Source organism: Tachypleus tridentatus, chromosome 8 (assembly GCF_004210375.1).
Source record: "Tachypleus tridentatus isolate NWPU-2018 chromosome 8, ASM421037v1, whole genome shotgun sequence".
Classification (NCBI taxonomy): domain Eukaryota; kingdom Metazoa; phylum Arthropoda; class Merostomata; order Xiphosura; family Limulidae; genus Tachypleus; species Tachypleus tridentatus.
Window position 1 is genome coordinate 79,313,469 of NC_134832.1, and position 144,179 is coordinate 79,457,647.

Genomic DNA, 144,179 nt, shown 5'->3' on the forward strand with positions numbered 1-144,179 from the left:
AATGGTAAAAAATAGTCTTAGCTGGTTGGCAATGTTGATATAAAAAGTGTAAAGCAATTGTGTGTGTATGGATGGTTTTAGAGCCAAGCCACATCAGGCTGTGTACATTGAGAGGAATCGAGCCCCTGATTCTATCGTTGTAAATCCGTAGACTTTCGTGACCATGATCCTCCAGCGTAGTTTCCGGTTAAAGACTGACCCAATGATACCATGTCAAAAGTACAACAATTCTTATGGTGTTCATAAGTCATCTGTCCCCAACTAATACTGCGGTATGTCTCCGGATTTACAGCACTAAAATCAGGGGTTCGATTCTCTTTGGTGGGTGCAGCAGATAACTCAATGTGGCTTTGCTATAAGAAAACACCCTCCACCCTCATAAGCCATCTAATGTTTGAGGACGACACTTTCCCATCGACCACTTCAACAATCCGACGTCACATAAATCATTCGGTGTCGAATTTACTGGTATGTCTGTTTAGGAATATGTGGAATAGCGTAAATACATGATTCATTCTTCAATTGTTTGAAGTATGTAAAAGTTAAAAAGTAATATCGTATAAGCAGGTTGTGTACGTAATATCGATATTCTTTTACTTATGTTGCATACTGGTTAAGTGTACGACGTGACTGTATTACTTTCAATCCAGATGAATAGTTCCCAAGAGTTGGCGGTGGGTGGTGATACTGCTTGTCTTACACTGCTAAATTAGGGACGGCTATACTGTTTGCGAAATTCAAAAAAAAACAAAGCATACTGTTGCAGAATCGGAAACGGCTTTTTCAACTAACCTTTGTGTTTGTAAATCTTTTATAACAGCATTAAATACAAATAATATCCCTGTCTTAAGAATCCTGAACTCGCGATTTGAACACGTTTCTGTAATATCAATATATGATTATTTTGTCTGGGAAGCGGTTATTACATTTCTCTTCTGGAAGCTGCAAGTATGTGAATTTACAATGTTAAAATTCGGGGTTCGATTCCCCACGGTAGCCACAATAGATAGCCAAGTGTGGTTTTTATCTAAAATAAATAAACAAATGCATCGCAATGCCAAGAAAAGCCAAACAATGCCAATCAATAAGTAATTCTCGTACAAACTATTCTATCCCAATTTTATATCAATTGTGCTTGTCGCGTGACATTCTAAATTAAATATTCAAAATCGTTTTAGTATAATGTACACATCTCTTTTCGTAGCTGAACTCTTTGATATGCAATACTTCTGTAAAACTGTAAGTATATACATATTTATCTTTCTTTTAATAGCATTAATAAGTCATAAAGCTGCGTTTATACAAAAGTGTTCTATAAACGCATCCAAACCAAAATAATTTAGAGAAAAGTTGGATGATCGTTAGATTTTAATTATTTCTCGATAACGAACGTGCCTCTCAATTACTGTTGTTTAAAGATAATATTTTGTATTTAAAACAAGCGTAATAATCAAGTTATTGTATTGTAAGTTAAATTTGAAAAGCTGCAAAATATTTCAAGTTATAAGGAAAAATACTACACCAAGTTCAGCGGAAAGCAATACGACACACGTATTTTTCCTGTGATAAATACACAGTTCCTTTCCTTATACAAGGTAAAATAGTTGTGTATGTGTGCGTAGAAAACAGTGCATGTCAAATCACTTGATATACTCGCTTTTATGGTATCAAACACACAACATTTTACTTAATAGAAAGTGATATAGTATACCAAGTTCAGTGGAAAACAACAGGTATCAAGTGATGTAATACAGTCGCTTTCGCAGTGATAATTACACAACACTTTATGGGTATTGATAACGGTACGTGACAAACAACAATGCCCGGCATGGCCAGGTGTACTAAGGTGTTCGATCCATAATCTGAGGGTCACGGGTTCGAATTCCCGTCGCACTAAACATACTTGCCCTTTCAGCCGTAGGGCGTTATAATGTGACAGTCTATCCCATTATTCGTTGGTAAAAGAATAGCCCAAGAGTCGGCGGTGGGTGGTGATGACTAGATGTTTTCCCTCTAGTCTCACACTGCTAAATTAGGGTCGGCTAGTGCAGATAGCCCTCATGTAGCTTTGCGCGAAATTCAGAAACAAAACAAAAAAAAAAAACAGGAGGAAGAGGTCAAAGAGAACCTGACCCTCCAGGGTATGAACATATCATACCCAAACACCGAGAGAGAGAGACAAGCAACATAATATGTTCGTTTTCCTTGCGACAAATACAAACACCTTACAGGCGTTTCAAAACAACACGAGACTGTCACTTTCGCTGTGAGAATTACATAACATTTGAATAGTGTATGTGTTATGGTTTATTTAATCAAGTATCTTATGTTTATAAAGTCAAGTTATCTTCAAGTTTTACGTGTTCTAATTGCGGATAAATCTATAAGATTAATATTAAAATTTTCCTTATTTTGTTTCATCTCCTGTAAAAATGCAATTGTACAAACTTTATGAATACTTTTAAAGTGACAGACAGATAGTATCTTGAATCTTAAAATTACTGATACTTTACAATCATCTAATTTCTTGACACAATATTATGTAAAAAATACAAAAAGAGATCAGTCGTACTATAGCCTACAGTTGTTGGCCTTACAGAGATCTAGTATTCTATTCATAGTTGAGCTTATAGTTGTTGGCCTAACTTACAGATATCTAAGGTTTTATTCATATTTTAGCCTATAATTGTTGGCCTCAATTACAGGGTTTTAATACTTTATTATTGTGCTATCATCTCTCAAGTTTAAGCAAATAAAGGAACAAACACACGTCATGTTCCAGATATAGAGCTGTATTCACACGACTAACCATCATTTTAATGGGAATGGAGAGACAAACCCACGCATCTACAAACATGCTCACAATTTACAATCTGTAAAACATTACGATAAATTACAAGCTGCCCAATTTCTAGTAGTTTACTGTAATTTTTATAGTATGCCATAAAATGTAAAAACTATAAATGACAAATGTATTTTGTTAAAAAATTATATTAACATTGTCTTGGAAGTATAAAATACTATTTCAACCTTAAGTTGTATAGGAAAGCAGTTTAATTAATTATCTGTATATACTATTTATTCTATAATTATCCTCATTTCTCCACATATAAATATCTATACCAACTTAACATTTACAACAGATTCCTTTTAACTTGGATAATCACATACTAGCTTAAGTTGATTGTTTGCCGGTAAATTATCTTTCTCTGCTCTTTGTATTACAACTTGTATGGGCAGTGCAAGTTTTCTTGTTTTTATTATGAGAACTGAAGTTGTCAGTACTAGTCTAGATATAAAACATCCGTGAAGTATTTCCTTCCTTCTATCTCTCTTATTCAAGTATTACCAAGTATTATTTAGGAAATTGCGAGCTAACAAAGCATAATAAACTTTGTAAATTATTATTAATTATACTAATGTTTGAGAAAGTGTTTTTAATTCACTTAAATTATATATTAAAATGTGTTTTCTGAGCTGACTGAACGTACTAAAGTAATGCATATAATAAAATTGTCAGTGATGAGACCTTATGTTTTTTCTTCCAACCTTATTTCTCTTCTTGCATTTATTATTTACAAAACACCTACAAGAAAAAAAGACACTAATAATTAAATTTAAAGGATAACTAATTAGGAATATGAAAGAAAATTGTCAACAATAAATCAATATTTGTATTACATTTTCATTAATTCAAAAAATCCGCCAGTGTTGTATATAAATTGATATGCCAGCTATACGTACATATAAATCTATTGTCCAAATAACACTCCTTAAGCCTTGCCAAAAATCTCCACCCAGTATAAGAAAGCACTAAAAACACTCATTCTAAAGGTTTAACGACTTCTTTCCCTTTTTAAGAAGCACATAAATCAAATTGTAAAACATACATTAACGGCTAAAACTTATCACTATTAGACGAAAAAACAAAACTTCAACAGAAAATAGTACTTTTGTATAAATACCAGTACCACAGAAAGTTACGAGAAATATTGTAAGTTTAATGTGCATCATATAGCAGAAAAACGTTGGATAAAGTTTCACCTCACCAGTTCTGTAGCATGGGTTGACTATAAAGTATTTCACATGTGGATTACGTGTGTTTCCAATACCATTTAATTTAGAGCAAATTAACATGAGTAAAAATAGTAGTTACAAATTTAATTTTGTCTTACAAATTAAAGGATAAACACGTAATAAAACATTACAAAAAATTGGTGACATAAGACTGAATCATTTAAAACTTCTGTATTACATTTTATGTGCTAAATACTAAAGATATAATTTGCGATTTTTCATATATTTTAATATTTTTCTTCAGATATTACAAATCATAAACAGACTTGTTTTCTCATAAAATTATTTTTCTGGTATTGTTAATATTCTAAAGCTAAATGAGGCAAAACACGTGGGAAATTATTTATTATCTCTGCAAGAAGTTTGAAATTATCCCATAATCATAAATCAGCACTTGATATAACCCTGAAAAATGAATGAATAAACAATGAAATGTTACCATTTTTAAAATGATATAATTATTATAGTCATAAGTGCACATCATTCAATGAAATATCAAAAACAAAACACCTCAAATCATTAATGCTAAGCAAATATACTGAAAACATACGTCAAATGGTCTTATAACTTATGTTACGCTTTGCCCCTCAGTTGTACGATGGAATGTCTGCAGACCCATACAGCTAGAAACCGGGTTTCGATACCCTTTGAGGGAAGAGCACAGATAGTTCATTGTGCTTAATTCCTGACACACAATCGTGTCACGCCTTCACCTGAAGATATTTGATTTTTCACGTAAACCTCACAATACATAACGCCATTTGGTTGCAGTTCATATTGCATATGCGCTGGTTTAAAGGACTTACGTATTTTTTAACCATGATAAGAAATAACCATAGTTATACCATCAATATTATGTAGATCAACTAAATTTTATTTAGACATTTTTTTACAATGTACCATCTTGATTCTTTGTCGTCTTTTTTCTCATTCAGATAAACAGACACCGTAACACAGTCACAGCACTTCGCAGCACCTAAGATCTCATCAGTTTGTAACACAAATATTCACAATACTTCGAAAGATGTACATTTCTGCACTTCGTTAGACATAAGATCTCAAGTCTTCCAATCATCGCTCAGAATGATTTACTCACAAAAATAATCATGTGATCGTATATTATTGTGGATAGTTAAGCGTATTCTTCATCAACGCTCTTTACAAAAAGTAAATAAATAGTTTTCAGTGGTCTGATAACAGTTCACTAACCTTTATAAATGTATAATATACACAGAGGGTGGACAATAAAAGTTTTCCCCCTTTGAAGTGTTGTTATTTTTGTCATATTTATTCAGATAACAGAAAAATATTTAAAACTGTGTTTTTATAATGCATTCTATGAGAACTGTTCAAATATTATTTCAAATTCTAATTTTAACGCTGACTTTGTTTGTTTGTTTGTTTGTTTGTTTGTTTGTTTTGAACTTCGCACAAAGCTACTCGAGGGCTATCTGTGCTAGCCGTCCCTAATTTAGCAGTGTAAGACTAGAGGGAAGGCAGCTAATCATCACCACCCACCGCCAACTCTTGGGCTACTCTTTTACCAACGAATAGTGGGATTGACCATCACATTATAACGCCCCCACGGCTGAAAGGGCGAACATGTTTGGCGCGATGGGGATGCGAACCCACGACCCTCAGATTACAAGTCGCACGCCTTAACACGCTTGGCCATGCCAGGCCCACGCTGATTTTAATAAACACTTAAACTTTCATGACTTTAGTTACATTTTCTCATAAAAAGTGCTATGCACCTGCTGTAGTTTTTTAGATCTTGTTATAATTAGCTACAAAGTGATCAAACAAGTTTATCTGCAATTGTGGAGTTGTTAAAATATATCGTAGAAATGAGATAATTTTATGAAATGGCCAGGTCAATCACCTGATATCAATCCAATTTAAAATTGATGGGCTGAGTTAAACCGATTAATGAAAGATTACAAGCCAAACACAGTAGATGAACTTTCTGAAGTACTCAAAGAAGGGTGACAGTCACTCACCCTGGAATATCTGCACAAACTCAATGAAAGCATGCCACATCAATGTGAAGTAGGACTGAAATCAAGGAAATGCCGACTAAATATTAACTTGTGAAACGGGTTTGTATTATTTTGATATGTCGATCATTGTAGAGAAATTTATTTGATAATTTTGTAGGCTAATTGTAATAAGAAAATCTAAGAAGCTAAAGTAGAAACTCAACACGTTTTTAAGATAATATGTAGCTAAAATCATGAAAAGTTCTGTATTTACGAAAGCCAGTGCTAAAATTAGGATTTGAGTTCATATTTGAACAGATCTGATCTAGTGCGTTCTCAAAAAAAAATAGTTTTACATGTTTTTCTGGAATTTTATAAAAGATATAAATTACTAACATTTTCAGGAGGGGGGTACTTTTTTTATTCAACCACTGTAATTCATGAATTTGTATAAAATTAATGTTGTGCGCTTACAGTTGACGCTTGTAAACAGTATTATGAGTGATGCCCAACAAGTGCGATCATGTGGTCCCTGTGATCACTTTAGTCACAAACCAGAAGTTGAGAGTCTTCTCGGGTTTCACTGCACCATTCTCCTGATGATAACCATCGTCGAATTGATTAAACGTGTGGCACGAGCCAGGATGGAAGCCCTGGGATGTAGACTTGATAAAACTAATTCTCTGGATCCGGTAACACGAACTTTATTATTACGATAGGGATGAAAATCCAAGTCAGGGTTTTTACAACATATCAATCGTTTTCCACAGATGCTGAAGCCAAAACAATGCTTCCGTTCACTTTGTATTGTTCATCTCGTTTAGTAAAAAGGAAATTAGATTTCAGAAATACCTTTTTCAGCCAGTTTGTAACAAATCTAATTCTTGCCTTTCTACAAATATTTTGTTATATCGTTATGGCTCGGATACACAGGTAGATGGTTGGATGCTCTTTTCTCATAGCATTTTGTAGATTTTACCTGATTCAAAAAAGTATACTTTTCTATCCAACACTGTGTTAATGTAAATTAAAGAAACATTTTCCCTTCGTACAGATAAAAAAAACACATTTTATCAAGTAAACTGCATTCATGAAAAAAATAATTTATGATAAATGTCTCCACGTTCAAGTCTGTTCTCAACTCTATCGGTACAAAGTTCAAACAATATGCGTCCACTTACGTAGTTTTTCTCCAATCCCTTAACTGTTACTTACATTTGAAACATTCCTATATTTTATGGAGGTGAAATTTTAATGCTAAGTTCTGTTAATAACCCGTTTTAGCATTATTTTTATCAATTATTTTGTTTTAAACAAAGCATTAGTGATCTATAAACTCACTAGCTCATTGTTATACAAATCCTAGTATTGATCTGTAAACTCAATAGTCATTGTTATACAAATCCCAGTACTGATCTGTAAACTCAATAGTCATTGTTATACAAATCCCAGTACTGATCTGTAAACTCAATTGCTCAGTGTTATACAAATCCTAGTACTGATCTGTAAACTTAGTCGCTCAGTGTCATACAAATCCCAGTTCTGATCTGTAAATTCAACAGTTAATTGTTAGAGAAATTCCATTATTGATCTCTAAACTCATTATTAATCTAATTAATAGTTCAGTGTTACACAGATCTCAGTACTGATCTGTAAACTCAATGGTTCAATACTATGAAAATTCTGTATTTCACCTACTGTTAAAAAAAAAGAAGACTCGCGCTAAGTGGAAACTTTCTTTAATAACACTACTGGTGGTTTATTTTTCTTAATGTTTCAACATTAGTGCTTCTTCCATTGTCCGGTAAGCCAAGAGTAAGTTTAAAGACTTATAACACTAAAATCAAAGGTTCGATTCTCCGCAGTAGTCAAAACAAAGATTTTCCATTATGTAGTTAAAACAACAACATTTCTCATCATAATCCTTGGTAGTTCGGTAGTTTTACAGAAGCATAAATCCTAGCATTATAAGCATTTAATGCTTATAGTGCTAAGATTTATGGACTCGATCCTCGCGATAGATACGTTACAAATAGTTCATTGTGCGGAAACAGATCCAAACTTCTCTCATTACAATTTATATATATATATATAATTTTTTTCATTGTGTAGTTTTCATTTTTCTTTCTTATATTAAGGTTACTTTTACATGTTTCGGAACTGTTCATTTAACCTAACTGTATGCTCCCGGTTTAAATACCCGTGCTCCGAATGATTATGTCTAACAAGGGAATAAGCGCTGCTTGTAGTTTTGAAACAGTTCATAAAGTTAACGTTATTATTGTATTTAAAAGATAACATCAATCTTAAAATGGACTAAAAATATTGATGAATTTACGTTCAGATAATAGAAAGTAATAATCCTATAGGCGCTTGTAGTTTTTGAAAAAATGTTACGGTTTTAATACCTAAATAATTTAACTTGTTAATGTTTTACTTATTATATGATTCACACGCTGGGGAATTTTTATAGGGGTTTGAAAGTACAGAACAATAGGGTTTTTAGGCTTTTTATAGCTGGCGTATACTATATGGGTATATTCAATAAGTGTATAGGAAGACAATATTATCGTTGTCAATGATGTCAAAGGTTAACATAAAAATTACATAACTGAGTATATATGTATGTGAAATGACAAATCACATACAATACATTACATGGTGTAAGTATATAACAATGATGTTACCAAATACTTGTGGGTATAAAAGATGCGAAAAAAATAATATAATACACGGTTTAGGTGTTTAAATAAGACGACGACACAAACAATGTGTAGCATGATGCACGTATGAGATGTCAACACAACAACGTATATTGTTGCAACGTATTCAGTCACTTCTATCCTTTTACGTTTTTGGTGAAAGTAATACGAAGTCCAGTTCTCGTAACGATAACAGTCGTTTATTTCTTCTAAAACATTTCTACATGTAGATTACGTTCATGTAGGTCTAAATTAAGTTCAAATAACGTTTTCACTTTCAATTATGGTCAGTGCACCTAACTTGCTTGGTTTGACTGATAAAAAAACACATAACTCATCCAGTAACTAAATATCATAATTTTTTGCTAACTAGTCAATTAGCCTAAAATGCTCAATATACTCGTGAAACAGCACTGATCTAAATCATGCGTTAACTTTTATGAATACTTCACATCCGATACTTCGCTTTAACATTGACATTAGCCTCACTGTTTACTCGTATTTACAACTACTGTACCCTTGCCTAGATATTATTCAAAATGATTAGATTTCTGACGTCATTGTTCCATGCACTCAAGGATTACATTTATTAATACACTCGATCTTAACGTTGTGCGTCCTCTATTACACATCTAATTTAAAACAATGGAAATATAGCTTACAATAATATATGTAACACGGTGTAGGCCATCAATACAAATAATATAATGTAAGATGTGTGTAGAAATAAGATGTTAACAGAAACAATGTACATATAGCATGGTGTAAACATTTAATATGTCTACACAAACAATGAATAATGTCGCTACGAAAGTTGGTATCTCATACAATGTATAGTACGGTGTTAAATGTATAAGATGGCAACGTAAAAGATGAAGAGCATAGCGTAGATATAACAATGTATAGCACGGTATACGTTATATGCCATGGTAACAGACAATATAAAACATAACTGCGTAAGTATTTATGAGCTATTAGGTTGAGGAATAATTCGTGAGCGTTTTTAAATAATTTCATTCAAGTATTACATGCAAGACTATACAATACTTCAATGCATGAACACATTACACCCAAAACATTTATTATGATACTTTATTTCATGTAATACCTAGGTATATAGTATGCATTGTTTTAAACGAAATTGCAAGAAATTAAATGCGAAAAGCAGATGGTGTCGAAAATGCTCGATTTTGTCCACTTGACATTCCATTTAATGAGCTGAAAATGAAAGCAAAAATTAAAGACATATGAAAATCAAACACACCATCTATTAGAGCAAAAAATTATCTACCAAATGACATGAAATATTTTGCGAAAGGGTTTCATTTATGAATATATTTATTTAACTTGAAAAAACGCTCACGAATTATTCCTCAACCCAATAAAAGGTAAAAATAAATAAAATCATTACGTACTTCGTGGGTATAAATAATTTAAGAAATTAATGGGGTTCTGAGAATGACAAGGTCAAAGTTTTAGGTTGGTACATTTTAAACTCCAGGAATATGTTTTTTGAATAGAACCTAACTTACGTTTTCTCACTTCGTTTTGAATTAGTTTAGCAAGAGGGCTCTTTTTTTGCGTATAAATATTAAAGAAAGTTTTCAGTTTTCATCGAACATTCCACTAAAAATGTCAAATTGCAGAGAACTTTAAACGGTGTAGTTAATAACAGTAAACGTAGAATGTATTGTGAAATACTGAAATAATTATGTTGCTACGATACCTTACAACACTGTGTTGTTTGTTTAAACTAGTCACAAGTTGATGCTACGTTTGCTTATGATAGTTATTTCTGTAGAAGAAAATAACGAATATTTGTGACGAGAAAAGGAAGTTGATATGATTTTATCTCTTTTTTAACCTTTATTATGTAAAACTCTAATACTAGAGTAGATTTTTCTATTACACGCTTTATTCCATTTTTTGTTACTCAAAATTGCACAACATCTATTCACTCTTCTATTTGATAAATAAAAAGTACAATTCGGTATTTGCACTTCAGTCGTAAATGTTTCATTTTTGAACATATAATGCTCCAATTCGAATATTTTAAAATATTTTTTCAAGCTTTTGGTCAAATTGAGTAATACATAACAAGATATTATTTTGTTTTTAAAGCTTTTTATGCGGACTCATAGATCGGTTAAAGTAGCTTAGATGTTGCAATCAAATGATTATTAATCTGTTATATATATATAAGTTTTTAGAGCTAAAATACAAACTTAGGATGCAACTTCTCTCTGACAAATGGTATAGCATCATTCTCCATGAAACTGCCTTTGAAGCTGATTTCTATAGTATTGCTACATGTGGTAATACTGTGTTAATTTGACCTGTTTAATGCAAGTGTGTAATTACAGTGTATTTATATATATATAAAAAGTCACTGAAATTACACTTGGAAATACGAAAGTGCTCAATATCTGTCTTATACTTTTGGACAGAAAAAAGGTAAAGATGACTTAAATGGGCCAAATCTATAGTTGATCTTTAATACCTGACACGAAAAGAACTTTAAACTTGACTACTTAGTTACAACATGTAAGTTTTACCATTTTATTTAATCCTGAGTCATCTAACTGGCTGTAAAGATACCAAAATTCAACGTTAATAAATAACACAGTCGATAAAGAGATTTACAGGAGTTTATAAATGTTTGTCAGTAAGAAAGAAGCTCCACTGACTAATCATTTCTTTGACATTTATAAAACGGCAATCTTGTACCATCAATTATTATATTTTCATAGCTATATTTCCTCGTTGTTTCATAAACGGAATTACTGGCAGTACCTTAAAAAAGAACAAATTCTGATCAAAAAGTTTGAAAGCATTTAGAAAACTCTGAAAACGTTATGTTCAATTACGAAAACTAACTATACATCATGCCAATTTTCTGTCTTTAGTGTTACGTTTTGACGTTTAAAATATGGGAGAGTCTCAATAGTATCTGTACATTCACGTTCACTCACTTTTAACAAAGAATCGTCTTCAACAACGTTTTGACTACAACACTTACTGATTGTACAGTACTGACCAAGAAAACCATGGCTATCAGAATGAAAATCTGAACAACTGCGTTTGGCATCCTCCACACATTTTGGGTGGATACTGGTCAAGCATCTGTGTCGAGAAACATTGGCTTTTTTTGTTACAGAATCCACACTTTCATTTGAGTTCTGATCTGACGTTTCGGTTATCAAATTTTCCTGGTCGTGATCGTTAGTAGACAAGTTAAGGATTGTTGTTGTGTCTTTCCTTGTGTCCGGGTCTTCATCGTTTTCTAGTTTGTGATCTTGAGTCAGATGTCGCTCTTGTTCCTCTCGCTGTTGTTTGCGCCATTTAGCTCTTCTGTTCTTAAACCATACCTGTTTAAGAAAACAATTGCTTGTTTGTATACTGTATAACAAATTTCTGAACAAACACCCATTCTTAAATACATGCAACTTTTAAATTAGTCCTCATATGAACTCTAAAATCTTTAACATTAGTGTGTGTTTTGGATAGCAAAGCCACATCAAGCTATCTGGTGAGCCCACCGAGGGTAATCGAACCCCTGATTTTGGCGTTGTAAATCCGTAGACTTATCGCTGTACTAGCGGGGGACTTTAACATTAGTACATAATTGTATAGGTCTTGACTTCATTTAATATTTTCATGTTCATTTGAACTTCCAAAAATTACTTAATTCAAACAAAATGGTATACATTTCAGCTAAGACTATTTTCAATAAGAACTGTGTATATTTTTTAAATTTATGAATCAGTATTCTGAATGATATGTTAAGACCATTTGAGCGTACTTGAGGTAAAAAGGGGCTTCTTTTTACACTTTATTTTATAATAGGAATCAAAATTCTTGCAAAGGCTCATTAGTAGAACTAGAATGTATTGTATGTTTCGTTGCATAACTCATGTTGCATCATCATATACTGTAAAACCTTTAAAAAACAAAATTGCAGTCAAGAAATGCATATTCAGAGTCAAACATTTTATGTAATTCATTAATCTAGTTATTTTTATTTACTTATTTCGGTCACGTACAAACATACGATCAAACCTCATGAATTGTTTATTCCTGTAAAGAACGTGTTTTTAAATGTAATCTTAACTCGCTTTTTACACTCTCGTCTGTAAGATAAACCATCATATCTAGGAGTATGACTTAAAATTTAATTGTATATTATTATTTCTCTCTTCTCCTAGTGTTTAATAAAATAAAACAAAATTTGCTTCTTTCTACGTGTTTTAAAATCTTAATCTATCCCATTTCCAATATTTTTTCGTTTGGGTCAACCTACATATCTAGTTCATTCCTCGAATGTATTACGTTATATCTGATTTTAAATTCATTTTCACCATTTCCTCTTAAATAAATATTCCCACATTTATTTTAAAACCCATATATACAGATCAATGCTATCCTTTTTCATTAATCCCTCGAGCATGGGAGGATTATCCTTTGAACATATTTTAGAACCAATATTTATCGAATATTTATCTTATTTTCGTCAAAAACAACCATTACTGTTAGTATCTTCTGCCTAAGAATTGTGTTTTTGAAACCTCAGTTTAGCTCATAACTACTCCCTCTCCTCATACATTCAACCCTTAAGTCTAAGCCCTCCTCAATGTTTATGTTTCAATACTTAACTTTAATTTACTTCTAATCTCCCACCCTAAAAATTAACCTTCACGACTAATCCCTCCCTAAGGAGGTTGTTTTAGAACCAAAAGGTAATTCATTTCTACTTTCTCCTCCTTAAGATCAATCCTCATGGCTAGCTCCTCCCTTAGGAGTATGTTTTGGAACCAAAATATAACTCACTTCTACCCTCTCCTCCTTAAGATCAATCCTCATGGCTAGCTCATCCCTTAGGAGTATGTTTCGGAACCAAAATATAACTCACTTCTACCCTCTCCTCCTTAAGATCAATCCTCATGGCTAACTCCTCCCTCAGAAGCACATCTGGATAATGAGTTTTATCAAAAGCTGCTTCTAATTGTTCTAGTTGTTCTTCAGTGAAAATTGTTCTGTTTCGTCGCTTTCGTTTGTGACTTCCTAATGTCATTGTGGTTGAGAACTGTCCATAAGGAAGATAAGACTGGAAGCCGACGTGGTTTCCTGTAAAACACAGAGAACATTTCTTATCATTTGTATAAACGATACAAACTACTGTACAGTGATATTATTAACCAGTTTTATTATTGATTTCAACCCACCTTTGTCAAATCTCTCTCTTCTATATGAACATTTTAATACCCCCCACACACTAAAAAGTCAGTGAAGAAGAGTTTTTTTTTATTTAATCTGAAATCAGCTTCTCTCTCACAAATAATTTTTGTACGTCATGGGATGTTTTAGATAAGAGCTCTAATATTTAATGTGTTCCATTAGATGCGTATTGTTCATAGAGTACACACTATGACCTACTTGGTATATCGGGGATCTTTGTCAGCAGCAATCTTCATATTCAGTTATATAAATCCAAATAAAACCAAAATGTTAATAGGACAAAATTTCATCGATATTACATGTCGTGTCTTGCGTAATGACTTTAAATTAGGGTATTATAAAATGATACCTAATAATGTCTTGGTTCATAACGATATATTAAGGTACCATAGAACCACATTACAGCATTTTCTAGTAACGTCTTCGTCAATAATGAACAATCTATCAAGTATAAAGAAACTTCCACCATACCTAATAGTGTCTTGCAGGGCCTTATCTACCAAGGTTGAAGACAAACCTCATTAGATAAATATGTCTCATCAGTAATCTCCCTCTCCCTCTATTTGAGCTACTTAGATATAGCCTTTAAGACTTTTCAATTCTCACTACAATGCGACCCCTACTGAACATTAAATTGTTAATTTTTGGATAGACTGGACATACCATGTATTTTGAGCCGAAAGAAATATCTCCAATTAGATGAGGCCTAGTTGGCTGCTTTAGGACAGTATCAAACCACGTGAAGACACACAAAGATAGTATAAAGTAATTTCAGTTTTATGATAATTAATATAATATATTTTATGTTTTCTAAAGGCAACAAAAGATATTTATTTTGTATTTAATAATACCAGATTCCTCTTCTCTCCCGCATTATCTTTCTGACCAATAAAATATTCTAATAACTCCACTGGTGTCTCACTAAATGATGCTGAATTTGTGCCATTAGAGTGTGCTTGTGTATGTTTTCTTATAGCAAAGCCACAGATGAGTCCACTGAGGGGAAACGAGCCCCTGATTTTAGCGTTATAATTCATAGACTTACCGCTGTACTAACGAAATACTGTGTGCCATTAGAAACAAACAGAATCAAAGCCAAAATTCCAAGATATCTACAACATTGTTTTGTTTACTAGCAATGCATTATTGCTCCTTAGAAACACATTTCAGCGATTTTCTAACATCTTTACTTAACTGCTATGAATATTTGCAATGAAAACCAAAGTGACCAATGGTCTCTTTGCAGAATGGTTTTCTGTAATTAAGCTTGTGGCAGGAGTGGTTAGTGAACCTGAATGTAAATCCAATAGCATTTTATTCGTGTCTCACTGCCGCAACAAAAAATGTCTGTACTTCGCGGATACGCTAAGAGAGAGAGTGTTTCCTTATTACAAAGCTACATCAGACTATTTGCTGAGCCCATCGAAGGGAATCGAACCTCTGATTTTAGCCTTGTAAATCCGTAGACATAGCGCTGTACTAGCGGGGGGCTCTAAGAGAGAGAACTAAATCTTATTACTTGGTTAAATAAAAATGACCTAAGAGTTGGAGATTAGAACTATTAACTAGCTGCCTTCTCTCTGTCAGTTTATTAGGGACAACATGCGTAGATTATTTTTGGGTAGTTTTGCAGGAAAATGTTGTAAACAATAAATACAAAAAAATCATACAAATATACATTTTAAATTAATCTACCTTAATAAATATACAAGTTTAAAGCAGCGTTCGTTTTTAAAGAATTAACTTATTTCTATGAGTAAAACCAATTTATGTTCTTCAGAATGTTTTCAGCCGTTATTATTAGCGAAACCTTAAATCCAAACGATAAACTCGACACGCAGACGACAATGTTTTTTTAATGATACTGGCTTTCATATAGCATAATATACTTTCTATAAAGCCGGGGTTGACCAAAGAAATTATTTATCTACAAATTAAGTATTCTTTCTACTTTACAGTGTCTAAGGTAGATCTATATATTTATACCAGGGAAAAGACAACCAGACAACAATTACTTGATACCTTAATTCAGTACAATGTGCCTCTATAATAAATATTTGTAAACTTAATTTTTTTCTACTGTCTTTTTTATGTACGCCATTTACATCACGTACAATATAGTTTTGTTTCCTGAAATTAGTTAGACATTAAAGTAAAGCTTACCGACGAAATTAAGAAAATAGCCGAGCGTCGTCTTTATATTCTTATTACTCCTTCCAAAAACATTAGGATAATATTTTAGTTTAATCTATATCATTTTAGAAGATGCAGTCGCTACTTACCCATGACACCAGAAGGTGAGCAGGACATGTCCAAAGTAAAAACTGAAGGTGTCCAACATGGTTGGAAGACCCGCGAAACTGGTGGGTTCTCACGAGCCAAAATACTATCTATGGAGAAAGAAGAAACCGGGGAAGTGTTGGTTTGACTACGGCAATCACAGAGCCGAGGTCGCAGTGGTATGGTTTTAATAGGGTCAGGGGGTATGCAACAAGAGCAAGGAGGAAGCGGGAGCCCATAGCCTGTGTAGAAAGACATGGATAGAAGGAGCTTTTACCAGTAAAGATCTTACAACATCTGTTAACTTTCGTCTAATTTCCAATCTATGGCCACTAGTTTCACAAGCTTAAAACCTTTCCAATGTTAGACCAAACTTATCATAAAATAATTCATCTGTTAGTGGTTTGGGGCCTCTCTAATCCCAACAGCCCCTCCTCTAAGCTGAGAACCAATCCCCCAATCCGCTAAGAAACAGCATAAACCTTGTTTAGTGAGAGAACAAAAAGAGGATATCTTCCTCTCATTGGTCGACTTTGGTGTTTTCTGATTGGCTTCTTGTTTGCTCGTGAGCTTGACAAAAAATCATTTAGCACACGTGGTGGATCACATGAACCTATATCAAAGATAAAACCTCAATTGGGTTTCGTCATCCTCTTATTCGGAGTGAAATAATTAGGCTGTGAAAATAGTCTGTTTAATATATTACATAAGCAGTTTGATTTCTACGTGTCCAACAAAAATTAGGATAATCGTTCAAATGGTAACACCAAAGTAAGTTGTGTCACGTTTCTTTAATGCAGCAACTGCAAGTTGATAAAATTACCGTTATATAATGCGATCTACTTATTTTAATAATATATTAAAATGACGAAAGAGTTTTATATATATAAAACTAAATGAACACTTGAAAACGAAAAATGTTTGTGTGATACTACATACTACATTATTTACATAATCTGCTGACCAGTTTTTTTTATATATGGTAATACTATATCCAATAAAACGATTATTTAAAACTATTTAACATTACTTTTCTCGTTTATATTTTTATTCCTAACAGTAAAACAGAGTAACTGAAAAAAGAATTATATATTTTTATCCAATAAAATTGTTTATATAATTCTGCTATGGCTGAATTCTCAATTTTCATATTCGAACATAGTCTTGTAATATGTATTTTAAGTTCCTCTTAGTTTAATCAATATAAATAATACGACCAGATTCACATTCTATTTTCTAAATCCCAGTTTTACCAACTAAATATATTTCATCTTTGGCATTACCCAGAACTTCTTTAGTATTATTCATAAGCTTAAAGATAGGACGAATTTATTTTTGTTATTATTAAAAAAAACTGAATTATTGACTTATTAATCCTATGTTTATACATAATGAAATATAAAATTTACTTTCTAGTTTCTTCGTAATCAAATGTTAGTGTAATATATTTAACTATCATTAAATCATCACTAAGTTTATTAAAGGTTCTACCTATAATATTTGATTTGAATATTCTTTCAACTGTAAATTAATAACAATTCTTTTGTTAAATTTTCTAGTTTAGTGCATATTTTCAAAACTCTAAAACATGCTGACATTCTTTGTGGTCTAGTATCGGTATAATTCTTAGTTTGACCTGTTTTGTTTTTTTGTTTTTTTTTTTAAAAAGGCTGTTGACGGCTTCAATAAATACGACGGCCCGGCATGGCCAGGTGGGTTGAGGCGTTTGACTCGTAATCTGAGGGTTGCGGGTTCGAATCCCCGTCGCGCCAAACTCGCTCACTCTTTCAGCCGTGGGGCGTTATAATGTGACGGTCAATCCCACTATTCGTTGGTAAAAGAGTAGCCCAAAAGTTGACGGTGGATGGTGATGACTAGCTGCCTTCCTTCTAGTCTTACACTATATATGCAAAAATGGCTCGTTTTGAGGAAATATTTTACATAGAAGAGCGAACAACGTTTCGACCTTCTCCGGTCATCGTCAGGTTCACAAAGTGAATATTTTCTCAACCCAAACGAGCCGTTTTTGCATATATATTTCTCTACAAGTAGGTTTTCTCGACATCACTGATAGTCTTACATTGCTAAATTAGGGACGGTTAGCACAGATAGCCCCCGAGTAGCTTTGTGCGAAGTTCAAAAACAAACAAACAAACAAACAAACAATAAATACGTTTTAACTGTGTACAGAGAACCGCTGCATTTTAAAAATTCATTGCCCAATACTTCGATTGATAAAACTTTCTTTGAACAGAGTGATTTCCTACATCTTGCTAATACCTCAGAAAATACGCAAAACATTTTATTGATTTCACTTTTATAAAAATATAAATTGTGAGAAAATAGCTTATAACACATAATTTAATCACAATTATTTTAGACAAATTAATCTAGTTTAGGAAGTTCAAGATCATTCGTCCTAAGATCGTCCTAAGATCGTCCTAAGATCATTCATTCATGGCCATTGTAACATAAGGCACTCACAAAGCTATAATTACATTCAATTCCAACTACATTCAAAACTGAAGGGCCTTTTCCAACTGAAGTGTAACTAATGAATATTAACATATGAAAGCTTAACGTGGGGAAAGATTGCCTTTTTGTGTATTGCGTTGCAGCAAGCCAAATCACAGTCCAATGAGAGAGCCAATCAAATAAGTTTTCAAAGTGATAAAAGTCACTGATTGGTGCGTTTAACGAAAAGCAGGCAAGATAAGTATTATAGTAGAATATCTTTGCACTAAAATGTGAATGTCGGAAACTACATTTTAGAAACAGGTTTTAGTTTAATTTTCAAAAAAATCCAGCATCACAAAACTTTCGTGGATTTACTTAAAAGATTACTAATAGAGAAAAATGTAATACTGGTTTCATAAACTACTTTTATAAAGGTAGTAACTGTAACTGGTTAGGACTAACCACGATTGCCTGCAATTGTTATTCATCGTTCTTACAACAAGGTAAACACAAAGAGTAGTAAATCAGACTGCAAGAAATACGAACTTTACAATTGATTTAAATTTACAAATTTTGCAAAAAATAAATTCATTTAACAGATAAGTTCATTTGAACTTCACTGTTTTGTAGCCTAATTAATGTCAACACGGAGAAATGTGTATTTTTTAGCAAAACACCTGTTTTCGACTAAAAATATGAAGAAACTTTATATACAAATTCCATATAGTATAATACGGTGTTTTTAAAGATTTGTACTAAGAATAAAGTTTATATGCATGTTTGTTTAAAATTTTGTGTGATTAAATGTCAATTTCAAGTGTTAGTTTTTATATAATATATATAAGTTATTCATACGAAAGTAAAGCTTGAGAACCATAAAAGGTTAATTACATCCAAAAGATTGTTTGTTTGATTTTAGAACAAAGTCATACTGGGCTATTTGCTGTGACCACCGCGGAGAATCGAACCTCGGATATTAACATTATAAGTTTGTAAACTAACCGTCATCTCATCGAGAGTATTTTACGAGAGAAAAAGAAAACAAAATGTTTGTTCTGAATTATTTTAAACAGTCCAGCTCTTTGTTGTTAAAAGAAACGCCGCATAATAAGTTGCCTGTGATATGTCCACTACTAGAATCGAACTTTGAACTTTAGCGTTATAAATCCTTAAGTGAACCGCTGCCACCAGAGCGTTCAAACAAAATTGCACAAGACAATACACATAACATTTGTTTCTCAAAATTACTTTTAACACATTTCACAATGCTAAAAGAAACAGCAAAACGTTGTTCACAATTCTTTTAACAGAACTAAAAAACACAACAAAGAAATAGTGCTTAAATGTTTGTTTACAGGATGGAATACAATAAAAAACACCTTTATAACATTAGCTACTGATTTCAAAATGACAGAAAAAAAGAAAAATGTTTATTCATGTTATTTTAACAACTTGAAAACGTGAAATGAAATAAAAGTATTTTACAGACCAAAAGTTAAAGATAAAATATTTATCCCAAACTTTTTCATCAGAATGTTTATAACATAAAGAAATATGACAGTAAAAGTAATAAAACGTCTATTCACTTTTATTTTTAACAGAATAGATAAAATATTTTCTCCTGACTTATTTTCAACAAAGTAAAACAACATAAAAAGTGAAAATACGTTTGTCTTTTGATATTCTTAAAAGAATTGTGAAAGAAAAAATTGAATAACACTAATAAAAAAACATGACAGTGTTTGTTCGATTTTCTTCTTGACAGACTAACCTATGAAATGGTATTTCGTTTCGCTCTTACCAAAACTGAAAACGCATTTTCTATAACATTTATAAAAACAAACAAATCTGGACTCAGATAATAAATTCAAAGAAAGAGTAAATTTCAGATGTATCATACATGGTTTTCAGTGTCTTACTAGTAGATTTAAACATTAAGAGATTATATTTTAAGCTAATGAATGATCCGTTTTATACCAAGAGCTTCACGGATTTAAAAATAAGTTTGTTTTGAATTTCGCGCAAAGTTACACGAGGCCTATCTGCGCTAGCCGTTCCTAATTTAGCAGTGTAAGACTGATGACCATCACATTGTAACGACCTCACGGCTGAAATGGGAAGAATGTTTGGTGTGACAGGGATTCGAACCCACTACCCTCAGATTACGAGTCAAATGTCTTAACTACCTGACCATGCTGGGTCTTAAAAATAAGATTTAGTGACTCTTTTTCTCTTGTTTGTTTTTGAATTTCGGGCAAACGTACTTGAATATTATATCGTTCCTTTGAATTACTAACAATGACCGGAATCTTTTACCAAGATTTGTCACAACCATTGACAAACACATATTGCAGTACAACACCACTCCTCTTGCAAAACAGCTCTATGAATATTGGTGTTTCAATACTTCTACCTCAGGCAATGTTACAAAACGCCCCAAAAAGTTCACTTCGATTTCGATATGAGTTCTGGGCTGGAGAAGACAGATTAGGAATATTTTATATGTCAAATCACTGCTAGGAATAATAAGAAATGAGACATAATTCATTATAGTTCTGCAATTAGTGTGGGCCCGGCATGGCCAGGTGGGTTAAGGCGTGCGACTCGTAATCTGAGGGTCGCGGTTTCGCATCCCCGTCGCACCAAACATGCTCGCCTTTTCAGCCGTGGGAGCGTTATAATGTGACAGTCAATCCAACTATTGATCAAAACACTTGTTTTGTGTATTCACCCCTTCGTCTTTTGACAATGCTATTTCTACATCATACTTCATTGCTATCTATATATATTTCTTTTTAACTACTTGTTTAACTGGTGTTCTGACAATTATTCTCTTCACCGTATCTCAGTTGGCCTGTAAAGCTCTGGTTTCAGTGATACTTGTCGTTGACAAAGGAAGTTGTAAGTATAGTGTGGTTGGAATACTGTTATGACATGATCTTCTAATTCATGGAAATACCTAAGGGGCTAGAGTGATAATGTTACGTTAAGAAATGTAACAGGCTTAATACCAATGTCTTATAGCAAGTGTAATTTTAATAAGTCTTCAACGGTTTGTAAAAGGCGGGTACACCATATTAATTATTCAATAAATGTTGGAAGCTCGACTTCAATCATGAGATCATTTACTGCCCGTTTTTTCATATCGAGGCATGTATCTATGAAAGCGTTAGGATTTCGAAAACAAGTACAGACTTAACCCTCGTCCTATCGACTCGTTTTGTAAATTCAGCGGCCTAGGGTTACCGCTTCAGCAAGCTCATTTCTCTTAGTCGTCAGGTTATTGTTTGTTTGTTTGTTTTTTCAATTTCGCACAAAGCTACTCGAGGGCTATCTGTGCTAGCCGTCCCTAATTTAGCAGTGTAAGACTAGAGGAAAGGCAACTAGTCATCACCACCTACCGCCAACTCTTGGGCTACTCTTTTACCAACGAATAGTGGGATTGACCGTCACATTATAACGCCCCCACGGCTGAAAGGTCGAGCATGTTCAGTGCGAGGGGAATTAGAGCCGAAACCACCTGGCCATATAAATTTATGATATCCAGACCTTTCTCTATACTTATACACATGTATAAAGGACATTAGTGAATTAGCGCATACAAACCTTTTAGCACTTCAAAAAAAAAAAAAGATTAACTGTTTACTGCCAAAGAATTCGCGGTTCAACTGATAGAGTTTTGAAAATATTTTCTTATTCTTTAATATCATAAGCCCTAATGTTTCTAACTCCGTGTTCCATTTAGAAGAGTGCTGCCTATTTAAAAAATAAAGGAAGCGTTGTAATAAAAGTTATCTTAATCCTTGTTATGATAAAAAAATATTCTTATTACTAGACAACAACTGAATTTTTGTATTACTGTCTTTATGAGAGACAATTATGTCAACTATCAAGAAAAAATGTATCGGGTACATTAGTGTAATTATAAAAAGATGCCTCCTACATAAAAAAGAAACGTAATGGGGTTAGAACATTTAATTCCTTGTAATTGTAGTTACAATCTTGACTGATTCGTTCTCCATTTTGTGTCTACCTTCCCTCCATTTTTGCGACCAGAATGTTTATGAAGCATTTAAATGCTTGAGGACATATGATACACACAAAAGTAACTCTAGCATTTTCAAAATTTTCTAGCATTTGTTTGATGATTTTTTATTAAGCCTGAATAGGACAGAAGAATCTATTAAATATATATCCTGTGTCGTTATTATAAAATTGAATATAACAGATAATAAGGAAACGCTTTTTCTATTTCAGTAACACAGCGGTATGCCTCCGGACTTAAAACGTTAGAATCCAGATTTCGATACTCCTGGTAAAAATAATTGTAGAATAATTAAAAACATTGGCTGATTAACAATGAAAATCACAAATTAGTTTTCACATGTTGAATATAAATATAATCTGCTAAAATACATATGCACATTATAAGAAATAATTTTAGTCTGTTAAAACACACTATCAGCATACGAAATAAATTGTGATTTATTACAATACATGAACACGTTATAATAGATAATATTTTTAGTGTGTTAAAACACACAGGTAAACCGAAATTCTCAGTGAATGTATCATATTTAATACTAAATGGACGAAAGTTACGTGAATTCCTGATTAATAAAAGGTTATCTTAGTACACGAAAAATTTCGTCCCTTATATGTAATTGCAGAAAATATAAAAGAAGCCTATAAAAGTCGCAAAACACAAGATGCGAAACCGTAAGTTTGCATGGATCATCATATTCCTAAAATAAACCTTCATGCAAAATTTGATAAAGATCCACCAACAGGGGACGAAATAGCAGTAAAAAAACAAATAAACGCGTATGCAAAACGCAAAACTGAAAATTTATAAATATCTCTCCATAGACCCAATAAACCTCCATACTAAATGTTGAAAAGATCCATCCACAGAAGATGAGGCAATGGTAAAAAATGCAAAAAAACGCCAATAAAAACTGCAAAACGCAAAATGTAAAACTGAATTAAAAAAAATCTCCATGGATCCAATGAACCGCAATACGAAATTTAGTGGAATCCGTTCACAGGAGGTGAGGTAGTGATAAAACATACAAAACGCACATAAAAACTGTAAAACACAATGTGTAAAACTACGTTTTGTGTTTTCGCCATAGATCCAATGAATCTCCCTACTAAATTTGGTGAAGATCTATCTACATGGCACAGAGTAGCGGTAAAAAAAATAACAAAACTGAAATTTCGCTTGTATTTTCTATGGACCCAATGAATCTTCATACCTTACGAAACTGCTGTATGGACGTTAGATAGATTTATATAAATTAAATAAAAACTGAAGTGATAAAATGGGCTATGGCTATCTACAATATTGTTATAACAGTAAAATTTACTTTTTTATATATTCCATTGGTTCCCTTAAATCCTCTTTGACTTTTCCAACGTTTCATAAACTGTTTTTTCTATTTTTAATATATTTAGAATTATCAGTCCTTCGTATATTTCAATAGCACTTTGTAGCTTTTTCCCCCTCTCCGAAATTGCGTTCATTTTTTAATGTTTAAGAAAAGTAACCACCAAACGCTTCTCTTTGTTTTACTTTTTAACTTTATAAAACTTGAATAATTTTTAGAGAACTCGTTCTTGCTACCTGTCATATGATTTAACTCCATAAGACAATATCCGTAAATATTATATGGAACTAAAAATCGAAATGAACAAACTAAATTAAACGTTGTATTCTTCAGTGGTACTTTTTGTTCATTGAGAAATTGTGCAATCGTTCATGTAGAACACGAGAAAATAAGGATAGTTCATTGCTAATTTTGCAACGGGTTTTGTAATTATTCCATCCACGTGACGTGATAGTTTACTTTACAGAAATATTAACGAAACAATTTCATTTTAAGATACATGTCCGTGCAAGAAATTAATTTACATAACCATCAACAAATGGAGTTACGTTTTATTACTTCATTGTTGAAACGATACGAATTAGCAAGCTTAATAAAAATCAGCAGATGAGTTAAAAATCTAAAAATCACATTTTAAACATAACTACGGGTATCAAACACAAATAAAAACCATCCCTTTTAATGTTTATCCTAATTTATACAATAATTGAAAAACTAAACGAGCATTAAGCATTTGTTCATTAAAAAATCGAATCTTAAATCTGAATTTTACTCCTTCCTTTGAAACTTTGCCCGGGAAGAGACTCCAACGCAATATTGTTTCTTAAGGGGCATTAATACTTCTAGATTGTTAAAAGGGAATATTCTGCTCATCTGCTAAAACTCGCGCTATGGAGCGATTGCCATCATCGACACTTCTGTTTTTTTAATTTCGTGCAAAAACTACACGAGGGCTATCTACATTAGCCGTCCATAATTTATCAGTGGAAGACTAGAAAGAAGGCAGCTAGCCATCATTACCCACTGCCAACTCTTGGGCTACTCTTTTATCAACGAATAATTGGATTGGCCGTACTTTATAACGCCCCCACGGTTGAAAGGTTGAGTACATTTGGTTTAACAGGGATTCGATCCCACGACCCTCAGAGTACGATTCGAGTGCTCTAACAACTTGGATATGCTGGGTCTCTTGTTTATCAATCGAATTACAAATTACAGACGGGTGAAAATAGCATTTAAGATATATATCTTGTCTGTCACAAGTTACTACCCAGGAAACATTTTGTTCGATACCAGAACTCACCGCCTATGACAATCAAGTCTATCTGAAATACTGCACATATTTAAATACTTGTATGAGCACAGATAATACTTTCATGTTTCGACGATAATTAGAAAGTTTATACATAAAATGTTTCGGTTGACAATTTGAAAAAAAAAAAAATTTAGGTCACAATTTTCACTGGTTACTTTTTAAATTTATATCAAATTTAGAACGGTCTCATTCAGTTATAAAAAAGGCAACACTGCAGTAGCAGAACTATTGTTTTAGTCAAACGTAAATAAAGTTATCTAAAATCAGTTTCACAATACTTACCTACATGATAATAATTTCGTCCTATACAACGTATTTAAAATCTTTCTACTGAATTATTTGTAAATTCTGTTTGAATTACAGCATCCAATTTGAGCAAGACAGCAATGTAGACCAATAAATATTAATTGTATCTATCATTTGAGCCATTTCGGTTATTCTTTTTTATCTAATCTTAACACACCACCACTTGCATGTTTCATAGAGCGTATACATTATTTTATTCAATATTTCTGAGATGTACTAAGGCTTTCTTCGAAAAACGTTGTACACAGAGAGAATGATTTAAACAAAATATAAAAGCTCAAACATTCCGTTTTACCAGTTTTTGTCTAAACGTATGGAACTGCTCTTATGATGTCCTACGAACAGTCAATGTAATGAAATCTTTATTCGTACACAAGCTTAAACGTTCAGGTTGGATATGACAGCATATAAAAAACATATCGATAGAGAAACAATAATAAACCTGACGACAACAGTTTTACACAGGTTTGGCTTGCAACTTCGCGAAGTTTAACACACGGCTGTTTTTGATGGTCGCATGATCAGTTTTTAATTTGTATTCGTTATTATCAGTTTCGTAATATAGTAGAAATCGTTATATATTTTTGATAATCTAAATATTTATTGAAATAATTTTGGTTCCTTTCTCTGAATATATTTTAATAACCGTAAGAAACTAGATCCCCAACACATTACTGAAACTGAAGGTACTTAAAAGTAATATATTCCAGATGTTCTCGTAATGTTTCTTTAATTTATCAACATTATGTATTTACCTAACACTTACTTGGTCTTTTTTTAATTCGAAAAAAAGTAGACATACATGCGATGTGTATTACTGTTTTAACAATTCAGTAGCACTAAATTATAACTAAATTTCTGATGCACACATATACACAGCTATTTAAATACTTTATTTTCATTGCGGAACAACTGCAAACGTATTTTAATATAGCTTAAAAATGTGTCCATGCATAAGTATAGAGCAGGTTTAAAGCGTGTCTTCATCACCTTATAACACTAAAATCATAGACTCGGTTCTCACGACTTTGATATCATAAGTTACTGTTAGTAACATAACTCAAATTTATAAACTTAAGTAACAGAATATCAAGTGAAATTTGCAACTATAATAAAATCGCCTACAACCTAATGCCCTAGAATAGTCAACACAAAGAGCAAAGATATGGGAATGTATATACAGAATACTCTCTTGTATTCTAATGACATTGTTCCGTACTTTGAAGTGTTAATACCCATACCAGCCGTCTTGAGAATACATTTTACTTCAAGTTGGTTTCTCGACATCACAAATTACACAGAACACTCTCTTTCTATGGTGTATCTAGTTCTCAGTGTATATGTATACACTTTTCAAAATAGACAATGTCCACTGTTACAGCAAAAAGTACATTGTTAAGAGTGAAGGTATCTTATCTGATACTCAATGCTATCCATCATCATCATTGATTTTAGTTGTGAGGAATACTTATTTACAAGATTAAATATTTCTTATCAATAGCCCACAAAGCTTACTTTTATATCATTCACTGTACTACACACAGCTTAGCTTGCTTTTGGTCGATCTTAATAGCCTATGTTATTAAAATAATTTGTTATGCAGAAGTATTGGCCCGGCATGGCCAAGCGCGTAAGGCGTGCAACTCGTAATCCGAGGGTCGCGGGTTCGCGCTAAACATGCTCGCCCTTTCAGCCGTGCGGGCGTTATAATGTTACGGTCAATCCCATTATTCATTGGTAAAAGAGTAGCCCAAGAGTTGGCGGTGGGTGATGATGACTAGCTGCCTTCCCTCTAGTCTTACACTACTAAATTAGGGACGGCTAGCACAGATAACCCTCGAGTAGCTTTGTGCAAATTCAAAAACAAACCAGAGAAGTATTCAGAAACTGTTGCATTTAGTATCCTGATACACGTGGAGACCTGCCATATGAAACACAAATAGTTTGCCTATCCTATGCGACCCCAAAGTAAAAAACGAATTGTTATAGATACAACGCTGCTTTTGAGAACTTACTCATTCCCTATTGTATGATAGTTTCACGAAACTTGACAACCTTACTGCAAGTCTTTGTATAACGCACAAAAAGTCTCAACTTCAAAAGACAGTCGATTTACTAAACCAAATATTACACAGTTTCTACGAACACGTGTTTTCTTATTCATTAATAATACTCATTTCTGTTGAAGTTAAGATAAACTATTTATGATGGATAACTTAACTAAATAGTTAAGAGTAGAAGGATAATTTTTGTCAGTGTTATATTGAAGTAACTAGCTTAAATAATTAATTAGTGGATGAATCCTTATGTCTTACCAATTGGATCACCATAATCTGGAGTTCCTTTGCATATTTACAGAAAGACACAAAGTTTTTTTGTTTTTCCTTAATCCTAACAGTATATGTAAAAGAGAAGGAAATACCTATGTTTTCCTACAGAAGCATATGTGGTAATGAGTGATATTGTCTTGTACATCTTGGTGAGCTGATATGGTAGAAATGGTTATAAAATAGAATTTTTCTAATACAGGTGTTATAAAACTTAAGTACTTTTCCCTTAACTAGTTTAAAATGGGTTTCCAGTAAGATGTTGTATATTGCTACCAATGAGGCTTTTCATGTTTTACTAAAGCTCATCTTTTAGAAATGTTATTTATATGAATCTTTTAGGAGGTTGTAATCTGCAAAATGTTATGCCTAAAGTATGGCTGAATTCAGGAAAACAGGTATAATATAAGGCCATCGTAGTAAATTTTTAAAACTTTTCTATTAATTGGTTCAGTTTAGATTTTCTATGAAAAACCTTTTAATACAACCATCTACTACTGTGTTGGCCACAAGCATTGTTACTTTTGCATCACACCATAAATTATCAGGCCAGCTATGCTTAAACAAACAAATTTATACTTTCTATCCTATAAAAAAAAATTTACTTAAAGCTTTGACTTCAGACCACATGCATACACAGACACAAAATATGTTATAACAAAACTATAAACCCTTGAGTCAATAATCTTGAGAAAAAACTGTGATCATAATGTTTCTATCAAGAAAATTTTCTAATATCTTCAAATTTATCTAAATTTAAAGATAACAAAGTAAGTAAGTATCACACATACTTAGGAGACACAAAATTAGGTTTTAGTAGTTACACTCCCTTAAGTGTTGTGAGAATAGTTTATGTTCACTGCCCTTTCTTATATTCTAGCATGATCATTAGAAAATGGTAAAATAATTTAACTAAACCATAAATAAGGTACAGTTCCCAATATAGAAAGTTGAGATACCAAACATAATTAAATTAAAATGTAATAAATGCCATTTCTTCCAAATTCTACATGTGCTCTGACCTTATCACTTCTGGTACTAAACAAGAAATCATTATTTCAGTTGACATTATAAGGATTATCAGTAGACTATGAAAGTTTTCAGCCAGAGATGGATCAGGTACTTTGGAAATGTATTTATGTACAAGTATGTAGCATATCTTCAAAGTACAAGTACATTTATATTATTGACTTTATATTAATGATCAGTATTCCACTAAAACTCACCAACTGGTCTAGTTTGACCTTACTGACTTTGAGCTTGCATTTCAGACAGTATTTCTTGCATATGTAGTATGGTTAATAAATTAAGCTAGTGAAGCTAAAAGTTACTTGCTTGACGTTAAGCGTACTTTCAACAATAATAACAAATTTTATCAATGGGTTCAATATATCCAATACTACACAAATGGTTGGTTGGTTGATTTGGTGTTTTATGGCACAAAGCAACTAGGCTATCTTCACCAAACATCTGGTAAAAAGTTAAAATTAAAGTAAATTTAGTAACATTCATAAAAGGAAATTGAGGTAAAACAAAAAAAAAAGCCTTGAATACATGACCATAGTCCATGTATGGAAGAGGCACAGCGGTGACAGCACCAGAGCAGACAGATTTAGCTGCAGTGTTGGTGAACTCGTTCCTGCGAATACCAATGTGGCTTGGTATCCAGAAACACTGGACAGAAATAGATGTTAAAGAAAAATGGGCCAGTCAATTTTGAATATCAGCAAGAACAGGGTGTGAACTAATGTAAAGCAATTCCAGGGCCAGTAGAGAACTAAGCGAGTCAGTATAAATAGTACAGTTTAAGTACTTCTTAGCTTCTATGTGATCCAGGGCAAGAGAAATGGCATACGTTTCAGACAACAGAACTTGGGGGAGGTAATTCTGCGTGCAACCACTGAACAACAACAAACAATTGCAGAGCTCACACAGTCACCTGATTTTGAACCATCTGTATAAATAAGAATGGAAGGATGGTTCAAAAGATGTTTAGCAAATAACAGACAGTACTTCCAATCAGGAGTGTCTGCTTTTCTTAGATGACATGAAGATAGGTCACATATGGGGACTGTAAGAAGCCATGATGGGATGGGCTGACCAGTGGCTACAGCAATGTTATCCAAGGACAGAACCAATTCATCCAACTGCACCTGGATACGAAGGCCAAAAGTAACAATGGCAGATCACTTGTTCTGAAAAATTATGGCCCACCAAGGAAGGAAAACACAACCCCAGGTGGGATGTTTTGGTAAGGAACGAAGCATACAGTAAAGACAGTTGTAAATAGCAGAGATGCAAAGAAAGTTCACGAGACTCTATGTTTAAGTTCTGAATTGGGGAAGTGCAGAATGCCCCAGTGCAGAGATGAAGTCTTTGATGATGTATGGGGTCCAGCATCTTTAAGGCTGAGGTTCTGGCAGAGCCAAAGTCGAGTTTCGAACGAATAAGAGCACAATACATCTTTAGCATAGAACATCGATCTGCTCCCCAAGTGATAGAAGAGAGGACACAGAAGATGTTCAGTGCTCTTGTACATTTGACCTGTAGTTGCTTGATGTGTGCTATAAAGGTTAGCATGTTGTCAAAGATAAGCCCCAAGAACTTTGTCTCAGGGACCACAAGCAGCACATAACTTCACCAGGACTTCTGGAATAATGTTCTTTGGACAGATGAGTCCAAAGTTAAATTATTTGGACACCAGCAGAGATGCCAACTATTTCAAATGACTGAGCATAATGATTGTAGACAGAGCCCTTTATCATTTGTGGCTACTAGGCCTGACCAATGTCTCTAAGCTGTTTATTATTATAACTATTATTATTTATCACTGTTATAGATTGCTTATTTGTGACTGTGCTTTGTGTATTTAATAAATAAATTTAAAAAATTTATTTTGAAATTATGTCTTTTATTTAGTTCAGAGTAACAAACTTACTGGTAAAACAACATTAAACATGCACAAACAGTAAGCAGAAAAAGCCTTTGTGTAAGGACTAGTTTATATCATGTTTATGACACTTATTGTAATAGTTTTGCAGCTGTTGCAGCCTTTGCTTTCATGAGAATGTCTGGATGTTTGGGAGTTATAACAACATTGTCCATTTGACTGCATACACATCTTGTGTGTTATAATGCTGCTCAAGTTTGGTCTGAACTTGCTTTTGTTTTTAGTCACTAAACTAAATATCCTTTCACTGTCAACATTAGAATGGAAGATTGTAAGAATTCCAAGCATAATACTACACAGAATGCCATACTTCTGGTTGCCATTTCCATCCTTAACTGTAGACAGCTGAACCCAAAATTTGTCAACATTCAACTGAAGGACAGTTTCTGAGAAAGTATCAATTTGATAGTTCAAATATTGCCCTTCCAACTTGTCAATAGTGTCATGCTCATGTGTATTGACAAGGACAGGATACCTGTCTGTGAAGAAGCGTAGAGAAGAGAAATCTTTGCTGACTTTCAGTTTTGGATCAGCAACCTCTGCATGAATCAGAAGTTCATCATTTAGAGGGAAATGTTTCATCATGTAATTTGTAGCTGCAATATAGTATTTCTTGACACTGGTGTAGAAGCTGATCAGGTCCAGGTCCTTTTTATATTTAACAATGTATTCCTTGGTAGCATTTCCAATAGAAACTGCCTCATTAGATTTGTGGAAGGATTCATTGTTGTAGTCAATTTCAGTTATGTTGCCTTCAAGATATTCTGGCTTGATGTATCTGACAAGTATATTTTTACCTTGTGTAATCAGAGTTCTATGCATAATGTGTATGCAGGTTATTCTCTTTGCAATATCAAATTGGCTTGCTCAAATAGAGGAATTGCAGACTGAAGAAAAAGACAAAATCTAACTTGCTCTGCATGTAACTTTTCTGGGTTACTTCCTTGCTAGCTTTTGTTTTCTTCTCTTTTTTCATTGATTGTCTCTTCTTTAGTTCAAGGTCAGATTGCCTAAACATATATTGAGTTATATCAAATGTTTCTTTGTCTGCTTTTTGAGACTGTTGTCTTGTGTCCCTTTATGGCTGAGAGGATGTCTTGACTATGTCCCTGTGTGGCTGGGAGAGTGTCTTGACTATGTCCCTGTGTGGCTGGGAGGGTGTCTTGACTGTGTCCCTGTGTGGTTGGGAGGATGTCTTGACTGTGTCCCTGTGTGGCTGGGAGGGTGTCTTGACTGTGTCCCTATGTGGCTGAGAGGATATCCTGACTGTTAAAGTCTTGCTGCCTGACTGAGCTGCATGTTTATATCCTTTTGAATCTAGTTTTCCTTTTCACAGTGAAAATACTTCTTCAATGGCATCCACATGTCCAATATTCTCTGTTGAGGCACACCCCAAGTGATAGCCATCTTGTGTTAAGAAGTTGTAGAATTTCTCGTTTCTTTGTCATACAATCCTTGAAAAACTTTGAAATGTTGTTTTCTGCTAGCACTTTTGTCCAGAAAATAGAAGATATCTATCAATATATCAGAAACTGGGCAGGGCAGTTCTCTGGAAGCTTTCTGGGCAGCAATATTCATGATGTGACAGGCACAGCCCATGAAGTAAAGGTTAGGCTGTCGTCTTGAAATGTGTCCCATCACACGTTCACCTATACCAGACATAACTGAGGCATTGTCTGAAGAAAAACTAAGACAGTTTTCCCATGGAATTTTCCTCTTTGTCAGTTCGTGGTCCAAAAGCTTGAAAATATTCTCTCCCGTTGAAGCTTCTTTCCATTCCACCATTGTTAAAAGAGAACAAACAATTTTTCCAAGGAAAGGGTCAAGATACTGTACAATCACTGAATACAGTTTTGAGTCATTCATGTCTGTGGATCCATCTGTGGCTAAACTGTAAACACTGTTAGTAAGTATGCTTGAAATCATTTTATCATCTTCACAACCCAACATTTGTACAATGGCTGTAATTTTGGTTCTAGCACAGCCATATTTTTTCACTATATCAGAGTCTGGGAACATTTTTCTGAATAGATGTCCTGCATGACTGGCTACTACAGCTAGGGGTAAATTATGAGCAATGTCAAATTGTGTGAACATCACTTCTGCATTTATGGTTTCATATTCTGAATTCTTACTCATAAATGTCATTATCTGCATCATTTTTGTCTTCGCCTCAGCTTTTTGTTGATGAGATGCTGATTTTGTATGTCTGGAACAATCATTTCTCCTGCCATGCGCCACAGAAAAATCAATGTGACAAACTGTACAAAACGCACGACTGTCACTGACTCTTGATGCAATGACCAGATATTTTGCACTATACTCATTCCTAAATTTTTGATTCACAGTTTTAGTCCTTTTAGATTTGTCAGAAACAAGACAATCTGGTGACCGAGGCCTCTTTTTTCCATCTTGTGAATGATTGCATTGGTGGTTCTATGCTGCTTAAAAAACGAGAAATAGCCATCTACGTGAGCGCTGATTGGCTGACAAGCACTGATGACGTAAGTATGGATTCCCCCATGTACCCAGTATGGAGAAGCACCACACTCAAACTATTGGTAGCCGTTGGAGATACAAATATTTTTTATTATTTCAAGCACAAACATGATTATCACAAGTAGCCATTTGGACTATGTCTTTTATTTATTATCAAAAGTTATTTGTATCTCACTAGAAATTTTCTTTTCACCTCTTTCAAGACCTGGGGAACAATTTATCACTTTATTCTGTAGGCCTATATAATATATAATAATTTGGGAGTTGCAACAAGTTGTAATATTTGTCTGTATGAGCATATAGTTGTAGCATATACACCAAAATCATAATTATTATGCTCAAATCGTAATGGTTGGCATCTCTGCACCAGAATAGAGGGCATGTTTGGTGTAAACCAAACACAGCATTTCAGGAAAAGAACCTCATACCAACTATGAAGCATGGAAGTGGAGTTGTCATGGTTTGGGGCTGCTTTGCTGCAGCAGGACCTAGACAGCTCACAATCATAGAATCCACCATGAATTCTACTGTGTATCAGAGGGTGCTTGAGGATCATGTGAGACCACCTGTACGAAAATTAAAACTGAAGCGGAACTAGACCCTGCAACATGACAATGACCCAAAACATGCCAATAAATCCACCAAGGACTGGCTGAAAACTAAGAAATGGAGAGTCCTGCAATGGCCGAGTCAAAGCCCAGATCTTAATCCCATTGAGATGCTGTGGGGTGACTTGAAACGGGCTGTACAAGCAAGAAACCCCTCAAACATCTCACAGTTGACAGAATTCTGCATTAAGGAGTGGGGCAAACTTTCTTCAGACCAATGTCAGAAACTGGTAGATGGCTACAAGAAACATCTCACTGCAGTTATTTCACCAAAGGGGTGACACTAGCTATTAGGGGGTAGAGTATCCTAACTCCACATACATGGAGGATATAAAATGAAATATATATACACATACAGCTGAATAGCTAAAAAATGATAAATTACTATAGTTATGCCATAGAATTTTGTTATATTTTGTTAAGTTTATTAACTCAAATGTATTTGAGTCTAAAAAATATAAAATTTCAAGTAGACTAAAGACTCAACTAACCAGTATGAAGGTTTGTCCCAAAAGAAAGAGATACCACAAATATATTTGAAAAAGGCTTAGAAAAACCACTTGGGGAACATTCTGAGCTCCTGGTTGGTTATTCATGTCACATATAAAAGTAAGTGTATATAAGGGACCATTTCCTAAAATGTAAAAGGTAAGCAGAACCATTGTGTTTGATTCAGTACATGAGTGATATCTCAGCAAATAGAAAAGACAGGAGGTTTTTACTTTATTCTAGCTTTTCATTATTGGTAATTTAAGTTCCTACTTTGTGCAGAACTACAGACTTTGTATTTTGACATCATAAACATCTAATTTTGAACCAGTGCTGCATTCAACATACCCCGTGAACACAAAAATTGATGTTTAACTGTCTTTTTAATATTTACTTTTAAATTAAGAAATTTAATAATGTATAACACTAAAATTGAGCTATAATCAACAGTTAAATACCACACTTAAAATGTAAATTCATGAAACAGTAGTTTAATAACAATTTGAATGCAAGTCAGCAAACATGACACGGCCTTTGACCTGTAAATCATATGTAAAAGGTTAAGTCCAAGTACAGCATTTGATGCACTCAAGTGCTCAAGGACTTGACCCCATGCTCGTTTTCAACATATTCATATTGCATTCATAGTTGGAAATTGAATCTTAATACAAATTTATAATGCAAAAATTATTTGAAACATTAAATCTTAAATATTTAAAAAGTAACAAAGATAAGCCTCACAAACACTGATTTTATTTACATAAATTTATGTATTTACATAAAAATATTTTATCAATGCATAATCATCACATTTTCTCCAGCACTTGTTTTTGCAGAAAACAAATCTTAGCTTGTCAGATGTAGCCAGGAACTTCTTTTCCTAAAGTCTCCAAATCCTTTTGAGTACTACGTTCTACAAGCCGACGCTTTATATTACCATCAACACTAGGCAGAGATTTGACCTTGCGAACTGCATGCTACATAACAAATGATAACAAAATTAAATACATGAGGAAAATCACAAATTCACCAATATCATCAACATTTACATTTTTAGTAAATAAAAAATGGTATTCAGGTAAAATGTATGAATTGTCAATGTACTAACACCTCAATGTACTGTTTTTGTAAAACATTCTAAGCTTTTCATCATTCCATGAATTACCTCATTAAGTATCATTCATCAATTTTTTGTGAAATATACAATATTTCTTCAGTGATACAAAGTGTTTACATAAACATACAAGTTCAATGTACCAGGTATGAGAAGGACAGTATAAAGTGTGTCTAACAGAGGTAAATATTACAGAAATAGCATTTTGATTCTAAAAATTAAGATTTCAGATACCTAACTGTACTTCTGAATGGACACTGAATTAAAACTCTCCATACTGAAAAATAGAATGGGTCTGGTAGAGGTGAGCCAAAAGAGAGCATAACAGAGAGAGTCCTAACTACAATATAGATTGTGAAGTTCTTCCTGAAGCATATGACAGAAAAACAGAACATCTAGTGAGAAGTGTTCATTTCCTCCATTAAGGCTTAAGAGAGATATAAAACAAGCCTAGTTATGATACAGGTTGTGAGGTCCTTCCTAGAACATGAAACAGAGAACATCTAGTTATAAGTGTTCAGTTCCTCCATCTATCTTGTAGCCTTGAAATGGATGTAGGATTAGCCTAGTCATGTTCCACACTGGTTTTACAAGAGTGCCAGAAAGCAGATAATGTAAAAAAATCTGTAGCAACTAGAGAGTGCACTAAACCATTCATACCTTAGTTCATGGGACCCCACAAGTTAAGAAGAAACACAGAATGTCAACTAAAGTGGATTGTTTTTGCAGACCACACTTCTCAGGCAGATTTTAACAAAATAAGATTATGTCTCACAAATGGAATCTTTTTGTTCTTGTGAAAAACAAGGACATCAGATATAGGGAATTAATGTTTGTACACAAAACCAGTAAACAAATTTGTGAGATTTCCCAACAGAAAGTTAAGAAAATGGTACAACAATTACACACAACTGCTTGAACTATTTCCTGTAAAGAACATCTATTATGAATATTAAAAACATTAATCAGTGATTAGACAACATAAAAGAAGCTGATCAAATATTTTAAACAGAAATCAACATCCTCAAAGAGGCATGGTATACATAAGAAAACTAGCACATCAAATCAGTCAGTACAAAATTAGATTAAAGCAATATTTTTTCTTCTAGATTACATATCATAACAAATAAATAAATTCAATGATATGTACAAAAGAAACACTGAAAAGAAAAGGACCTGATGTACAGTTGCATTTAAATTTAAACTACAAAAGTGGTTGGTTATGTTCAAAGTCTAGGAACAATTTACATTCTAGTAAGAAAGTACATACCTAAATTCTAAAATGTACTTGGTTTAGAAAACTAAAGCCAACCAATCAGCACTTCATTATAATGCATTACCAAATTCACTACAAGAAAGAGCATGCAACAAAGAACTATAAATTTATAAATATATCTTGAAAAAAGTAATGTAGTTTTAAAATTATTGTTTTTGCAATTACTCAGAGTGCTTCATTCAGAACTATGTCAGAACATGGAGTTTATATCGAGTGTTGTAGAGGTTGTTGTTAAACAGAACAACCAAACAGAAAGATAAGGCTTCAATAGTTTTAATACTCTTTTCCTCTCTGAGGAGTGTCCAAAGTGCAATAAATAAATAGGTAATTTGATAGGATACATATAATTAATTTAAAATTTGAGGCCACAGTAAATCAGGTAAACTCAAATACACTTCACAAAAAACAAGCACATTACAATATCTTTAACTATGTATGAATCTAGTATGTCCACTGAGTAACATCAATTCTTACATAAAGATACTTTATGTAAGAAAAGATACTGAAAAAAATTCATTAGCATAAACTGGAAATCTCACCACTCAACTACAACCATGCAATGTGTGAAAACTGGTAAAGCATAAACTGCAATAATGATTTGGTTAATAAACCAAACAGGTTTGAAAAATAATAAAGTTTAGTAAACACACAACTATTAAAACAAAATGTTAAAAAATGGAACAAAGACAACATATTTACTATAAAGAGAAAATTCTCATTGATTATTAGGTAAATATTCTGAGCAAATATGTTTATGTCAACATTTTACACTGATAGAAGAATATTTCAAAAAATTTCCAAAACATCAAGAAAAAGAGGTTTATACAAGATGACTCATAAAATGAAGTGAAGGAAGAAAAGCTTTTTTTTAAAATGAATGGTACATTCAAGTTTTATCTTTTTTTCCCTCCCATCAAAAGGTACAGTTATGTATATGAATATACATTTACTAAATTGAAAAGCTGGAAAGAATATTAAAGTCCTATGGTAATTTTTATGACTGAAACACAAAATTAGTATCTATCTCTTATACACAAGTAATTATCATCATAAAATACTGAAAACAAAAAATAAGAGCATTCCTAAGTATCAAATAACTGTGTGTCTATTACATATTCTTATGTCCATTATAAACAAATTACTAAACACTGCTTCAATCATATTAATGAATTTGTTGTAAATAGTATTTAACTGAAATCAAAATACATCTTAACACTTTGCAAAAACTTCAATTTCCAAAATGTGTAAATGTGTGTGTGTGTGTATTTTTCTTATAGCAAAGCCACATCGAATATCTGTTGAGCCCACCGAAGGAAATTGAACCCCTGATTTTAGATATGTAAATCCACAGACTTACCACTGTACTAGCAGGGAATCACCAAAATGTGCAAAACCAATACATTTAGGAAACTATTGTGTGATATCTTAAGCATGTTAATCCTCACAATGTTGGTTGGGCTATTTTGACCAAACTTGCAGCTGCTATCTGCCCATGAAACTAAACATACTATAACTTTTAATAAAGTAAGATTTATCTTCCCAAAATTTGGCAAAGTTTTAGTAAATATTTTGTATGTAAAAAATCATATTATTTAATTAATTATTTTTCATTAATGGTTTTTCTTTGAATTTATGAATTCAAAGTCTAGTACAAGTTATGATTTGTCTAATTGAAAGACAATTTTCATGTTAAAATCAAAAACACTTTTGACCTTACAGTTTAAGTTTCATTTGGATAACCTCATAAGTGAATATAGAAAGTGTTTTATGTTAAAACTATATTTTCTTTTCTCTACCCTAACAGTATACAAGCTCTGACTTGACTAACTTTGTAACCATCTCAATAAAAGCATGAATTAAGTCAAAATTACCTTTTTTCTTTCCTGAATGATGGCATGTTGTAACAGAAAGTAATTATTTATACTAAACAACCTCAGGGTCTTAATTTATATCTGTTTTTATTGCTCATTGAATAATGTGTCACTGTTAATCCTATTTAATATGATACAAGTCACTGGGAAAGCTTAGTACAAGTTACAATATTAATCTACATAACGTATAAGCATCTTGTGTGCACATCACATAGAAAAATTAATTCTTTATTCAATTCTTGTTTCTTTTGTGTTTTATTACCTAACCTACTAAGTTCCTAACTTGTACATTTTAGTTACTTTTGTATCAATAGATAAAAAATTAAGGAAAAAATGTAGTACTTACATGTGGGTTTTATATTTCTTGCAGTTAAAGATGTGAAAAATCAGAAGTTAACCCTAATTTTTGATATGGTTGTACTTAGTTCTTTACAGAATTTTTATTTATTCTAAATATTTAATTTGGAATACAAAATAACGATATGCACAAAACACACAATGTCATAAAACAAGTGTAATCGAACTGGCTTTCTAACAAAGCTACGAGTGCCTTTAAATAATTTCCCTTATCTGGTCAAGCTGAACTTAATTTCAATTTTTGAACCTATATGCTGAAGAATGAGCTAGCATCATATATACACAAGTAAATTAAAATCTCCTTTTTATATTGGTTAATAAAAATGTCAAATCAAGTGTCAGAGAGAATTAATGACATCTTTTGAAAGTTATAACTTTCTTATACTGATATAGAGAGTTACTTTTACAATAGCTCTTCTTGATCGTTCACTGCTTTATAATGCACTGAAAAGAAATTTTCTTGCTTGATGTGCTAGCCTTTAAACCCCCATAAGTGTGAATAGTTCATTTACCATGCATACAAGATGAGACAACCTTCAACCAACAGGATCATGACACCTTCCTAAAGCAACTGACTACCTCTGTATTACTTCACACGAACTTCACTTTTGAGCTGAAGTCCATAAGAAACAGAATAACACTGGAAGTTGGCAGGAATGGTGAAAAAGAGGTAAATATCTATTGGATATCGATTTTCAGGGTAAGAAAATAACTTCTGATACAACACATAATTAGGTTTTAGTTTTTTGGTTTTGTTTTGAATTTTGCATAAAATTACAAAAGACAAGAGAGAAGGCAACTAATCACCACCACTCATAGCCAACTTTCAGGGTACTATTTTACCAATTAATAGTGGGATTGACCATCACTTTATAATGCTCTCACAGCTGAAAGAGCAAGTATGTTTCATAAGACAGGGATTCAAACCCACGACCCTCAGTTCATCAGACAAGTGCTCCAACCACCTGGCCATGCCAGAGCAATACATACCTACACTCACACAGTAAATGGAGGGGCAGGTGTAAGATAAAACAAGATACCACCTTCAGAAAGCATCCATATAAAATTGATCAGGTGTAACTGAAAAGAAATCACACACATGGAGGACTGTATTACTTCTGGAATAGGTAAGCTTTCCACCCTCAAATAAATGTAATGTTGTAATATGGATGATGTCAAGGCTTGGAGCTAGTAAAAGAAAGACAGGTGTAACTAATCAACCTGAGTCTCACTCTATCATCAACCATAAAAAATAACCAGAAACAAACTGACTTCAGTAGGATAAGAGTCACCAGTAGTATTAAAAACAAAATAAAAAAGACAAGATAGGTAATTTCAAACCCATTTGATAAAAATGTAAAGCCAACAGCCAATTATCAGAATTATGAAAAAGGAGGTATTTGAGAAGACATTGCTAGTTATTAGTTCCACCTCAACTACACCAATGAGGTTCCATATCTTGTCATTGGCATTATAAGGTAGAGGACATCATATAAGATGAAACCAATATACACAGTGTATGGTAGCCAAGGCAAGTGGACTGTTAGTAATACATGCACCAATCCCTTCTACAAGCAAATATAGTGCTATACTGTAAACAAAAAAAGATAGTATGGGGAAGTAAGTAAACAGCATCTACCCAATAAATTTTCAAATCAACTGTAGGAGATAGAAATACAACAAACTAAATCCAGACTTACAGGGCTGTGTCTAAGTCTCAACTTAACTGAATGAACGGGAGTTACATCCTGTATTCAGTATTCTGAGTGGGAAAATGGCAATACTAACTCAGCCATAAGAACAGGACAGTGCATGTCTTTCACTTAGTAATATGAGGTGGACAAAGACCCATTAACTCAACCATAAAAGTAGGGAAGTAAAACATCCTGCAAAGAGAATTACCAAGAAGAAAGGCATCTACTGGTCCCAACCATTGGAACAAGCTGCTATCTACTTATACCCAGTATTACAAAGAGGATCCAGTGTTGCCTGGTCCATCTCTCATCAACATCAAAACAAGGATTAAACCTTATGAGGACAGAAGAAAAGACAGTTCCTAGCTTTGCCCTCTTTTCAATGTAGTAGAGTGATATGTTATGATGTGTGTCATACATTAATGAAAAAGCCTCCAAATTTGAAATTGCAAGGACCACCAAACACCCTTCTGCATTATTCATAATAGGATGGTAAAATATATATTACTAGGTAAACCATAGTGTAAAGGTATTTGGTGCAGACTTAAAGCCAAGCGACACTTGCCACTAAGAAGGATCTGAATATATAGACAAAAAAGGATACCCTGAAATAGAAAAAGAACAAAAAAAGACACCCATGTTAAGAGTCAAAATGGTACATGCAGACTCATCACAGAAGGTAGAAAATATCCACCAGAAAAGGACACAACCAGAGGATATAATTTATGATTAATAAAGGTATAGGGAGTAGTCCACATTCTTGGCTGGATAATCTAAATCCAGAGAATGACAAGAACAGGCCACTAGAGACATGATCTGGATATGACTTGTAATAAATATAAGAAGTGGAAGAGATGTGAAAGCAAAACCACTATCACGGACAAGTGAGGTCTTGAGAAGGAAAAAATGGTCTGGGTATACCACAATATATGTACTATGATAAAGAGTATGGGAAACATTTCTTGTAAAAGGTCAGACCTATAACAATTGCAAGCCAGGAGAAGAAGGGCATAGATCTAGAGTGAAAGATGATACAGAGACCATGAAGCCAAAGGTTCAAAGGGAGGTAAGGAAAAGGCAAAAAGGACAACACTGAGATCACAATCAGGCAAAGAAAGTCATGACAAGGATGAAAAACATTAAAATACTTCAATAAGAATGGAAGAATAGGAGAGGTTAAGACCCATTGGAATCTCCTAAAACCCATTATACAACCAGAAACTGTTCAAACCAAAAGATCCTAATCCCAAAGCCAGTGGAAAACCAAAAGAGTTGAGGAATGAAAGGATGAGAGGTGCTGAAACCAAAGAAGAAAAGTATTCCAACATCACTGATAAATCAATAATATCAAATATTGGATTGGACCAAAAGGGAATGGTTGGATGAAATATATCCAAATGAGGTTGAGAAAAAAGAGAAGATAGAGGTGATGATAACTGTAGAAGTCTCAGTACAAGAGTTCTTCAGGTGGCTCCATTTTGGCTAGCTCTGCTTTGGTTTCTTCTATGGTGAGTTGCTACCTACAGATGTAAAAAATTGGGGGAAAAAAATTCTTAAACATAATTTTTAGCATTTTTATTATGATTTTGAACAAAATATGAAAGAAAATGAAAAGCATAATAAGAACTTACAATTGCAATTATAAATGTTTTTAGGGTATGAAAATCACGAAAACATCCTCCAATGCACAGTGCAACTCTACATTCCTTACACAACAGTCACCATCTCTTGCTTCTTTTCTTTTCTTATTGTATGCATACATAAGTGACAGTGTCTTTGTCCCCTTTTCCTAGCTCCTGAGGATAAAATGCTTTCAAAAACGTGTCAAGAAAACGTTCTTTTTCAACAACTCTCTCAGAAACAGTAAGGTTATACCTTCCTGGGAAATGTCTTGTCACTCTTCCATACCCTTCCAATAACTGGTAAATTGCATTGTAACTAAATGGCCTCAGTGATGGCTTCTTGTCAGTTTTTACTTGATACATATTATAACAACTTAAATTGAGGTATCAGTTAGATAAAAAAAAAGCTTCTTGTATGACTTTAAACATTTATAAAGGCAATCAATTACTCTAATTTGCATGTCACTTTTGTCAACTAGCCTCACGTTGACGGTATAATCTAAAACCATAATGGGTTTGGTTATTGGCTGTTTAGTTTTGTAATTATCATTTCCTGTATTTCATTTCACCTTTATGTACTGTACTAAGCAAAGTAACAGGACATTTCTTTTTCCAATGAAGTGTTCAAATATTCCCTTGCTTCTTGGTCTCAAAGTCACCTTTTTTCAGAGGTGTAAATTTAGGCAAGCTCTTCCAATTAGTTTTAACGTTTCCACAAAAAACATTCTTATTTTCAAAGGGAAAGATGCATAATTCTGGACTTGTATATTAATTATCAGTATATAATATATGACCTTTTCCCAGATAGTCTTTCATCAATTGCTTGACAACTGATCCTGAAAATCCTAATCAGGAATTTTTTAGGACATCTGCATCACTTGCAGAATAATCATATCCATTACATCTCCTATCTCACAATTACATGATATAAAGATTTTTATGTATTGGAATGCACTGCTTGAAAACAAAGTGACCCTTGAAAAGAATCAAAGATTCATCAGTAACTACTTTTTGAAATAGAGAAAGAGATTCCTTGGCTTTATTCTTCAAAATTGTAAACACTTCTCAAACTTTCACACAATCAATCATTTGTATTCAGTTCTTCATTATTTGCAAAGTGTAAATATCTAAGAATCTCCCCAAATTAATATTGAGTAATATATTTTGGAGAAAACTGGAGTACCTATAAAGGGATCATTCTTCCAATAATCAGCGAAAACATGCTTTTTTAAATGTGGAATAAGCATCACCACAAGAAATAAATTGCACATTTCCTCAACAGTTGTACCTTCTCATTTCTTACTCATAAAGTACAGGGAGTGTTACTCTCACTTTCTCTGGAATTCAAGGATTTACACAACCCATAACAACTGTTTGTTTCTCACACAATATGACTCATTATACTTTGATCAAAGATAGCAATAAAAATTCATATTCTTTAGATTTATCTGTGAGTCCAGCATTTCTACTATCAAAAGAATGAATAAATGGATCAAAATTGTGACACCTTACCCATTTGGCAACCAATGGATTCTGATTCAATAAATCACATTCAAAGCTTGAAGCAGTTGAATTTGATGATGATGAAAAATCTGAAAAGTTTTCTTCTTCATTGGAATAATTATTACATGCTGATACCTCAATTTCATCTTTTGATGAAAAATGTTTTCACTTCGTTCCCTTAGCTGATGCACCCTTCCTTTTCTGCTCCATGATTTACACTGAGAAAATAACTCAGACATAACACTTTGAGTGGGTTGCAAACTAATGTTTTTAGCCTGTATCATCAACTGAGGATGGCTGTACTGAGTGCAAAGCATGAAATCATCAATTAATGATGGCCATCTTTTTCCAGGAAAACACCAATTGATGATGTCTGCTGTTTAAGGGTTAAAGAAAAGACATAGAGGTGAGAAGGATTAAATGTGAAGGCCCCTCCATTCCTGACTGAAGTGATCTACCCCCTAAACCCTGAAGATGAGGAACCTGAGAACCAGAAATATAACAGTTTGTTGTTTAGATGTGCACAGTTTCCAGCTAAGTGCATAACCATCAGAAAACTGGAGAATCTAGGGGCTACCTCATGAGAGTGATCTTGTGCAGACATGATCCATAACATGATTCCAAGCATCAGGAATATGACAGGATAAGAGCTATTTACAATATTTCTGGGCAAAAATGGAAGCTCTAGAAGCCCAAAACAAAGAAACCTTGATTTGATAGCTGTTGCTTGTTGCTGTATGAGACCACTGTGAAGTTGTCAAAATGTGCTATAACTACCTTTCTCCTCAGAAAATGAAGGAAATGAGACACAGCTTAACAAACAGTTAAGAACTCCAAAATATTGACATAAAACTTGGATTTGAACAATGGTCAACTCCCAGAAACCTCATGAGTATCAAGATATGCAGCCCAACCTACAAGAATAGACTAGTAAAAAAAATATGCAGGTCAAACTTGACCCAATGATGATCTATAAGAGGAACACCAGCTATGGTTACATTTCTGAGCAGCCACCAGGCAAGCTCTGTTTGAAGAGAAGGAAGGAAGGATAATCTGTTGATCCAAGCAATCTGAGTGAAATTCCATTGACAACAGAATTCCTACTGGCAGGAACACAAGTGAGCACAACTAAGGGATGTAAGAATTTCCAAGGCAGTCCACATTCCCAAAAAAGATAGTACCTTTTTGCCTGGAAGAGAATGAGATGATAGGGCTTTAATAACCTACTGCTCCACATCCCAAGAATATAGTGGAAAAAGCAAGACCAAACTGAGACAGGAATTGAAGAAAACTCTCAGGTGAACAAGATACTGTGTAAGGGAAAAGTGCTTTCTACACTATGATTATCCAACCCACATGGACTGCCTCCTCCAGGAATGAGTGAGTGTGGTCAGAAGATGCCCACTAGAGAGGAGCCAGAAGAAGCCAGCCATTCATACAATGATGAGTCTGGAGTTCCAACAAATGTAGATGTCAAGTGAAGAACTTGATTATCTGATAAAATATGTAAGAAACTGAGGCAAACCCAAAAGAAAGTACACAAAACTGGAAAACATGCCACTTGTGAATGAAACATTGAAAATGACAGGAGTGTAGACAGATAGGAACAGAAAGATATGCATCAACAATGATAAACTTTGTCATCCAAAAAGTTGAAGTTAAAACTCTACAAAAGAACCAAAAATAAAATCCCAAGAGCAGAAAAATTAATGATGAGTCTCCAATCCCCAATTTTCTTGAGGCTGAGGAAAAGTCAAGAATTAATGACTGTGCGAGAAAGGATCACCAAATTCATCCACAGAATGTCTCGAAGTTCTCTAATAAATCATCAAGAAAATGACTGAAAGTGGCAAGAGGAGGTAATGCAAAATTTTAGTAAGTGTAAAATGAATTCTTGAAAGTTGTGCCAGTGAAATTAATAGAGAAGCTTCAGGATTAGTACCCATGAGGGGTAATAATGTATCTATCTAACTGTTCTGAATCCAAATAAGAATATGAAGAGCAACAAAATGCTAAATCATGTTGGTCTGAAACCCATGTGGGTTGAGACATACTAATCTTGAAGCAATAAAAGCTGCTGTGCATGAACCTCAATTTGAGGTGAAGAAGGAAACACCAAATAACCTGATTTAAAGATCACACACAGAAGGGAAGGAGAGGCATAATAAGAAACATTCAGAATGTGGCAAATGTGTGCGATTCATTCACGAAAATGAGTAGTAGATCAAACCTCCTCTAAAGGTGCAGTACCTGGCCATATGGTAAAAAGAAAAGGAAAATGGTTTTCTACATCATGCTCATCTTGAACATTATCATCAGTCTGCAAAAGGTGTTCACCGTTGTAGAGAAGACGACCCAGGCCCAGTGTAAGAAGCTAACTCTCGATGAACTAAGACTTGTACCTCATCAGCAGACAGTGTTAATCTCAAGGCCTAGGTAACAGGAGTTTGTGTGTCCTCAGGAACTTCAGGAGCCTTGGTGACAATCACAGTAATTCACAAATCCATAATTTGCAATAACTTGTGCAAAAATGATAATTGAGGAAAGTAACACACCAGAATGCAAGAACTTGCAAACCACACTTAATAAAAAATAAATTTAACAAAGTCCAAGGTATGAGAAAAAAAAATTGAAAGTGAAAGCAAGCAAGAAACATATCCAACCAGCAGTGTACCAACAGAGAAAGTTACGTTCACCTAAAATATTACAGAGGGAAATGGCTACTCAAGGAAGGTGTGTCATGCTCTAAAGGTGGAGGGTTGTCACATGTTCTATGCATGCTAAGTAAGCAGCTGGAATTTATGAGGTACAAAGACTAGCATGTCAAGTGACAAAATTTCTTTTCAATGCATTAGAGAGTAGTGAACAATTGAGAAAACCTATTGTGTAAGAAGAAGAGTGTAATGGAAAACAATAATAAGAAGGCATGGCATGGTTTATAACTGAGTAAAAAAAATGACTGAAAGATATACAGTTCAATTATATCTTAGACTTATTTTTAATATAATTTTGTAATTTTCATTAAACTCAGAAACTAAATTGGTGTGGAAAGAATATCTAAACTGTGCAATTTAGAATGAACAAGTACCATGCAATACAGAAAAGACTCAAAATCTTTTTAAGTATTTTCTTTTGAAATTAAGAAAACTTATATTAAAATTTAATTTTACATTTTGATGGTCAAGCTTATTGACATACAATGATAATAAAGAAGTTTAATTACATTTAGAAAGAAACTGAAAAGGGTTGTCACATGAACTTTTTACCTACACATCTAAAATTAACATTTTCTTCACTACTATTTTTCACTCCCTTTATGCACATCACAAAGTTTTATTAAGTATATTCAAACTTTAATTAAAACAGTACTATCGAACTTTTATATTATTTAAATTTTCATTCCTTCACTTCAAAAGAACCTGCTAAAACAATAATTAAAAACTTCATGTTTTCTATTACTTAAAATGTAAGTTTCTATAGGAACTGACCTTTATACTTTTTATACAATACATAATTACAATTAAACTGCTTTTCTTCCTGGCAATAAATACATGTACATACAGTTCATTTACCAGTAACTTGATACAAATTCCAAGAACTGGCCTCAAAAGGAAATTCTTAACCATATTTCAATACTATTAAAATAATGTTAGATTCATTGTTGAAAGTAGAGTCCCTACCACTTGGCAATTTTTTCTTGCTTAAATGTATTACCTTGATAGATTCCATTTAGGTTTATTCCTTTATATTTTAGTTACTTATGTAATATTTGTGTTTTAAGATTTATATTTGATAGCTTCAGTTAATTTTTAAATTATTCTATACTGAGAATCACTAGAAAAGATTTAAGAAAACAGTGCAAGAAATATGCTGGAGGAGCTAAACCTAATAGCTAAAATTACTGTAACATTGCTTACGGACACTTGTTGATATATATCAATACAAATAATCAAATATAAAGAACCACAGTGGAAAATTAAAATAAATAATAAGTGAAAGGATAAAGAAGTCAAATTGTGCATATCAATCACTGACAAAGTTATAAGAGAAATCAACAAAAAATTAAAAAGGTATGTACATATTTCTATCTCTTAATTTTAAACATTTCATTACACTGTACGTTGATGATAATAGCTAGAAAATGGCAAATAAAATATAAAACTATCTTAAAAGACCTTCGATATTCAAATGAATATGAGATTCCAAAGGTTATACAAGCAAAATATGAAAACTGAGGTAAAACATTAATGTTTTTATACTTAACTTGAAAATCACATTACAGGTGAACTATTCAGAGACTGAGAGCAATTAACTACATTAATTTTATTTTTGTACTAAAACATGATGACAGTTAAATTGTGTACCAAAGCAAGTAAGTAGCCAGTAGTCACAGGGTTAAACAATTAGTGCATGAAGACATGCAAGAAGTGTACAAACAAAAGCAATACCTCAATCTTTTGCACAATATTTATAGCAGCTGGTGTACAAACAAAATTAGTCACATGACCATCATTTTGTGCCCCAACTCGTCCTGTTCGTCCAGCTCGGTGTATGTAATCAGAAATATGATGTGGAAAGTCAAAGTTAATGATGTGCTGCACCTATAATAAAAGGTATGCTACATGTTATAACTGCATTATTTCACTACAAACTTCTATTCATGAAATTAGTCCTAGACAATAAAGCTGGATTAAGTTACACTTTTCTTACACTAAAAATGTATTTCCAATAAGTACTTACCACTAATGTCACAAAAATACCTTTTTCTTCCTTCTGCCCTTCATTGTTAAAAACATTTTTATGCTCAGTGCCACTAATGAATAACTATAAATCATGCAACTACTATCAAATGATAGAATTGTGCACCTACATTGGTACAGCTAACTAACTCTACTATTCCTGCTAAATCTCACTTCTTAGAGTTGACAGGATCTGAAAGAGTAACACCAGCAGTGGACAAGAAGGGTGAAAAGTGTGTGAACAAAGGTAAATACATATAGGAAATATATTTTCAGCGTTAGAAAATGGTAACTTCCGATACAATCTTACTTTCACTTACACAAAGCCAGCAGGTGGAAGAACTTGTGAAGATGCACAAAACTAAAACCAAACAGAAAAAAGACTACTCAGAATGAATGGGAGTACTCTGAGATGAGATGAAGTACATATATGAGAAATTGTACCACTTCTGAAGCATATATGCCCCTCATCCTAGAAGAGAGAAATTAACCTGACATGGGTGGTAAAAAAAGGACGTGCACAAGTGTAATTCATTCTGAGAGGTGTAATCCAGTGTGAAAACAATCTGACATAGTTATATATATATATATATATATATCCAACCTCAACTGGACAAAGTTGCCCAATTTGTCTACAGCATTAGAAGACTGAGGATAAATCACATGAATGCCAACTGTAAAAAACCATGCTATATGTCAAGCAACTAGAATTATGAACAGGAAGATCATGTGGCTGAAGCTGGACAAACTTCCAAAGTCACAAAAGTAGCATGAAATATAACAAACTAAACTTGGCATCATGAAGTCATGATATTGCCTCAACTCAACCATAAGAATATGGCAATATCTGTAACCAGTTTCTTCTAATTTTTTAATCCATGTAAATAACTTGTGTGAAAGATGCAAGTTGAAAAACCACTGATATACTGGGAGATCTGGAAGTAATTGGAAGAAAGGAGAAAAACAAACCTTCACCAAAGTGAATGACATGAAGGCAAAGCAACAGAAACAGGAAGAAAGAAAACTAATGAAATAACCCTACTGACAAACATATGGAAAAAACTGAATATGCATCAACCATTAACTTAAGCAACCAGCTGTAAAAAAGGGTGTAGAAGAGGTACAGAATGTGACAAACCAAAATAAGAAGGTGCCAGAAAAAATAAAATAAAAGAGTCCAAATTGTCTTCTTGATTGAATTCCTAAGTAACACTGTCAAATTGAAAACAAAAAGAAACCACCTGCTAAACATACAAATCTATCTCCCTGTGAATTAAGGGCTGTACCTCTCTACAGATAAAATCAAACCCAATTTCCAGAAGCATTGTCAACTGTAATGAAATAATCATAGCCCATACATTGAACTGTGAATTCATACAAAGATCTCCTATAAATTTGTAACAAGCAGCAAATACAAAAAAACATGTATTATTTATGCAATTGAAAGCAAACATAACAAAAGAAAACTGTTGGGGAAAAAAACAAAAACAGCACATAAGCACAACCATAAACAGTAGCCACACACTAAAAATACACAACTGAATGAAGCTTTGCTAATCTAAGGGGTGAGGAGTGAGCAGAAATATCAGAAGGAGCAAGTTGTGGCAGTATAAGTGGCACAATACTACAATACTATTAGTGGAGATTGGTTGGTTTGGTGTTTTATGGCACAAAGCAACTAGACTATCTATGCCAAACATTTGTTAAAAGTTAAAATTAAAGTAGAACTATTAAAATGCATAAAAAATTAGAGTAAAACAAAACGGTTTAATTTTTGAATTGAAAACAAAAACAGCATTAAATCCAATTGTTACATCTAGTCTACAGCAGTAAGAGAAAAACTACAGTAATACAAGTTGTAAAGGACTTTCTGTACTTGAGTGTTTTCTATGGCTATGTTAAATACTAAATAAACAAACAAACATAAACGCAAAATTAAAGAAGCCTTACTTATACAACAACTTAAACCCAAAATAAACCAATATAAAGGAACGCCTTTATACCTATATTAAATATAATAAAGTAAAATTATATATTCAAACATCTAACACCACCCTCTACATTCCAACACTCAGTTACACAACCCCTTCCAAACATGTGGTCAGCTTCCGATCAGTTACCTCTTTCTTTCTTTGTGAACCTGACAATGACCGAAGGTCGAAACATTGTTCGCTCTTCTACATAAAATATTTTCTCAACCTAAACGAGCCGTTTTTGCATATATATTTCTCTACAAGTGGGTTTTCTCGACATCACTGATTATTATTTCATCACAGCAATTGTACAAGAAGTGTAAGTCTTTGTGTTTTTTTCAGTGTATTTATACTTACCTGTTACCATTATGTCTGAACTAGCATACCATACACCACTAATAACAGTACACGCTCACACGATCGTTAAGAAACTAAGAAATTTAAACCAAAGAATTATCAATAGAAGAAATGACATCTATTTCATTCAACAATGTAGAAAGGTACAACTAACCCCTAATTTTGTAAAGGTAAAACTTTCAAAAAATTTTAATAAATGCACAAACATTATCCACAATTTACAGAAAAAAACAACTTAAGGCCATGTTGAACACAAAATACAAAGAACTACATGACTTACAAAAACAAAAAATGAACCTAGACCATCAACTGGCATGCTGCATTAAACCAGAGATTTACGGACTTATACAACGAAACAAACCAAATCAATACTAAGAACAACAGAGACAAAAAGATCTGCCACAACAAAAAACTAGAAAAACTAAGATGCAAACAACAGAAAAGACACCAAAACGACAAACCGTTGACTAACCTCATAATTAACAGATCCGACCGACAATTAAACACAGACGAGATACATCTACTTAACAAAGGACTCAACTTCGCAATAGCACCTAGGTACATTCCAACCATAGAAATCAAAACATGTTTAGAAGATCTAGCCAGGAGACTTGTGATACTTTCTACAGAAAACAAAAACAAGAAAACAACCAAAAACAACCAACAGAAAGAAGACAACTTGGATAATTTTATTGACATCCAACAGCCAAACTTCCCAGGTAAAATTAAAAATTTATATTTTCCAGAAACATCTAAAAACAACATCTTAAATGATTTTTCAAAGAATTTTCTCACAAAACCATCAACATAATTTCATAAAACAGAAAGCTAAAAAACAATCTTACAAAAAAAAGACATTAATTCCATTAAAAACCTAAAACAAGACAAAAACATAAAAATTCTAAAAGCAGATAAAGGTAATGCTATAGTCATAATGAACACAAATGAATACATCCAAAAATTGAAGAACATCCTATCAGACATGAACAAATTTAAACCAATACACACAAATCCAACAAAGACACATGAGACTCAACTAAACAAATTACTACTAAAAATAAAAAAAGCCAACACAAGTTCACAAACACTTTATTCCTACCTATGTAAAACCGACTCACGCACACCACAAATATACGGCATCCCCAAACCTCAGAAACCAGATTGTCCATTACGACCAATAATGTCCACATATGAATTGTTTAATTACAATCTTGGTAAATACATAGCATGGGCATTCTCCAAATATGTAACATCAGCCAGCTCATTCATCAAAGACTCTTTTAATTTCAAGTCTAATCTAAATCAACTTAATCATAAAGCCTTAATGGCCAGTTTCAATGTTATATCCCTCTTTACAAAAGTTCCAACCACTGAAGCCTGCAAGATAGCCTTAGAACTCTATATCCGAGACCCTAACCCATCAACAGATATTCCCAGCAACCAATTAGCAACCCTTATAGAATTCACCACGATAAAGACAAACTTCATATTCAACAACCACAACTATATACAAACAAATGGCCTAAGCATGGGCAACCCAGTATCACCAGTTCCAGCCAACATTTTTATGACACAAGTTGAAACACAAGCAATTAACACAGCATTACATCCACCACTATACTGGTACAGATATGTAGACGACACGATTGCGGGATTCACATCTACAGAACACATACTTAATTTTTTCAATCACATCACCTCTATACATCCCAACATTAACTTCATGTGTGAACTAGAAGAAAGCAATCAAATATCATTTTTTAACCTCAAAATTACAAGAACTGACACACAATTAAAAACAGAAATCCACCAAAAAATCACCCATACTGGACTATACATTCCTTGAGACTCAGCACATGGAACAAAACAAAAACTCAACATACTAAGAAACCAAATACACACAGCCATAAAACTATGCTCACCAGATAAAATTAATGATGAATTAGACAAAATAAAACAATACTTCATCAACATCAATAAGTTTCCTCCACAAACTGTAGAAAGCATTATACTCACACACCTAGACAGAAAGCAAAATCAGCCAACAAAAGTAAATATATCTCACGAATCAAAAAATCACAAAACCATATACTGCTGCATACCATATATTCCCGACATCAGCAGACAAATAATCAATATTTGGCAAAAACTAGTAACAAAATATGACATTCCAGTTAATACCAAATTTATTCAAAAGCCAGGCACAAAACTAAGGGCTATACTATGTAAAAACTACACTGAAAAACACCACACCAACATTATTTATAAAATACAATGTGATAACTGCCACAGCTTCTATATTGGAGAAACAAGTAGAAAAATGGAAACCACATTCAAAGAACATAAAAAGTCACCTTCACACGTTTTCGAACACTGCAAGTCAAATAAACACAACATAACCATAGAAAACACTCAAATACTAAATAAAGAAATGAAATAAACAAATGCAAAATTAAAGAAGCCTTACTTACACAACAACTTAAACCCAAAATAAACCAATACAAAGGAATGCCTTTATAACTATATTAAATATAATAAAATAAAATTATATATTTAAACATCTAACACTGCCCTCTACATTCTGACACTCAGTTACACAACCCGTTCCAAACATGTGGTCAGCTTCCGGTCAGTTACCTCTTTCTTTCTTTGTGAACCTGATGATGACTGAAGAAGGTTGAAACGTTTATCGCTCTTCTACGTAAAATATTTTCTCAACCCAAACGAGCTATTTTTGAATATATAGTTTATATGACAATCAATCTACTGAAGAAGTAAAGCTGAAAATTTTTCCTGTGACGTACTGTGTAACTGTGTTAACATGGCATATGACCTCTGAAGTGGCAACAGAATATTCATAATTCAAAATGAATAACCAAACAGATCTGGCATTAAAAATAAAAAAAAATTAAAAAGTTTTTTGTAATGAAATAATAAGTTCCATAACCAGGTAGAAATACAAAATAATTCCACTTCAGAATAGCTCAACAAGTTACAAATATCACTATTGTATAATAAAGAGTAAACCTGTTGAGAGAAATTAACAGAAAGATATGGAAAAATATAAAAATAAAACACTTGATGAAAGCACAAACTAAATATTAGAACATGAATACTGCCAAATAAGAAGTTATAGTTCAGTAGAATTGAACAAAAAGAGTTATATGTATCAAGAGGATATGTTGCAATCTTACTGGTGGAAGGTTGTCACATGATTTGTATGAGATGCATCGGAATCTGTCAACTCCAACTAAGAGGAGATAGAAGGCTTGTGACATGCATAAAATTTTGTTTTGCACTCAGGGGACAGCACTGAACAAAAAATAGTGATTAACATGAGAAGAAGAAGTCTATTTTATAGTCTATCAGTGTTTCATCATTTAAAAATATACTTATGTCAATTTTATCAGAATATATCATTTAATATGAATATATTTAAATTCATAAGATACAAAATACTAATAAATTATTCTCTAGTCAGAGTTATAAAGTCTATTTTCCATTTTTTGATGATAAAAGTTCTACATTTGTAAATTCTTAACAAGGAATATCTGTTGAGAAACTACACACCACATCAATAACATTGACACACTATTTGTCAAGTTTTTATTACAACTTAAATATAACTACTGTCCATAATATGATAACTAGATCTACAAACAAACAAAAAACTTTGCACCTCAGCTTTTGTTTTTAACAAACTCACCCAATTCATACCTAAAGATTCTTATTTTTGTTTTAAAGTCTAAAATTTCTTACAAGTGGACTATTAAGGAATTAACTTAAATTGTTAGTAATTCCTTTAACAAAGTATATTAATATTCATTAATCTTATGATATAAATACATTCTACAGAAACATTAACTAACTTTAATTGTATCAAGTCCTCGAGATCCAAGGTCAGTACACGATAGAACATTTATTTCCCCATCCTGAAACTTCTTGAAATTTAGATCTCTGGTCTGAAAATGTAAATGAAACTTTCATGTTTGAAATCACACTATACAAAAAATACAAGGAAATGATTTGTGTTTATGTTTTTGAATTTTGAACAAAGCTATACACAAGGGCTATTTGTGCTAGACTTACCTAATTTAGCAGTGTAAGACTAGAAGGAAGGCAGATAGTCATCATCACCAACTCTTGTGCTATTTACTCTTTTACCAATGAATAGTGGGATTGACCATCACATTATAATGCCCCCACAGCTGAAAGATTGAACATGTTTGGTATGATGGGGAATCAAACTCATGATCCCCAGATTACTAGTGGAGTGCCCTAATCACCTGGGCCATGCCAGGCCACAAGGAAATGAGAAATTCAAAACATTTCCAAAATGTGATTTAACTTAAAATGAAAAACTGTCATTAAAGTTATTATTATTATAAAAATAATAACAGCACAACAATATTTATAGGCTATGTTAATCAGAAAATATTCCATTTTTACTACTTTTAACAAGACCACAGAATTCTGAACAGATTTTGTAATCTTATAAAGGCTCTTAGAACCTTTAAACATAACCCCAATCTATCACTTGTATCAAGGTTAAATTAAACACGTTACAATAATTTATTTACGAGTTCATGTCCACGAGGTAAAGAAAAATATTTCAACCTATGTACAACCACATAAATAAAAACATGTTAACTGCTGTTATGAAACACCAATGTCTATTGCCAAGAAATTCCCCTTACTTTATTGGTATTGACAAGTTTAACAGCAGTTATTACATGCATGAGTAAAATTAATTCTGTTTTTCAGTCTCAAGCCTTTCACTTATTCCTACTGGAGAAAACACAATAATGCAGAAAATTTACTTGTAAATACTTAAAAAAATCTCATCTTTGTTAACATTAAAATATATTATGTATTATTAAAAAATTACAGATATGATTTGGTTTACTGTCACCAGTCTCTAGTATAATTCCAATCTTACAAATGATTTTGCAAAATCAAACACCTACCTTGGCAGGAATGTCCCCATGTAAATTGACAGTTGGGACTCCATTTTCATTAAGAAACAAAGAAACCCAATCACAAGTAGGTGATGTGTTGCTAAATATCATGACAGGGTGTTTTTTGTTGATGTCAGCTTTAGCAAGCTTTAACAATGTTCCTGCATAAAATTAAAATCTGATATTAAAAAGTTGGAAACTTCATCTAAAAATATTGGTAATGTCAGTTCCCAAAAGCATGATCTGTATATTATAACTTGTATACCGTTTACAAGACATAATAGGTTTTACAGAATAAAAAAATAACTCACACATGAAAAGCATTTTAAAAATGTGAGTGAATGTGTGGATTTTGTCAATATATAAAATATCCAACAAGTAAATGTTAATTATAATGAAGTTATAGATGGCTGACTAAGGTAGCACAAATTTTTGAGTTACTTAAAGTGCAAAACACTTATTTTGATAATAAAATCCAAATAGGAAAAGTGGAAAGCATTATAAAGAAACTGTCAATGTAAGTTATAGGGTATGGCCTAATTACCCGAATTAATTTTGAATTTTGTAACTTTTACAGGATATATTAGGTAACTAAACTGTGTTGTAAAACATAAGAAGTACTGAAAGTTATTATGGATTCTACAAAGCTAAGGTATCACAAAAACAGTACCTCCTTTGCAGTATGATAATTAAATAAAGAAAATAAATAAAACTTTAAACATAAAGACTACTCCAAAATAAAAATAATTTAAAAATGTACACTAAATTTTAGCATAAAACAAAACAGAGGTACGAGATGTGCACTATTTCAGATCCATGATAATAAAATTACTATTCATTAAAATAGCACTTCTTCTGTTTAAATTTCTGAAATGCTAAAACATTCATTAAAAGGCTATGTGATTGTAAAGAAAGAGCAACAGTTCATAAAATTTATTCTACATTATCCAACTTTTGTTGAGTTTTAGTTAGCCAGCATCATAAATTTATAAAACAAACACAAAATCTATTTACAGCTGCAAATTCACACCTGCTTTTTGAGGTGAAGACATTCTGAGAAACTTCTGAGGTACATGTGGTAAAATACGATGCAGCTGATGTGTAGATACATTGACTAAAGAGTTCACATCTATGATCCTATCAAACACATCTACAACATTCTTAGGTATTGTAGCACCAACTAACACCAACTGTGCATCTGTGTGGTTTCCCAACTCTGAAGTTTTCAGATTACCTTCTTGAAACTGAAAATTATACACACAAAAACCAATTTTAATAATTTAAGTAATATATAAAGATTGAGTTTTCTAAAACTTTAAACAATAATACTCTGGTATTCACTTGTGAAAAGCACTGTCATTTTATTAAGTCAATACATACTACTAAAGTGCCAAATATTAAGTTACAATCTATGAGATTTCAAAATCTGATTTACAGAAACATTATTTAGGTTAATTACTGTTCTTTGATAAGATTAGATTTCAGTGTTATATAGCTTAGATTATATGTACCTGAAAAGCAATTTTATGGAGTAAGAATCTTAACTATCACATATATTCAGTAAAGAATTATGCTTGATAGTATTTTTATCATAAATAAAAAATTTTCAAATTATATTCATTCATGTATCTCTCTAGAATATCATTACCATCACATTTACACAATACTGTATGAAAAATATAACCCTAAGATTTCAACTGTTAATGATTTTATACAATTAATACACATTATGAAAAAAAATTAAAAGGGAGGAAAAAAAAAAAGACCAAACAAGCTTTCTCTCCATGTTCTTCTGAACAAAGTATAGGAATACCATGAATGTGTAGGAAACTGAGAATTACACATTCCTAATACTGAGTTTCAAACAAAAAAATAGTGCTTTTCAAAAATTAAATTGACCCCTTTTTTCTTTACAAAAATTTTATAATGTCTAGGGATTAACAAAACTTCATCTAAAAACAAACCTATATTACTTGAACCCAATCAAATATTAGGTTGGATTATCTTTCACTGTCATAATAGCCTAGACTTGGCAAAGCAAAGAATACACAATATGCTTGAAGAGGTCTTGTTTGACTGTAGCCCATTTGTGAACCGATATGATCTAAAATGGGTTCAACAATGATAGCAGAGAATTATGATGGCAAGTGCAACATTCGAGTTTTTCACACAAAAGTGCTTATTCAGAATGAGGTCAAGCAACGTACTAGCCAAGGAATACGAGTAAGATTACAAACATGTCAGTTTGAGTACTTTGTCATGTAGAAAAAAAAACTATAGGTACTATTCACCCTTGGAAAAGAAGCAAAGACCTAATTCATACCATGAAACAAAACAAAAAAGGTCAAGTGTTTCATATGATTTTCTCTATACTTATACTCTTCTATCAGTATAGAAAAAGGCAAAACATGATTTACCATAACTTACATCTTTTCATTCAATAACTATAATTTGCATTCTACATGCCACTGAAGTTGTGCTTCCACACTAGTATCTCAGATAATTAGTTCATAAACTGGTTGTAAAGCTGTTGTATAACATTTAATTAGGTGCACTGACATAATATTATTCACACAAACCTAAATTACTTTAGATTACTATATCATGCATTAAACAGGTCTCAAAATCCCAATAAATATTCTAATTGTTTTCATATGGTTTGGTTGGAGAGTCAAATCTTGACGACTGTTGAAAAAGTAAGTTAACTGGAACACAATCTGACAAACACTGCATCTTGTGAGTACAATAAACAAATCTTTGCTTCAATCACTGTTTTTTATAATAGGAAATATAATTCTCTTTTTATTGGTAATTAACATATTCATAGTGGCAATGTCTTTGAATAGTCTGTCACTAAAATAATCTTTAACAATGATGTTCCTGCTAGATAAATACCCAATATGATGCCCCTTTAAGGTCTTATAATCCCTGCTTTTACCCATTATCATGGAGACCAATCATAATAAAGCCATAAATATGCATTTATATGGCTCAAGCAATCGCATAACTTACCAACCATGTTTCATTTATATAAATAAATGTTCTTTAAATACGTTTGAGAGCAATCTAATACAGTAGCCAGTCAGTGTAAATACTCTAATTATAATGATATATGAGCTACACAAGTTAAATATTTTTTTTGATTTTTATAATATACTTAAAGATATAAACATATATCACAAAGTTTCTTAAACTGATATTTAATAATAATGCTAATAAATTATCCCATGCTGGCTCCCCACATGGTTACATTATTGAAAAGGAGCAAGTGTAAAAATAGCACACACAGAAAGTTCAATAAACAGAACTGCATACATCACTTACCGGAACCTTCCGTAGAAACCTTTGAAGTGAATCATTAAAGCTGTCATCAAGCATTGTGTCAGCTTCATCTATGACCACATGGTCTATCAAGGCCACACTGTAGATTTCTACAATGACAGAAACATCTTATTTCAAACACACATACAATTTGTTTCACAATGAAATAAGACCTTTTCTTATGGTAATATTACAGGAATAAATATCAGACATTCCCTCAAAAACTGTACCATTATCAACACTTAATATTAAATTTATCAAATACTTAAAATGTTTAAAACTATAAGAAACTAAGAAGGCTGTAACACAGAGCAATATCTAATATTCAATAATACATTTAGAACTGTTAGTGTTTTAAAAAATCAAAAAGTAACCTCTTAAACAGACATGCATTTATTATGGGATAAATATATGAAATTATGCAACCCTTATTTGAAAACAGTTTAACTCTTTAAACACTTGGCTGGTTTTTCTGCTTATGACACTTGTACAGTTTCAAAGTTGCATTAAAAATTACACAAGTTTATTATTAGCATATGTCAAAACATTAGTAACAAAGTATTGTTTATAAATCAAATTATTGTATTAAAGTTTTAATTCTTAATTCCAAAAGATATACATAAGAATTCTCAATTTTCATTTCTGTGCATCATATAAAGTGTTCTGAATTCTCCTTTTAGCTTTATAACAATTTTTGTCTTATACAGTTTGAAGATATGGCAACAAATAACCAATTCAAAAAAGAACAAAAGTATTGTTCATTTTATTTCATAATTTTCAAAATTTCATATTATTGTCAATGTTGGGATAAAGAAAATGATATATAAAATATAAACTTTTACATTAAAAAAGCTTTTGATGTTCATTTAAAAGGTCCTAAAAGTTAAACAAATGAAATATGTAAGAATAAAATCACCTTGCACTCAGACTAAGTAAAAACTTTTGAAAAACTCATAGAAAACACTTTTATTACGAATCCTCCCTTAAAAAAATCTTATTTTTGCACACAACAAATTTATGTTTACTAAAACATGTCAAACTTCATGAAGATATAATCAGTAAATTCAAATTTCAAGTATGTGAATCAACATAATTTTCTAGCTTATGTAAAATGACCAACCTCTGCTGGAGGGAATAAACAACATTGAAGAGAATGACGATGATGGTAAGATATAATTCATAATTTTACCATGAACGTCAATTTAACAATCTTAATTTTTATGCAATAGTGACACCAAACACACTTTTATGGATTTAAAAGTTCTGCCATAAGTAATGCAAAAATGTTAGAAAAAAATTAGGAAATATTACTCATTTACTTCCTTTTTTGAAAAGGTCTTTAATTGTTTGCTCATTTTTTAATACAGTGTTTGAATATGCATATGAATATTTTACTTATAAACTTCTAAATTTAATGAGGTTCCCACTGTAATATTTATTGTTTATCTATTATTGGCTGTTAATTCTAATTTCACCCTGTACTTAAAAGTTGTAAAGGAACACCAAATTTCTGTAAAAATTCTAATTTCAAGAAAGTAATGATAACATCACTTGCATGAGAATTATGATTTTTTTCTTTTAATTACTACAAGTTATTAATAATACTTTTAGAAGTGGATACTCCACTCCAACCACTTATCTCAGTAAAATTGTTTTGGTTTATCAAGAAACAAGAAGCCAAAAAAGAGGAATAAGAAATTCAGACTTTTTATTATGAGGTTTTCAAACACTCCCAGAACTTGTAGCTCACTAATTACATAGATATTGTTAAAAAAAAAAACACTGTACAGCATTGTAAAGTTCTGATGAGGTGATATTTAAAATACCACTTTGATTAATAATCTCAGCATCCATACATAGTCAGTGCTGCTACCTGATATACAAGTCAAAAATTATACCTCTGGTAAAAAGACCTAGACTTGACTTCACTAGAAATTCAGATTATGATTATATAATTGACAATTTCTTATGCATTCATATGTAATTTATGTAAAAAATTCCATGGCCCTTTTGCCATAGGCATTCTTTTCTCCTCCTCAAGAGGTTTCTCATGACTTTTTACGTTATACCTATTAGTATAGCATAAAATTCTAAGTAATATATTTTAAGAATATACAAGTTTTAATTTCTTAATTTTATAAGGCAAATTTTTTTTAAAAATCCTGAACTTTTTCTAGTAAAAAATGTGGCATTTTTTCTCTAGGCACCCCCTCTTCTCTAATTTATTCAGTACCACTCCAATAAGTACAAAATTTAATGTAAATTAATCACTATAAAATCCTCATTGCTCAGGCAAACCATAATTTTTAAAGCATTCAATCCTGTTTGGTTTGAAAACAGAGCCATTAAATTGAAAATCAGACTGATCTTACCAAACTCACCTGTCACATCCTCTCTTTCTGGATGTGTTAACAGTTCCATCTTATGTTTAATATTAGATTATTAATAACCAATAGAAACCCAATGTTTTGTCATTTTCTGTTTTAGCATAAGCTTTGTCACCATGGGAAAGATATTTATTAGCTTTGATGAATTTCTATCTCTTTTTGCTGCATAGTTAGTAATCCAGAAAAATGTGACAATCATGGGATGTTGTCTGCTTTTTTTGCATATTACTATTCTGTGTTCTTTAGTGCATTATTTAATTAAATAAAATTATTTAATCCAATACTACCATTATTATAAAAAGTAGGGTTAAATGTCAACAACAGTTAAGAGCAAAAAAAAAAAAAGTACTTTATTTCTTTTGTTTTTTCATGTTTATTCTTTACTTATTACAATCAAAGTCACTAAACTGTAAAAACAGGAACCTCTTTCATTCACTTAAAGTTAGTTAGATTGGTTAAAATAAATAATATAATAAAAATATTCAATGAGGCAACACATACAAGCATTTCAGAGTAAATTGTGAGTAATGTAATTCAATAGTGTAAAGTGAGTTTTCTATTCCCCATATGGCTTACAACTTATAATGGCACAAATAGTAGTTACACATGGTTCAAAAGACACTAAAACAATAAAGTTTAAGGGTAAATAGATGAATACTTTTATGAATTTAAAGCTACTTAGGATAAAGGAATGTAGTTTCAGGCTATAACATGTAGTTATTCTAGAAAGAAAAAAGGGTAATTTAATTTCCTTTCAATTTTTTAATGGTTATAAGGTCATTCAAATTTGCCAGCACTGTTTAGAGTTAGAGAAGAGAAAATAATAAAATAGAAAGTTTACTGAAAATAAATATTTGAATTGCATTTATGAGGTTTTAGAAATTACACAAATGATATTTGAGATTTTTGAGATGAAGACAAATATTTTAACTTGTAACATGAAAATCAGTTTACACTTGGATTTGACAAGTTTGTTTCTCTTTTAATGTATTACAAATACTTCTCTGAAAAATTTGATTTCTTTTGTGTGTGAAAGACTTATAATATTCACAGAAAGTCTGCCAAATTTTGTGAAGATACAAAAACTACATTAAAGTTTAAATATCAAAACTATAAAAACTAAACAAGTATAAAGTGGTTATGTGGTTGGCAGTTTTATGGAGCCAGGGTTAAGAGAGTTAACTCTCTCAATAGGGCATGGTCTATATGACTGGCCACAAGACCTCTTTGTACTTTTTAAAGTCTTTCAAGATTTAATACTTCTTACTTTCAATATAGTGTGTACATCTTTACTACATTTGGAAGTATTTCAGTTAATATTACAAATCATTTATGTAAAAAAAAATATTTTTAATGTAGTATTTTTAACAAAATAAAACAAAACTCTGTCCATGAATATACTGAGTATTTGTTTTGAAGAATCTGTGTGCAAAGTAATTTCATGTCAGAATTAAAAATACTTTTCCTTATCTTAAAAATATTTGTTAACAAATTATGAAAGAGGATGTGTCATGTGGGTGTGGCAGGAGGGGCTGATTTTTCTACTGAATATCTTTGTAACTCAACAAAGTTGAAGAGAATAATAAGTGTGGTTTATTGGAGAAATGACAATTTCTTAGGGAGTAATTTACATTCAATATTTTTTCGATGGGAGGTAGATAAATTAGGGATGATGATATGCTAAGAGAAAATGTTTCACGTATGTAACAATAGGGGAAATTCAGGATACTTTAAATAATGCCTTGTAAAATTAAAAAAATTTAAATTATATACTATTAAGATATGGATTATCGGCTAAAGTTTTATGCTATTCTGATTGGTATAACATCAACAAAAAGCAATCTTGAATGTAAAATACTATAACTTTGTGTCATGTGCAGTAAAGGATACTAGTGGTAATAAAATTAATGCATCAAGATAAGAACTGAAACCTCAACAGTTCCACTGAATCAAAGTAGCCGTTTTTAGTTATGTGGACTATAATTGGGTGGAGAATCCTTCGGTTTATGACCAAAACATTTTTCATTATTAGAAGGAGATTTACTAACCTCCACGGATCCTGCCCCAAGTAGATGTAGATTCTAGAGACTGAGGGTGTGAAAAAATAATTCTACAACTCAGGGCTAAAGTAGGTAAACCCGAGTAGACACCAGAAGCTAGGGCTGAAGAAAGTGGACTCAGGCAGTCACAGGAAAGAATTGTGGGGATAGACAGGATTGTCTAATCCTGTCTTGACTTGTCATCTTGCTTACACATAAAGGGCAAAAGACTCTTCACATGATTGGAGAAAAACTCTGCTGGAGGCACAAAAAGATCTGTTTACACTCTCACTATAGCAGCAGTATATGTCTGAGATGGAGTTGGGGACAATAACTTCAGAGCCTCAGGGTAATAAATGTGTTTACAGTTTTTAAACACTATATCCCTTTCTTCTCCACCCACTTAGGACAAGGGCAAAAGAAAGTGGGGTGGAAACCACTACAGTTGATGCACTGAGTTTTTTAGTTTGTAACTAAAAAAGATAATTGTTTGCTATACTTTTACTGTTCTTCTTTCTTTTAAGAAAAATCAATTCAAAAACTTTTTTCTAAATAGTAATAATATATATATACACAGGTAATGCATTATGATGGAAATGTGATCATATTTTACAAAATACTATTCCACTAAAACACAGCCTAGACAGGTCTCTTTGTAAAGGCCAGTTTTACATTCTTTGATACAGTAACATGAGTGTATGTGTGCTGCATCATTGCATCTTCTTTTGTGTTAGGTAGGCACAGTGAAAAACTCAATAAAATAAAAACAACAAATATATATAAAGGTATAATGTTATGAGATTTAAGCCATTTACATTAAACATTGGTGTTTTTGTGTTATAACTTGTTGTCATTCAAGAACAAGAACAGCAAAATTTCTAGTTATTTCCAAATTTATTATGGAGGTTATAAGATAAGTCAAATCAACTTAACCCATACAGAGATATAGTAATGAAAACATCTGATGAAATATAGTTTTTTCTTTAAAAATGTTTAATAACTATCTTGACATTATAAAGCTTTGCATATGAAATTTGAAAATTTTCTGGTGTATAAAAGAATTTTTCATCTTAAAATCAAAATATTTTGAAAAGAGAAAAATGTACAATAAAACATTACTTAAGAAATCTGATATTTTGCATATGAATGGTCTGCAATATTTACTAAAATCTGCAACATTTTTTAAAGATACATATAAAATATCAAAAATCATAGCATAATTATTCTCATGGATACTTGTGCGATTTCAAGCTAGGTGAATTCCACCCAGCCCGTAATGATAGGGCTAGATCGTATTTAGGTCTTTTATATTTTAGTTAATTTTGTATTGTGTGTTTCAAAAAAAACATATTGGAATGGTTTAATTACTTTTTCACAAGTTGAACTTGTTGCCTGGATTATGAAAAGTTATAAAACAGAAGGCATGCATAAGCTACATGTAGAGAGTCTACCACAATATGTTCATATAAACCTGCAACTATCAGCTGATGTATAGGCATAAATAATAACGGACATAGGACTTGAAAGTAAAATTAAAAATAAACAATGAATGAAAAGATAAAGATTATTATTTTATTAAAAATACTTCACTAAAAAGTTTTTGCATGTGAAAGACTTGTATTATTTACTGAAAGACTGCAAAACTTCATGAAGATATACATACTACATTAAAAGTTAGAAGAATTAAATGTTTAAAGACTAGATGGGTACAAAGAGGTCATGTGGTCAGAGAAATTTATTACCTCCATGATGAGAGAGTTAAGTGAACTTTTAATATTCATTTATGAGGTTCTATATAATATGAGGGCTGTTCAAAAAATACGCGGACTGACATCATAAAACAAAATGTACTTTATTTAGAAGTTACAGGTCTGGGACCCCTTCAAAGTACTCTCCTCCCCAATGCACACACTTATCCCAACGGTGTTTCCACTTGTTGAAACAGTCCTGGTACGCTTCTTTTGTAATGTCCTCCAGCTCCTTCGTCGCATTTGCCTTAATCTCGGGAATCGTCTCAAATCTTCTTCCTTTCAAGGGTCTTTTGAGTTTGGGAAACAAGAAAAAATCGCAAGGAGCAAGGTCAGGTGAGTAGGGGGGGTGGGGAAGAACAGTGATCGAGTGTTTGGTCAAAAACTCACGAGTTCTGAGACACAAATTTCACAGCAACGCGGTGCATCTTCAATTTTTCGGTCAAAATCTCGTAACAAGATCCAACTGATATCCCACACTCTTCAGCAAGCTCCCTGACATTCAGACGTCGATTTGCCCGCACCAGGGTGTTGATTTTGTCGACGTGTGGGTCGTCAGTTGACGTGTGGAAGGACCTCCAGGACGCTCATCATCTTCAATGGACTGTCGACCATCCTTGAAACGTTCATGCCACTTGAAACATGCCGTACGCTTCATAGCAACATCACCTAAGCCGTGTTAAGCATAGCAAAAGTTTCAGTCACAGATTTTCCAAGTTTAACACAAAATTTCACAGCAAGTCGTTGCTCCTTCCGGTCATTCATTCTGAAATCCGCCAAACAAAAAAAATCGCACTTCACTTAAAACCGCGTAGCTAATACACAAATAAAGATATCTGCAATCAGGGAAATGCCGTCGTAATCAGCTGATCTGTGCAAACCTAGCGACACCAAGCGGATTCCCCTGGAACCAACTGGAGCCGCACAATTCAAACAGTCCGCGTATTTTTTTAACAGACCTCGTACACAAATGAAATTTGAAAAGTGTACAATCAAAAATGGTATTTATACCTCATATTAAAATAATCGAGTGCAAATAACTACATTAAATAATGAATTTATTAGAAATAGTTGAAAAAAATCAAAATTAAATGTTTCATTTTCCTAAAACTACATATTTTTATAACTGTTCTTGTCAAATTTTAAACAATTTCATTGACTAGTTTCATTTTTGGAAAGAAATACAACAAGAGCAATGTTAACTACTAAAAAAAATTTTGTGGCAAGTAATCATAGGGTAAACTTACTCGCTTGCACAAGACTTTGAAGCACTCCTGGAGATGTAATGAGCAAGTCCAAATCTAATGTCTTTTCTGGCCTTCTCAGTTTTTGCTGCAACAGAAAATAACATAGAACATTAATAAAATTATGCACCAGAAAATTTAAGTGCTACCAAAACAAGTAATAGATGATCTAGAAGTTTGACACTAATTGACCTTAGACACTAGAAGGCATGCTAGAATTCAGTGTGCAAAACCATTCCTGCATTAGCATCACAAAGTCTCACAAAACAAAAAGGCTAAAATTAATGTATCAGAAAATTCAATACCATATAGTGAATTCAAATCCTATCTTAACTTGAGAAAGCTACAAAACCGTGAAACATTCCACTCTTGTATTCACCTATTAGAATGTTCTTTATCCCTTAAAATAAATTAACAATGAACCTGTGTTCAAACCCTGCTAATTTGGCATTCCTTCATGAAACTCATTAGCTCAATACAAGTTGAAAAATTCCACTGATTTTAAATTATTTTTTATTGAAAGTTATAATTTTTCCATACTGAAAATGTATCTCTGATAGATACCTCGACTCACATAAATAGCTATTCTTGTTGAATGCTGCCCCCTATATGCAAAAAGATATTTTATGTATGCTAAAAGTCTTTTATCTCCCATCAACTGGAATTGACTGATTCTAATGCATCTCTCATACAAATGATTGTGCAACAACCCTCAACCTATAAAAATGTGACAATCTCTTAATAGACATGATTCTATAATTAATTCTATCAAACTATCAAGTTTTGGCAAAAAATGAAAACATTGTTTTCAGTTGGGAAGATGGGTGAGAAGTGTGAGGGTAGGTAAGTACCTTTGACACATGCCAAAAGCCTTTTATCTCCCCTCAACCTATAAAAGTGCAACATAATCTCTTAATAGACATGACTCTATAATTAATTCTACCAAACTGTCAAGTTTTTGGAAAAAATGGAAACATTGTTTTTCAGTTGGGAGGATGGGCAAGAAATGTAAGGATAAGCAAGTACTTTTTGCAAATATATTTCCAGAATAAGAAAATTACAACTTCTGATATAGTGCATTAGCTCCTCTTACATAAATAGCTAGAACAAGTGGAAGGACCAGTGTGAGAGAAAGGAAGAAGCATTCAAAGGACACTCCCTAAAATGAGACAATCATATTCAAAGATCTGATGTGGGAAATCACACCACTTCTGAATCAGGTATACTCTTCACCCATTGTAGAAAGATGTTGCACACATGGGTGGAAAAACAGAGGAGCACATCCAAGTGAGTGAGAATTAAAGCTGGATAGTGATCCAAACCATACAATATTCATGTAACTCAAACCAAGAAAATACAAAATTGGGTAAAATTAAAAGAACCCAACATCAGGTATCAAAAGGATTTCTGCATACTGTAAACCATCTCCCTGAAAAATTGAAATTGACCAGAGCTGCCTAAAGTGAAGGAACATTTCAAAATGATACGCATTGAGAGATAGTGGAAGGGAAAGAATCATAATAACCTGCAAGCACCTCCACCATAATCCACAACACTGATGGAGTAACAAGGGCATAACTATGGAAGAAACAATGATTAAGAAGTTAGCACACAAAGGTCATAAGGGTTTTCAAACAAGATATTTTATTTTTACTTCATTAACCCATTCAAGAGGATGCATTCATTGTCTTCCATCCCAGTGGCTTGGAACTGGAAAGTTGTAAGGACTCTTTAAACTCCACTAGGAGAAAATGAAAAGAGGAAAGGGAAGCATGGTGGGGAGCTCAGAGGAATAACAACACCTGAGACAGTGCAATGGGTGACCATTATGCCTTATTTTAAAAAGTTGACCATACCAATTTATTCAATACAATGCATGAAAGAGATGCACAGATATCCTCTTCTGCTCTACCCATGTAATATATGGTCAGTTACAGTCCAGGACAGGCAAACTTGTTAAGCAAGTCTATCACAAGGATAAACTTACAAGTGATCTTGTGGAGCACCTCATCTTTTCAGCATGTATTGCACAGCCATTAAAATATAATATTTAAGTCAACATGGCTTAAAGTGCAGATTTGAATGGTCAGGCAACATAAACCACAAAATGGAATCCAGAAAGAAAAAGAGGGCTACACTCCTGAAAAAGAAGAGGTACGTATACAGAAAGATAATTTACCCGATCACAGTCCCATGAAAGAGTGAAAAATGACAACAGGAAAATTACAGTACCTTGGCAAGGAAGAAACAGCTACTCAAAGCAGACAATGGAAGATGAACATACAAGATGTAGTCCCAATGCTCAACAGATAAAGTACCTTCAACTGACAGCAGGGTAGACATACAGGGAAAAAGAAGCTGCATGATATAAGTGAAGACACATGGAAATGATGATAATACGAAGGTGCTAGATAAAGAATACAAGGCCAATCAAATCACAATCCAAGTCCAATGAGTAAGGGAGAAAGGGGGAAAAAATCACAGGCAAGGAAGTGGAGAAAGGGGAGGAAACTTGGTAAATGGATTGAACAAAAAGAAGCATTGAAAATACTAAAGTAACCTACAATATTTACTGGAAAGAGAAGGTCAACTGGATAATCCTGAGAAGAAATGTGAGCCATCAAAATGTAGGATAATCAAATTGATCCAGAGCAAAAAATACAAATCTAGCCAAAACAGTAGAGAAAAACCAAACGTGTGCCAGCTAGGAAAGATCAATTTGAGAGACCTGATCCACAGTAACATGAATGCTAAAAACTTTGGAAAAAAAGAGACTGACACAAGGAGAAAAACTAATGTAAGCCTGCTTGAGCTTTATGACACCCAGGGTCAGAGGAAGATGAACCACAGACCAAAAACGAAAAAGGGAAATAAATGGAAAGTGATAAAAAGATTCAAAATCTTCACACAGAAAAGTACCCCACAGGAGTTGGAACCACCAAAAGTTTTTTAAGATTGAAAGGACTTTCCTTGGGAGAAAGTATCAGGAACATAAATTGAATTAACAATGAGGACAAAGCACCTGAAACACAAGCCTCTAGAAGATGTGTGTCAATTGTGTAGGTTAAAAAATAATCTGCTGTTTAGCCATTGACGAGTGACATAAACTACCACCACCACCAAGTAATAAAGAAACAGAATCAAACAAACTAGAAAAGAAGAAGAATGTGAACTAAAGAACCTTGGACTGGCAGAAGTGTCTGAGTGTGAAGTGGATAAAACCTTTCAGCTGGAGATTATGATTCTGAAGCCTACTATAGATAGCCCCACCTTTGGAGATGAGCATCAAAGAAGAGAAACAATAAAAAAGACAGGGAGGAAGTAGTAAACTCAAAATATTGGGGGATATCTTTAACTATCAATGAATAACAAAAATGGAAGGATGAAAATTAAGTGAAAAAAACAAAATAAAAGCTTGAATAACAGAAAACACCTTTAATTCATTCAAGAAGGATAATGGATGTTCCCAATGGAGGGGCATTGAAAATTACACATCTCAATAAGACTAGAATGTGAGGTACCTTACAGTAAATCCTTATCAAACTACATGTGTCAACAATGGAAAAAGTAGAATAGTTTGTAGTTTGTCATGACCACCCCTATTTGTAATGAACTAATAAAAGTTAAACATCCAATGAATGTTGTTGGTAAAATCCCCCAAATTCAGGTAAAATGCAGACTGTCCCACAAAAAGCATGAAACCAAAATAGGTCCAAAGGTCAAGGCAAAAACCTGGTACCAAATCACAAGGTAAAAAAATTGAAAATAAGCATGTGTATTATGAACATTCTCAGCCCTGTAAAAAAAGAAACCTACCAAAATTAGATGAAATATTAAAATAGGGAAGACCCATAAAGTGATTAAAGTGGAACTGATCAATCCAGAACCCCAGTTGGCATTAAGCAAACAAGATGAATGAAGAAAACTAGTAGGTAAAACAGGTAAAGGATGAGTAGGTGCCAAGCACATAAAATAAATAAAGATGATAATATCTTCAAATGAAACAAAAGATCAACTAAAGGTAATGGAATATAGCATCTCTGATACCCTACATGATGCTAAATGTAGAGGAATATCCCCAAAAATTGAACCAATGGTGAAAAAAACACAGACAGCAAGACCTGATTAGCAGTGATGATAAACAAACAGCAGTATCCCACGTTAGTAGATCCTAAAAACAAAGAAGCCATATGTGGAGGGAACGACCTGAAGATGACAAAATCTCAACATGGAGGGAAAAAGGAGGAGGTATCCCATGAAAATCCCTAAATATAAATGGAAGATCAAAGAAAGGAGATGGAAGGTAAACATAAACTGTAGAAATTTCTATAGGGTAAAACAAAGTCAAGAAAAAAACTAAGTACGAGATAAAATGTATAGGAGTAACAGATATGCAACTGACATAAAATCAAAAAGAAAATCTGCCCAATGGTAAGCTAATTCAAATAGAATTAAAGTCTGTAGAGGATGAGGTTTGCAATTAGCCATTCTCAAAAAGAGGCAAAAAGATAATTGTAAAACAATGTCAGGAGAAGGGAAATGACCATGAAACATGCCTGAAAAAGATAACTGAAACAGACCTAGCACATTCTGCAGTAGAAGTATGGCAGGCATTTCATGAGAAAATGGTGGAAAAGTAACAAAACCCAGATCATCTGAAATCAGGTTCAGTTATTTCACATATGAAATAAATTGTATAAATTGTAAATTAAACGAAATTAATGGTAATAAGTATAAACTAAAAATAAAATAAAAATGAATTAGTTGAAGTGTTGAAGAAAAGATAATCAACCTAAATTTCAATAAACCCATAAATATAACCACTGGTAAACCTGAAATATAAGGCACTTTTTTAGCATAACTGAAAAAAATATTTAACCTAAATATCAATTATTCTGGAAGAAGAATCGTAGGTAAGCTATAAATACACTTGTGAAGCCTAATTGAATGATACAGAACAAAGGATATCACTAATCACTAAACTGAAAACTTAACCAAACAGTCATTACATGTAAAACTGGGATAAGTTTGTGTTGACCCTGGGACAAGGGTCTATACAAACCAAGTGAAAAGGAAAAAGGATAAAAGAGAAATAATAATGAAAAGGATAGAGACATGACTGTATAAACTAAGGAAATGTGTAGTAACAAAAACCACAGTATAAAATTTGATATATGCAAGAAAAAAAAGAAAATGGTGAAACTTATGATTAATATACCAGAAAGATGAATTATAGGTAATCTTGGAATAACAAAAAGAATGGTATATGTAAAAAAAAATAGTATAGAAGTAGAGATACAATTAAAACTAATGGCCAATCTAAACTTTATTATGAGTATTAGCCATTTTAATGAAGCTTATTTTATGGACCCAAATAACTATAGATAATAAAATTATTTAAAACTAAGACAATATAATTTTTTATAACAAAAAGAAAGGTCAGTGGAATGTATTTCATATGTATGAGCCCACAAACTCAAGATGGGGCCTAAAGAGAGCAAGTTCAATGGACGATAAATCTCCCAACAAAGAAAATTTGAAAAATCTTTCTACAGAGTACTGCAATATGAAGCCTCTATAAATGTGTTAATAGAACATATAAACTCCAAAGCATTAATGTATAATACATAATGCAAAATGAATAATCAAATACAACTGTTTGCAGAAACAAATAAAACATTTTTGTAATTAAGTAATACGTTCTGTAACTGGGTGGAATATAAAATAATTCCACTTCAGAATACCTGAACAAGGTACAACTATCACTACTGTATAATAAGCTTGTTGACAAAAATTAATACAAACACAGAAAAATATTAAAATACAGAGAGCACGAACTATACATTAGACCATGAGTACTAAAATAATGAGAAATGATAATTTTGTAGAATTAAAGATATGGAGTCAAATGCATCAAGAGGGTATATCACATACTTATTGGTGGAAAATTGCATGATGATTTGTATAAGAGATGCATTAGAATCAGTCAATCCCAACTGAGGGGAGATAGAAGGCTTGCAGCATGTGAAAAACTGTTTCTTGCACATAGACGGTACCACTGAATGAGATTAACTATATGTGAGAAGGGGCAACATCCTGTATAGGGGAAAGAAACAAAATATTATTATGAAGCTTAGTTGCCTAATGTAGCAAACAAAATTTCAATATTGATTATATCAATTTAATAAGATTGTTTAAAACAACAGCTAAGTTTTAACCTATGAAACATCACTAGAATGTTTCTTGGCAATTTCAAATGATTCTTAAACACCAACAGTTCTCTTAATTAAAAGCTCAACAAAAATAAAATATGCAAATTTTTCCTTTAACTCTGTCTTTACAAGTCATAGGTCAAAGTTCATTTCATATTGCATCTGTTGTCTCGCATTCAAAATTTTAATGAACTACTATTTTATGAATGTATGTCAATAAGTCTGGTATCAAATTGTAGATTAAAACAGTTTTACCTTGATCCATTAGTTAATTTCTTGCTTTAAAAGAAAATATTAAAAAATAAATTGTATATATCAATTTCTGTGTGTCACAGGGTATGCTGAATCTAGCATTTGTTCAAATTAGGCTATTTGGAATTTCCAAATACAAAGTCCATAGTTTCTTACATATTAGGAATTACAATTACTGATACTGACAACCTAAGATCTAAAGTAAGAACCTTTTATCATTTCTATTTGCTTAGATTTTGCTACATTTACTGAATCATACATAGTACCCTCATCCACCTCTTTCCATTTTTGGAAATGCTTACATACAACTACTTCTGTTTATACTGTGTCAATAACTAATCAAAATGTTCTCTTAGTGGCTTTCTCAGCCAAATTGAAGTATTCTAGCACAAAATTCTTTTTATACTAGAATCTGAGCAGTAAGGTAAGACTTTAATCAGTCTGAAATTTTATTTTTTTTAACCAAAATAATAAAGCTTAGTTACCAAGCTTGATAAACTACAGTGAAATATTATGGTATTGATATTGTAATTTATGATTTTTTGTTAGTCAAAATGTATATATGTTATTTCACATCCAACACATGCAAAATTTGATAAGGTTTAAAAACCCATAGCGAACGGTAAACAAGTACAAAGTTTATAACTAGAAAAGGTAAATGTTGAATATTTACTGTTCTTTGTTTTAAAAAAAAAAGTTTAAAAACATATTTCTAAATAGTAATAATGTAAGTACATGTATAATGCATTACAACTAAAATGTGACTGTGTTTTACAAAATATAAGTCCATTAAACCCCAGCCAAGACCAGACACTTTATAAAGGCTAGTTTTATATTTTTTGGATAGAGTAACATGAGTGAAACTGTACTGCATCATTGCAACTTCTGTAATGTTAGTCAGGCATAGCTGAAAGGTTAATACAACAAAAATAAATATATGTATAAATGTATAATGCTATGAGATTTAAGTAATTTTTACTAAACATAGTGTTTTCATGTTATAATTTACAGCCATTCTAGTGCAAAAAAGCATAATTTATATTTATATCCTACTTTTTTTATGGTGGTTGCAAGGTTGGTCAAATCAACCCACCCATACAGAGATACAGTGGCGAAATTAAGAGATAAAATATATATGTTTTTCTATAAAAAAAACATTTGATAATTATCTGGAGGTCATGCAGTTTCACATCTGAAACTTAAAAATGTTCTGATGTATAAAAGTATTTTTAATTTTAAGATCAAACTTACTTCCATATTGAATAGTCAAAAATCAAAAAAAGGCACGATAAAAACATTACTTAAGACTTACATTTTAATTAAAAAATTTGTAACATTTATTAATAACCTGGAAAGTTTTATATACATAAATTACCAAAAATCATAGTATAATTACTCTTATACACATTTTCATGGTTATGAGACAGATCAGGTCTGTAAAATGCCTCTGAAACATGAGTAGTTAATGGAGCTATGACACTCTTTATAAAAAATAAAAACAAAATTCACAAAGTAAAATTGTTAAATACTAGAGAACCAAACAGTACAACATTTTAATGAAGGGAGTTTTCACAGTTATCCATGAAAACAACAAAACCAGCATGGTAAGGCATTTAGAGTAGCAATGAGCTTCCAAACCCAACCAAAAGTCAATCAGAACCAATGTTCCCAGACCCAAAATACACTGAGCTGAAGCTATACATACCTTTGAGAATTATTAAGAATATAATAAATATTTGAAATAGACAAATGTTTGCATACCAAGAGTTCACATGTTTCTAGCCACAACTCAAAACCAACAGCATTGTAAACCATTTGAAGTTTTGTACTGTCAGTTTTGGTTTGTGTTTTAGCAAGCATTCCTGAAGAAGCTGTAAAATGAAACATTGCATGTCTAATTAAATAAAAGCAGCATTTTGGTGTTATAAGGTTGTTTATTTCCAGAAATTTTTTTTCCTTACAGAAATTACAAAATAAGAAAATAATTCTTACCCTGGTTCCATGACCTCCAACCAAAACCTTCACATTTAAATTGCAGTTCACTACTAATTTATAAGCTACATTCTAAAAAAACAAACAAAAAAACAGAATTAGATGGATTTTCTTTTTTCAATAAAACCAAAAATCACTTTAAATAAATTCATAACTCTACAGCTTAGCACATTACCAAAATCCTACATTGTACTGTTCAAGAAGGACCTTTAAGAGGAAGAATGCAAGTGAACTATATTTATGAGGTTGTTTGAAAACATTATTTCCAACTTCTATCACAAGTAGCCATTAGGTTTTTAAGACTACTGATAACAGGTCAAAATGTCATCTCCACACAATTTCAAACAAGTGAATGAAGCCTACTGAACTATCCAAAAACATTATGCATCTACACACAAAATTAAAAAGTCTTGGAAATTTCTTTTCTTATGATAAAAACACAATCTCACAGACAACAATATACACGTATATACAATCATTAAGTTAATAAGAGGACTTACACCAATCTGCTCCACTAATTCTCTGCTTGGTGCAATAACTACAGCTCTTGGAGAATTTACAACTGGATCCTGGTAGTAAAGTTGTTTTTTGACTAACAGCTGATGTATAATTGGAGCAAGATATGCAACTGATTTCCCACTACCAGTCTCAGCACAACAAAGGACATTTCGATGACGTAGAATATGGGGTATGGCTCGTTCCTGAATATTATTATTTGTCTTAGTTGAATAGTATTTGCTTTATTATACTTAATTTGGTCAAAGAAACAAAAGTATCACATGCATTGCTGTAATCTTAGTCTTAAAACATTAAGTTAAGAATTCAAAATCCTTTTCAGAGCTTTTCATTTCATGGTGGTATAAAATATTCATTTGTTTGTCACTATAGTTACTAACCAATAAATATTCAATGATCATACTATTTACAAAACACATGATAACCAAATTATTAAAGAAATACTTGTATTTTTACTCTCCTAAAATTTATTTTCCATTATACAGGCTTACAAAGTCAGTGAATAGTGGAGTTTTCCCTGAAAGGTTTAGATTTAAAGCACAAATGATTATATAAAAAACACAAGATCTTAATAATGTATCTTAAATACAGTGATCCTTACTTTATTTCTGAAACCAATTAACCAAACTTCCCAACTTATATTAAATGTAACTTTTTACAACAACCTATCAGCCAATAAAATATATGTATACAAAATAGCACAACATAGCCATTAAGTAAAGCATTCCATATGTTAACTACCAAAATAGTAATTCTGCCTCAAATCAAGTCTAAGTTGGAATTTCAAAAGCTTATTAACTTACTACCCTATTTTAAATCCTCAGCTCCAACCTTATTTTTCTAACATTAAAACAGACCTTCCACAAGTAATTTTTCCACAGATCCATTAATATTTTTAAATACCTACATTACTTACCTATAATTATCCCATGTTCTAATAAAAACAAGTCAACAACTTAAAATTCTGTTGATAGTTTACACTAAACTGTATATCATGTAATAATTTTGTAGTAATACCTTCTACCCATTTTTGGTGTATCAATATTCTTACTATAATAAAAGCTTGATATATCTTATGTAATTAAGAACACCTATTTACACTTTGTATAAATATTTCTTTGCAAGATGTTTTTCTTTTCACTGCACATTAAAAATACTCACTGTTGACATTTCACTTAATGAACTTGTACAAACACTTCAAGCACTATTACATATCTAAAGAAAAATATAATACTGAAACTTTATCTATCTTTACATGAAACTTATTGCACCTGTATAATGGTAGGAGTTTGAAAACCTAATTCTGAAAGTCCTTTTAGAAGTAATGGGTGAAGATCTAGATCTTGAAATCTGAGTTTTTCTCCTGTTTCTTCTATCCCATCATCTGATGATAGATTAGTCCTTCGTAGTGAAGGGTTCTGTTATAAAAAATTAGTTTCTAATAAATCCTAATAGCTTTATTTTAGTGTAACTTCCATCACCTACTATGAAATAAATTAAAAACAATCATTTTTAAATTTTACATAGATAAAATTTATTACTTACACACAATTGTAAAGGTCTTTTAACACAATAAACATATTTTGATATGAGATAAGCCCATTTTATGCTTCCTCATGTTTTAAGAATGACATTCAGTATTTTAACATTCCTTCAAAGAAAACTTTAACAAAATGTTCTGTAAATTACAATTAAATTCATGCAATATATTACAGTTGATAATTAAGAGATTCAGATAAACCAACACATATACGTGACTTCATAGTTTGTTTGCTTCTGGTTAAGCACAAAAACACACAATGGGATATATCTGATCTTCTCACCATGAGTATTGAAAACCAGTTTCTACCACTGTAACTCTGTAGAGATACCACTGTGCCACAGGGGAGCAGCATCATAGAAAAAGTATTTTTTTCTTGTTTCTTATTTATGTCAACAAATTGAATACTTCTTCAAATGTTGTGATTCAAACTTTACTGATTATACCAAAGATTCTTGGATACATTAATATGGCTCAGAAGTACCTGGACATTTGTTGGTAATTATGACAAAACATTTATTTCAATACTGAGATAACAAAGCATGGGAAAGATTTACAGCTGTGTGATACATATATAATAATGTACTGTTGAAAAAGAATAAATTAGATGTGACTGTTGGAAAAAAAGACTTAACGTCTTTAACAATGTTTAGCTGCAGTAAATTAGGTAACAGAATTATGAAATCAAGTTAGAAAAACTTTAATTCAAGAATTAATATTATGAGTAATAAGAACTTATCTATAAAATTGCAAACAGTTCTGAGCCTTTTATTATTGCAAACATACCAATATACTGGAAGGTACAGAAAGACATTAAATTTATATATGGTTTAAAACACTTGAATTGCAAGAGAAGCCTTAAACATGTGACCTCTATATGAGGTAAGAGAATCATGAAATCAACTTGGAAATATTTTAATTCAAGAGAGAATAAAAAGATTGAAAAATAATAATCTGATTATTTAAGCTCTAAAAATTCTACTCACAAACTTTTCATTTGTTATAATATTATGGAATATGTTTCAGAAATAAGGAGGCATTTGCTTTTAACTCCTTTCAACATCTTGTTGTTATGTGAGATATATGAAAACCTCCATTAAATCATAGTTGTGATATTTTGCTTGTATGGTTTAGAGGCAAGGACTAACTTTCAAAGTTTATTTGACTCTGGTCATCTTGATTTCCCTTGCATTCTAATGATAATAAATGTCTGTTGCAATACAAAACAACAACACTAAAAGACAGAAAAGAATAATAAAACATTAAAAATAAATTGCAAATAAAAATGTAGAAACATACAATTAAATATTGAACCTACACATAAATCAATTAAATGAAGTTGAACACTACAAGTAAAACACATAAATGAAGTTGAACACTGCAATTAAATATAATATTTTCAGAATAATATTAATAATTATGCCATAGCACTACAATGTTACATACCTATGTACAAAAATAACGTTATGTGTGTACTGAGAATGTCAGTATTAATAACAGCAAATTTCCAATTATTATCCTGTCTGTAAATTAATTTTAAATTTTATATTATCTTCTTATCCTAACATTACTTATCATGTTAATCAATGTTCTCCTCCACAAATTTCACAATAAAAGAATCCCCACTGCATTTATTTGACTTTCATCCTTGTATTATAAATTAAGTACATACCCATGGTTATGGAATTTATCTTAGTAATTTTTGTCCCTAATTTACAGATCAAAAAGCGAGGCCCAATAGACATATTTATCAAACAGAAACAGTCAATTGCAGAACATGCAATTAATTCTGAATCAGATGATGACAATGTAAATGAAACTGAAGTATTGTCAACAAAAATAATTTGTACTTGCTTTACTCAGAAATATGACTCCTTACATATTAAATTTGTTTTTTTAGCAACAAATGATAGAGTGCCAAATCTGCAATGTATTACTTGTAGAGGTGTGTTGGCTAATGTTGCAATGAAGCCATTAAAGTTCAAGAGGCATTTAAATACAAAACATAAAGAAATGAGTTCAAAACCAAAATTTTTTTTAAAGAAAGCATGTTGACTTAAAAGTCCATCAGAAACAAATCTTTGACGCATCACACAAAAATACTTGGCTTTGAGAATTTCTTATAATGTAGCACTTTGAGGTGTTAAGGCTAAAAAAGCCATACACAGTTGGTGAGATGTTGGAGATGAGCTGTATTAAAGATGTGTGCATGGAAATGCTGGGCAAGGAAATGGCAAAGAAAATGGCTCAGGTGCCATTTTCAAATGACACTACAGCTCAACGAATTCCCAACCTGGCTCTTGATATCAAAGATCAACTCATATAACAGATTAAATTGGCAAAGTACTTTTCTTCACAGCTTGATGAATGAACAGATGTTACTAATATGGAAATTCTGACGGTGTATGTGTGTTTTGAACATGAGGGTGATTTGAAAGAAGAGTTTTTATTTTCTCCCACACTACCAACAGAAACAACTAGTCCTAAAATGTTCAACACTGTGAGCAACTACATTGTTAACAAATGCAGGTTGGATTTCAAGTTTTGTGTTTGATGAAACTCACAATTTTAGGATGGCATTTGGAAGTGGTTACCCAGATTTAGGTGCTTTCACCATAACACAAGTTAACATACTGCTTCCTTCACTGAGTCTTGTAACAAAAAATATGACAACAAAACTAAACAGAATGCTCAGAGAGGTCATAAAATTGTGAACCATGTAAAGGCAAATGCTTTAAATTTGAGACTATTTGCTGCATTGTGTGATGATATGGAAGCTGATCATGAAAAGCTCCTATTTCATGTTAATGTACATTGGTTATCAAAGGGAAAAAAAGTCCTGTCAAGAATATATGAGCTACAAAACAAGCTTGCCAAGTCTATTCAGGCAAAAAAACAAATTGGTCACAACTGTTCCTTGATGTCAATTGGATTGCCAAGCTGGTTTATTTGGCCAATATCTTTGCTATCTCTAATGATCTCAAGACCTCCATGCAGGAAAGGATGGTTTCATGTTTTACAATGGCAGACAGGAATGATGGATAGAAATGAAAGCTAGAAGCATGGATGAGTTGAGATTGTTATGACATGTTTCATCAATTTGCAACAATCATCGCTGATGCAGGTGAAGACCTTAATGTTACATCTCTACAAAATTGTTATCAGAGAACACAAGACGAATTTGACAGAACCTTTTGATTTTTACTTTCCAGCAGAAGAAGATCCACAGAAAGGATATGGATAGATTCAAAATCCAGTTATTTCACTAAAAGATGACTTAACTGTCACTATAGAAGATAAACTGTTGGAACTGGCTGCTGGTGAAGGATTGAAGATAAGCATCAAAACTGCAACATCACTTTTTTTTAATAAAAGTGAAAACAGAATATCCTGAGTTTACTGAAATTCCTCTAAAAATTCTTCTTCCCTTCCTTTCAACATACCTCTGAGAAACTGGTTTCTCAGCCATGAGTATCATTAAGACAAACTACAAGAATAATATGGATATTCATTTTCCATTGCACACAGCACCATCCTCAACTGAACCACAACTATTATTGTGTTAATAAAATAGATCATCCATTTTATATTTTAGTGTTATGACACATTTTCAAAATGATTATGTCAAGTTAATTTTACCTATTCCTTTCAATCTTTTTTTTTCTTAACATTTTTATTCATTGGAGTTTAAAATAACTAAAAAATATAACATTCTTTTAACCTACTTTATTATTTTTTAACTTATTACTTATATACATATACTTTTTATAATATCTTTGTTAGGAGACTTTACTGGTTTGATTTCTAATATTTTTATTTACATTGTTTGTTTGTTTTTTAATTTTGCACAAAGCTACACAAGGACTATCTGCACTAGCCATCCCTGATTTAGCAGTGTAAGACTAGAAGGAAGGAACCTAGTCATCACCACCCACTGCCAACTCTTGAGTTACTCTTTTATCAACAAATAGTGGGGTTGACTATCACATTATAGCACCAACATGGCTGAAAGGACCAGCAAGTTTGGTGTGGCAGGGATTCCAACCCACAACACTAGGTTTATAAGTCAAGCACCTTAACCACATTGCCATACCAGGCCGTATTTATATTGTAATATTGTATTATTTGTTTTTAAAATAAACAAAAATGTGTCAACTTTTATTATATTCATTATATTATTTTCATTATAAATTAATATTACTACAAATGTTCAAATATTTTCTTACATCATAAACATATAATAGGTATTTTATACTATCTGCACAGATGCACACACAGCCAGTCAATCTTCAATGAATTTAAATGGGAACATCTCAGCAAGTATACTATATACACTCCTCTTCCAATTACTACAGTGAAGAATGTGGTTTTCTGGCCTGATATGCTATGTGCCTATACAAATACAATAATATGGTACATATATGATAGTGGTACCTGGCACATTGCACAAAAAAAAAAGTCCACAACATCAGATAGTTTTAGGAGAACTTCTCTACAGTCTTGCATGCTGAAAGAAAGGGAGAGGAAATGACATGGGAAACTGAAAGCTTTATCAAATGCAGAAGTCATGGAGAAGGTTGGGGCCTAACCGAGGCAAGTGTTGAAAAACACACCCAAGTGGACAATATCTTGGGCAGGAATCAGAAAGGACTTCTCCATCTAAGAATCTAACCAAATTTGTCAAAAACAGGTAAATATGTTATTCATGCATTGGTGGAAGTGCAACCCTCCAACATGCATAAGCTGGGTCAAGTCCAGTAGCACGAGAAAACAATTTTGTATACAGAGGATAGCAATGAACAAGAAAAGCTATCATGTGAGTGACGTTAAGATACTGTATCTAAAGTATATGCTCAATTTCTAGTCATTTGGCTGGACAGACAAAATTGGTCTATGCTTGTACTATAAAACTGTAAAAAAACAAAGTCAAATATTATCTCTCAACAAAATTATATAAAAAAGGCACTTGCTGATCATGTATATATAAAAATACAACTTAATACTCACTTCCCCAAATTTATGAACTGTGAAATAATCTCCTCGAGATTTGCGATGTTTCCAACCTTGAGATGCTAGAGGTACCTGACCGTACTTTGCATAGACTTGACTATAATAAAAATTAAACTCAGGGCGCTTACAAGTAATGATAGGAATGTTTTGATTTCCTTGACGGCTCTTTCTTTTTATTTCCTCTAAACGTTTTGTCTCTTTCTTCTTTTTCAGTGTTTTTAGAGACTTTTCTAAATATGCTGGAACTGTTATCACTGGCAGACTTCCACTGAACTACAGTTGTAAATCAACAACAAACTATTACTATTAGGATAATAATAAAACAATAATTGCATGGCAACTATAAAACACTGACTTATTCACAGAAAACTAACACCCTAAATGTTCACACTGTTTAAAAAAACAAAACCAATATTTCTAAATAAGGGTAATTTCAGTTTTTATGAATTGTAAAAAATAAATATCACAGCAAAATAAGTCATTAATAAAACATTTATGGGCAATCACTACAAAAGTACAAATAATCTTCCTATTCATAATGTACATTCAGTGTGCATTATGCCTACCTGTCTGGAAAAACCACTGTGAACAAGCTTTAAAACACTGTTAGTAAATTTAGGTAACATCATAAGAAATATGTGGGTGCTCTTTTCTCAGGTAACATCAAAAACAACAGGAAATATTTCTGCAAAAAAAACAAAAGTGTTATAACAAAATCACATAAATATCACCAGAAATCAGTTATTAAGTTTTCAGAACACTGACAAGATCTTACATCAAGGATCAATTTAACCAGTACTCCATCACAATCTATGACCCAAAAATAATAGCATAAGTACCAATCAAATTCTTGTATGCATTTCCTGTAGCTGGCAATCAAATAATTTGTTGTCAAACATTAAACAAAGAGAAAGAAAACCATTAAATTACACTCTTCAAAAAAAGAAATGCAAAAGGCAAAATATGAGACAAACTGTTAACAAGCTTATTCTAGGTAGTTCTGTATGGCATGTGTGAAACTTTGCACATTCACTGATGAACATCCAAAGTCTGCAAAGGCGAAGTCCACGCTCACTAGTTGAAGTTTAACGTCACTCAACATCACTAACGAGTATGACCCCCGTGAGCATCAATAACTGCTTGGCATCTCCTGCCCATGGAAGCGATGAGATGACAAATCACATCCTGTGGAATGGCTGTCCACTCAGCCTGCAAAGCTGCTGCAAGCTGAGGTAGAGTCTGAGGTTGTCGCCGTTGCAGACATAGGTCCAACTCGTCCCAAAGATGTTCAATGGGGTTTAAATCTGGTGATCTGGAAGGCCAGGGAAGAACGTTGATGTTGTGGTGTCTCAAGAAGACAGTGGTGAGTCAGGCTGTGTGAGAACGGGCGTTGTCATGTTGAAAAACGTCGTTGACGTTCACCATGATGGGTTGCACATGGGGCCTAAGAATCTCATCGACGGTTGCGTACGGTCTGATCGGAAATCCTACGCAGCCGTGGTATGGTTGAGGCAGTAGACGTTGCAGTGGTGGTCCTATCCCAAAGGTGACGTAACCAGATGTAGCGATCTTGTGCGGGCGTGGTCACACGAGGTCTGCTAGATCGTGGACGGTCACGAGTTGATCCATGTTGTTGGTGACCTTTCCATAGCCTTGTGATGGTGCTTGGGTGGACATTCACAGCTCTGGCAACATCTGATAGAGATTCGCCTGCTTCAAAGCAACCAATGGCATTGTTGCGTTGTGCTTCAGTCAGTCTTGGTGTAACTGTATTGCGTGTCAGTGCCTTAACACTGAGCTATGGAAACCAAGAACCCGTCACTTTTATAGGGATTTTGCACATGTTGCACTTGCAGAACATGCAGATCTCTCAAACAAATTTATTGGACACAAATGCGTTTTGGCAAAAAATCCGTTGTTTTCCTCCGTTTTCAAAGTGTACAACTTTTATTGTCATTTTGGTCTGACAATCAGTGCCTTAACACGTGTAACATCACATAATCTGAGCTTGTAACATTATTACATATATTTCTCTTTAAGATAAAAAAATATCCCTTTTGCGTTTCTTTTTTTGAAGAGTATATAATGATTTGTAATTTAATTTGATCCTTTTACTATGGTTTGTAAATTTGTTGGTCATGAAACCTGATGTGAAAGTTCTTTAAATTCTAGCTTGATAATATTCACACTAGTTATTGTTGAACACGTGTCAAAAGTTGAAACTATGCTTTGGTGACAACATTCAAGAGACCCTGATGAAAGATGTTTTGTTTTACTTCACGTAAAATTTGATTGTGGCAATTGTGTGCCTATAAAGTAAGTATGAATCATGGCTAAAAATTATCAGAATGTTTTATTGTAACAATATATCTTCATATTTAGTGAAATTCATATGCAACAAACATTTGTTGACAGAATAATTTGACTGGAGTTCCCAGACCATGGAACAATACAAAGACAAGTAGTCCAACAGACAGATACTAATAAACAGAAGTACAAAACATCATTAAACATTGTACATTCTTCATGATACATAGGTATGGAATTGATGTATCTGGATTTTGTTTAAAAAAAGTGATAAAGTGTTAAATAAAAAGGTTGTTAAACAAAACTATTTCTACAAGCATTGGGAATAATCTGGCTCATTGAACAGAAAAGTGACCGCATTAAAGAAAGCAGATGTTTATTATAAGTAGAATTCAGTCAGCCTGATAAATGTTACATATGACATACCTCAGAGGTCAGTGTTAGAAACTTCACTCTTTTGTCATTTATATCAATAATACTCATAAAGAAATGGTCAGTAACTTAACTTTGTTAATGATATTAGGGTGTTGGGTTTTGCTGGCCACAAGAATGCTACTGTTGTTTTACAAAATGATTTCCATTATGTGTTGAGTAGGACAATTAAATGACAAATTGCTTTTAATTATTACAAATGTAAGGTAATGAATGCAGTTTATCATAATTTATAAATATAATTTTGATGGAATAACCTTAACATTAGTTACAGAAGGAAAAAAAAATTGAGACTGTTCTGGCCAATCAGTTTCTTGAGCCATCCAAGGTGTGTGCTGTTGCTTTTGGTGGGGCAGATATTTTAGGTTGTATCTATAGAAATACTTAAATCAAGTCTTAAAAGGTTATAATTTCTTTGTAAATGTCACTGGTTAGGTCATGTTTGTTGTACTGTGTTCAGTACTGGGCTCTTCACCTTAAAAAGGACATAAAATTGTTGAAAAGGATTTGGAAAGCTATAAGAATTATCATGGGATGGAAAAGTTGTTATACAAGAACAGGTTAAGATCTCTGAAATGGTTTTTTTCTTTACAGAGTCAGAGGAGATCTGACTGAAGTGTATAAGATTGTTAATAGAATTGACACATGTATCAATTTTGACAAGATAGGTGTTGAGGTCATCTTTAGTTAAAACAGCTTTATTTTTCTAACACATTTGGCTTTTGGTATGGGTTGCCTTCACATGTGGTGAATATAGTAAATTAAAGGGAGTTTAAGGGAAGACTAGATAAATATTCAGACTAAAAGGGTTGACTACGAGCATTTTATTTTTAAAGTTTAATGAATGGAATCGCCCAGATGAACTAACAGATCCCCTGTTGTCATTAAATTTTACAATATATGTCATTTATAATCTTGAATAAAAACCTTGTCATCAGCATCCTTTAAGGATCACATCTCCACTTAAACATTTGTAAAAAATAGCCATTTAAACTATTTATACATGAAAATGTTCATTTGTCCATGACTTGAGTGGTTACAATTGTTTGTAACAATTATTCAAACAAAATGATGTAAATAAAACACAATTAACACCTGCAGGAGTATTTATATATATTATACACAGAAAGAACCAATTTTTTGGTGAAGTATTTACACTTAATATTATAGTTTTAAAACTTATAATTACTCAATATGTGGTGCCCACCTGCTGGTAGTAACAAGTAATTAGAGGGTTAATTTTTTGTTTAACCTCTACATGTCCATTGGTATACATGCAACCTCTATCAAAAGTACACTACGATGATAAATAACACAACTGCTAATAATTGAACTACAATATAAATCATTTTTACAAACCCCTCTTAGAGGATACAATTTTTTTACCATTACTTACTGTACTGAAATATTAGATTGTTACACATTATTAACTTTCTCTACCAAAATTGCTACAAGTTTCATTTGATATTCCATTAAACATCTCAGGTACAATTACTGTTATAATTCTTTTACAATTAATTTGATGTTGGTTTATATTCTTGCACAGAAAGTTAATCTGTTCAGAAATAGCTATGAGTTAACTACTGTATGCCAAAACAAGGTTTATCAGTCTAATTTTACACTAACTGACCTGACTAAAATTCTTACATGCTTATAGTACTTGCTCACTCCATATATTTTCCTTTTCTTTAGATTTAAAAAGTACACCACATAAAAAGTTATTCTGAGATTAATTCTGCTACTTAGCATCATGACTGATATTTTATCTTATCACAGTATATATTTGATAGTAACTTTTGCATTTTTTTCACTAGTATTTTAAACTTCAATGCAAATTTATATCCAACTCATTTAATCATCAGTACAGAAAACATTTTGACTTCTAGTTCTACTTGTATAAATAAGTCCAAATTCTACAACTTGTTTCACAAACAATATATCCTGTCAGTATCAGTCGAAAGGAAAAAGAAACAAACTAAAGCTATGATTTTTCACTTTAAAATGTACTCAAAAAACAGTGCAAAAAAACTAGACAAAGAGAAGTGTCCAGGCACAGTCGTATTTAGTAGTAATACTGAATAATAGTAAATAAAACCAGCTAGTACCTGTACCAGTTCCACTAAAGAATAATATTATTAGTATCACTACTAGTAGTACTACAGGGTGGCTCGTAAGTCCCTACACATCCATATGTTATAATGTTATATTCAATAATACAAATGATAAGTTGAATGCAGCTATTACCGCAGCATTTGGAACAATAACCCCTGCTCAGTGATGACGAGAAACCCACTTGTTGAAATTTAATCGTTTGGGCTGAAAAGTGTAAAGTGTTTTCCCCAAACGAGCGATATGCTATGTTGAGGAAAATGTCTCACAGAACATGGCGTCGCATAATATTATGGAGCGAGAATGAGGGACAGCACACAGATACACTGGATACATAAGATATATGGATGGGTAGGGACTTACAGGCCACCCTGTAGTACTGGAACTTGGAAGATAGGCAGGCCTTAATGAAGTTCCTACTCAATCAGCAACATTTGGCATTTGAATATTTTTGTTTTAATTAAAAACTTCTCAACTGTATCATTCAGAGCTGAACTTCAAATCTGCTATACGACACCAGTCAACTCAAACAACACAAAAACTAATAACAATATGATGTATAAGCAACTGCCGTATTTTGTACTGATAGTGGTACTATTAGTGGTGTTATAAGGCTTAGAGTGAAACAGTTTACTGTTAGTATTATAACAGTAAAGCCATTCGAAATTAAAACTTAAAACACACATTTAGACACGTTGTATGATTTCTTACACCATTAAATTTAAAAATTCTGAAATCATATTTTACTTGATTTTCTGCGATGTTACTATTAGTTGCTAGAGGTAAGACTTTGCCAATTCTAAAACTGTAAAGTAATAAGAATCGCTGTCGCTGTAAGTGTGACACAAAATCTCATCCTCCCGTTTTCCGAGATCTATTCTATTTTAAGTTTCATTAATGTTTATTTTTCTGATTTTACTCATTTAACTTTTTGTTTTTTACAAACTATATTTCTTAAGTATTATTTCATATTATATGAACAGCCAATTGTTTTAATATTTAAGTTTATTAATATCAAACGTAACTTAACAATTATAATTTATAACAGTAATTACAATATTAAGCATTGTTTGTTTGTTTTGGAATTTCGCACAAAGCTACTCGAGGGCTATCTGTGCTAGCCGTCCCTAATTTAGCAGTGTAAGACTAGAGGGAAGGCAGCTAATCATCACCACCCACCGCCAACTCTTGGGCTACTCTTTTATCAACTAATAGTGGGATTGACCATCACATTATAATGCCCCCACGGCTGAAAGGGCGAACATGTTTGGCGCAATGGGGATGCGAACCCACGACCCTCAGATTACGAGTCGCATGCCTTAACACGCTTGGCCATGCCGGACCTGTTTGTTTGAAGGTAAGCACAAATCTACACAATAGGCTATATGTGCTCTGTCTACCACGAGTATCAAAACCCGATTTTTAGAGCTGTAAATCCACAGACATACTGTTATAGATTAAATTATCTCAGCAAAATGTCGTATAAATATTATACGAAACGGAATGTAGGTCTAACATTACATCATTAAGGAAATGGAAAATTGGAGCAGGCAGTTAAATAAATGTGAAATCCCGCCAAGCTACATGCTATTTGTGTTGTAGTAATTTTAAGTGTTTAATAATTTAATCAAAAGGGTCGGCATGGCCAGGTGGGTTAAGGCGTTCGACTCGTAATCCGAGGATCGCAGGTTTTAATCCGTATCACACCAAACATGTTCGCCCTTTCAGCTGTGGGGGTGTTATAATGTACGATCAATCCCACTACTCGTTGCTAAAAGAGTAGCCCAAGAGTTGGCGATGGGTGGTGATGACTATTTGTCTTTACTCTAGTCTTACACTGCTAAATTAGTGACGGCTAGCCCAGATAGCCTTCGTGTAGTTTTCGCGAAATTCAAAAACAAAGTTAATCAAATAAATTGGGTCATACTACAATTTTAAATATTTCTAGGAAATTAGTCCGGTATAATGAAAAAATGGGGAGAGAGATATGTATGACTATAAAGCTGTTTGTCCCCCCATCTTAAATTAATGTCATTGTTTTCATTTTAAAATGTGCACTTGACATTTCTTATAGAAGACCACCAATACATCATCACACAACATTAACAAATTCAAAAGAAAAATAATTTTGCTTTCTCATAATTAAGGGAGAAAAACTTTTTTTTGATATTTCATCTAACACTTGTTTCACACTCGTGTAATAATAACAGTTTTGTTCAGGAAGTTCAAATATTGAAATTTGGTTGATTTCTCTACATATTTTAATACATTGTATTACTACACCTCATCCCACTGGCACAACAGTATATCTGCGGACTGTCACCCCCTACAAGTCGGGTTTCGATACTCGTGGTGGACAGAGCACAAATTGCCCACTGTGTAACTTAATTTGAAATAAACAAATAAAAACATATTGTAGTTATACTTGTTGTTTAATATCTGCATAATATTTAGTTTATATTTGTTTTAAAACAAGGCCACATTGAGCTCTCTGTTGTGGTCGCCGCAGAGAGTCAAATCCTATACGAGGATTCTCTTCTAGTCCCTCGTATTCTACACTTATAAGCCTGTAAAGTTACTTTTGTCTCACGGGGGTACATTTCTTTTATGAAAAGTAAAATAAAGTTTTCCATGGGTACTAAGATTTCATTCTAAAAGTAACCAGTGACAGTCTACTAAAACAAAAAAGTAATTTTTTGTTCGTATGTTATCAATTATTAAAGTGAATATGCGTTTTTTTATCTTTACATATTTTAGGAAAATACATGTGTTCAAAAGTTCAACATAAAAAAAAATACAAAACACTATAACCCGAGCGATTTATAAATATCGAACCTTCCGCATCAAGAGAAAACTAGGAATGACCGAGTGAAGCTAAGTCTAAGAAAAGGTATAATGACATAACGGCATACCATCTTGACAACCTGAAGTGTTTTGAATACTTTTCACAGCATTTATGTATGGTTAATTATCGTTGTGCAGAACGACAGTAAACCAGAAAGGCATATATAAATGGTCCCTAAGTAGGACAGTGATAAGTCTACATGCAACGCTGAAACCCAAGTCACAATTCCCCGCAGTGGACACAGCAAATGGCTCAATGTGGCTTTGTTCAAATACAAACAAACAAACAAACAACAGATACAAAGTGATAATAAAAGTGAAGATTTTTTAAAGAAAATAGTAAGCAGATAGAATAGAAAGAGAAAATAACAAATGTAAAAAATAACAAATAATAACCTTTGACAAAGATTATGAATAGAAATAAATAATTTAAATTGCACTTTTGTTCCTGACCGAGAAGTAATTAATGATTGCGATCTCTGATTCCATGATCTAACTTTATTCCACAAGGTTGTACGATATTCAAAGTGTCAATCCAAGAAACTTCTATTATTTCTCTACAAGCTTTAGATTTGAAATATGTTTCAATTCCGATGACAATCACATCATTAATAGAAAGACCTAGCTGGTTAAAGTGTAGGGAAATATGAAGTTATTTTTCGGTGTGACATATTTATGACTGATGAAATGCTTTCTAACAATCGTTTGGATCAATTCTGCATATTAGTAATTACATTAGTTTACATCGTACGATGCAAATAATGTGTCTTGTGCAAATAATTTTTTTCTAATAATTATAGTTTATAGTGTTTTTGATCATATTCCTCGAGGACCGGGATGGTTAGGGTCGCGAGTTTGAATCCCCGTCATACCAAACATGATCGCTGTTTCAGCTGTGGGGGCATTATAATGTGACGGCCACTCCCACTAGTCTTTAATAAAAGAGTAGCCCAAAAGTTAGCGGTTGGTGGTTGACTAGTTGCCTTCCTTCTTGTCTTACCCTGCTAAATTAAGGACGGCTAGCGCAAATAGCCCTCGTGTAGCTTTGCATGAAATTCAAAATAAACCATATTCCTCGATAGGTGTTTTTTTTAACTTGTAGATTACATAACGAACTTTCTTACATGGATGAACAAAAATATCTTTCAGACTTCTGCTCTTCTGGAAGGAGATAACGAGAACTTCAGGATATATTTATTTGTCTAAATCGATTGTTCAGTTTTAGTTGACAGTTTGGTTGTTGTTTTTGTGGTTCTCTTTTTCAGAATACGTGAAACGTTTTTGAGCCTGATGTAATGGGTAAAATCGAGAGGAATTCCGTTTGTTTGTCTCTGAATTTCGCGCTAGCCGTCCCTAATTTAACAGAGTAAGCAGTTAGTCATAACTACCCATCGCCAACTGTTGGGCTACTCTTTTATCAACGAATAGTGGGATTAACCGTCTCTTATAACGCCCCATGACTGAAAGGACGAGCATGTCTGGTGTGACGGGAATTCGAAACCCCGACCCTCAAATTAAGAGTCCAGTGTCCTAACCACGTTGCCATGTCAGGCCGAAGAAGTCTGTTTGACTAATTAATGTTTCACTGTTTAAAGATTGTTTTTTGTTAAACATTGTTAGCTTTTTCAGTCTGTATCAATTTCGGTATCTTATAGTCTCTTTCTAGGATGGTTTGTTTCAGATCCTCGATTTCATTTGTGTAATTTGTTTCATCATGACACATTTTCTTCATTTCTATCAGCCAAGCTGTTTTTAGTTTAGATATCGTATCTTTTTGTGAAAAACTATAGTTTACCTCCTACTGTACATCGGATATAATTTGCCATTTTCCGTCTACCTAGACATTTCTTAATACCTTAAAGTGCTATGGTTTATTGTAATTACTAATTTGTTCTAGACTGCGATTTCTTCTCTCTAGTGGATGCAGATAGACTGATATACAATATACTAAATTTGTTTAATCTTCGTATTTCATAGTTATCAGTTTTTTATCTTGCATATATTTTTAGGTAATTTGATATATGATTAATATTTTTAATTAATTATATTTATTGATTCGAAGTTCTAAACTGTCTATGCTTTCTATGATCCATTGAGATCCTCTTACTTCAAAGTCAGTTACTTCTGTTGAAAGTTTTTAACACCACCACTATAATAATCTTTTAAATTAGTCAATTTTATAATTATTTTGTTTTTCGTTTTGAATGAAAATTATACTGTTTCTTCTCGCTTTCGTTAAACGCAATACAATTTAATGCTAACTTTTATATTCTTTTGTGGTCTTAATTTATCAATTTTAGGAATAATACCATTTTCTTTTTTAAACAAAATATTCTGGAACATCGATATAATAATTAAAATTAGCTAATAAATAAGTTCTCAAAGTTGCTTCTATTTCTTGAATAGCCTCGTTTTATTCAATGCTTATTTGTGTTCTTTACTTTCAATAAGTTTTCTTAAAAGATGGTCCTTAATATTTTCCACATAAACCACACTCTAGTAGTTTTGCCAAAATTCCTAGGATTTAATAATCAGATCTTTATGAAACTTATAAACTCTAGTAAATACTAGTAAATATAATGAAAATTATACTGTTTCTTCTCGCTTTCTTTAAACGCAATACAATTTAATGCTAACTTTTATATTCTTTTGTGGTCTTAATTTATCAATTTTAGGAATAATACCATTTTCTTTTTTAAACAAAATATTCTGGAGCATCGATATAATAATTAAAATTAGCTAATAAATAAGTTCTCAAAGTTGCTTCTATTTCTTGAATAGCCTCGTTTTATTCAATGCTTATTTGTGTTCTTTACTTTCAATAAGTTTTCTTAAAAGATGGTCCTTAATATTTTCCACATAAACCACACTCTAGTAGTTTTTGCCAAAATTCCTAGGATTTAATAATCAGATCTTTATGAAACTTATAAACTCTAGTAAATACTTTTATTTGAATCTCTTCGATAACAACTTTATTAAATCATATTTTACAAGGGCAAAATGATGACTTTGTTGAGCATAGTTTTTTAACTCTATAAACATTTTAGATCAAATTGCTTGCTACTTTTATTAGTAGTAAATTTATTAATATATATGTAATTTTTACTACTATTATTCACCCCTCGTTGTGTATTCCTCTAAGTGGCGAGGGGAACTTCCAGAGAAAATTCTATACTTCTCTTAGATCTAAACATCCACCCGTGTGTTTGCCGTACGTAGCGACTCATAAAGGGGAGAAGAGAATCCTGGTGGTTGAAGGATCCAGCCCCAACATGCCACTTTTGTCTTTAATTCCTGAGTCAATCAGATGGTCCTGTTTTGCTAGGGTCAACTGAGTTACCAGTGTTGGACGTTCTCAGTAGGTGTTGTGGACATCGTGTCCAAAGATGGTGTTTGGGTATAGTATTCATAATTTGATACATCTTACTAAAGACATTTCACTACATAAACGAATAATGGAATCAACAAAAACTAAACATGTTAGATTTCACATTGTAGGCTCACAAAAATTACTTTACGTTTCAAATGTTTTCTTCCGATAACTCTTTGAAACAATGTTATAATGTGATTGATTATTTTCCACCTCATAGAAAGATCATCATATTAACCTATTAACCATCAGTTATAAATCAATTTTTATTATTTTCTTACATGAAAATTACATTCATCATAATATATAATTCTTCTCAGTAAAATATATCTGTTAGATTGTCAGACTATCTTGAACCAGATTTTCCTTTGTCTTTAATATTTTGAACGTGGTATAAAAATGCTTCGTTATTTACATTTTAGACGTTATTTACGTTTTGAATTAGATTTGGTTTGGTAATAACCCGTTCAGTTGCACCGAATATAAAATATTTCTTAGTTTTCCGATGCCTAGTCTTATTTGGTGATTATGTGTAACTCTGAGTTGAAATATTAGACTCATTTGGTCTTTCTTTGCTATGACAAGAAAAGAATTCAAAATGTGGATTTGCTACCTCTACATGATTATGTAATTAGTCGATTTTATCAGATGAATATTTCGAGTATACGCTCGATTAAATGAAAAGCGACTTTTATCACCTTATTCAGTATCTTAGTGTTAAAAACTATTCTTAACTGATGAGAATTTTGCTCTACATCTAAATCTATTACACTGTTCATTTCAATGTTTCAGATGTATTGAGGTTTCCATATAACAGCCAGAAGAGCTGGCGTAATGGTTTCTATAAAATTGATTGAAACTGTTTGTCGCTTCATTCCATCCTAGTGGATGTGATACTGGAAATTATACACAATCAGTACAAAGTAGAGAATTAGTGTCAGTACTACTTCATATATACTAATTAATTAAAGGTTTGAAATGCAACTCAGGTTCAATTTGAATAGAATATTGGAAAGAACAGCTGCTTTCTGTAATGTTTCAACTTTATTTTCATCCAAATAAGTTTTGAGGTCGTAACTTGCATAACGTTTAAATATCTCAATTAGATATAATTGTCTTAATTTGTCGAAACTGTTGCCAATATACATAGAATTACACTATCGATCAAGATGAACCTCTTCATCGTGGGGGAAATTCCATATAAGTTTGACCATCTTGTTTGTGATAATCTCGAAACGTTCAACGATAAGCCTCCAGCACAAACTCATATGCTTTCAGGATAGCTGCTTTAACATTATCATAGTTGATACAATCTTCTAGAGATTGAGCGACACAAGCTTCTTGTGCTTTACCAGTTAAAACACTTTGTAATAATAATAACCATTTTTCGGTGAGCTATTCCATGGTTTTGGGAATTTTGTTTGTTTGTTTTTGAATTTCGCATAAAGTTACTCGAGGGCTATCTGCGCTAGCCGTCCCTTATTTAGCAGTGTAAGACTAGAGGGAAGGCAGCTAGTCGTCACAACCCACCGCCAACTCTTGGGCTACTCTTTTACCAACGAATAGTGGGATTGACCGTAACATTATAACGCCCACACGACTAAAAGGGCGAGCATGTTTGGCGCGACGGGGATGCGAACCCGCGACCCTCAGATTACGAGTCGCACGCCTTAACACACTTGGTCATGCCGGTCCATGTTTTAGTAGCTTTCTCAAAATGTTGGAAATATTTATAAACTTCATTTTCATTAAATGTGGTACTTTAATGTACAGGTTAAGTTAAAAACTGACATTTTGCCTTAGTTGATCAAAGTTGAGTCTAACTTCCATATCTTTCAACCTAATTTTCTTTCCGGCTTCAATACGAGCTTGTTCGGCCTCGAGACGTTTACTCTCTCTTACCACTTCGATACAGGCTTGCTCTTTCCTTTTTGTTTCGATTTGGGATTGCTTTTCCTGGGTTTCCATGCGGTCTTGTTCGAGTTCGATGTGTTTGAGTTTTAACTGGATTTCTAACTTATCTTTATAACTCAACTCTGATTGGCTAATGGATACACTAGAGTATTTCCCTAATGCTTCCTCAGACAACAAATCATAATCGACTATTATTTCAACAATATGCTTTTTAGCTCATTTTTTCTCATTGATGTTTTTACATCTAATTCTAAAATTTTGGCGATTTCAAGGAAATCACGTTTGTAATATTTTTCTAGTTGTTCGAGGAAGAGTGATTCAAGATTTTCTTTGCGCGAAATTCAAACCAAACCAAAATCAAATCATAATTCAATTTATATTTATCAGAGCCAACAAGATTTGATTTAGGTTTGGTTTGAATTTTGCGCAAAGCTACACGAGGGGTCTCTGCACTAGCCGTCCCTAATTTAGCAGTGTAAGACTAAAAGCTGCTAGTCATCATCACCCACAGCCAACTCTTGGACTATTCTTTTACCAACAAATAGTGGGATTGACCGTCACATTATAACGTACTCGCGGCTGAAAGGGCAAGCATGTTTGGTATGACAAGGATTCCAGCTCGCGAATCTCAGATTACGAGGCGAGCGCTGTAACCACACTTTCCAAGGAGTGTGGCTAAGAAAAACATCTATTTCTGAACATTGACGTAACGAGCTATATATATGTGTATACATTTGCTTTATATTTTTTCAGTTTTTGTAGCTAAGCGCAGAGTTACACAATTCGCTAACTGGCTGTGTTCACCAGTATCGAAATATTGTGTATAGTGTTATAAGTCTCCAGACATACAAACGCTGAGGAACAAATCGACAAAACTCAAAAGTAAGTTTTCATGAGCGTTTATTAGTTATTTACGCTAGATTAATAACATTTATCAAAGGTGAACTTTTATCTCGTACATTTCATGATTTATAAAAGTATAAACATTATGGAGCAGAGCGAATTCAATTTAACTTCTCACAATCTATAAAAAACTTTGTAAGTTTGGTTTGTTTGTAATTTCGCGCAAAGCTACACGAGGGCTATCTGCGCCAGCCATCCCTAACATAGCAGTGTAAGTAAGATTAGAGGGAAGGCAGCGAGTCAGCACCATCCACCGCCAACTTTTGCATTGCTCTTTTACCAATGATTAGTGGAATTGACCGTCACTTATAGCGTCCCCACAGCTCAAAGGGGGATTTTTTGTAGTGATGGGAATTGGAACCTGCGACTTCAGATTACAAGTCGACTGCCCTAACCACCTGACTATTCTGGGCTAATTGCACTTATCTAACTATTGTAGAAAAATTATACGCTTTGGTTATATACCTTAAATATTTTATTTCAAAGTTAAACCACACAATGAATTTACTTCATGTTAAAAAAAAAAGGATGCCTCGCTTCAACTGAACATGCTTTAAACTTTCCATATGAATTCAATAATTACTATAGATTTTAATACTGGCAGGTGTATCAGTTGTTTGAATAAAATAGTACTAAATAGTATAGTATACATATCCTATTTTCTCTGGTACGTATTTCATACGTTGAAAAGTTTTAAATTTCTCTACGCTTTAATTTTGGAGCGCTATAAACATGATGAAGGTAATGTGGAAAAGTTTACTTGATGTATTAATTTTTTGTAGATTAGCCATTCGAAGAATCAACCTGCTGTTTTGTAGAATATTTGCATGACATTAGTTTTTTTCTGATTGGTCAGCTACAGAGAGAATGTGTATTCTATAAGCAGTTTTGGTTTTATATGGGAGATCTAATCTAATCCTCTACAGAACCAGTTCATTGTCCTGAAATAGGTAAGACCCACAGTTAAATTAGAATTCTTAAAGAGGTAGAACTTCTGCAATCCACTTTGACATTCCAATCAGTGCTGGTAAACAGTTTCTGTGTGTTAACCTTTCCTCTGTCTAGGCATAGCCATGTGGTTAGGTCGTTTGACTTGCAGTTTGAGGGTCATGGGCTTGAATTCCTTCCTACAAAAGATGCATAGCTCTGGAGGCGTTAAATTGTGACATCCATTCCACAAATCGTTGGTAAAAGAATATCCCATGAATTGGCATTGAATAACGATGACTAATTGCCTTCCTTCCAGTCTTTCACTACTAAATTAAGGATGGCTAGGACAGATAGCTTTTGTGTAGCTTTGCGCCAAATTCAAAACAAAAAATGGTTTTGCAGAGATCTAGTAACTGTGCGCAGATATAACTCTGAATTATCACAATTATCACAAATTTTGGGAAAATATATACTTGGGAGTTGCAGGCACGTTTGTCCCTGATGTTTGGTTTATTTTGAAACATTTTCGGGCTCTTATCATACTTCTTGTGCCTTATATAGGGTATAGCCATAGTTGAATGCATCTTTTGAATCATCCACTGACAAATTTTGCAGAAATCTGAGCAAAGAAGTTGTGAAACATGTTTCTTCTTCTTTCTGGGTGAATATAGATGAATGAATTGCATATTAATTTAAGTCTTTATACATTTATTCACACCTAGTGAATATTTCTAATATGAACATCTTCATAAGACAGGAAAAGATCTCCATAAGAGAAAAGGTACAAAATGTTGTACGAAGGACAAAACACTTAGGTAACTGTAATACAGTAATAGTAACACTTGAAATGATGAAAGGAAACTCATGAGCATCACATGATCAACAAACCAAAATGAAGGAAATATAAAGCCTGAACAGAGATATTGGAAGCTAGGGACACACAGAAACAAAAGCAGGACAAACAGTAAAGGTATATTCAAGTGTTTATAGTAACATTTTATAAGAAGTACAATAAAATGGACTGAACCTGCTCAGTTTCATGTTCAAACTGAACTTAAAGAAAACACCAACATTTTGAAACATTTAAATATTCAATAAGAGAATGATGAGCACGTTATACCGTCCTGTGCTGTAATAATACTATGACTTACTATAATTTTCAGTACAACTTTAATTCAAATGTAAAATTTAATTGCCTTTCGTCTCACTTGAGATATTGCTGTATATTTTAAATGCCTCAGATAGTTGTGTGTAATAAGAAGAAGTGTAATACAGTGATGCAATGAAGTATAGGCACAGAAGTATAAAAAATGATTATGTAATGATGATGACTCAAGAGGAGAAATATGTTGAGAAATGTCCTGCTGTATGTTTATACTGTAATGAACTGATGATATCAAGATCAGTAAAAGGGTTATGCAAGCTATGGACGCTGCATTAATGAAGCAGAACCAGAAAAAAATATTTAAAGTCGCCATAGTATGAGCTAAAGCTGCAGATGATTCATAATTATTGAGCTCAAAACTGCCTAAAAAGGAAATGAGTCGGCACTTTAATGAAGTATTGATAACAAGAATGTGGGCTTAGACACAAGAGAAGAGGCTGACGGTTCACCGTCTCTAGATAGACAGATCTATTTTTGTTGTTAGCTGTTGCTCATGATCATAAGAGAATTTACCAATAGTTACGACAGAAAGTATTCGTACCCATGCGTCGTGAGTAGTTTTTCCCTCATAACTTAAAAAGTATCACGATTAGGATAACGAAAGTAAAGTGTATTATAAATATTATACTAACACACATCTACATAAATTTTTATGTAAATTGAACGATAAATAAACTGTTTATAAACAAATAACCAAACATAGGAGGGGCAGAAAGTATTCGTGCGTCTACTTTAATGGTCAGTTGTGTAGCCTTTCAGGTGAATTACTTGGCGTAATATCTCCTCATAGCCCTCCATGATCGTTTGACAGTACTCGACTGGTATTTTCTTCTATTCTTCTTTACAGAAGGCCTCCAACTCTTGCACGTTTTTTCGGATGACGCTGATGAACCCTGGTCTTCAACTCATGCCAAACGTTTTTAATTGGGTTGAGATCAGATGACTGCGATGGCCACTCCAGAACGCTTATATGGTTCCTCTGCAACCAGGGTTGCACATATTTCGATGTGTGCTTAGGGTCATTGTTATGCTGGAAGATCCAACAACGCCCAAGTCGCAAGTTCTGAGCATCATTCTTGATATAAGTGCCTAACATATCAACGTACTCTTCTTTTTGCATAATTCCGTTGACGCAGTGAAAGCTGCCTACACCAGAAGAGCTGAAGAAATCCAAGAGCATGATCGAGCCACCTTCGTGTTTAACTGTAGGGGCGGTGTTCTTTGGAAGATTTCGTTTCCCCTTCTTACAGAAAATATAGTGAACATCATTGTGGCCGAAAATCTCGATTTTAGTCTCGTCTGACCAAAGAATACTCTTCCAATAGGTAAAGGGTTTATCTACATGCTTTCTTGCATACCTCAATCGTGCTTCTAAATAAACAGACAATAAATATGGAGTTTTCTACGAGGACGGCATACTTTGAACCCAGAAGAGCGTAACATGTTCGTAACTGTAGAGGTACTTACTTCAACCCCAGTTTCCCTTACTAGTTTCTGTATGTCATTACGTGTTAAACGAGGATTCCTACTAACTTCTCTGAGAATCTTCCTCTTGGTTCTCTCTGGAATTTTGTTGGGGCGTCCGGAACGAGAGAGGTTAGCAGTTGATCCTTTAAGCTTAAACTTGGCAATTATGCTTTGAACAGTAGATTGTGGCACATTACGTTATGTAGCAATACCGGAAAGAGATACACGAGACTTGTATTTTACAATAATTCGGTGTTTTAAATCACTGGACAGTTGTTTCCTGTTCGCCATGATGACCAAGCAGATAATGACGGAGACGGCGCTAAATTGCCGGAAGTACATTTTTTGCTGGCTAAATTCCAATAATTATGAACCCAGCGTCTAGTTCTGGAATGGTATAATATAGTTTATTCGCCAAACTAATCAAAATTTTTACGGGAAATCGGTTTTGTCACGCGTTCTGAAATGTACGAACACTTTCTACTCCTCCTATTTTTGGTTATTTGTTTATAAACAGTTTATTTGTCGTTTAATTTACATAAAAATTTATGTAGATGTATGCTAGTATAATATTTATAAAATATATTATACTTCTATTAGCCTAATCATGATACTTTTTAAAGTTATGAGCAAAAGACCACTCAGGACGCAGGGGTACGAACACTTTTTGTCGCAAAGAAGTCTGGGACAAAGAATAATTATTTTATTAAGTTTTTCATCTACTTAAAATTTACATTCAGCATTCGTATTCTCAAATAGGTTAAGCTCTTTTATTTCAAGCAAGACTTTTGCTAAACAGTTACTTATGAACATTAATTCTATAGTACTTTAATATACTAACCGATGATTTGGAATAATGGCAATAAAATACTTACAAAGAGTTCATGTGAAAAATGGTTGGTTGTCTCATTATTGCTTGTAGTCATGTTGAAGTAGCGCAATTACTGACGCAGAGTTTGGAAGCAGTTTCTTTTCTGCAGGAAAGAAATGATTTTCCGCTCGTTATATGAGATTTTATTCAGTTTTTTTTTTAGGATCCTCATGATCTGCCAAATGGTATCTTAGTACCCGTAAGTAGTTCCGAACTGTAACACAATACGCAGAAGCAATAACGTAAAACATTCTTAATGCTTAAATTCACAACCGAGGGATGTATACTTTCGTTTTTTGTTTTTTGTACTTTCTTTTCTTTGGGTTTACATATTTATGTGAAATATTTTAAGCTCATAGTTGACTAATTTTGCATTAATGTTTAATAGAGGGATTATTTAATTAACTTCAGCTCTCTGGCTTAGTATAATAGTTTAGGCCTAACTCAAATCTGCTAAACCGTTCAAAACTTACTTGATGTTGTCGAGTAAACTACAGAAAATGAAATACCATTTATGTGTGGTGTGTTAACAAATGCCAGAAAGAAAGATACTCAGCTGACAACTTAAACAATTTAGTATTTTATTAACATAATACTCTTCGCAGAATATATTTTTCAAACCAGAACGAAACGTAAGATCATCATATGTTTATTAAACATTAATTAAGAGTTAAGTTAGCAGTAAATAAATAATATTTATTTAATATTATAATAAATATTTATTTATTTAGCTGTAACAGATTTACTGTTAAACATTTGTCATAATAACTTCTGCGTGTTTTTTGTGTGCTTGTTTTCAGTTTGATGCATACGACACATATTGTTGAATGTGTATATGCAAGTCCAACTTGTTCTCTGAATTTTTAGATTCTCGAACATAGAATTGACAAGGTGGTTGCCAGTATTGTTGCCAATTGAACTATCTAGAACAGGGGTGTGCAACAGGCGGCCCGCGGGCCACAACCCGGCCCGCCAAGCCATTTAGTGTGGCCCTAGTTGTTGTAATCTAACCATGTGGCCTGATCTGTAATCCAACGCAAATGGAATATTTTTAAAAGCATCGATCCTACGGGATTCCCAGGCTTCGACTCGACAAACTTCTAAAATTATCTTTGCTAGAGAGGAGCAGGCCGAATTCGATTGGTCGGCCTCCTTAGGGCATGAATAGGTGACGTGCACTAGCACTATTGTCTACGACTCAACGTCATGTCCTGAACCTCGCCTTCGCCCGCTGGCGACAATTTTCCCTAACCTCTGCTGTCCGTCATTCATTATTGGTGAAAATTTTATTACCTTTTACAGTTACTACAAGAGATTGAAGGTAAATTGATTATTATTTAGCATATTGTTGTGACTTTACTGAATTTATTAAAATTTTGCTTTCAGATGCATCTGATTCTATGTACAGTGTGACCTCGTTATTCGCGGGGTTACGTTCTTTACCCTCCCGCGAATAGCGAAAACCGCGAATATTGGACGCAGTTTTAAAACGTATATGTATGCGATTATATACTATATGAAATGCTTCCCAAACACTAATGATACTTATACTCATTGATGCAGTAATAATGTAGCAATATTGCATACTGTTATGTATTTCACTAAATTGTACCGTGCGTTACCGGGCTGTGCTTTGCCGTTTGCGTTGTTGGGGAAGCTGAGGCAGTCAGCCAATAGCAGTCCAATCTTGTTTGGTGAAGACGACAATTGATAAAAACGGCTTGATTGAGTAAATACAACAGAAATCTCCTCGAAAAGCCCTTTCAGTCTCTGTGACCTACAAAAACGCAGTTCGCGCATAACCCGCGAATATGCGGGGCCGCGAATGGCGAACCGCGAATAGGCGAGGTCACACTGTATTTTGCTATTCTCAATTAATTTAAGTACCGGAAGGCTATGATCGGGATGCCAATTTAAAAACATGTGTTTCTGTCCATAAGAGGTTCCATGTGTAAATAAATTCTATGTTTTTTTCTACTTTGCTATTTTCGTGAGAATAATTTTTGTTTTGATTTCAGGGCTAGTAAAATGTCAGCAGTTAAGAAACGAAAAATTGATGATGAGGGAAGGTTATTCAACAGTGAATGGTGCACAAAATATCTTGTTGTCCCACATAATCAAGGTGTTGTCTGCCTCGTCTGTCAAACTACAATTGCAGTCATATTAAGCGACATTACGCAACTAAGCACTCCTCCCAGTTTGATGAAATTGTTGGTCAGGCACGAAAGGACAAAATTGAACATTTAAAACATCCATTGAAAAGCAACAAGGTGTTTTACCACTTTCAAGAAAAATTCAGAACTGGTGACAAAACTGAGTTTTAAGCTTTGTGAATGTATGGCAGAAAAGGGAAAGCCTTTCAGTGATGGAGAATTTATTAAAAATTGTTTAACAATATTCACAGAATATGCATGTCCAGAGAAAAAATATTTGGTGGAGCAAACTAGCCTTTCCCGCTTTACTGTCTCACGCAGGACAAAAGATCTTTCAGAGGACATCAAAGAAACTTTGAAAGAGAGATTGAATTCGTGTGAAGCTTTCAGTCTGGCTTTGGATGGAAGCACTGATATCAATGACACATCCCAACTTGTCATTTTCATCAGAGCTGTTACTGCAGGCTTTGATGTTTTCGAAGAGTTTTTAGATATGGCAAGCCTTTCCTCCACAACCACAGGACAGGATATTTGTGAACAAGTGCTTAAGGTTGTAGAAAAGTTTGAACTGAATCCTTATAAATTATGTGGTGTTATAACAGATGGTGCTCCTTCCATGACAGGTAGGACAAATGGATTCACCAAGAAATTTCTAACTGCAATTGGAGCACAAGACGTAGTTGTAAGCCATTGCATTATTCACCAAGAGAGCTTGTGCACCAAAGTTTTGGATTTTGCAGAAGTCATGAAAAATGTCGTCCAATGCGTAAATTATATTCGAACACGAGGATTAAATCATCGACAATTTAAAACTTTTTAGATGAGCTGGACAGTGAGTATTCAGATGTTTTGTACTTCTCTGCTGTACGTTGGCTTAGTAGAGCTGCTACTTTGAAGAGATTCTGGAATCTGCGAGAGGAGATTAAGTTCTTCATGGAGAGCAAACGTCAGAATGTGGACTTCTTGAGCAATGAGAACTGGCTGAATGACTTAGCATTCCTCACAGACATTACACAGCATCTGTCTGATTTAAACTTAAAACTACAAGGGAAAAGTCAACTTGTGAATAAGTTGTTTGAGCATATTTGTGCTTTTGAGAAGAAATTGGAACTTTTCCAGGTTCAGTTGAGAAGAGCCATATTGACCCATTTTACATGTCTTGCAACCAGGAAACTGGAATTTCCTAATCTGGATTGCACCAAATATGGAACCAGTGTACAAAAGCTGCGTGATGAGTTTGCAAACAGATTTCCAGATTTCAGACAAACTGAAATTAGATTGAAATTGTTCGCTCAACCTTTTGATTTGGCAGTGGAAGACAGTCCTGATGATTGCCAAATGGAACTCATTGAACTGCAGGCTGACATGGACACTAAAAGGAAATTCTCTGAAAACAGTTTGCTAGACTTTTTACAAACTCTGTGTACGTGAAAAGTTTCCCAATTTGTCCCGTCATGCACAAAGAATTTCCTCCCTTTTTGGTAGCACCTACTGCTGTGAGCAATTTTTCTCCAAAATGAAGCTCATCAAAACCAAATGTAGAAGTCAGCTGACTGATGAACATTTGACCAGTCAGTTAAGAGTGGCAACCACTTCTGTCAAGGCCCGGCATGGCCTAGCGCGTAAGGCGTGCGACTCGTAATCCGAGGGTCGCGGGTTCGCGCCCGCGTCGCGCTAAACATGCTCGCCCTCCCAGCCGTGGGGGTGTATAATGTGACGGTCAATCCCACTATTCGTTGGTAAAAGAGTAGCCCAAGAGTTGGCGGTGGGTGGTGATGACTAGCTGCCTTCCCTCTAGTCTTACACTGCTAAATTAGGGACGGCTAGCACAGATAGCCCTCGAGTAGCTTTGTGCGAAATTCCCAAAAAACAAACAAACAAACAAACAAACAAAACAAACAAACACTTCTGTCAAAGCTGATATTGACAAGCTCTGCAAGGACTCTAAATTTCAAGTGTCGCACTAAAATGATCACTCATGCAAAAATATAAAATATTATTGCTTGCATTTTGAGAATTTTTTTTTTAATTTATTGTGCATGTACACGAATAAGCTTGTTTTTTAAGTGGCCCCGCTTGATTGATGAAGTTGGTTATATGGCCCACCGACGAAAAATGTTGCACACCCCTGATCTAGAACGTCGTCTAACTGTTTATAAATCGATATGCCAAGAGACAGAATATTATTACTCACCTACAGTCAGTATACTATAAGCCTCGGAATCTATAATTGTGATTAACGCTTATTAATCGCAAAACCACCGAATTTGACCAGAAATGTTTATAGACTTCGAACGTTACGAACTGTTCAACTTCAGAGAATTAACTTCGGACGTTACTATTTCTAGGGAGAACTTTAGATATCTATCTCAGTACATCTGTATATCAACATAAAAATAATTTGCGCATCATGGGACGGGACCGTCAATAAAATATTAAGTTCTTGACCAGATAGAACACTGAATATTGTTTGTGAGTGTGTAAAAATTTCTGTATATAAATAATTGTTTATCAACTTTGTAATAGCCGTTATTACAAATTGTATTTATTTATATTTAAATATGCTTGTATTAAGAAAAATTGTGTGTATCAATCTTGTTGGCAAATATCATAATTTCGATACATACCGACATTCAGTTAATTCTTTGATAGATTGTTTAGGCAGAGTATTCATGATGAAACTTGGTAGAATGGACGGCAACTGCCTGTTGTGGAGACACAAGTGTAGAGGATGACGTTTCGAAAGTCTTCCGCCTTTCGTCTTCAAGTCAGTCTTCAAATTACCTTATAAATTATAAAGTATAGTGTCTGACTTTGAAATCTTAATACGGAACGTACATATAATAAATCGGAGACTCGTCCAGGATAAATTATGATACAAAGCACAGCACTAAACTATTAAAGACTTGAATGCATAATTTAATTTTATTATTTGATGAGTTACATTTATCTGTGCGTAGAATTTGCTTAAAGTTATAAAAGTTACTTATATATGTATGTAATCATATTTCTTTAAGCATGTAGGCTAATCATCATTGAGTTCTATGTATGTTGATGTTTTAAACGAGTGAACCATAATTTATATATATTCCTGAACTACTAACAATTTGGATGTTTAATAAATCGTTTTCAACACATTAACATTAATATTTTATATACACATTTGTTTGAATACCTACACAAAAATCGATTTCTATAAGCGGTAAAGCGAAGGCATGCGTAATTTGTAGTCGTCATTGTTTGATCAACGGTTATTTTAAGTTACATTGTATTGCTCTTTCATTCCAAAGACTGATGACGTAAGTTTAGAAACGTTAAGTGCGGATCAATAATTATTTGTTTAATATAAGTGTGTTTTTATATAACACGTTAGCACGAATAACATTTATGTACTAGTTATTTGCAACTTTTATTCTTAATCACTTAGTTTTACTTTGCTTTAATTTTCTCCAGTACCATTGCCTTCCTGAAACTTCTTGTCTTTGAGTGGGAATTTAATTCATCCATCATGACCGCCACCACGTCTGTGTCTTCCCAACATAAGTGACAAAACGAAAGTGAGATGAGCGTGCCTAATAACACAACTGTCGAACGAGATGGGAAAGTAAAACTTTCTAAATTACGAAATAACTCAAAAATTTACGAAACGAAACGAAACAAGAAAATAATCCGACTTATGACTGTATTTGCGTATGTTTTCTCCGTTTCCTTAGCTGCGATAGTCCTTTCTCTGTACTATGTATTTTTGTGGGACCCAGCAATGGAAACTCAAATTACAGCTATTTCTCAAGCTCTTGTAGCTATAAAAGCAGTCGAGCTTTTGGAGCCTACTAAACAAAAATATCCATACGTCACTAAACTTTCAGAACAATCAACTTCTGTTAACGGTCTAACTTATTTTGACACTAGGTCTAAGTTTGCTGAAATGAATCAGTATCTCGACATCAGCAGAATCCAAAAAAGCTGAAAAACGTACTTCAAATAAAAAAATGATTGACAGAAATTCTGTACTTCCTGAATTAAATGAACCAGAAAAGCTTTAGAAACGTAAGTACTTCTTTTTTTATGTAGGGCGATACTATAGATTTTGCTTCTCTAGTCATAAATTTAAAATGCTGGCCCCTTTAGAGCCTCTCCATCATTAGCATCCGTAAAAATCTAAGCTATATTATAAAAAGCCAGTGTGTGTCACGTCACTCTCGATTTCTCGAAATAGGAAAAGTCATAACAGGCAAAATGCATTTATCCAAATAGAACAGTTTGATTACTGTCTGTCTATTACGATTTAATAAGGGGCCGTGAGGGGGGGGGGGGTCACGAAACCTTATAAGTCTACCTGTTCGTAATCCGAGGGTCGCAGGTTCCAATCCCAATCATACCAAACTTACTCGCACTTTCAGCCGTGGGCACGTTATAATGTGACGGTCAATCCTACTATTCATTGCTAAAAGAGTAGCCCATGAGTTGGCGGTGGGTGGTGATGACTAGCTGCCTTCCACGTAATCTTACACTGCTAAATTAAGGATGGCTAGCGCAGATAGCCCTCGTGTAGCTTTGCGCGAAATTCAAAAACAAACTGAAACAAACGTAGATACTAAAATAAATATATAACAGTAAATTCGTTACCAATTGTCTGTACATTCATTTTTTGACTTTCAGTACATAGACTAACAATAATATAAGTTTATTCTATGGCAAATTGTTTAGGCAGAGTATTCGTGGCGAAACTTAGTTAAATAGACGGCAACTGCCTGTTGTAGAAACACAAATGTAAAGGTCAGTGTCTGTATGGTGTTGTCGATTTTATAGCATTTGGAGGATTGTGGAGAGCGTGTTATGATTATTAGATTATGCCTTTGTTGTTAAGCGACATGACATAAAAGCCATTGTTGGAACGTAGTGTCACTAAAACGCACTGATATTTTCTATATATTAGAAGTTGTTAATCTGTTGTGTTTTTTTTCCAATAAGTATTCTGTAAGTACGCGACAAATTGATTTCGTTAATGATCTTAATTTTGATTCGCTCACAAAGGAATTACCGATTTTGGACTGCCTCGACTGCACTTTTCTGCCTCTCTGTTGATTAAGCTTGATTTCACAAAATTTGTTTATTTCCGTCAACTATACAGTATAAGGTTAGGAGATACTATAAGTAGTACTACTTCCCCTAATTTTGGACGGGCTGTACGTTGATATATATACTATTACATAAATGATTTTTTTCCTCCAGAGACCTATCTCTTGAGTTTTAAAATGTGATTCTTTCGTCTCTTTGCAGCTTCACAATCTGACGCACCTTTCTGAATTTAGCATGTTTATTGATTATCTACAAAATAATTTTCGAGCAAGTAATATACAGTAAATGATATAAAGAAAATGTGGGATAGTAGATTTTATTGAAAGTAAAATTAGCGTAAAAATAATTGCTTTAGCTGCCTTAATTAGTTCACTGTCTGCTGAAGTCAGGCGTGATTTTTGTTTTCTTTTGTTAAACATAAAGCGACAAAATGGGCTTTCTCCACTCGACGTTTAAACGCTGTAAGCCTCAGGCATACCACAGAGCCAATGGAGGCTTATGTTTATTGACAATCTTACTATAAAGATGATCCATTACGTATATGTGTTAGCGTCTATCACCTAGAGGACACTGTACGGTGGTGTACATGGGCTATGTTGGTTTAGGAGTTTTGCTCAAAAATGGAGAATTAGAAAAGACTGATATACATGTATGTTTAATTTCTACTCTTTGTAGACTTGGTTTTGAATATAAAGATACGAGTATTGAATCAATTAAATTAGTCAATTATTACATTCACAAAGTATAGTATTGAATTAACATCTAATGACGTCATTTAATAACAAAATAAATGTTCTTTGTTTAATTTCGCGCAAAACTACAAGTGGGCTACCTGTACCAGCCGTTCCTAATTTAGCTTTGTAAGACTAGAGGGAAGGCAACTAGTCATCACCACCCAGAATGGTATGATTGACTGTCACATTATAACGCCTTCACGAAGCATGTTTGGTGTGATGGCGATTCGAGCCCTCGACCCTCAGATTACGAGTCGAACACCCTACCACCTTTATAGTGTTTTTTATACAATTTTTGCTTCCTTAACAGTACCCTCAATTATAATATATATATATACATAACTTGTTACGTATTATAATTTATCTGGAACGAGTGTCAGATTTATAATGTTACGTATTACGATTGCAGACAATTAAACTATAATTTTGATTAGAAATTAATTAAATATAAATATGTATCAAATTTATGATATTTGTCAACAACATTGATACACACAATTTTCTTTCTTAATACAAATGTATTTTAATAAACAAACAACAATATAATTTATAATAACGGTTATAACAAATAATGGTATATATACAAAAGTTCTTGGAGCGTCGATTATAAACTTTAGGCGTATTTCTCGAAAGCTCAGTTAGCAACAGTATTTTAATTACACAAATAGTGTATTGTCGATTCTTACACTCGAAAATCTTCTACAAATTTAGAGAAAATAGACGGAAATTTTGCAACATTATAAGTTGCATGCATTCTTAAATCTATATTTAACTAAAACAAACGTTGATATTAAACTAAATACGTAACAATTTATGAAAATATACTTAGTAAATGTTTGGTAATAACAAAGATTCAATAAAATAAAAATGTCTTACTTTTGTGAATGGCGAGTTGCAATAAATTTTGCTTTAAAATACCCCAATCTACAAATAACCTGCTCTTTCAATGCTCCACACCCACAAAACAGTTAATAAGCCTCCACTGCAAAAACACATTGTCGAACAGCACTAGCATTAATTAAGAAAGACCTTTTCGCATTTCCTGCTTACATTATAAGTCAGATAGTGAATATTGTGAAATATTTTGTAAATTTACCAAACAAGAGAATGGGGAGAATCTTTATTGAAAGAATATACAAACACACCAAAACATTTATTAAGTTCACGAATTCACTAATGTAGCCTCAGAGCACTCTGATAAATAGAGAATGGTAGAGGCTATGGTTGGTTTGAAAAAACTAGAAGCTTATAATATTTGATACACCACGAAGGAACACAGTGGATATAACATGTCGTTTAAGAATATTCTAGATAAAAAACAAGGTGAGCAAAAAGAATAGCAATAAGGCCCTCAGTATCAGTGATAATAGGAAAAATCATATAAAACTGAACTGACCTTTTTGAAGATAATCATACGATAGTATTTGATAGGATAAGTAAGAGTACCAGACTGATAAGAAGAGGAACACAGAAGTTTTATATGAGAGGTAATTGATTTCAAACGTTTAAGGTAAAGCACACATTTAAAAACTAGTAATACCAGTAAAAATTGAACATATTTGGTGTAACGAAATTTCGAACCCGCGACCCTGAGATTATGAGTTGAATGTCTTAACCACCTAGCCATTCTAGGCCATGTATTTATTGTTAGTTTATTGGTATCTAAGTTGTTACTTCCTCTCATGGAATGATGATCACTGAAATTTTCATACAATCACTTTCATATGGTTGTCAATAACACTGTCCTCATAGAACAATCTCAAAGTAAACTAAAACAGCACTCAGTAAATCGTCTACCTCAGTCATGCAGCGTTGATCATATTCGCCTTTCAAAAAATAAGAAAATGTGCTATCAACGGACACAGAACATTTTTTAGGATAATGAGGATTAATATTATTCCTAAGTACATCAAGTTTCAACAAAATCTGACCATTTTGACTTAGTTATATTGAAAAATCGGTCTCCATGTTAATAGATATGGATTTATGGATTTTCATGCCCTTCCTAAGACCTTGACTTTCTCAAACTAATTTCTCCTAAGTTGGGTAATAGTCCAACTGCATATCAAGTTTCCTCCAAAACCGTTGAGCTGTTTCGAGAAATCGTGCTAAAAATCACAAACACACAGGATAGTGGGGTTAAAAATGTGAAACGACTCAAGAACTAAACATATGAATATATAGTTCTTCTAGGAGAGAAATATTAGCTATTACAACCACAACAAAATAAAATGTTCTGTCAAATAAGAGCTCAATCAAGGTGTTAGAAAGTGTGTCAGCTCTAATGGATCATTTGTAAATTTGAAGTCTTATAATTCTAAAACTTGTGTTTCGGTACTCGTGGTGGGCACAGTATATATGGCCCATTGTACAACTTTGTGCTTATCAAAAGAACAAAACACGATGGAAATTTTACCCAGGAAGTAAATATTTATGGCGTCAATCACATTTCACAGCCCCCCACTGGCACAGTCGTATGTCTGCGGATTTACAACGCTAGCAACCAGGTTTCGATACCCGTAATGGGGAGATCAGAGCTAACCCATTGTGCATCTTTGTGCTTAATTTCAATCAAACAAATAAACACACTTCACAAAATAGTATAAACTGAGGAATGTATAATTTTATTTTAATACAAATTGCTTTTTACAGGTCCATACAAATTATGCTCGCAAAAACTCATTAACTATTATTACGATAATTAAAAAAAATTCAAGTTAAAAGTAATTTTGGGTTTGAAATTAGTAAAGAAGATCGAGTAAGACCTGGCACGGTCTGGTGGTTAAGGTACTCGACTCGCAATCTGAAAATCACGGGTTCGAATCCTTTTATTCGATCATGCTCGATCTTTTAGCCTTGGGTGTCGTATAATAACGATTAATCTCACTATCGCTACTAAATTAGGGATAGTAAGCGCAGATAGCCCTCGCAAAGCTTTGCATGAAATCCAAACCAAACCCAAGGAGTCTGAGTGAAGTGCACAAAATGTGTTTTAACGGCAGCATTTGCAAGAGCCAATGCATCAAATAAAATTATTTTTGAAATGCTATGCAAAATAAAAAAATTCAGCACATTTTAAGTCTGTCCTTTTGTAACTTGAAGAAGAAATCTATTCACAGTCTTACTTCTGTAGTACACAGATTTTGAACTGCCTGAAGTAATTTGTCGAACCTCCAATGAAACAGAGCATGTTCTGTAACGCCATGTGTATAAATATGGCTCAATACCTAAACAAAAAATGTGATTTCGTGACTAAAAAAGAGCCAAGCTCTACAGCAATGACTAGGATTCTCTAATATAAAGAAAACAAACTATGTGAACTCATTTAATTACCCTGGCAAATTTGGTAGAGAAATTTGCAGTTGGAGCTTCAATCGTAATTGGAACACAAGAAACATTGAAGATTCAGAAACACAACCTGGATAATTCAATTCCAGTAAAAAATTGTTTATGCATTTCAAATGCTCACATATCTTTCTCTTTTCTGCCTATTAAGATGTAATGACGTTGCCAGACCTGCAAAGATCTACATGTAACTCAACCACACTGATTTTTGAAGATACACCAGAGACAACTTTAAAACGTTCTCTACGAGGCGTGGAACAATGTGCTAACACTGTCCATTTACCAAAGTGATAATAAAGTTTGGCTATGTTCTATATAGCTGGCATCTACCATTAACTCTATGTCAGCAAGTTTATATATCTCAACGATCTCACGTATAGGGATCTGTTGCTTTAGAGTTAATAATAGTTGATTACTGTTACCAAGTGAAACCTGCTCTGAAAGAAGCCGAATAACAGTATCAGCCTACCTGGTAATGTTTAGAACTGGAAAAATCAAGCTGCTGGAAGTCTATAAATAATACTTCTTTCTTTTGGTGTGAGGCTGGGAAAAACCAATTGGCGCTGATATCATTACTAAAGGAACAACAATAGTTAAGTTGGTATAATCACAAATATCATGTCGTCTGTAGTTATTACAACTGAAGCAGGCCATTGGGTATCATTACAATGTCAAAAATAATAAATAAATACTCCTAATCAAATAAAGATGAAATGGTTTAGTGGGCAAACAGAAGAGTTTAACAAATTGATAAAAATACACAGTTCATTAATGCGTTCTGAGAATATCTAATACCTCGCTAATAATAACTCTGGTACAAATTGCTTAGTAATTAATGCAAGCTGAGAAAAAATATTGTTCTAACCTGAAAGTTAGAATAATTATAATTTGCAAAAATACACATTTTCTCAACTAAGGCATTTTTTAATTTTTTATGAGAGCTGTTTTTTGGAGGTGGAGGAATAATAATAAATGTTAAAATCTATAGAAATACAGAAAATTAATTCCGTTATCTTATTATACTGTTATCTAGGTATTTAAATAATAGTCAAGGTCAAATCCCTTCCGTACCGATTTGGTACGTAGGATCCGGTCCTGAACCCCTGCTGAATCTCACAAACGAATGATATTGTTAAAACATTTCTTTTTGGACGAATTGCCAATCCATTGCAGGTTACCCCAGGTAACATCTGGCACCCTTCATTAAGTTAGGTACTAAAACAATTGAGATAAAGTGTCTTTCTAAAATACGCAACAGCAAGATGCGCAATATCCTCGAATTATCCAAAGTGCCAGTCTAAGAAACTGACTAACTTTGTTTCCACTCTTTTTGGTGCATGCCTGTAAGGGTTTGTGAATATTATTCAAAAAGGTAATAGTATATCTGAAATAAATTACATGTGTATTAAAAAGCTGAATCATGTGTTTTGCAGTCAGATTTTATAAATCATATATTTCTGTTTTACATTGTAATAAAGTTAAATATTTTTCCTAGTAATTGGTGAATGACCTCATACTTGTTTTTAACTTTTATGCAACGATTAAAAGAACGCCTTATAAATGAGAAAATGACAAATTTGAATATTTTTAACTACTTTACATATACGTTGGTTTCTAGTTATGAATGATAAATCTATTTTTTTAATTTTTCAAATAAATAGTTTAGTATTCATTTTTAAGTCAGTTGTATTTTTCTTAACTGACAGAGTGATTGACTTGGGAAACAAGTTGCCATGGGCAGTTGTGGACGCCGGCAATGTATCACAGCATATAAAAGGAACAGATGATTTCCAAATAGACAAAAATAAATGGCGGTTTTAAATCTTTACATTTTCTCAAAGGTGGATGTGCAAGGACAGCCTTGGAAAGATTAAATAACTTCTAATTGTCTGTATGTTATAATTAGTAACAGTAGTTAGTTAGCAAACTAAATGTTGTCGATAACATAGAAAATCCTAATTTAATCTTTATGCTTAATTTAACTTGTTGGTACATGCCGTTTTATCTGTTCAACTTTTCATCTTTTTATGATCACTTTACCCGAGTTATCATTTAAAATAATAGTACGTGATTTTACTCTCTGCACATCTCTTTTAGTTTTAGGCATAATTACCACTACGTGTACACACTAAAATACGCAAATTGTCTTAACTTCCACAGTATTTATTTATTTTTTAATGTTTTAAAATTTATTATTTTAGGGTGCTTATTTACCTGTTTTCATTTGTCAAAAATAAAATGTAAATAAATGGTATAGGAGGAAAAGTATACTGTTTAGTGTAATAGTTTTATTTTGTGTAAATCTAAAACTTTTTATGATGTCAAACAATAGTAGTTTTAGCTATTCATCATAGCTGCAACAACATTTTTACAATATTTGTGAATAACCTGCTTTTTAATGATAAATTTTCTATTGTAAAATTAAAAAAGTATGACTAAATGAATAAAACAAAATTAGGTATATAAAATATATATATATACGTTGCTGGCCAATATCTTAAGGCCAATGAACATAAAGAAACAAATATGCATTTTTCGTTGTTAGACTCAACCACTTATTTGAATAGAGCTGCGAGATATGAAAATAAGTAAAGAGAAAATTAAAATAAAATACTTTTTAGCATTTAATAGGGAAAATGTGAACACTATATAATTAGCCTAAATACTAGGTAGTCAAAAGTTTAAGTCCATACCAAAAAGAAGTTCTAAATAGGGTAGGAAATGCCCAATAAGAGGTCTCAGTAGTGAGTTGCAAACATTCGCTTTGGCATGGTTGATATAAGCGTTTGCAGAAGGCTGGCTGGAATGTTATTCCAAGTGGTTAAGATGGCTTCACGAAGATCATGTGTTGTTTGAAATTGACATCCATTTCTATGGACTTCCCTTGTCATCCACCCCCAGACATTTTCAATGGGATTCAGTTCGGGCGAACACTCTGAATGGTCCAAAAGAATCACGTTATTCGCCATGAAAAAGTCCTTTGTTCTGCAAGCATTGTGGATTGCAGCGTTGTCCTGCTGAAAATCCAGTCATTTCCACACAAACGAGGGCCTTCAGTCAATAAGGATGCTCTCTCCAACATGCAAATGTAGCCAATTGCTGTTCGACGCTCCTGTATATCCTGAAGCTTCATTGTTCCATGGAAGGAGAAATCACTCCAGATCATGATGGAACCTCCTCCACTGTGTTGTATAAAAAATGTCTCCGGTGAGATATCCTTATCGTACCAGTAACGTTGGAAGCCATCTGGACCATCCAAGTTAAATTTCTTCTCATCAGAGAACAAAACCTTCGTCCACTTTTCTTTGTCCCATATTTGGTGCAAAATTTAACCGAGCTATTTCGTGGTGTGGAAGGAGGCGTGGCCTTTGAAGACGTTTACGGTTTTTGAAGCCTTTCTCTCGTAGACGCTGTCTTATTGTTCTTGAGCTGTATTCTGCGTCCGTTAGGGCCTTAATCTGGTTCCACGATCGGCTGGTGTCTTGCCATACAACCGGTGGAATCCTCCTGCTCAATGCCAGCGAAATTTTCTTGGATCGACCACTTGAAATTCTCGTTCCGTATCCCTCAGGGTCTTTTTAGAAATTTGCAACAGCAGTTTTACTACGCCCAATCTCACCAGCGATGGCACGTTGAGAGAGACCTTGCTTTTATAGCTTGACAATTCTGCCACGTTCAAACTCTGTCAACTTTTTAGCCTTTGCCATGTTTTTATTCAATGTACCACAGGAGATGTCAGTGTGAGATGTTGTCAACGCTAATGCTTGAACATAAATGACTGAATTTCGTTACGTGTTTACCGGTTAACGCTTCGTTTCGGTATGGTCTTAAACTTTTGACCAGCAAGTATTTAGGCTAATTTCATAGTGTTCACATCTTCCCTATTAAGTGCTAAAAAGGTTTTTTATTTTTATTTTCCCTTTTCTTATTTTCATCTTTCGAAACTCTACTCAAATAAGTGGTTGAGTCTAATAACACAAAATGCATATTTTTTTCATTATGTTCAATGGCCTTAAGATTTTAACCAGCAGTGTATACATGTCATTTTTTCATTATACTGGCATGCTATTATAATAGGATACACTTAACCCTCGTTGGCCATTGCAATTTGTACTGATCATAATACTTGATATAAACTATTGAAACGCGATAGAATATAACGATATTTTCCCTCTATTATAGTTGTAAGTGTAGTGATATTTAATTCTTCAGACCAACCCATTTGTTTTGTCGCATGCCTTTCTTAAGTGTTCCAGAGAAGTGCAGTTGCATTCAGGATAGAGCATTGAGGTGCCAAAGACGGGTTCTGAACATTGGACGCAGCCTACTGTATCACATACTACGTTACCTTACAAAAAAGCTATGGTTCTTTTTCTTAAAATTATCTTAGGAAATTGCAGCATTGTCCAAAAATGTCATAATATCACAAGACATTCACAGATCCTTCATTTACTACTACTGGTGGATCAAACCCCAATCAGCTAAATTCGGACCACACTAGATATTCATAACTTTCACATTCTAGAAAACTGACATGAAACCTAGACCCACCAACTGAAATGAGTAGCAAAATTCATTGCTACACTCGATATTTTTCCCCATTTTGGTAACTGAGGTACTGTTATAGCTGGCATTTTGAATTTATGCATTCAATCCATCATTTTCAAAACCATGGAGTTACTTTCATACAGTGGCTGTGGCTTTTATATCTTGGTTTTTATTAGCTGATTGTGAAGCTTCTAAAATTTGTAAATCCTATGTAACAATAGGATTAGTATGTAGATTATATGTTGAATAATCCATTACTATTAACAGGGAGACAGGAAAATATATACATTTATACACATATGTACAGTACATACGTATATAAATAGATCATTGTGGTTTGACATAAAAGTAAATGACACAACCTGCAAAAACACCATTTTGGTGTTTTAATCTTGTGAATGATAAAATAATCATATATTAATCTTCAACTGAATTCATAATTATTCTGCATAAAATCAGTTAGCTATTAGAGATGTGACAGCAAAAGTTAGGCAGTTGTTATGAATCATCCTTTTTGATTCGAAAAAATACGAATCAGTTTAAAAATGGCCTAAATCTTCTGTCATATTAAATCCTAACAAAATGTTGCCTTGTCATTTTGCAAGTTGAAATGTTCTTAAAATAAGTTATATTTAAATTTAACATTTTCTAATAGTATAAATTATTTGTTGTTTTGTATTAGTATTATTAAATGTAGAGCTTTTTAAAAGATGTAACTGAAAGCATCCATTTAAGATAGAGCTCAATTTTCTTTCAAGGATTTAAAAAATTATGATATTCTTCAGTTAAGACTGATTTCCATAAAGGGTGAATCAGGTAGTTCTACAATGTGATGGGAAACCTGGCAAGATATATTATGAAGTAATTCTAAGTTATACTGTGCTGAGAAATAACTAGAGTGGATGCAACTGTTAAAGATACAATAATGTGGGTTTTATTAAAATACAAAATGATAGTTTATGTTTTTTACCTTTAGATGATGGACAATTCACCTTTACTGGAGGGGTAGGTTGACCATGCTAGTGTTAATAATGTCAGACTTACATTGAGTAACTAATGCTGCCCATATGACTAATCATTCCCATTTGAAAATAAGGGGGATTATAAACTTGTAATTACTACTTAACCAGCCAATAAAGATACCTGGTTTCTCATTTCATACAAAAAGTGCAGCTTTACAGCAGTACCTTTCAAGGGCAAAGCAGGTATTATCTTAAGGAAATTACAGTGAATAGGGCAATGAGAACAAATGTAACTTTCATGACCATGTTTTATTTGAAAATTTTATACATCCAGAATAAACAAAAGTGTTTGAAAATTCATGTATTAAAACAAGAAAGTGGAAAATGCATGAAATGTCAGCATATCACAAAGGCATGTAATGCATCAGTGCAATATAAGTGTTCATACAATACAACAAATTATGAGAACTACACACAATATTCTATCATGCACCTTAGCATTGTAGCATTTATAATTATTTTACAATTTGGACTTACTAATTTATATGTTTAGGGAATATTAACCTCTTAACAATATTTTTGACGTAATACTAATTATTATTTTAATCACCTTCCTTTTACTCTACTTTCCGATACTGTTCTACCCTCATCTCATAATATTAGCTCGTGCCGTTTTGTGGTGTCCTTTATATGCGAACTTTATTTATAATGCATGCTACAAACCAACCTTTCGCACTTTATTTATAATGCATGCTACAAACCAACCTTCCGCACTTTCCACCGAAATAAAAGATTTCAACATGTCTCGCATGTAAATAACCATGCATCATTTATCCACCAATAGCACAACACTACTATCACATAATGCATGTGACTCCCTCTGTGCTCTACTACCGACCTATCACTTCTTATTTGGCACTGCTAGAGTTTGTATGTTTTTTCTTTTTGTTCTTTACTTCTTAAAGTGGTTTAATTTAATTTTCTTCAATATATTTTCCCCACTTTATTTTTGAAAGTGTTTGATGTACCTGCGATTTGTGGCGAAAAGTTTTGCTTGTTTGTTTCATATCAAACATGAATTTCAAAGTAAATGTTATCTTTTCTGATACGTCTCTTTCATTTGATAAAATAATTCAGACGACAGGTGCGGGCAACCTTTCGGGGAATTTATTGGCCTTTGTTTGGAAGGATATTAGTATTGTATGGGACAATCTTTATCTCCTGCTGTTGACCCTCTTCCACCTGAGCCTTTTGTACCAGTCAAGGCTGATAAGGATTTTGATTATCTTCCCACCTCTCCAGAGTTTGCTGTGCCTTTCCAAATCCCACCCTTATCTGATTCCATTTCTCTGGTATGTGATGATTTGTCTATTGCTTCTTTCTCTTATGACTCACGCCCTTCCCTATCGCATAATTCTGCCTTCCAACTTTGTTTTGTCTTTACCCTATCCCCAGATATTTGGGTTCACACTGAGCATTTTGCCTCCCAGTAAGGCAGTGGTGTTTGTATGCCTTGTCCCCTGCGAACTTCGAATTAGTCCACTCTTTGTTATAATAAAATGGAGTGTTCATATCTGGACCAACAATTGTTGGATTCAGTTTTCTCTACTTGGCAGATGGGACCTGAATTTCCCATTCATCCTAACAATGCTCAGTATTCCTGTGTTCATTTTACCCTAGTAAATACTTTGTAGTGCCTCTCTTCGTTACCACTTTTGCATAAGGCTCTTCACAGGAACCCCAAGGAATTTTTTAGAATGTTCTCTTCCTCCTCACTTTTATATTAGCCTGCCTGTTTTCTTCAGTGCTGGCCTTGCAAACATGGTTTATTTGTTGTTGGGACGTTTTGGGTCATGATGCTGCATTGTCATGGACCCATCTTCTGGCTCCTTATCTATGGGACTTTTGGATAGTCCTGTATTTGAGGTGTTTCGTGTTTTCGAGGGTCCCTTCTGTACAACAGCATTCTACCCTTTCTCATCTGATATCCTGTTTTTCCAATTCAGATTAGTATGGCATCGATTCTCATTACCCGAATCTCCCTTTTTCAATCCTTGCTTATTTCTCCTTTCCATGGTGCCATTGTTTATCATTTTCCACGATGGTGCTTCGTATGCCAATAATGGTTTTAGTGTGTGTACCCAGTGTGTTTGCGTTCATCGAATTTTGTCATAGAGATTCATCATACTTCTTACTCTTCCTCCTATGTACGATGTGCTTGTTTTTTTTCCTCTTCCTTGGGATCTCTTGTCATGTCAGCATGTGTTCGATGTGGTGCAAGACTTCCTCACACAACAGGCTATAAAACCTGATCAACATGGTTTGGAAATTTTTACTCCTGGGTGTTTGTAGTTCCCAGAGCAGGATCTATGGAGGTCGACAGAACCTTCCTCGAACAAAGACAACAAAGATAAAAGATGTGGTCGTAAACAGAATGGCTCTCGACCCAGTTTGCTTACACATAAATAAAAATGGCCACCTTGATACAATGGAACTGTCGAGGTTTACGTTATAATCTGAACAACATCAAAGCACTGATTGATTCCTACCATCCTGTATGTCTTTTTTCACAGGACATATTTCTGAAACTTGCCGGTAAGTCACCTTTTGGCAGTTTTCTTTGTACAAAAATGACAGGCTGTGTGATTGACGAGTGCATGGAGGTGTGGTACTGTTGGTTGTTTGCCAAGTGCCCACCCAGTCTTTGCCACTCAACACAACCTTGGAGGCCATAGCCATCCGTGTTTCCTTGGACAATACCATTACTGTTTGTGCTCTCTACCTGTCGCCTGTAGAGAGCTATGATCAATAAGCTCTTGATGCTTTCATTGAATAGTTGCTATCTCCCTTTTTAATCCTGGGGGAATTTAATGGACACCTTCCTCTCTGGTGAAGTGCTGATATTGATGGGAGGGGTCGCTCCATAGAGCATACGCTCTTAGATCACAAATTTTCTCTTATTGACAGCAGTTTTTTAATGCACCTAGTCAGTCCTTTACTGCTATTGATCTCTCAGTTTCCTTCCCTTCTCTGTTCTCCCACTTTTCATGAAGGGTTGCCAATAACCCACGAGGCAGTGATCATTTTCCTACAATTTTGAGAGAGGCTGGCCATGGTCGATGCCACCTGACCTGTGTACCCCAGTGTAAGCTGGATCAAGCAAACTGGCTCTCTTTCACTACTCTCGTAGAACTTGATCCTGCCACCGTTCGTAAGCCATCAATATACGACTATGCAGCAGCAGTAAATGACTGTATTATATAAGCAGTTCTTCTGTGTAATCCTAAAACCTCAACAAGGTTTCCACGATATCCTCATCCGTAGTGGATTCCCGCCTGCCACATGGCACAGAAGGCTCAAAAACGGGCCTGGAATACTTTCCGTAGGTACCCCACACTCTCGAACCGCATCGCTTTCGAGCAGGCCCGTGCACATGCTCGGTGGGTATGATGTCAAAGCCAGAAAGAATCTTGGATTAAGTTCACAACCAGCATATCTTCTACCCCCGGTTCCAAAGCCATATAGAAAAATATTCGAAAGGTCAGTGGGCAATATCATTCTGTCCCACTCTCGATCTTGCTCTCTGATGGCCAGAAAGTAGCTGATACCAGGATACTACAATCGCCCCTTTACAATGGTGGAACTCAAAGTGACCCTTCATCAGCCTGGCAGTACATCGATTGTACTTGATGATGTACACTATGAAATGCTGCGCCATCTATCTCCTGCTTCTCTTGCTATTTTTCTAATTGTTTTTAACTGGATCTGGCAGGAGAATGCTGTGTCTGTTCCATACATGGACTATGGTCCTGTGTTCAAGGCTCAGCTTCGTGCAACTTGGCAGTCGATTTGGAGTGAGTAACGTGTAAACAAGCTTTTCCAAAAAAACCTATATTGAACTTTGGCTGCCTTGTTTCCATAAGGATTGGAAAGAGGAAGTTGTCCTAACTAGACTACGCATTGGTGACGGGGTTTAAACTGATGATTTTCTTTTATGTGGGATTAATGCCCAACGTGTTTGCTATGTGACACTGGGGTCACAATAATACACATTTTGCTGTCTTGCCGTCGTTACAATTCTCAACGACGGCAAGACAGCAAAATGTGGTTTATTTTAAACATATATCGTCTCGAGGCTTATCCGTAACGTTAAACAGTGTTATTGGCGATAGTGACACAGTCCACCTCAGAAATGTTTTTAGTCTTTTAAAGGACATAAATCTTGTTTAATGCTATGTAAGTTAATTTATAAATTAGACCTTTTTAATCTAATTTTCTTTTAAGAATTAAAGTACATCTAGTTTAATTTGAAATTATAAAATGGCCTTAACGTCAAATAATTCAAAACCAGGACTGAAAAGGCCAACTTCAGGTGCTTAATGCTGATGTTTGAACTTACTCGTTAGTCATCCTGGAGAGTTATGATAATTACAGTTATCCTATAGAAAGTCCTTTACAACTTGTATTACTGTAGTTTTCCTCTTACCTCTGTAGACTAGATATAAAAATTTCATGTAATGATATTTATGTTTTTAATTCAAAAATTAAAATTTGTTTTATTTTACCTTAATTTCTTTTATGAATTTTAATAATTTTACTTTAACTTTTTACCGAACGTTTGGCGGAGATAGCCTAGTTGCTGTGCGCCATAAGATACCAAACCAACCAACCAACCCTCTTCTTTTATCCACTGACCTTCCTCAACCACAATCACTGGTTCTGCATCACGCACTTCTCGTTCACTTTTTCATGCCTCGCTTTTGTCTGGTCCTTAGCAAAGATATTAGGTTTTTCACATTTAGTGGAATTTGATTTTGCTTTATCCATGGCTGTATGTCAGCAGAAATGGTTTTGGTGTACTAGTTTCTTGCCCTATGGTTGTTTTATCTCCAAGTTTCTTACATAGCATATTGAGGATTGAGGAGGGGTCTTTGGTGTTCTTTCTTGAGAAATCCTATCCCCATACTTTCAATTTTTTTCTATTTACTGCAAAGTATTTTCTTCCCTTGCCTTTTTAATCTATTCTGTTTAGGTACTTAAGCTTCCCTGTCATGTGGTTCTTCCAGATTGGGATATTAACATGGTATTCCATTCCATTATTTTATCGCAATTTAAGCCCATTGCCTTGTGATCTTTGTTTCACCTCACCTTTAAAGCACACTTCCTTTTCCTCCTGGTTTGTGGAAAACGTTGGCATATCTGCTCTTTATCGACGTCACTTGCACACTGTTCTACCAAAACTGTCTTCTCCTTTATCTGGATCATTTCTTCCATCTCAAAACGTCAGTGGCTTGTGAGAGTAACTCCTTCTTTTTGCCCATTTTCTTTCCATCTGTTTCTTGTCTCTACCCTCGTCCTAGTCTCGATATACTTCTATGCCTGGTGTGTGCTCTTCATTATTATACTGCCCCTTTGACTTCCTTCCTGGGTTCTTGTTTCTGTTTCTTTATCTCATTGCAACCTTCTGTCTCTCAGGATCCTTCTCCATTTACCCTTACCAATTGTATTAATTGTTTAATCCAGTTTGTTTATTTCTTTATCCTCCTTCCAACATAATTTGTTTCATGTTACCTCCCATTAAATCTGACACCTCGCCTTTTTCCTTATTTCTCATCTTTGTCAGCGTTTGAAAAAGAATCTGCAATTGGGCATGTGGATCACCCCTTAGACATTACTTGTATCGTGTTACATTTTCGGATTTCTTGGAGTATTGCCTACCACCTATGTCTATACTACAGACTGTTATGACTATAACACTAGCAAATCATTATTAATACTTTATTTTATTTAAAGGGGCCCTTACTTCGAATTTCTGCTCTTCAATCCATCATTGTGACAATTGATGCCTAACTAGGTACTTTTACATGCATACACAAATATGCTCTGTATGTTAAAGTGATTTTCATGCTCTATCTATGGTTTTGTAAACTCACCTTCGAAATGAAGTGGTTCACAAGATCATCGGATGGTCAATAACCTTATGATATTTACTTCATACCATCCATGGACTGCATGCATAAAGCAGAAGGTGATAGCTGCCCATCCGGGCCATGTCTTGATTAAAAAAATTTGTAAGGTCTGCTTTTCAAAATAGGGTTTTGTGATTACCCATTGCACCGTCTCGGGTTATCTATTCCTCCAGACTCTCCAATGCTCTTGCTCTCCTTTCTTTTAGTGGAATATGAGAGTTCTTACTACTCATTTTAAGCTGCTGGTAAGGTTGACTTGGTGGCATCCTGCTGGATGTATTCCACACAAAGGGATGTAACCATTCGGTTCAGGTTGAGTGGTGATGCTCTGCTGGTGTAAAAGGCATACCATCCTTCAGTTTTAGTTATACATACCATGGAGTGAGACGTTCATTTCTTTGATTGGGTTCTCTCATGTGAATGTTGGTATTCCACAGGCTAGTTTTGAATATTGAGTGGACTAATCAATTTAACTCATTACATGGGTTTTGGGTTGCTCATTCTCCTCTCGGTTTTTCCTTCTGTGCAGCAGGTCATGGAAGGGTATACGTGGAATGGTTCTGTCCTGTGCACTCCATTCTTTCTTGTGGCAGGGATGTTATTGACTTTTGGACGTTTTAAGCCAGTCTCATGGTCAAGAATTTATTGCATGCAATGGACATCCCTCGGATACCAGATGTTACCGGATCTCTGGTTCAATACTAATCCTTTATCATATTCTAGAGTCGTTGTATTCACTACATCTACAGTTTTAGGGTTTGAAATAAAGTCAGTATAATCCTCACACTACCCTCGTGCAGATGCCTGTACCCAGCAAGAAGGTTTTGGATATAGTTGACTTATTAAGTACAGTCCACCACACTTTAACCATGAGGCATATCCTTCATTACCCACTTCTGTAGGATTGAGTTTCTTTATTCACCAGGTTTGGGTCATTTTTCTGACTTATCCTTTCCCACAGATGTGCTTTCTTTATCTTGTGCCATGTTTGCTCCAAGCTGGTATGGTGAGGATATACTGGTTCATAAGTGGTTTGGTGTGTGCCCCTCCTACTCCATCAATCTGATCTGTTACTCTCATATAGAGAAGTATTATTTAGATGTTTTCAGGGGATACATCTGTTTTCCCTCACACCAGTCCTCCTTTATACAGTGTTCTATATATTAACATATTTTTCTAGTTCATTGTGATGACTCAAACCTGAATACCAGTTTTGGTTATAAGTATTTTCAAGTATTTTCTTGCAATCTTTTTGAGATTGTCGTTCATTCCTAATTTGTTGTGCTTCCCATATATGTGTAAAAAACATGCTTTCTTATGTTACTGTTCCATTTAAACATTTAATCCTATCATAACATGCTTACGGAACCTATTACTTTCCATTTTTATAACTTTACGGCAATTTATACATCATACTTTACTTAAAGCTGCTTCCAACATCTGTCTAATACAGCTACACTTGTACCGTTCTGAGAGCCCTAAATACTTACAAAATGCATTTCGTACTTCAACCAATGACATAAGAAGTGGATTAACCATGATGGATATGAATTTTTGTCTGCTTTACTGTCATTAGTCCATAAGAATATGATCTGGGACAAGCATCTTTATGAAGAACACCGCGAGGAATATCTACCAGCGGCCTTCTATAACACCCCATCTCCATGTATTTGACATACAGGACTTACATTGCAGATTTAAGAATAAAAATACCTCGTAAGGCAGCACACGCCACAAAGGAAGATCCTAAGATAAAAAGGGCCTCTGCAAAGAAAGGGTAGAAAAGGGAACATTTACCTACGAATAGAGAAACTGTTGAACACAAAATAGCGAAGAGAAGATGATGAAAACCTGTAAAATAGGAAAAGGCTAAGTGGTGAAGTTAAGGAGCAGAGAAGGTATGAGGAGTGGTCCACATAACAGTATTGACGATGTATTCCATCTGATGACAGGAATGAGCAACCATAGATATAAGTTGATATATTTGATGTCAAGATACTCCGAAAATACAATAATCATCCACTTAAATTGAATAATAAGTCAGGCAAGTAAGGTGACAAGGCCAACCCGCAAGGGTAATAGGAGAAAGGTAATAAAACGGAAAGAAGATTCTAGGGAATAAACAAATGAGAACATGACATAACAGCAAAGAACATTAACCTTGCAGAGAAAATAATGAGGGTAAGGCGGTTTTAAAGATGCGATACAGAAGAAAGGGAGGTGGGTGTGAAGTCTTGGATGGGATAGAATGATGGTGATAAATATAAACTAGGAACTGTGGAATACGTTGTGATGGGCATCAACATCATACACGTCTAATAAACTATAGCTGCAAACCAACAGGAGGAGGAAAATGGTCTTGAAATGGGATGTGATAGAAAGAACAGCTGGATAACTGCCCAAATGGAGGCAGGGTAAAGTAATAAAGAACTATACTGAGATTCCAATCCAGAAAAAACAGAATGAGGGGAATGGACGAGACAGAGTGAACAAACAATGAGGATAAAACAGATAAATGGAAAATGTTTTTATTGTGTAAAAACGACTGAAAACGTGAGAGTGTCCATGCCAAAGAGCCAGTCAAGAAAGTAACTGAAGTGGAGAAGAGTAGGATAAAAGGAGGAAAACAAATATGTATGGACCAACTGCAATATGTGTTCCCCTGCCACTAGTATATATCCATAGAGGAATGACAAATGGAATGAGAAACCCAAGATGCCACATTCTGCAAGAGACTGGCTTGCCTGGTTAAGGACCAGGCAAAAACCATACATGGAAATGGTGTGTAAAAATGTAATGATGATGATGAAGGCCAGATTGGGTCTTGCCTAAAAGGGTGGGGTAAACGGGGAGCAGTAGAGGAGGCGACACCACTAGATAGTACAGAAGAGGAACTGAAGACTTTCTGTCAAAGGAGGGCCAACAAAGAACACAACATGTAGTGGTGTAGATCATAGAAAGGATCAGGGAAGTAGACAGATGGGATGGTAGGCATACACGTAGAGGTTCAATTCAGACAGTCTCTCTATTGCTCCAGCCAGTGGATGTGGAATAAGGGACCAAAACCTTGGGAGCTAGGAATTGAGATGTATGGACAGGACACTGAGATCTGGAACACTTGCTTAGAACAGAGCTACTCAAACACCAGTGGTTCCAGTGACCACACTGTTAGGAGAGTACTATAAAGATGAGATAAGCAAGCCTTGACTATATTTAGGACATCTGGAGTGTAACAAGCCAATTTAATATGATGGCTAAGAGTCAAATACAGGAGGTCTAGTGTATGAAAACGGATAATTAAACTGAGTAGTTCTTGCCTGGATATATACAAGGACATCTTTGTTTGTTGGAATGAGTTATCACCATCTGATCCAAAAAGAAGTAGATCAGATCAGTGCCTGACAAACTGCAATGAACCCCAAGGGATTGGTATGAAGAGAGGACTTGAATAGAAACTACCTCTCATAGACCTTCTAAGAGTCCAGGTAGACACTACATCTGGAAACAGAAGCGTCCATAAAGATGTGACGTTCCAGATGAGGAGGTGGAACACCAGTAGTATAATAGTCTTTATCCAACCGCGAAGCAATGCTGGTCTGTAAGGAAAAGGAGACGAACATCCAAAATGTATCTCAAAATAGAGAAAAATGTTTACATAGTCAGAGAAAAAGTGGAGGATAGGTGGAGAACTAGTAGCTCTATAGCCCACCAATAAAGGGAAGAATCTGGGTACTAAGGGTAGTGGCAACGTACAAGGGAGCGAAAAGTACCCAGCTGTTCTTGTTATACTAGAAATGAAAACTTCGAGAATGGAGAAGATGGGGAAATGCACTAACCACCTAACAACAACAAAGAGGCAGAGAGCCAAGGCGAACCTGAATTTAAGAGCTCGGAACTGATAAACATTAACTCTGAAGGACAAAAAAAGCAATGCCAGAATGCGGGGGAAATGAGAAGCTATGCCTCTAGCGCATCTACCATAAACCCCGAATCAAGGCCCATCAAAAGAATAAGTAAAACTCCATGGTGAAGCGAAGTAAACCCAAGGAATGTTCCAGAGCCGAATAATCATGAACATGGTGCCAGTCTCAGATGAAAAAAAAAACCTGTTTAATGTCATCCTTGTAAAGCACTGAAGAATTCTGGCTGGAAACTGGATCCTGTAGAGGAGGGAAGGAATTGGGATGCTGGTACAATAGAGGAGGAAAACTGAAATGGAGAACCAAACCATCCAAGAAAAACCTACGAACCCCAAGAATCCATGACCAAAGTAACACTAGATGTGGATAAAGCAAAGAGACCTAGCCATTACAGGACCTGAACCCCTATGTATTCACTAAGACCATCAGTTGTTTCTAGGACAGTGCCATAAATACTTGCATCAAACATCAGGAATATAAAAGGCTAGAAAGAGGGAGAGAGAGGAGGAAGAGGGTAAGAAACATTAACAGATTCATGAAGGGTGAGATAAACGGGAGGTTAATGGTGAAATTATGCAACCATGCCAATTCAACTCTAGTTTTTAAAGATTCAGGAAGGCCTCCAATATTCTCTTAGCAAAGTAAAGAAGCCATGTACAAATCGCACACTGAGGAGGGAGACAACTGCAACAAATACACACACTCAAGTACAAATAAACTACATTGATATAAATATTGTACTTATTCCAATGTGTATTGAGTTATCTCATTTTCAAATAAACGAAAATATATCAGAATATTTGGGTTAAATGCATTTATTTAGTGCAATTGATGTCTTTGTTTTTCTGCATATTTAAAGAGTGTCAAGGCTAATGACGAGCGAAAATTTGCGCATACAGGGGGCAGTGTAAGTCGAGAAAGCTATTTGTGAGAGGAGATGTCCTATTTCTTAGTGATTTGAATAATGTTTAGAAACAAGATTGTAAAGTGAGGCTAATAGTGTTGAAACTGTTTTTTGCACTTAAATGGACATAAAAATAATACCAAATCGTCAAAAACAAATGTATTTCAATAGAGACCTGGCTGTTTGGAATTAAGCTCGAAGTTACACAATAGGTTAACTGTGCTCTGCCCATCATGGATATCGAAACCCAGTTTTTAGCGGCGTGAGTCCGCAGACATACCCCTGTGACACTGGAGAGCTTCAGTAGAAGGTTTATATCATCGCGAACAAAATAGCATGTACTCGCAGATTGAATCAAAATGTACTACATTTGTGTAATAACAGTAAAAACAATTATACACCATTACATTTTATTTTAAAGTACTATTGATTCTACAACTTAAATCTCCCAAATCTCAAAAAAAATAAAAGTAAAGTGATGCCTTACGGGTTTAGAATTTGAAATAATTCACCATCAATATAAAAAGATCATCGTGTATAAAAATTGTACTTTAAGATTTCTATATACTGTTTACATGTAATGAGAATGAAATAACTATATTACAGCGTAACCATGTTCATTACAAACACTGAAACAGTTCTCGTTCTGACTTACCAGGTGCCCTCCAATACGTGGTATTAAGTCTAGAACCCAACTGCTAAAATCTGGATTTTGGTACTTGTAGTAAGGACAACACATATAAGCCCATTAGGTATCTTTGTATGTAACAAACAAGATTGATTTACTAGCCTGCATATATACAGCACCCTGATATTTAAACTTCCTTTTATAATTCTTTCAATTAACACCACATCAGTTTGAATGTGGTTATAAAAAAGTAATAAAACCTTCAAAACATATTTAAATTAAACTGACATTATTGAAAAAAAAATATATAAAAGAATATCTGGTGTACCATATTCCCAAATATAATTAATTAGATAATAAAAATCAATTATAATAATACAGTGATTCCCAAAATAAGTTCCATAACTTTAAGCACCCAAGTTCCGAGATAAGGAATAAAGGCACTATGGATTTTGAATAATTTTAAAAATTTCACAAACTTTTAGAAATTGTCTATGTTTTTGGAGGTTCATTTATTGTAATTTTTAGAAGTGAGATATGTTTTGTACATGACTGGCGAGGCCTTATTTACAATACAATATTCAATTTAAAACTCCTCATTATAAAAGACTATATCAAAAAAAAAAAAAAACTTTCGGCTGAAATAACTACGAACCACGACGACTGTGTACAAAATCATGGTTTATATTCATGATTACTTTGAAAATTTAGTATTTACCTAACTGATGCTTTTGGTCGTTTCCTTTAAAAAGTTTAGCCAATTTTAAGAGACCTGTCAGTGTAACACAAAATGCATGTACATTGTGAAATTTAATATGCGTATTATTATAAGCAGTTGAATGATAGGAACCAAAGCCTTTTGTTCCGAATTTTTCTATTTAGTTTCACAATGAACAGATTTATGACTTACAAAATGTATGATTGCGTGGTAATTCATATTAAAATAAATTTTATCTTTTAATACACATTTTCAAGTGAAGGAAGTCTTTCTATAGTAGGAAAGCCTGACTGTAATTTGCGATTTATCAATTTCAAACCCAAGACCTTAAAATTAGGAACTGTGTGTTATACAATACAATAAGCAGTTGTTATTTACGATTATTGAAATCGATTTGTTCTTCGAGTTTCATAAGCTGGTTTAGTTTGCCAAGATTCTTTGCATTCGGAGGGTGTCTTAAGATATCCAACACTTTTTCAATAATATAATAAAAAATGTAATATTCGGTAAGCATATAAACCATAAGTGTAAGGATGTCTTTATTGAAAAATTATTTGATGTTTTCTTCTCAAAGGTACAAAAATATATTTTTCAGTCTTACAAATGTACTGAAGACTGTTTAATAGTATAAAATAGTCTGATATAAGAAATACTAAATGAAATTAATAGTAATGGTATTATTTTAATTTTAAAAATACGTATATATCCTGTGAAGTTAATAAAAATAATTAAAACATGTTTTTTCTACCTTGTTTTTATTTAAGCTAGATATATATTTTTTCTGTACAAAAACAAAATAAATAACTGTATTTACAAGAAAAAGAAAAAAAAAAAAAGCTTAATTGTACCTAAACTATCTTTGGGTAGGTATGACTTCTACAAAGCTGTGGCTCTATACTAAAAATTCTACCCTTGAAAGCTTTTATCATTTAGAGTACTCTACATATATTGAAGCTGGTAAATATTATGATGCAAAAAAATTACCACAAAAAGATGAGAGCAAACAAAAGTTTTTGACCTAGGTTATTCTTATTTATACAAAAAGGATTATTATCAGTAAAACTTCAAAGTAAAACAAAAATAACAAAAAATCTGATATTGGAAGCAAGGAACAAAGAAAATTATACATAACATAGTTTTTGAGAGAGATGTTGTTTTGTTTAATTAAAAATCTTGAGAAAATTTTAGGATTATATTTAACATTTAAGTTAGCTTGAGCAAAAAGTTTTTAATTTTTGAGCTTACTTTTAACTATGATAGTTCTTTTCATCAATAACAAGTTTTTTTCTTTTTGTTGCTGAATTTCAAACAAAACACAACTTAAAATATTCTCAATGTGGCTTTATTAAGTACCCCTAGAGCCACCTCTATATTACAAAGAGATCAATATTTAAAACTAAACAAAACATATAAATATATGGATATAATTACTTTTTATATTTAGCTTTCTTTATCACAATTTGGTAGGCTTAATTCATGGCTGAAAGTTTAAAGTTTTCACTGCATATAGAATAAAAAAATATACCATTGACAGTTTTGAGTGATGAAGATAGAAAAGTTTAAGAATTACATCGACTGGCCCAGTATGAGTTGGAAATTCTTTGAAAAATTATTCATCAAACTCACACTCAAAACAGTTGTGCCCCCAAGAAATACAACATAAATACACAGAAGTAGAAGGTTCTTATGAAATACAGAAAAAAACAAAAACTATGCAGCTAAAAAAAAGTCAATCTTGACACTAATTTTTGAAATAATTTGTATTTAATCTGCAATTTTAAATAAACTGAACTATATCCATATATACAAATGCAAAAACAATATCAATAAGTTGGAGCAATTCAATTAGACTATCAGTTGTAAAGATAATTCAATCTTAAGAAAGTGTTTTATGTTTCAGCTTTAAACAACATCTTGTTGCAAATAATGCAACAAGGTACATATACTTCCTTGTAAACAAATAATGTGTCAAAGGCAGTGGTCAAAGTGGATCAGTATGCATTGTAGTTAAGATAAAAAAAACATTATGACACCCAGCAAACAAAGAAAAAAAATGTATATTACAACAAAACACCCGACTCACATGTGTTTGGTTTTGCACAAAAATATCTTTTTCTTCAGGATCTCTGCACCATTTGCACAAGTTTCTCACATCTGGTCAAACACAATCCCCAGACTTCTAAATGTGTGCATACTGACACTTTTTCCAAATTATCAAATGTAGCTACAATCATTGTTAAGATTCTAGAGATTGGGAACTCTTGGATGTAATAGTTTAGCCACAATAGCTTGGGCATCATGATAGTAACTATATACTTATTCAATATTTTAAAATGAGCAAACTGGTCATATCAACTTACACATAACTAACTTGAACATGTACTTAGAAATAATAATGAAATAAAATTAAGCATTGAAATTTGCATGAATACACATAAGACACATATCTAAAGCATTACATGAAAATAAACTTGTTTCTTATCATTATATACATATCAAATTTGAAATGAAAGATAGCTGTAGAATATTATTTAAAAGATAGGTTACAAAAATTTATTAATTATTTATAATTAATAACAAAATAAATCCAAGATGGTCAAAAGCTTTACCTGCAGATAAAAACAAGCCATGAAGACTTCTTCACTTGTATTGAGTAAATGACTGGACATTCACAAAAAGAAAAAAAATTACAAATAATAGAAAAAAACAGATAACCTTCCCAATTTTTGAAAATATCTACAAGTATCAGCAGAATGTTTTTAAACTAAGTCAATCTCTGTGAAACAACTGTTCCACCATAACCCAAGAACAAAATTAGAAAAATGCCACACTTTGGGTTTATATAAACATAGTTGGAAATAATAATACATGGTTTTTTGAATAGATCAAAACAGAAGAAAAATTTAGTTTCAAATAACTTTAACTGGAAGAAATAATCACACTAAAAAATGACAAAAATTACGTTTAAAGATATCCTACTCAGAAAAACAAAATTTTAAGAGAAATTAAAATAAGCATAAGTTAATTACATAAACTAAAGACAAAGTAAATGTCTGAGGAGCTTTTACAACTTAACCATAGGATGTTTACACCTTAGTCAGAGAGACACTAATTTTGGAGGATTTACACTATCAGGACTGGACAAATCACTGTCAGAGTTTTTCTGTTGTCCTGAACATGAAACACTAGAAGATACTGGTGTCAATCCAGTCCCTCCTTCCATTAGAGAATCCATGTTAAATACTCCTGTGGTTGGAAGATCTGAAGAACTCGTATATGTAGATGAAATTGGAAGGGATGTTGGCCTAGCAACTTGCTTTGATTTGTTTAGAATTCCTTCCCCAGAAGATGAATTAGGACCATTTCTTAGAATTATATTATTCAAAGGCTCTTTTCCATTCTCGATAGACTTGTGGGAAGTGAGAAGCTTACAGGTGGCCTTATGTGCTGCCAAAAGAAAATCAAGTTCTTCCTTCTGAGAAGTTAACAACTGAATCTCATTTTGTAAAGCCTGGCGCTTTTTTTCTAGACCTTCAGTTTCCTATGAAATCAAAGAAAAATATTTATTTGCACTTCAACCTATAAGCAATGATAACTTTTTTTGTAATTTTTATATTTACTAAAAAGCTTGATACTCAAATATTTAATAAAATGTTGTTCATGATGTTCTGTCACATAAATTACTTTAAAAAAAATAGTTGAAATTTAATCTTTAACACAAAATTAGTAAATCTATACATAGAAAAAAAATGCCATATGGTCTATCTGATAACCATTATTACTTGTTTGTTAGAAAAAAATCAAAGAAAATTTTACTATCATTTTTATCACTTCAGATTTCACAACCTGAAACTTTCTTAATGTGCTTTCTACAACAGAAAACTTTTCAAACTAATTAAACAATAATCATTCATGAAAATGTTTTACAAAAGCAATTCAAAAATATTTTAATGACACCTTTAATTCTATTCTGAATTTAAAAAGTAAATTTAAACTAGTAGTTTATTTACCAACTCTCTCAGAAAATTATGTAGAGCAGCAGATCAGTATACATGTTACTAATGCCCCTTAAAAACAATATTTACTTCAACTTATAATTTTAGAGAAATGGCACAAGTTATTCTGCAATTTTATAAGTCTGACAAATTTCTTGATGTAAGATGTCTTCTTCATATAGCATGAGAAATATACAACTAATGATTTTGCCCTTGTTCTTAACATTAATAAAAATACAGATATAAATCAGTTACATAGCAATAACAACAGTTGTGGCCTTGACTTTTCAAAATGCAGCCTGTAGAAGTGTTAGGTTTTTAAATATGAGTTGGCTGGGATTATTCTACAGTAAGTACCTGTTGGCAATAAATTTGAACAATAAATGGACAACACACAATCTACTTGTCTTAAAATATTTAAAACAAGTCTAACCTACGTACAAGCTTTCTCAATACTATAGGATATCACACCTGCATCCTAAACTTTAAATAACTGTTTTCTTCATGCCAAAGTCAACAGAGGTGGGTTCAATTTCTTTAGAAGACAAACTGACAAGACAAACTATTCTTCTTATCTCTATTAAATTGTGAAACTTACTTTTAAATATTGCTAGTTATGTCTAGACAAACAATCATAAAGCATAACTCCACTTTCACTGACTTAACATTTTGTGATTTAACTTCACTTGGTTCTTTTACTGGTTACCAGTGTTATATTTGGAGCTTTAAATAACCAACGTTTTTTTTACTTTTTTGTCAAATGTCCACACAGACTGGTTTTGTTATTTTAATGCCCAATTGAAAAGACAAAATAGGTATTTTCCTATTTTCTTTGCTACATTACACTAAAGAGATCACCCATCAAGGCTAATCCCTCACACACTGGCTAACTTCACATTTTCTAACTATTTCTGATGGAACTTAAGTTGAACTCACTTGATTGCCTGTATTTATACCATTTCCAACTGAAGTCTTCAAACTTCTCCAAACTATGATACTCTATGATGTAGCAATACTCACAGAGCAAGAAAAACTTAAGAAGGTTTCAAGAAAGATGATGTCAACAATACTACAACAATTGAACTACACACACATACAATATATGACTTTTATCAAGTTATGCAACAAAATGTGTCACAAATGTTATGTTTCTGACATAATTAACTTTTAACACTTTAGTTAGGAAAACTGAATAATTATTAAACATTAAATCACTAAATAGACTAAATAATAACTCTTACACTAAATAGTTTCGTATATCCAACAAGAAGCTGCAAGGTACTATGAGAAAGATTGGACAACTAACTTAAATAGGAAAAATGTTAATGAAGCTCGATAGTTTTCATTGCTCCAGTCAAGACAAAACTCTCTTGGAACAATGCTACATTACATTTACTGTTAACTTCTAATGCAGGAATTCTTGGCATAGTGAAGATTAGGGAACATCTGAGTGCAAGTGATCATTGCTTTACTAAGTTTGATGTTTTACTGCATATAACAATCAGTAATAATGAGATTTAGTTAAGAGTTTCAAAAATCACATTTTGAAGAATGCAATACATATTATCTGCTGTGAATTTGGCAGCTGAATTTAATTGAAAATACTGAAAAAAATATGGATTTTTTTTAAATAATAAAGCTACAGATGTTACTTTTAGCAAAGAAAAAGGGTAGCTACAAGTATTGGCTTCTTGTTTGACATTTAAGGGCACAATGCAACAAGGCTACCTGCATTAAATGGTTGGTAAAAGAATCAAGCACCTACGTAAAAATAGAACTTGTTTCATTTATTTTTTAAAGTAGAACAATTCCCTGAAAAATGTTTAAAAAGATAAAAAACACAATAAAATAATGGAACAAATACACAATAGTTAAAAGTAAACATGATAAAAACAGTCTTGCTATAATATAGAATGTCTGTTTTGTTTGTGGTGGTGGTGTTGAAATCTCAGAGAAGGGCAAAACCTTAACAGAATTAAAAAGGCCAATGGCCTATAAAAAACTAAAAATACAGTCAATATGGACAGTGTGCTGTCAGTAATAACATTATCCAAAATCAACAGTAAATTCTGAGTATAATAAAAACAGCATGGTATTAAAATGTGGGCTATTGTTATGTGAGTGTCACAAAGGACATACAATAGTGTATCAGCACAGAATAAATGAAAATGACAGGTTAAAAAGCTGTGATGAATGCTGAGCCTTCTCAAAACAACTTTCTCTTTACAACACCTGCAGAAACTAGATGATCAAAGAGCAACAGTAAGTTTGATCTGGAAAAGCTTGTTGGAATGTTCTTTATCCCAAGCCAACTGCCAGATGATGTAAAACCACACTCTGATCACAGGATCACAGTCAATGTATGAAATAGAACCCACTGTAAAGGCATCAGAGTAAACAAACTTAGTTGTAGTGTCAGTGAGCTCATTCCCCCAAATGCCAATGTAGCCTGGTATCTAAAAAAAAAAACAGATATGAACAGATGACAAAGAAAACTGAGCCAGGAGGCTCAAAATGTCAAATAGAACAAGCTGAGAAGCCATGTGAAGTGATTCCAGGGCCTGCTGACAACTAAGAGCCTGTGTAAACAGTATAGTCAAAGTACTGGTTATCTGCTATATGATTCAGGGCAAGAGATGGCATGGAACTCAGCAGTAAATACAAAAACTGTAAATGGGAGTCTGTGTGAAATCACTCAGCCATGACAAACCATGGCAGAGCCCAAAGAAGCATTTGACTTTGAACCACCTGTATAAATAACTACAGAGTGATGGTTCAAAATATTTTTGATAGAGAGAAGGTGGTACTTCCAGGCAGGATTATCCTCTTCCTTCTAGTAACTCAGAGAATGCTCACACATGGGAGTAGTAACATGCTATGGAGAAATGAGAACAAAAAATTCAGAAACTTCATCTCATGCCAGACCCAAGTCTGTCATGTGTGCCTGGATACGGAGGCTAAATGCAAATGGTGGAATAATGAATTGTCTTTTTCTGAATAGAACAGCTCACCAAATACAGAAAACATAATAATAATTTGGAGGGGTGTGGCAAAGGAACTTGGTGTACAAACTCTGGAACAGCAAAATGTGAAATGCCTGGCTCTAAGTATCAGGAAAACCAGAAGGACAGAGAGGTAGGAGATAAATGGTGTTGAATATCATAATGAATACTGTCATACCTGACTGATGTACTGCTACACCATGAGAAATCTTCAGTTACACCAAAGTGAAATGGAATTGTAGTCAGAGACAACCCCTTGAATGAAAAGTGGCTATCTCACCATTCAAGTTTTGATGGCCAAGAAAACTAGGGAGGAAGCAGAAGAGCTGGTAAGATAAGAAAAACTTTTTCCAAGGGTGTTAACAATTTAGGGGACACTGTCAACTTCATGTCCATCCAAATCTTGTCCTACACAACTTTGGAGCTGGTGGAACTAGAAATGCTGAAAGTGAAGGTAATCCCAGATCCCCTGTTGCTTTGATATTGACCTGCCAAGTGTGGACAGAAGCTTGCAGATAAACAATGCAGTTAGAAAAAGAAGGATACTGTAAGAAGGTCTATCAGGCTTGTTTCTGAGTCTTCCCTGGCTCCTAGCAAGTCAGACTCCACCATCAAAGAGGATACCATGGAAAAAGTGTTGAAATCACAGATAGAACGAGCAGCTGCTTGGACTATATAATCAGTCACTGGCAGATAGATGACAGCAGGATCAAGTTCTGATAATGTGGTAAAAGAGGGCCAGTTGGTCTGGTCTAACTTCCACCATAGCATGCAGGTCAGGTGACAATGACTACCTCCAGTTTCATGCAAGATTATGGTTGTTGTTGTTTGTCATTAAGTATAAAGCTACACAAAGGGTTATCTGTGCTCAGCACATCACAAGTATCGAAATCCAGTTTCGAGCAGTATAAGTCTGCAGACATATCACTGTGTCACTGGGAGCACAAGATAATGAGAAAATTATCACTGCTACATAGGTCGCTTTCCACACTCCAAAAACAATGAGAATAGAGTGTGGGTGAGCAGATAGATAGATCTATAGCAGTAAAAGACTGACAGGGTGCATGAAAGTAAGTAAAAGAACCATCACTGAATACAGAGAGGATATCTGAGAGCAAATGCTTCACAGAACAATCCCTTCTATCAATATTGGCACCATTCCAGAGGGGCTATGTCCATTTAGATCACCCAAGAGGAGAATGGGAGATGGCAACTGATCTAAAAGAACATCAAACCCCAAATGATTGTAAGTCTTCCCTGGAGACAGGAAGATGGAACAATAATGGTATGGCCTAGAAAGAGAAGAACTGCCACTGCCTTAGGGGGAGCAGCTAGTAACACAGATGTGGAAGTCATGTGCTGGCTGACCAGTAAAGCCACACCACTATGGATTCAACCATCACACAACTTGTTCTTCCTGTAGAGGCAAAACTGCCAAAAGATAATGGTATCAGCAGGATGGAGGAAAGTTTCCTGTAAGGAGAGACAGACTGGATGGTATAAATTAATCAGGGCCTTAATGTCATCCAAGTTGAAACATAAAGCTCAAGAGTTCCACTGTATCAATGTTGCCATTGTTATTTAGTAGAGGATGAGAGTAGAGAGCCCTTTGGTTTACAATCATGCTGCTTCTGTTTAGAAGACAGAGGTCTGTCTGCCTCCATGGATACTGCACAAGGTTGAGTGGCCAGATTTCTGCCAGAAGATAGTGAGTCTAGTGACTGGGCATGACCATATTATGGTTTTACACCTCAGGGCTGATGAAGAGAGACCAGAGGCTGCCACCAGAAATAGTAGGTGACATGGTGCTGTCAACTTCCTTTTTCACAGAGGGCAACAAACTCTGAAAATAAAAGGAGAAAACTCTTCAAAAGGCACAGAGAGGTTTGTTCTGTACACCCACCAAGGTATTAAAGTAGAGGGTAGCAACATATGTCTTTATCAAAGTGGAAAATAAAAGTTTCCATGCCTCAGGATAGGACATGTTAACAGTCCTCAAGCTTTCTACCTTTTTTTCCTTGATTCACTTGGTACAAGAACAGGAATTGTGGGAGCCATCACAGTTGATGCAGTGGAGGTCCTGATCACATAGATCTGTCTCATGGTCTTTGCCACCACAATGCATGCAGCACAAAGAGCCACAGCAAGAGCTCAAAGTGACCAAACCATTGGCAGTGGAAAGGGTTAGGGATATAGGGTCAAATTTTACAATGTATGTTACCTACCTGCACAAATATAGAGAGACATGGAGAAATGAACATCACAATTATAAGATAGATAGAACATCTTTGCTATTGGAGATATGTTGCTTGGCCAAAACTCCTTTACTGGAATGTCTGGAGAGAATCTCTGATGAAGGGATGTAAGAAGAACCCTCTCATCAATAACTACTTGGGATACATTCAGAATAACATGGGTGTAATCTGAAGAGACAAATCCCCAAAAGCATTGGACTTCAAGAGTAGTTTGGGGTGTTCTGGTTTTGATGTTTTAATGAGATTATATACAATTATCTCCAAATCTTAACTTCTGGACAAATTTGAGAGAGTCAGTGAGCCCTTTCAATCCTTTCTGAACAAGAAATGGCAACATCTTCCCAAAGATATTTTCAGGTAGTGAGTGTACAAATGAGGAATCAATTGTAGCTTGGGACTGAGTACTATAGCCCCTAAAACATGTTCACTTAGTAATCAAGGGTTATTCAAACTCAGCAGTAAGTGGGTGAGATGTGTGAGAAGCCATGAGAAAGAGAAATGTTTGGTGTCCACTATCCCCATCCACTGTGAAGCCCCACAAGGAGACAAATCACTGAGCCAAAAGCAAATGGATTTGCAGTAAAACCAGGGTTTTGTGGACACTATACTCAAATAGCAACATCAGACACAAAGTCCACAACACCTGTTGAGAACATCCAATACCTGTACTCAGTTAATCTTAGCCCCAGAATTACAGTTAATTTACTGGGGGGCCACCCATCTACAGGATTTCAAGGCCAAAGTGGTGTGTTGGGGTTGGACCTCTTAACCACTAGGATACTCTCCTCCCCTTCACATGGCAGAGGAGATAAATTAAAAATATAGATCCTTCTCTGGTAGGTCTCCTCAACACATACAGGCTGCATGTAAAAAAAAACAACAACAGGTTGGTTAACAATGTACATAAGGGATAAAATTAAAGACAAGCATCATAAATTTAAATAGTTAAATTGAATGGTATGACAGAAGACTTAGGTATGAGTGAACTGGGATTCTTCTATAGTAGATGATGCCTGCGATTTATTGACAATAAGTTGAATAATAAACATACAGCACACCATCCACTGAAAAGTTTAAAGAATGATGAAGCTCCTGGACCGTATAACACTTCCTCAAAGGTTTTAAAGGAGGCTAATAATTGGATAGGCAAGCCACCTGCTACTATTTTGTGTAAGTAGCAAGTAGTGGGCAAAATGTTAGAGAATTTAAAGTTGGTTAATGTTACTCCTCTTCTCAAAGGAGATATAAAATGTTCCCAGTAATTATTGCATTGAGAAAAAATATTTAAAGTGCTGTATATGCAAAACTGTTTACTGTAGAAGTTATCATGTAACTTATATAGTGAATATTTAATAATTATTTTAATTTTATAATGAGTATTAAAGTTAATCATTTTAAATCTGATAATTATAACAAATTCTGTTTCATAACTTAAAAAGCATCATACGTTGTGTGTGTAGTATTGTTGATGTCACCTTTCTCAAAAGTTTTCTTGCTTTGTTAGTACTGTTATATCATATCTGATAGTTTGGAGAAATTTTGAGGCATCAACTAAACCTATATAAAGGCAATCAAGCAAAAGCAAATTAAGTGAAGTTCAGTCAGAAAAGTTCCTTCTTCATAGTAGTAACTTTTTTCTGAAGACTGAAACTTTCTCTGTTAGTTTCAGAATGTACGTTTTGCTTCCCTACAGAGAGAGATTCAATACATTCAGTTTGTCAAAGAGAAGGCACAGATATGCTAATTTTGACAAAAAACTAGTATTCAAAGATATTTTAGGAAATTTGTGTTTTTCTTCGAGATAAGAGTAGAGTACCTGTCATAATTCAAACACATGTAACAGTACATTCCCACAGAAGAGCCATCGTGAGCTACAATAGTACAACAATGATGTGCACTCAGATCTCATATCCTCACACAGTTTTTTAAAAAAACTCACCTTGTGTGACTGAGTTTTTATAATTTTCACCACTTTCAACACACTTTCCAGGACAAGGTTCAGCGAAAGATTCAGGTGCTTTGATGCAAGAGCTTCCCTGTAGATCATGCAGGGGAGTCCACAGTGCATCAAGAGCTTTGCTTCGTCTAAGTACTTGCAATCCTCTATAACAGCCAGAAATAGAGTGACCACCATCAGTACAAATACCAACGCACTTTGTCAACTCTATGTTGTTGTCAAGGGTCTCAAACAAATCTTGAGCCTTTGTACTTGGCAGTGATACTTTTATAAAAGAGAAAGTCTTTCACAATTTTGTCACCATCCACGAACCATGTGTAACAAATCAAATGAGCATCCTCATTACTATCTGTTGCTTCATCTAGCTGTTACCTGAATTCCTTTCCTTTCATTTTTTTTTCAATTAGATGATTGTCAAGGTCTTTGGCCATATGTTGAATTCTATGACTGATAGTATTGTTCAATAAAGTCATCTTTGAAAGCACTCTTCCCACAGATTCATTAACCATAATGTTTACCATATCCACTGCAGCCAATAAAATCGGTTCTTATGAGATGGTGTAAGGATTTTTACATATCACGACTCTATGTGCCACCTTGTAGGATGTTAACAAAACATTGCTTGGTACTCATGCTTGTTTCAAAAATGTACCTTTTTGTTCTTTCAATTCTTTTAAATTTCTGGTAAAATAATCATGGGACTTACTAGTCACGTTAGGATGATTGGTCTCTAGGTGATGTTTTAATTTACTTGAAAGTATGCACTCTAGAGCCAAATCTTTTTAACATAATACACACTGCCGACACTCTTCATGATTGACATCTGTCAAAGTAAAACCAAAATCTAGATAACTATCTTCATACTTCTGATATTTCCATTTCTTCACAACTTTGTCACAGGTCTGTGGTTTGTTATCCTTTTCTTCATTCCCACACTTCTTATTAATGTTAAAAAATCTTTCCATTTTTATGCAAAAGGACTAAAAATCAAAATAATTCACTGAACTTTGCTAGACTTTGCAGACACTTGATCACAACACCTTCAGTTATTTCTGTTACTAGTGTACCTGGAGAGTTAGCAGTTATTTATATACAAAATCTGAGAAACAAGAAAGTTTGAAAAGTTACTGGTGTAGCCAAAAGTACAAGTAAACAAAAACATGTCTCAAACATTTGAGAATGTCATTGAAAGGAATGTAGCATGATCTAATGTTAAAACTGTAAACTTGTTATCGCTGTGTTTCCCTCGAAAAGTTGAAATATCCCGCAGCGCACAGTTTGAGAACCAGTGCTTTATGTTATTTGCTATCCTCTTAACTATGTAGGGTCTGTTACTTGACAAACTTCACAACCATCATGAAAAAATAAGAAATAAATGTAAATTAGTTTTTTCATGCTAGAATGATGACATATTATAACATGAAAACAGAAATGTTTATTCTAAGTAGCTAAGTCTCATAACACTATAGATTTACAAATGTAAATATTATTTTTCATTATTCTGATCTTCCAGTCATACCTAGCTAACAATATATAACTTGCATTGATGTGGTGCACATGCACTCAAGTTACTTATAAAGTAATATAAAACTGACCTTTAATGTTCTTTGTCTTGTCTGTGGTTTAATGGACTAATATTTTGTCACATTTATACAGTCACATTTCAATTATTATACATTACATATATATATGTATATAGATTATTACTTCTTGGAAATAAATTACTAAACTTATATTTCTTTTAAATATAAAACAACAAATCAAGAAGTTAAGCAAACAATTGTCTCTACTTGCTACAACCATTGAATTTGGTTGATGCTGTACATAAGTTGTTTTTATTTCATATTTTAGCTTGTTACTATTAGTAATTTGAGTTTCTAATTTGTACAAAACTACAAACATAGTATTTTAACATCATAAACATCTAATTTTAAAATGCTGCATTCAACATACCACGTGACTCAATAAAATCTGTATTTAGATGTGTTATTTTAATGTTAAATGTTTCTTAAATTAAGAAGTTAACTCATATATAACATTAAAGCTTGAGTTATAATCTACAATTTGATTCCAAACATATTGAAATAAATTCACAAAATACTAGTTTAGTAATTTTCTGAATGTAAGTGAACAACGCTATGACATAGCCTTGTGACCAGTAACAAAATGTTTATAGAACTAAGGTTTGATGACTGGGAAGACCATGCTGAATGCTTCTGTGTGCATGACAAACAAGAGTAGCAGAAGTAGTAGTTAGTGATAATAAATAAAAATTATGTCTAACCTCATTAAAATATGAGACTTTCTAATGGTGATAAATATGCAACTTTCACTCATTGTTTCAAAACCAGCTGCTTATCTCACTGATAATTAAAAGTGCAAAATTCACATTAATGTTAAACTGTTAACTTTCAAATTTTATTTTATGATACATGATAATAGCAATGGTATAACTACAAAATACACCCCCCCCCCATGCATAAATATATTATTTGTATATCATACTGAGACATTCACAAAAGGGTTAAATAAAGTTTCACGTTGTTTCCTGCCTGGACATCCACAAACAAAGTGAAGTTAGTCCTTTCCAAGTTCACAATGCTTCACTGCAATACTGAACTTAAATTATTCTGAAGAATTATGTAACCACATACTTTACCAAACCTTTCTGGTTAAATTCCTGTGCACATTTCTTTCTATGTAAATAAGTAATTGCTTAATCTTCTGCAATCTTACTAAAAATGACTAAGAAGCAAAAGTATATTAGTAATGATCAAACCTACTTTTATCAAACTATTTGTATGATCTAGTCTTCGTTTTCGACACCTGGCAGCTGCTAGCTTATTTCGTTCACGACGAACTCGCCTTCTTTCCTCTTCCTCAGGTGATACCTAGTGTACAATATACACTGATAAGCTAGTTTTCTAATTGTTGCAACATAAATCCTAGTGACATATGTTTCTGTGTACATCACACAAGTATTTCAGTTTTTGTTAATAATTAAAACAAAGCATGAGATCATTTCCAAAGTTATGAATATAGTAAAATGCAAATATAACGTATCAGATAATCACATTTCTTGATACTAAAAACAGCCTTTGATTCATATAAAATAAACTTACTAATCACTCAGGAAAAGCATTAATTGTAAGTTTCTAGCAACTAAATATGTTGTTTTGCATGTTAAGTCTCAAAAAATATTCTTAAAAGTAAATACTTGTATTGAAATATAAAATACAACCAAATCTTTAGGATTTTTAATTCCATATCTCTCAATATTAAAACTACAAAAAAAACTATATGCATCTTCCATTCAAGAAATTAAGATAAATAATTTTACATCTAAATTAACCTTCTCA

General features: G+C 33.4%; 3 protein-coding genes and 1 long non-coding RNA gene across 8 annotated transcripts in view; 1 reads left to right on the top strand and 3 right to left on the bottom strand.

Moving 5' to 3' along the window:
* Window positions 1–10,591: 10,591 nt before the first annotated feature.
* On the bottom strand, window positions 10,592–16,914 carry LOC143224189 (uncharacterized). Its single transcript, XM_076452624.1, has 3 exons — window positions 16,276–16,914; window positions 13,668–13,882; window positions 10,592–12,126 (listed from the first exon to the last, which is right to left on the bottom strand). Exons 1-3 carry the CDS (start codon window positions 16,529–16,531, stop codon window positions 11,635–11,637), a joined length of 963 nt encoding a protein of 320 aa, XP_076308739.1. The 5' UTR covers window positions 16,532–16,914; the 3' UTR covers window positions 10,592–11,634.
* An 18,433-nt stretch (window positions 16,915–35,347) lies between these two features.
* On the bottom strand, window positions 35,348–88,073 carry Dbp21E2 (putative ATP-dependent RNA helicase Dbp21E2). Of its 3 annotated transcripts, none has more exons than XM_076449705.1 (13): window positions 87,935–88,073; window positions 82,906–83,024; window positions 82,337–82,612; window positions 77,061–77,207; window positions 75,774–75,974; window positions 75,274–75,345; window positions 66,821–66,905; window positions 59,403–59,509; window positions 57,109–57,322; window positions 56,088–56,239; window positions 54,990–55,082; window positions 48,500–48,652; window positions 35,348–35,591 (listed from the first exon to the last, which is right to left on the bottom strand). In XM_076449705.1, exons 2-13 carry the CDS (start codon window positions 82,966–82,968, stop codon window positions 35,469–35,471), a joined length of 1,686 nt encoding a protein of 561 aa, XP_076305820.1. In that variant the 5' UTR covers window positions 82,969–83,024; window positions 87,935–88,073; the 3' UTR covers window positions 35,348–35,468. The 3 variants fall into 3 exon arrangements, with proteins under 3 accessions (XP_076305820.1, XP_076305821.1, XP_076305822.1); XM_076449706.1 differs by lacking the exon at window positions 87,935–88,073 and adding an exon at window positions 87,184–87,206; XM_076449707.1 differs by lacking the exon at window positions 54,990–55,082.
* An 8,018-nt stretch (window positions 88,074–96,091) lies between these two features.
* LOC143224190 (uncharacterized) lies at window positions 96,092–114,219 on the top strand. Its single transcript, XR_013013256.1, has 4 exons — window positions 96,092–96,197; window positions 105,457–105,571; window positions 106,258–106,851; window positions 113,669–114,219. It is a non-coding gene; the product is annotated as an uncharacterized LOC143224190 (long non-coding RNA).
* Window positions 114,220–130,137: 15,918 nt separating this feature from the next.
* LOC143222760 (uncharacterized) overlaps window positions 130,138–144,179 on the bottom strand; it is a 16,275-nt gene continuing 2,233 nt past the window's right edge. For 2 of the 3 annotated variants that reach the window (XM_076449709.1, XM_076449708.1), the window contains 3 exons: window positions 144,161–144,179; window positions 143,604–143,711; window positions 130,940–133,152 (listed from right to left, as the gene is read on the bottom strand). The exon at window positions 144,161–144,179 is cut by the window's right edge and continues 356 nt beyond it. In XM_076449709.1, coding sequence (XP_076305824.1) covers window positions 132,709–133,152; window positions 143,604–143,711; window positions 144,161–144,179 — 571 coding nt within the window. In that variant the 3' untranslated portion in view covers window positions 130,940–132,708. Of the gene's footprint in view, window positions 133,153–143,603; window positions 143,712–144,160 lie in introns of all 3 variants that reach the window. The other variant, XM_076449711.1, reaches the window with a different exon arrangement.

Coding starts and splice junctions, on each gene's coding strand:
- LOC143224189 (XM_076452624.1), bottom strand. CDS start 16,531: ATGTCTTTCTACACAGGCTATGGGCTCCCGCTTCCTCCTTGCTCTTGT. Junction 13,883..16,275: donor CTCACCTTCTGGTGTCATGG/GTAAGTAGCGAC, acceptor TGTGTTTTACAG/GAAACCACGTCGGCTTCCAG. Junction 12,127..13,667: donor TTAAGGAGGAGAGGGTAGAA/GTGAGTTATATT, acceptor TTTCTTAAACAG/GTATGGTTTAAGAACAGAAG.
- Dbp21E2 (XM_076449705.1), bottom strand. CDS start 82,968: ATGATGTTACCTAAATTTACTAACAGTGTTTTAAAGCTTGTTCACAGT. Junction 75,346..75,773: donor AATTAGTGGAGCAGATTGGT/GTAAGTCCTCTT, acceptor TTGTTTTTTTAG/AATGTAGCTTATAAATTAGT. Junction 55,083..56,087: donor ATGGGGACATTCCTGCCAAG/GTAGGTGTTTGA, acceptor TTACATTTTCAG/ACCAGAGATCTAAATTTCAA.